At 41.2% G+C, this 140,365-nt stretch overlaps 6 protein-coding genes, 1 long non-coding RNA gene and 10 other non-coding genes across 19 annotated transcripts; 4 read left to right on the top strand and 13 right to left on the bottom strand.

Moving 5' to 3' along the window:
* Nucleotides 1-9,204: 9,204 nt before the first annotated feature.
* CEP295 (centrosomal protein 295) lies at nt 9,205-56,103 on the top strand. Its single transcript, XM_054400231.1, has 30 exons — nt 9,205-9,239; nt 10,999-11,131; nt 12,678-12,878; nt 14,053-14,177; nt 15,057-15,150; nt 19,294-19,395; nt 21,237-21,377; nt 22,416-22,599; nt 25,131-25,322; nt 26,293-26,517; nt 27,791-27,897; nt 30,923-31,135; nt 31,821-31,833; nt 31,974-32,049; nt 32,162-33,230; nt 34,025-34,196; nt 34,307-34,459; nt 35,451-35,675; nt 41,549-41,655; nt 43,176-43,314; nt 44,794-45,027; nt 46,369-46,523; nt 46,805-46,967; nt 49,108-49,745; nt 50,520-50,690; nt 51,754-51,871; nt 52,614-52,814; nt 53,222-53,330; nt 53,820-53,919; nt 55,834-56,103. Exons 2-30 carry the CDS (start codon nt 11,024-11,026, stop codon nt 55,879-55,881), a joined length of 5,583 nt encoding a protein of 1,860 aa, XP_054256206.1. The 5' UTR covers nt 9,205-9,239; nt 10,999-11,023; the 3' UTR covers nt 55,882-56,103.
* LOC128975105 (small nucleolar RNA U2-19) lies at nt 42,852-42,935 on the top strand. The gene has a single exon (XR_008489346.1). It is a non-coding gene; the product is annotated as a small nucleolar RNA U2-19 (small nucleolar RNA).
* Nucleotides 56,104-57,645: 1,542 nt separating the features above from the next.
* Nucleotides 57,646-57,775, bottom strand: LOC128975061 (small nucleolar RNA SNORA25). The gene has a single exon (XR_008489340.1). It is a non-coding gene; the product is annotated as a small nucleolar RNA SNORA25 (small nucleolar RNA).
* A 399-nt stretch (nt 57,776-58,174) lies between these two features.
* LOC128975075 (small nucleolar RNA SNORA32) lies at nt 58,175-58,294 on the bottom strand. Its single transcript, XR_008489342.1, has one exon. It is a non-coding gene; the product is annotated as a small nucleolar RNA SNORA32 (small nucleolar RNA).
* Nucleotides 58,295-58,922: 628 nt separating this feature from the next.
* Nucleotides 58,923-59,061, bottom strand: LOC128975048 (small nucleolar RNA SNORA8). Its single transcript, XR_008489338.1, has one exon. It is a non-coding gene; the product is annotated as a small nucleolar RNA SNORA8 (small nucleolar RNA).
* A 738-nt stretch (nt 59,062-59,799) lies between these two features.
* LOC128975089 (small nucleolar RNA SNORA18) lies at nt 59,800-59,930 on the bottom strand. Its single transcript, XR_008489344.1, has one exon. It is a non-coding gene; the product is annotated as a small nucleolar RNA SNORA18 (small nucleolar RNA).
* An 853-nt stretch (nt 59,931-60,783) lies between these two features.
* Nucleotides 60,784-60,856, bottom strand: LOC128975042 (small nucleolar RNA Z40). The gene has a single exon (XR_008489337.1). It is a non-coding gene; the product is annotated as a small nucleolar RNA Z40 (small nucleolar RNA).
* Nucleotides 60,857-60,985: 129 nt separating this feature from the next.
* Nucleotides 60,986-63,681, bottom strand: LOC128973813 (uncharacterized). The gene is made up of 4 exons (XR_008489293.1): nt 63,638-63,681; nt 62,284-62,411; nt 61,894-61,941; nt 60,986-61,055 (listed from the first exon to the last, which is right to left on the bottom strand). It is a non-coding gene; the product is annotated as an uncharacterized LOC128973813 (long non-coding RNA).
* On the bottom strand, nt 61,536-61,667 carry LOC128975068 (small nucleolar RNA SNORA1). The gene has a single exon (XR_008489341.1). It is a non-coding gene; the product is annotated as a small nucleolar RNA SNORA1 (small nucleolar RNA).
* Nucleotides 62,054-62,192, bottom strand: LOC128975054 (small nucleolar RNA SNORA8). The gene has a single exon (XR_008489339.1). It is a non-coding gene; the product is annotated as a small nucleolar RNA SNORA8 (small nucleolar RNA).
* Nucleotides 62,522-62,649, bottom strand: LOC128975112 (small nucleolar RNA SNORA40). Its single transcript, XR_008489347.1, has one exon. It is a non-coding gene; the product is annotated as a small nucleolar RNA SNORA40 (small nucleolar RNA).
* Nucleotides 63,682-63,812: 131 nt separating the features above from the next.
* LOC128975124 (small nucleolar RNA SNORD5) lies at nt 63,813-63,884 on the bottom strand. Its single transcript, XR_008489349.1, has one exon. It is a non-coding gene; the product is annotated as a small nucleolar RNA SNORD5 (small nucleolar RNA).
* A 1,477-nt stretch (nt 63,885-65,361) lies between these two features.
* TAF1D (TATA-box binding protein associated factor, RNA polymerase I subunit D) lies at nt 65,362-69,253 on the bottom strand. The gene is made up of 6 exons (XM_054388759.1): nt 69,249-69,253; nt 67,452-67,703; nt 66,896-67,349; nt 66,463-66,638; nt 65,805-65,862; nt 65,362-65,491 (listed from the first exon to the last, which is right to left on the bottom strand). Exons 2-6 carry the CDS (start codon nt 67,688-67,690, stop codon nt 65,384-65,386), a joined length of 1,035 nt encoding a protein of 344 aa, XP_054244734.1. The 5' UTR covers nt 67,691-67,703; nt 69,249-69,253; the 3' UTR covers nt 65,362-65,383.
* A 3,766-nt stretch (nt 69,254-73,019) lies between these two features.
* Nucleotides 73,020-80,952, top strand: C1H11orf54 (chromosome 1 C11orf54 homolog). Of its 3 annotated transcripts, XM_054386230.1 has the most exons (8): nt 73,020-73,077; nt 74,109-74,207; nt 75,152-75,225; nt 76,001-76,102; nt 77,054-77,230; nt 77,979-78,128; nt 78,673-78,789; nt 80,739-80,952. In XM_054386230.1, exons 1-8 carry the CDS (start codon nt 73,020-73,022, stop codon nt 80,910-80,912), a joined length of 951 nt encoding a protein of 316 aa, XP_054242205.1. In that variant the 3' UTR covers nt 80,913-80,952. The 3 variants fall into 3 exon arrangements, with proteins under 3 accessions (XP_054242205.1, XP_054242213.1, XP_054242220.1); XM_054386238.1 differs by lacking the exon at nt 77,979-78,128; XM_054386245.1 differs by lacking the exon at nt 77,054-77,230.
* Nucleotides 80,953-81,552: 600 nt separating this feature from the next.
* On the top strand, nt 81,553-93,646 carry MED17 (mediator complex subunit 17). The gene is made up of 12 exons (XM_054386217.1): nt 81,553-81,784; nt 82,151-82,317; nt 82,675-82,894; nt 84,178-84,314; nt 84,404-84,488; nt 85,384-85,536; nt 86,350-86,480; nt 87,797-87,981; nt 88,523-88,660; nt 89,577-89,694; nt 90,946-91,105; nt 93,262-93,646. The coding sequence occupies exons 1-12, from the start codon at nt 81,553-81,555 to the stop codon at nt 93,465-93,467; spliced, it is 1,932 nt and encodes a 643-aa protein (XP_054242192.1). The 3' UTR covers nt 93,468-93,646.
* Nucleotides 93,647-102,058: 8,412 nt separating this feature from the next.
* On the bottom strand, nt 102,059-106,825 carry VSTM5 (V-set and transmembrane domain containing 5). Its single transcript, XM_054390117.1, has 4 exons — nt 106,741-106,825; nt 103,889-104,218; nt 103,648-103,788; nt 102,059-102,102 (listed from the first exon to the last, which is right to left on the bottom strand). The coding sequence occupies exons 1-4, from the start codon at nt 106,823-106,825 to the stop codon at nt 102,059-102,061; spliced, it is 600 nt and encodes a 199-aa protein (XP_054246092.1).
* An 18,963-nt stretch (nt 106,826-125,788) lies between these two features.
* On the bottom strand, nt 125,789-134,099 carry LOC128973352 (high affinity choline transporter 1-like). The gene is made up of 8 exons (XM_054389648.1): nt 133,922-134,099; nt 132,754-132,867; nt 131,006-131,161; nt 130,366-130,514; nt 129,739-129,882; nt 128,740-128,893; nt 127,754-127,971; nt 125,789-126,310 (listed from the first exon to the last, which is right to left on the bottom strand). Exons 1-8 carry the CDS (start codon nt 134,097-134,099, stop codon nt 125,789-125,791), a joined length of 1,635 nt encoding a protein of 544 aa, XP_054245623.1.
* Nucleotides 134,100-140,365: the final 6,266 nt, after the last annotated feature.

A 140,365-nucleotide genomic window follows, 5' to 3' on the forward strand; every position in this document is an offset into this window, starting at 1 on the left:
TTGAGACACATCACTTCCCTGTTATCAGGGCTGATTGTGTTAGAGGCAATAACTCAGATCATAGCAAAATTGCCTGTTAAAAGAAATCATAAACTTGGGAAAATATCAATGTTTATTAAAATCTATTCCCTCTGATTTAAGCAGAGCTTTAGTAGAAGACATGTGGCTTTTCTTAAGATCTTGTAACTTGACCACAGTGAATCAAAATGAACACATGCCTTGCAAGTAGAAAACAGAACTCATATCCTCTCCTACAGTCCAAAGCAAGGGAAAATGCACACTTAAATGATGCAAAGATGAGATCCAGAGTGCCTATTTATGCGCTACTTACAAGCATCACAAAGTCTGGTCTCAGCAGAGTGAATCAAAGAACTGAAATTACACATGTAAAATCTGTATTTCCAAAGAAAAGAGTTAGACACTTCCCAGGGTAGCCCAGAATGCCACACAAGGACTTGGTGGCAACCCAGCATGAAATCCCAAGGATAACGTGTCTGAGCACTTTTTCTGGACTTTGGAGCTTCTGCCCACTCAAGGTACACAGCACAGAGCCTTCCCTCCACTGTTAGTGGTCTAACTGAGCATTCTTTCTAGAGGAACATAATGGCTGAAGGACAAGACTAACCTGGGATCTCAACTCCCTCATTAGCTTCATCACATGATTACCTAATGTAAAATGCATTGATAGTTCAGAGCACAGCAGAAAGCCTGACACTGCTCTGTCTGCTTTCTTTCCAGTCTCATTCTTGGATGCACAGCAGCCCAGCTGGAACAGGACATGCCCCAAAGAGACCCTTCCTAACCTGAAACAGGACATTTTCAGGCTAAGGATCAAGCACAAATCTCCACTGCCCTGGGTAACTGCTTTGACCACTAAGCAACAGCCCTGAAGAAGCAGCAGTAGCATCACTATTGAATAGGGCAATTTGGTTGTCATGCTTTATACAAGAAAAATACAGTCCTTGCATGAGTTTATAGTTCCCCTAGTCATTCCTGGTTGAATCACGATGGACTTCTGTTTTCACAGAGTGGGAATCTACTTTCACAGAAAAGAGCAATAAACAGGAGGAATAATAAACTCATTTTGAAGTATTAGAGAGTTTACAAATCAAGTAGGAGCATGCTATCTCCAAGAATAGGTCATCTGAGAAACACAAGGGCTCTGCATGTGCATACCCAGCTATACTGCAGTTGCAATTAAAGGACAAAACTGAGTTTTGTGCTTAAAACTTTAGCTCCATAACTCTTCCTACATTTTATTAGCTCAGTGCCCAGTCTGTATGTATGGTCTTCAATATGTTTCTCAAATGCCTTCCTTCTCAGGATCAGGATGTCTCAGAACAAAGCCTCATATTAAATCCTTAGTAAGGGAATGAAATATATTAAATCCTTAGTAAGGGAATGAAATATTTTAGAATAGAGATTAAAACACTGTATCCAGTATGGGGTAATAGAAGCTCAAGTTTTTTGAGTCCCAGCCCAGTGTCTTCCATTTTGTTCTTAATTATTTTTTTTTCTACTTATCTTTTACAGATAGAAAAAGTAAAAAAAGAAAATAAAAAACATAAATGTTGTCTGTCTCCTTTATTCTTAAACCACTTTTCATGTACATGGAATAAAATTTAAGTTTTAGTAGAGGACTGAGCAATAGACCTCAGCACACTGACAAATGATGATTTGCCTTGTGTGCATAGAATTTAACCTTGGTCAATTCTTTTCATCCAAACAATATTGTACTGCCTGCACTGATTTGTGCTTAGCTCTTCTTTGCCACCTGCAGTGGAATGACATGCCTGACCAGCCAACCCAGCCTGTGTGTGAGGAAGCTAACAGATAATGTGCAATAGAGCTTTGTTTTTTCCCCAGTATGTTTACGCTGCATCACAAAAAATCCATTTGTCAAATATTAATTGAATTCTCCAACATTTGGCATATTTGCATAACTATTATGAAATGGAGCATTATCTTCCTTGCTATTATACCCATTTCCCTTAGATGGTGTCTCTTTGATCCATTAATCATGTTTCCTGTATCCTCCCACAGAAGCTTAATTGCTCACATCCTGCAGAACCCACTCACAAAGAAAGAGATTAGCTCTATGTAAATCTAAGGTTATTACCCTTGCCTCTCTAAATGTAAAACAATTAAATTATCCTCTAAAAAGGACAGTGATAAAATTCCAGACGAGCATTGATCACCCAAGGAAGCAGATTGAGGCAATTTTATTGGACCAGTGGGAAAAAATGGGTTTGCTTTACCAAGGACACTACTGGGGCAGCTGATACTGCTGTCCATGTCTTTCTCCACTACTGCTGCTGTCCCCTTTACTGACTGCAGTATTACTTTAATATCTGAAACAAAGGGCCAGGTTAAATAGATTACTCTGATTTTGAGTTGATATGGCTTCATACTGGTGGGTACGTCCTCTGGGAATTTTTGAAACCTCAAGGTATGATCTAAGGATGTGAGCACATCATTGAGGAACCACTTTATTCAAGGATGCAGCTATCTAGTACTAGTTTATAGGATGTACTGAGAAAAGGACTATATCCCAAATTTCACCTCTCAGACCTGTGGGGATATGTTTTTCATAAAAACCTCTTTTAACTATAGGAACACACATTAAAAAAAAAAAAGGCAGAGAAAAAGCAGAGCAAACCTCTTTTTCTTTTCCTCCTCCCAACAGGAGCGGGTGGTAGGAGCTGTATCAACTTAAGAGTAGTCTGGTGGTCACAGCACTTGTGGAGGAAGTGGGAAAGACTGAATGCTTTTTTCATAAGAGTCAACACCCACAGAGATGTTCTAACCACCAGGCATAGCTCTTTCTAGGAAAAAGGGATCATCTGCCTCTTCATGTGAAGCCATGCTGCTGTACAAAACATAATTTGCTATTTATTTGGCCATAGAAAAAGTAAGCAGATTAAGCAGGGTGTTCAGGCAAAACCATGGAAAACAGGAGGCCAGCTCTCCAATTGCCTCTCCTCTTCAATTACAAAAGGGAATAGTAGTGTTTTTTGTGCAGAACCCAGTTGTGTTGCATGTATTTTGAGTACATTAGATGTTGACCTATATAATAAAAATGTAGCTCCTGAATCTTGTTCAGATTTAGATGAAGAAAGGCTGAGAGAGAGAGTTGGGGTTGTTCAGCCTGGAGAAGAGAAAGCTCTAGGGGAAAGAGATTCCTTATTACAATCTTTCAGTACTTAAAAGGGCCCTATGACAAAGACGGGGGACAATCTTTTTAGTAGGGTCTGTTGTGACAGGACAAGGGGTAATGATTTTAAACTAAAAGAGGGTAGGTTTAGACTAGACATAAGGAAGAAGTTTTGCACAATGAGGATGGTGAAATACCAGAACAAGTTGCCCAGAGAAGTAGTGGATACCCCAGCCACAGAAATATCCAAGGTCAGGCTGGATGGGGCTCTGAGCAACTTGATCTAGTTGAAGGTGTCTCTGCCTCCTGCAGGGGGGGTCAGACCTTTAAAGGTCCCTTCCAACCCAAACCATTCTGTGATTTTATCGTTTAGATTCAGAGCCACTGAGTCCTGTCAATGTTAGAACAGCTTGAGCATGTAAAATTCAGCAATTTTAGAAGCTCAAAGGCTCTTCAGACTTAAAAAATGCTAACTTCTAGACTTTAGTAGTTTAGCAAGGCTTTTTAGGATCAGGATTCTGCAACTTACTTTCATTTATCAGAAGCATCCCAAAAACGCATCACATGCACAAAAATCAATGTTCTTGCAGAAAACTGAAGCTCAGGGTCCAGTTTACCAAGCTAGTATCCAAGTCATTAATCACTTTGCTTTCAAATTGTCTTCTCTCAGGCTTGAGTCTAAATTTACTGCTTTCCAATCTCTAAAACCCTTTGTTCTTTCATCACTCTGGTTTTTACAGTATTTAGCAAAATTACGACACAAAATGTCTCCATGTCTATAGAGAAATTGGTTTCTAAATGGTAGAGTGGGAGCAACAAGAATTAGTGTATCACTGCTCCGGTGCGTTCTTCTAAGCATAGGTTTTTTCCCTCTGCAGCTTTTCCCAATTTCTTCCTGTTGGTGCAAATTAATTCTCCTTATAAATTTTTCTTCACCATTCATTCCTTTTGTAAGGTTTTCTTTGAAATGTATTTCCTCCATAAAGCCTTTTAATGACTCTATTGATATAGTCAGCTTCTTTGTACTGAAGAAAACATCAAAGCTGATTTGCTGTAGAAGCATAATCTGGTATATCACAGGTCTGTCTGATCATATAGTCTGTTTGATTTAACTGTGAAAGTCTTGATCAAACCAGGTTGCACTTTTTCACATTATGAGCATTTTGCTGTTATTTCATAAACAATATTAAGGTGTTATAACAGATATCCAAGCATAATGACATGTCCTTTCCTGAAAGGAGACATGCATTCAGTATCCTATACTGCATATAATCTACTGCAGAAGGTGCCAGAAATAGCAGAAGCCAGCAGTAAGGAAGTATCTAGAACACACTTTTAGTTGCTTTATGAACAAATGACTATTAAGACATCAAAAGGGATTCTGACTGAATCAGTCATTAAGTTGGCAGGACCTGACTATTTATTTCTTCTTTATGATTTCATCCAGAGCCTTTAACCTCTTCTTTGACAGTTTGTAGACTTAAAGCTTTAAGCTATTCATCGAGATGTTCTTACATTAATTTCACTGCTTACAGCATGGCATTTGGTTGCACATCTGAGGGAAATTGAAGGTTGTGAAAATTCCACCTTATCCTTTATGCAATGTAATAAACATAAGCAATCAAAAGGAGGAGGCAAACAGCACAAAACAAGACAATTTAGGTAGGAGAAAAAGTAATCACTTTAAAATTGGGGAAAAAATTGTTTTTCTCCCAGTTTCATCTGTACTACATGCTGAAAATATGATGCTTACTGTTAATGTAGAACTGAACTAAAAAAAAAGCATTTTTAATCACATAAAGATGTCTTTTTCTACAAGGTAAAATTTTAAGCTATTCAAGAGATCTTGCTGGAGTAGAATCTGTTATTTTAAAGGAAATACCAGGAAATGCAGCACTGTTCTATTTTCTGCTTGAAACTACCTGTAATAAAGCAAGTAATATTCTCTATAGTTTCTGAAATTGAATAAAAGTAGATATTACAGAAAGAAACAAAAGAAAGTTAGCCAAACAAGATATGGCATGGTATTTAAGAAAAACTGGCAAAGACCAGCTGTAAACTCACTGGGCTGTGCATAATTTGCCTATTTGTGCACATAGCTACTATGCATATTATAACAATTAGAGAAAATTCTTTTTATGGTTCCAATGTATTTTAGAAGGCTGAACACAGTTTACCAGAATTCTAGTAAATGAATGCATAGACACCAAGTCTGTGTTGGCTTCAAGTTTTGGGAGAGTTAATGTGTTTGAGAGCCCATTTTAAAATGACCTTACGCAGTACCATGGCTCATGCATGAATAATAACACGTTCTTAAGTACTTGGTGCTGCTCTTACCATCCCAAGGCTGGTTGTTTTCCAGAGACCCAAACCATTAAGCTAGGCTAAAGATGTTGGATGAAGTCCCAAGGGCATTTGTGACAGAGAATGGGCATTGCTAAAGGTTGCTGTTAGCTCCCTAATAAGAGCTTCTGAAACAATGTCATAAAGAAAAACATGGTTTTGTTTTTTCCCTTGTAAGATGGCAGCATTTATATCTATAACCAGTTCTGAATTTACAGCCATTTCTTTGTCTTTCCATGACAATAATTCTAGGATGTACATCGTATTTAATTTAATTACATGTAATTATCCTTTTACTCTTTACCTTCTTATGCCTCATATTTTGTTGCTTTGTTTGTTCGGGTTTTTTTAATAGAATCAGCACATTGAGCATGTATACAGGCACAGCTCTGGATACAGTTGTTTTTTATTGGAAAGCATAGCTTTCCAGCTTTCTCTTGCACGACACAGAGTATAATAACAAAAGCTACCCTTCCACATCTGTCAAGAAAATTTATCTCCAAATCAGTCTCAGGCAGAGACTGTTACAGGCTGTGCTTGCAGAGGCTGACCACAGTAGATTAGTCAGTCTCAGAAACAAAGATTAGGCCTTTTTCCTTGTAATGAAAATGCCATCTATATTTGCAAAGCTTATACATTAAAAAAATGCACAGTTTAACAGAAGCACGCTGCAGCTTCGAAACTGTATGAACTGGAGGATTACAAACCCTTGTAAAATCATATCTTGTTAGATAATTAGAGATCCAGTGTCAGGTGCTAAAAGAGATAAAACAGCATGAGAGAAGTAATCACAGATCGAAACAAAATGAACCAGAGGGAAACATTTAAGACCTTATGGTACTGTGGTATGTGACACAGAGGAATTCTGATTGTAGAGAAGGGCCAGTTCGAACTGAGAGTTCTCATTTCATTCCGGTACTTCAGTCATCAGCAAGGAGACAAGAAATAGAAAACTGCATTACTGTCTAATGAGGAGTTAGAGCACTCAGGGTGGGGCAGTTAGTGTCTGAATATGACACTTTCTTTACAGCTCTTCCTTCACAGTTTTTTAATGAGAATACTTAATTCTTGCAAGGTGCCAAGTCTTGCACAAGGGTGAACTGCCAGGTAGTTGTAATGGATCTATTACTGGATCTCAGAAAACCTATAAAACCAGAGCATCCCTGCTGAAGATGCAGAAAACTCTGCAAGGTCATCCTTCCCTCGTGAGAGTGAGAGACATGAGTGGCCATTTAAGAATCTCAAATGAAGAAAGGAGCAAGTGCCTGTGCGTGGTAGTAAGAGGGTAGGTTGCATATGCTGGTCTACTCACCTACCTATGAAACCAGGAATCTGTTCATTCAGGGAATACAGAGGCAGCTCCAGTCTTACTAATCTTATATCCATTCTTAACAATCACACAGAGCACAAGAAGGCAAGGTACCTGTGCCAACAACTTCTGCAGTGGTTCATCCACTGATGGAATAAACATTTGATAGGGAAATACTGACAGTCGCCCTCTCAAAGCCATTTTCTGGGACAGCAGAAGGTGTATACTGTGATTTTAACTCCTGATCGTGTGCTGCAGACCACTTCAGCAGTGGACTTCACACAGCCTGGCTAGTTGTACTGATACTGCTGCATCACTATTCACCTTTTATAAAAGAACACCATCTTCACAAAGGGAAAGAATTAATGTAGGCCTGTAATGCTATAATTCTAATAGGTACAGTAACAAGTAGAAAACACGACAGTATTAAAATGACTATTTGCTAAATCCCTGGTTTTCAGTGTATGTTTGTAAATTAAGTGGTAGAAGAAATAATTCTGCAGTACATTTACTAGAAAGCACCCTTGAAACAGAATTCTTGCCCAGTATGTGTGGGTTTAATAATATCCCTTATTTGCAATACTATAATTGAGGAGCATATACTTGACCTCTTTCACTTTTTATGAGTAGAGGATTCTAAAATCGATAATCTCAATTACTCTCTTAATAGACTGTCTTCAATTTTTTTCTTACCTGTTGACCTGCTGGATAAAGCTATTTAGGAGAGATGTTATTGTGGAGAGCACTGCCATAATGAAAATGCTGAAGGACAAAAAAATCCAATAAGGAGACTGGAAAAAGCATTTGGAAGCAAACTGCTCACGTGTAATTTATTTAGTATGTATACTATGAAACATCTGGGTGTCTTTAATATACAGTCAGGTATTAACTTGGTAGGTACTAGCTATTACAACCAGCAGTTTGCAGCAAGTTGTAAGCACTTGACAGAAAGCAAATTACCTCTCTAACTGATCCCATAGCACAGAAGTCTGTGAAAAAGAAAGCAGTTCAGCAGTAAAATGAAGAAGGCATGAACAAAAGCACATTCAGCTGCTGTGTTAGATCTTCCCGTGCTCATGTCTTTTGTTTTGCAATCTTGTGTTTTTTGAGTGTATTTCCTGTGCGGCCATGCACCTGCACCAACCAAACTGCTAAGTAATCTCAGCCCTTCTTGTTTCAGTCATGCAGAGCACAATATGGTGGGTTCCTATGACACTTAGCTCTTAGTACAGAATCGTTCTTTCCTTTTTCCAGAAGAAACTGTCATGGAAAGTAGACATGTTCTGCAGTCATGTTTCAATGTGAGACAACCCATTATCTCCTTTGTGCCTAGTGGCTTGTAAGTCACAAGTGTTTCTTCCATTTATTTTTGCAGTAGCAGCTCAGACCCCGGGAACATAACTCAGTGCAAAGAAACAGTTGAGCACAGCTTGTCTTGCTTCATCCTGCAGAATTGTTTCTCTCAACATGAATAAAAAGGTTTTTCTCCATTTTATGTTCCTCATAAATCAAATTTATCGAACAATTTCACTTTCAAATCCCAACTGCTGCAAGTCTTATGCGTATTACATATGGTGCCTATTAGAAAGAAAACAACATGAGGATGAAAATAAAGAAGCAAAGACGTACTGCTTCAGACTTGCAAGGAGCAGACATTAGTTCAAAAAGATGTTTATAAAGATGTTAATAAAAGATGAGCACTAGTTCAGAGGCTGAGGTAGCAGCACAGATCCACTAATTGTAGGAGTGACTTAGCCAGCCACACGCAAGCCCAGAAGACAGAGCAGTACTACAGGTCTGGTCTAAATTTATTCCTCCTGCTCATAAAGTGGATCCAAAAAGGGTCTTGAACAAGAAAGTCACATGGAGGTAAAACTAGTGAGGTAACACTAGCAGTGTTGACTTTTCTTCTGCTCCCTCATCACCATTCCCAGTTGAGCCAACCACCCTCCCACACGAGCTGTATCAGTTGGAACCTTCCCACCGAGACCTGCTGGCATGGTGCCGTGAGAAAACCAGGGTAAGAAACCCCTCCTAACCGAGCAAAGCACTAATGCCACTGCAACAATTGACGGAAGTCAATCACCTCCCTAGCTCCACCGTCTTATTTCATATTCACCGCGGGCTGCCAGTCACAGCTACCCTCAGTTTCCATTGGTCATCAGAAGTGAGGGGCAGGGATCGGCCAGGGCGCGGTAGAGCGGCGGCTGGCGCATGCGCGCTGCCGTGAGCTGCAGAGGCGTGGTGGTGGGTGGCAGAGGGCTCTCTCCGAATTCGCTGTGGGCCAGTCCCGCGGTGGCTTTCGCTTTCCCGCTGCGCTCGCAGCCATTGGCCGCTGGGGCTGAGCGTTGAGGTGACGCAGCAGCAAGAGGAGACAGCCGTTGGCGGCGGCGGTAGCCGGGAGGGTTCGGCTGGCGGCGGGAGAAGAGGCGGGTAGGTGTATGCAGCCTCGCCGTGGGTTTGCTTCTCTTCACTTGCTCCCGGCTTCCCGCCATGGGGCTGGGCCACGGGGAACTTTCTCTTTTCCTTGTTTCGTCCTCTGTTCGGGCTGGTCGAGCGGTAGTGGCCACGGCCCCAGTGACAGAGAGAGCGGCTCAGGCCTTCAGTGCAGTGCTCGCTGGCGGCGGGGTTCTCGCTGTGGGCCTGCGTGTGCATCTGGGTGCTCCGTCCTCCGCGCTGCCCCCCAGGCAGCCGCGCCCCGAGCCACCTGCCTCAGGTCTGAGCCGACGGCTAGTGCTTTGTGCTCCTCCTTAATTTTTAAGCTGCTGCTTCTCTTCCCTGCTCTGCAGAAGCACTTTTTGTTGTCTCTGTTGGTCGCTCAGAGGCGTTAAGGCTGCTTCAAGGAACCTCTAGTGCAGTGCCCCCCGGGGAGGGCGGTTTAGTTTTAACCGTCGCGTTTACTGATTGCTTTGTACGGCAGTGCTGAGGTTGGCTACTTTACTGTGGCATTTGTACGATCAGATTTTGCTCTTAGGTGGTAGATCTAGACTTTGTTTTGTTTATCCTTTTTTTTTTTTTCTTCTCCTCTGTTTTGGTAAACTTTTATGTCATCAGCTGAATATGGGAAGGCCAGCAGGAGCCATGATATTCTGTCCCTGTTTTTCCTGTAATGAACTTGGGATTCATTGGCTTAATAACTGTACCAAAAGTATCTCATGCATAATTATTTAGTTTTAACACCTCAACTGATTTCTTTCGGTTTTTTTTTGTTTGTTTGGTGTGGGGTTTGTTTTTTTTTTTTTTGATTTATGATACTGAAAAGAAACCTTTCCAGGTGAAACATGTTGGTTAAATAGTTAGTGCTACATGGATTGTTAGCTAGTAATAAGCTTTTGGCTTTTTAGAACTAAAATGTCTTTTCAAAGTCTTTGGTTTGTTTTGGACGAGTATTTTCAGGGATATAAATATTTAAAGATTGATAAAGATTTAGAGGGGGAGCAGTTTTGGAACAGGCTGAAAAAGTTTGTTTGCTTTTTTGGTTTTCTTTTTTTTTTTTTCTGTGAAGATGAAAATTATAATTGCAAGGAAAACCGGAAATGGTCTGTAGAACCAACAGATTTTGTTTCCACAGTAAAATCTACAGGGAAACATCATTTGAAATGATTGCTTAAGAAAACCTGAATAAAAATTTGTCAGTGAGCAATTTTACCATTCCAATGAAATGCTTGGCATGCAGACTGTTGTTGGAGTTTCACAGCCTTCAAGGCACAAAACCTTGGACTGCAGCCAAAAATGTGATCAAAGTCAGTATCTTAGGAGTGTTAGGAGAATATTTAGGTACAAATCAGCTAGCAAAGTGACCAGCCTGCTTTACTGTGTAGTGTTCTCAGTGGGATTAAAAAAAAAAAAAATGCTAGGAGTGGTGTTTAGCATTTGTTTTGCAGATCACAGAATGTTAGGGGCTGAAAGAGACCTGGAAAGATCATCTAGTCCAGATGTGCCTGTCTGGTCCACAGTGTACAATCTGAATGTAATGGTGTTGCAGTTTGTTGCATAGCTTAATAGTTCAAAAGCAGTACATGTTGTGAATGCGACAAAGAGTTGTTGAGTACAGCTCAAGTCGAGGTGAACAGTTGTAGCTCACACTCCTAGATACTATGATAGCTTTGTAAGATCATGGCAATATATTTTTCATAGTTGGCTTACCCATCTAATGTATGCACATTTTCTGTTTTTCATGTTGCTCTCATAGAAGTTGATTATTCATTTATTCAAAGATGAAGAGAAAAGTTGCAAAAGTTGGGAAACTGAGGCTTAGTCCTAACGAAGAAACCATGCTTCTGAAAGAAGAATATGAAAGAAGAAGAAAGCTGAGGCTACAGCAAGTATGCCTGTATATTTTCATGCTGTGTATTTCGTTTAATGACGTAATTTAGGAAAATTAACTGAAGATTTTATTTCATGTTAACTAAATTTTAGATTCATAATATTTTATATTAGCTTTCTATTTAGTTTGTGAATTACTTTCCTTTTCTCATGTTAGTGTACTAAGTGCATATTTTGTGATACTTTCTCTGTTTGTTAGATTCACTTTGGCATCCTATTAAGAATCTCTCTTCCTTGCCAGCTTCCTGGTACCTACCATTTTTTTTTATCTGTGAACGTGCAGTTGTCTTTTTTTCCTGCTGATGAGTCCCTTGTGTAAAGATTTATACCTCTTACAGTGTTCTGCTGTTTTCATGATGATCACACAGAAGAAATAAGACAACTGCTACTAATACCAAACTTCCCAGCTTTCCACTAAATTGAATTGACACAGTATGTCGTAGGTCTAAACACTTTAAGTGATGCTCCTTTTGCAATGTCTGAGCAAGAGTGCCTTTCTGTTCTTCAGAACATATCTCATAGAATACTATGAGTTGGAAGGAGGAGTCTCCAGAGATCAAGTCCAACCACTCTCCAAAGGAAGACCACTTAGGGCAGGTCACACAGGAATTTGTCCAGGCAGGTTTTGCAGATCTCTAGAGGAGGAGATCACAACCTCTCTGAGCAGCCTATTACAGTGCTCCAGTACCCTCACAGTAAAAATGTTTTTTCTCATGTTGAGATGCAGTTTCCTGTGATTCGGTTTATAGCCCCTTGTCCTGTCACTGGGTATCATTGAAAAGAGAGTGGCTCCATCCTCCTGGCAGCCACCCTTCAGATACTTGTAGACATCGATAAGGTCCCCTCTCAGCCTTCTGCTCTCCACACTAAACAGCCGTGGGTCTCTCAGTCTTTCCTTGCAAGAGAAATGCTCCAGTCTCCTAATCATCTTGGTAGCTCTCTGCTAAACTCTGTCCAGTAGATATCTATTGATCATCTCCTCTTTCTTGCATTTCTGTTTTTCTCTCCTGCTTTTAAACCACAGGGCTATTTCTGCATTTCTCTTGCTCATTTCTTAGCCTTCCTCTACTTTGGTGTAGGCAAAATGTTCAGATTTTTCACATCTTCAAGACATTTGCTGTGCAGTAGTCTTTCACTTCTCTTGGGCTTTTATCTTGATATGTTTTTCTCTTTAGTGAAGAGAATGTTACTGGCAAAGGAGAAGAGAAAAAGTTAGTAAACAGACTTTATCTATATAGTTGCTGATTTTCTTTAAACAGTGTTGCATTGTATTAGGAGTCTTCAAGTAGTGTTGTATTTTTGGAGTGAAGGGTATTCCAAGCAGCTTTTGCACGTTGTTTATCAGTTTCAGGCTTTTAAAATTCGTTATTTAATACATTAATTTTGGAAAAAAGGCAACTGCAACTTCATTTTCTGGGCAGATTGTTAATGGAATAGTAAATGAAACGGAAAGCTAAGAGAAGGGTCGAGTATGTTGTGGAAAGACTTGATGCAAAAAATACTGTGTTTTTAAAAGTTTCTGACAAACAAATATTATTTCTACAGGTTAGAGAGCAACAGAAGTATATCGCCTGGGAGATAAGACAGAAAGTAAAGCAGAGGAGAGCAGAAAAACTACATCAATTAGAGGAGGCACTGAGAGATGAATGGCAGAAAGCACAGGATCAAAAAATGAAAGCCTTGGAAGAACTCTATTTATCAAGTTTAAGAGCAATTGGCGAAGGTCACCGGCAAGCCAAGGAGAAGGTAAGTGAATCAGCTTAATGTTATTGTCAGAGAAGTTCTTGATATTCTAGAAATACAAAGATAGCAGTTTGTTTTTTTTTCTTTTAATATTCTTGATCTTGAAGTCCTGGTACTGAAACCAACATGTTATTTTAAGACTAGCAACTTAGAAATGTTTATGTGCTTTTATGCAGGCCTGTCTGCTAAGACTTGCTGTGCAGACTCGTATTTTATATTAGATTGCACACATACCTCATACTGCATGCTTCCACTTTGCTACATTGCACATAGCAAATCATTGTCTCAAGTATGCCAGTAATATAGTAACTTCTTACCTCTATCATGTAACAGTATCTTTCTCATGGTTAAGAAAATACACTTTTTTCCCCTTCAGTACTCCAGTGACAGGAAAAGTCTCCGTAAAGGCTTCAGAGGCCTTTGCCTAGGCTGCAAACTGATGTCACTTCTTAATTCTGCACTTGTAAACTGTTTTCACTTTCTTTAAAATCCTGTGACTTGCGTAGACTCTAATTGGAGGGATCATTGATGTTGCTGGGTATAACTTTTCCGTAGATTTGATTCTGAACCAGGTTTACAGAAATGGGCCATGCCACAGCTTTCTTGCACAAATGTTGCAGACTAGCTCACTTTCTGGGTTAGTGAGGTTTTTTAACCCAAGTATGAGTGTTATACTTCTCCATATCTCAGTGTCTCTAAATCAGCTTTTCGATAAAATCCTTTCCTAGGCTAGAATGGATGAGTTTGTGGAAAACTGTGGTACCAGTGTCACAGGAACAGAGACCCAATTGTAAAGAAATGTTTCTGTTCATGCATGATTGTCGTAATTCATGACCAAAAGGTAGTGGCATGCTTTCTCTGTGCAGTGTAGTCAGTGTTTGCTAAAATGTCTATTTATATTACTCTCTTTATCAAAGAGGTGCAGGGAGAAGCTAAGGTTTCCGCATCAATACCTGGTTACACTGCATGAGGAATGAGGCAAGTTGCTGCTATTGATTGTAAAGATAAGAGAAAAAGGAAGATGGTAGAAGGAAAAGTACAGTACAGAGTAATACAGTACACAGTAATTTTGAGCTTGTGATTCTTACCAGCAGTACGTAATGTGAAATATCACCCAAATAGTATGAAAAGTGAGTAAAATCCTGTATTAAGTGCTTGCAATATTTTTATTGTGAAGGAACCTGACTTAGAAGCTCTGGCAAAGCAAGCAGAGGAAAGGAAACAGAAAGCAGAGAAGAGACATAGGAAAGCCCTGAAAGAGCAGAAGAATCAAAAAGAAAAATTACTTCGTGAGCAAGCCCGGTATGCAATAGTTACCTAGTTTTATTCCATACAGAACGCATTTTACAGTGTCACAGGTGAAAGGCAAAAGTCTTGATGCTTTTTTTGATGGGAATTTTTTTAATCTTGAAGTGCTATGGTTTAGGGAATTGTTGTGGAAAAAGCTTGTGGGTTTTAAGAACTGGAGTTTTAAAACCAAGGCAAAAAATGTCAAGCCATATGGGTTGGCCTCAAAGACTCAATGGATGGGGGATCTTTCTCTTCAGTGACATGAAGTGTTCTCAGGCCAGTTCCTGTTGGAGACTTACCCATTTGAAAAAAAGAGCATATCGTATTTGTCCTGGTCTTCCTTCTTTTTTTTTTTTTTTTTCTTAAGCTGATGGGACCAAATTGAGCTGGCATGAAAAATGAAATGTGTACTCTTGGGGGTAGCTGTGCTTCAGTAAAGCTGAAACATGTTGATTAAACACTTAGTTTTGTCCACATTTGAACAATTAAAATATATTGAAGTGATGCAGTTCTTTCTGAAAATTTAAGTGTAAAGCAGGGATTTTGGGTTCTTCTTTAGAAGCTTGTGTATATCAACATTTTTGTGTTACTTCAAGAAGTTAACTTTCCAGTGCAGCCTTCTGGCATAGGTTCTGTTGACTTTTCAGTGTGCTTGCCCATTCCTAGCTTCCAGGCATTCAATTCAGGTACATCTGAATCTGTTTATTTTTAGGTTTGCCTTTTATTTTTATCACTTCTGTCTTTGTTGCTTGAATAATTTTCCTTGTCTCATCTCTTTGTTGGTGTGGGGTTTTTATGTGTGTATGGTTTGTTTGTTTCTGTTGTTTTTTGTTTGTTTGTTTTGTGGTGTTTGTGTTTTTTGTTTGGTGTTTTGTTTGTTTTTTCTCCAAGGCAAACAGATGCTCGTAAACATGCTCTGGAAGTGGAAAGACAAAGAGCAGCCAAAGTTGCAAGCCTGCCACCTCCTCCACCCCATCCTCTTGAGGTTTGTATTCATGATGTGATAGTGATCACAATTTCAGGGTACTGTATAATGTAATGATTTATTGGTATGACTCCTCACAACAGGATATCCAGAATTGCTATTTGCATACTACAAGGAGAGTGGTTAAGCAGAAATAAAGAAAACTAATGAATTCTGAGTTAGCAAAATTCTTACTACTAAGCTTTGGTATTTATTTCTGATCTCATGTGAGGATTTTATTTGTTGTCATCTGAGATGTTATTTTTCTGGTTAATGTGCCTATTAAACTTTATCATTGCCTCATTTTCATTCACTAGCCATGGTAGTATTAAACTCCACAGCAGGTACACACCACCTCAGCTTTCTGTTGTAATGATGCAGTAGTAGCATTGTGTTGAGTTCTGCAATAAGGAAGTTCTGCCTTTTTAGTTCTGGAGTGGGAACTGGTTGGAATTTTGGTTTGCCTTTTTTGTTTTCCTTGGTAGGGTAAGCTGTTTAATTTTGATAGGAAAACAATACCTGAGCCTATTGCAGGGGAAAGTAGGTAAAAACATGTTTTTAATTCTGTGTTGTGCACTTTGTAGAGGGCAACTTTGTACTTCCTTCATGCTGCTTTGCTTTCAGAGAGGTTCTGTGTGGGTATGGAGCGTTATGTGCATTTTTACTCTGCAGTTAACTTGCAGTAAATTAAATCTAACAGAACATTAATGCAGAGTGTAAGTTGCCTTTTGTAGTGTTGTGCTTTCAGATGCTCTGGTTCAGGGATGTTCAGGCCACTGGCAAGAAAATAAAGGATTGAAATATACTAGTCCTTCTTGGAGCTTTTCTCAGATACATTCAGCACATAGGTATAGGTTGTGTTGGGTGATAAGAGTTTGGTATCTTGAAAAATGTAATGTTTCATCCTCACAGTTTTCACATTAGTTAGAAGTTGCCTATATCCTCACATCTGTATCTGTTAGATGTTTCTCTGTTAGGTCTCCTCACTGTGGCTGCCCAAGGGTTTTCATAGAATCATAGAATCAAGAAGGCTGGAAGAGACCTCAAAGATCATCAAGTCCAACCTGTCACCGTAAACCTCATGACTATCTAAACCATGGCACCAAGTGCCACGTCTTACTGGGGAAGCTGGATGTGAGTGAGGTTTAAAGCAAGTGTTGTAAGGGAGTGGTAAAGTTTGTGGTTATTTCTGGTGAAGCATGTGCCATACTGGAATTTAGAACAGATGGAATGAGGACCTATAATATAGGGTCAGATAAATTCAGTCTTTCACACTGCTGTTCTCAATATTGTTCCATATGACATGTTTCTGCTGTTATCAGTTAAAATTTTGACTCTTTCCTGGTTTTCAGAAGGTTATGTTGCTCAGCTTGATGTTGTTGGAAGAAAGGTGAGAGAGCGCAGCAATGCTTTTCTGTTACTTTTGCAGTTTAGAATGTGCTTTGTGTTGCTTTTGTTAAAAAGTTTCTGTTAAAAAATTTCTAATTGGTGAAAGTCAACTGCAGTTAACATGCATTTTTGTAGATGGCTAAAAGGACACTACTCTGTAATAGTTCTCATCTAGCAACTCTTTCCATTTTACAAATGCAGAATTTCCTTCTTATTTTGTGGCCTTTTTAACCAGGACAAGCATAAAGACTTTTTTCAGGTTTCTCCGGGTTCTGGTACAATTGAATGACATCTGGCTCAGGATGCTTTGTATTGCAGAATCATAACTTCCTTTCTCGAAATTCTACAGTTTAGTGTATTTCCACACGTTAACAAATGCCCTTTATTCACAAACTTCAACAAACACATTTTAGCTGGTTTTAGCAGAGTGTGCATGTATCTAGATTTTCTATAGTACATGGATTCTGTTTCTTTTAAGAAGTTCATACTCTGATAATGGCAAATCGAACAGTTCTGCAGACATGTTGGGTTATTGTTGAGGAAAGCAGTTGCATTGTTGAATCAAATTGACATGCTGTGTTATTTTTCATGTAAAGACTAGCTGACTTTGAGCCTTTTTCATAGTCTTATCTGTATGGATATTAATCCGTTAGTCACAGGACTGTGTAACTGGGAGGGTACAGCCTGAAGAATATTTTTCTTGGAAGAGTGACAGGGTGCGTCCTGCATGGGGTAAAAGCTTAGTATTTCAAAGATCAGAGATTATTAGAGCTGTGTCTTACTCCTTGCTCTGCGTAGAGGGAGAAAACATATTCACTGAGAATTTCAGGGGGAAAAAATCTGGGGCTTTGTCTTGCAAATGCATTACTCAAAAGGCACTTAATTTGAATTGCTTAACTTTAAATCCTGTGAATTACAGGAAATTATGAGGTCACCTGCATAAGCATGCTTATTTTCTTGAATCAATTTATGTAAAGAGCTTATGAAACATAACTGTACTCTAAGTTGATGCTCTGTTGCTGTAACAATTGAATAAAATTTCATAAAGTGGGGCTAGGGCTGTCTTGTTCATTGTGGAATTACCTAGAATATAAGAAATTTTCTGAAGATACGCCTATTATTGTTACTTTACCCAGTTACAAAAGAAGTGTTTTTCTTCAAAATATATTGTCATAATCAAGTTTAGTTCTCAAAAGGGTGGCTTTAAAGTATTGGTGCCTAATTTTGTTGATCAACTGTTAAATTACTTAAGTAAACACCATTTTAGTGACAAGTGTCACTGAGTTCTTGTGAACTTAATTTTTTTTATGGTCTATAAGATTTTTATGTAGTGGAAATACAGCCTAAAAATGTTACTACGCTCTTCTTGAGTAATTATAATAGTTATAGAGTTGGATTTTCTTTTCTTGTTAATTTAATGATACATTGCTGCTCTGGTTTTGCCAGGTTTTGGTGCAGAATTGTTTGTTTTTAGGGAAAAAAAAATAGGGGGGAGTTAGAAACCTATTCAGGGAAATATGGACAGATTCCTAACTGCAGTGGTTCCACCATGAGGTGTGATGAAGTTGCAAGTGTTACTTTTTTTTCAACCTAAACTGCTTTTAGCCTTAATTGGAAAATCGCAGTCTCCAACATAATTTTCATGTCTTCACAGCTTTTGAATAAAATTCTGGTGATTTGGTTGATTAAATGTAATTATTAATTACTGATTTGTTAGTTTTAATTTTTAAAAATTATTCAGATGGCTGAGGTTTAATTATACATTCTGAAAGTACACAGTATAGGTCAAGCAGTTGATATTCTGGCTAATGGGAGCTAATGGATATGGGAGCTGTCTATTTTCAGAGCCATAGTCAGTATCTAACAGCATTTTGGTTAATGTTGATCTCTTAAAATTACTAAGACTTACTGATTAGAAAGTAAGCGTTTTTTAAGCACGTTCAAATAAAAGTGAAATTCTTGATGGTGTACTTTTATTTGTGCATGGGATTTTTTTTTCCTACAGAGTAACCTGCATTTGCTTGAGAGAACCATGAAATAAGTTACTAAAGTTCTGTTGGGAGGGATAAAACAATGCTGAGGTACCCAACCTGGATACCTCACTACTGAGAACACCAGACTGAGCCAAAGAAGAGGTAGAGTCTGGTCACTCAGTGTTCAAAACTCTTTTGGGCAGGAGTTGAAAGGTGGTAGTATATCCAAAGCTTTAAAAAAAATACTTTGAGTTATATGAGCAGACACTTTTCAGTGAAGTTATGGAAAATTCTCTGGTGAAGTAATAAATGGGACATAATTGTTCTGAATTTCACAAAAAGTCTGTTTTTGAGAAGTGTTATTTTGCTATTAGACATTATTATATTGTGGATCTATGGTTGCCCTGCTTTGAGGTGAATATGACAGCTGTTGTAAGTGGGATTTATATTAGTACATTAAATTCAAGTGCTTTTAAAGTAAGGTAATGCTTTTGTAACATGAAGGTACATCTCTCTGATGAATGTCAGTTTACATGGAGGACTTTGCCTTAGGGTGTTGTTAGATGCTCTCAGTTGGTTGTTAAGCTATCTAAATCTCTTGTGCTTATGTCATCAATGATTAAATGTATGTAAAGTTTTTAACAGTGTAATTAGGAGAGAATTGCAGGGGAGAGGGCTTTCTTTTATAGTGTTGCATACTAATAATACAAATGGAAGTGTACTGATCACTTATGTTCTGTTTAATTGCTTTCGCAGAGATGCTGTTCTCTGGTAAAACTGTACTTTTACTTTTGCTTCCTAGCATTTTGAAGTGAAAAAGACTCCTGCAGTGAAGCCCAACTTTTCTGTTACACGTTACCATATTTCCGAACCTTATGTGGACAGAGCAGTGGACAGAGAGCAGGTGATTGGCTCCTAGTGCTTGTTATATGTGCTCCCATACATCACAGAATCACAAAACATTCAGATTGGAAAAGAACCTCAGGATCACCAAGTCCAACCAATAACCCTATTCTGCCAAGTTCACCCCTAAACCATATTCCCAAGCACCACATCCAAACGACCTTTAAAAACACATCCAGGGTTGGTGATTCAACCACATCCCTGGGCAGCACATTCGAACAACTGACCACTCTTTTTGTGAAAAATTTTTTCCTAATATCCAGTCTAAACCTACCCAATCATAGCTTGAGGTCATTCCCTCTTGTTCTGTCACGAATTTCCTGTGAGAAGAGACCAGCACCAGCCTCTCTACAGTGTCCTTTCAGGTAGTTGTAGAGAGCAATGAGCTCTCCCCTCAGTCTCCTCTTTTCCAAACTAAAGAGCCTCAGCTCCTTCAGTTGCTTTTCATAAGATTTTTTTTTTTTCTCCAGGCCCTTCACCAGCTTTGTTGCCCTCCTCTGTACTCGCTGCAGCACCTCCACGTCTCTCTTGTATTGAGGTGCCCAAAAGTGGACACAATAATGCATAAGTGTCTGAATATCAGCAATTCAGTTTTCTAGAACTTGTTAAAAATTAGGAATTTGTGTAATGGCTGCCTTATACAATTTACTGATAGGGATTTTAGATGGGGAAACTTTTATAGCCTGTTATGTGCTGTGTCATGTGATGCTTGACAATCCCACATGAACAGACCTCAGTAAGGAAGTAAGTTTATCAGACAGGCATAATGTTAGAACACTCAAATCTTCTGTTTTGTGTCCTGTGCTAAATTAATAGCTGCACTTGCCATTCTTTTTTTCTCTTCCTATCTTTTTAGCTATGTACTCCCACTCTTTACCTCATATTCGTGTTAATCTCTTCATGCAGTCAACGGTTTCAGCCTACCAAAGTGGCAGAAGTCTAATTTGGGAAAAAGAATGATGAATATATTTTTGCCAGGAGGAAATGTTTACTGCATTTTACAGCACACTCAGACTAAGGCTAGATTCAGATCAGTAGAAGCAAGAGGACCTGGAAAAGTGAAAGATGGAGCAAAAGATTAGCTTTTGGAGGTGATCATTGAATTAAGGTCATGCTATTGAAAAGTCAACCAAACAGTTTGATTTATTTATATGAGACCACAATGTACATTCCTGTTCTGGAGCAGCCTCTTTTAGACTAGAAAAGCTCTCTCAGTAGGTTCTCTCAGTGCATCCATGAAGTTTTCATTCATTTGAAGGATTAGGCCTACACAATAAGAGGAGATCCTGTAGTTAGCTCAGATTTGTCAAATTCCAAAATGTTAATCTTTGCAGCCTTGCTTATGTGCAATGACTAAAAAAAAAAAATTACACTTAATTTTAAGTGTTTTCTTATTTAAAAGTTGCAGATTATTTCTGGTTTCCTAAATGAGAATGAAAATGTTTCTGGATTATTTCTTCCCCTGTTATTTAAAACAAAACTGAGGCCAGAACTAGTCAGTTTGCATTATTGACTGTATTATTCACTTTATCTTGTATTGTAGGAAAAATAACCACTCTGCTATAACAAATAAATCATACAAGTAATTTTCCCTAGTACAACTTGAAACTAACTTCAACAGTTAGACTTACGGAATGTGTAAAAAAGCATAATTTTTACTTTCAAAGTTTGGTCCTGCTTGCACTCAAGAGCTATAAACCTTCAAAGGTGTTCATATGGCATCATGTGTCTTGTCTTAAAGTGCTTTTGCTGCAGAATTACTCCTTTATTGTTACATATGCTTTAAACTAACACGTGGTGGTAGTTTAAACTTCATGGACTAAACTATTGATTGACTGCCAGACAGATGCTCGGTTAGCTGCGGAAGAAGAAGGGAAACGTTTGGAGAAGCTATGCAGAGAGAGAGAGAAGGAGAGAAGAGAGCAGCTTGAAAAGGCAAATCTCAGAGGAAGTCATGCCTTGAAGAAGGTCCATTTGGCTCAGGTAGGTAAAGTAGCCATGCATGTTTTCAATATCAGAAAGATCAGTGATTAGTAAAGGAATTATTGATTAACTGAGTGGATTTTTCAGAATGTGTTCAAAAAACATCAAGCTGTTTATTTTGGTTAACTAGAAGGAGGCAGAATGAAAGAACATCCTTCAATTTTTGTTATCTTTTGTTGGACCAGCTATTAACCAACCAGTAATAATCAAGCTAAACTTTTAAAATAGATTGTGAGCTGTACTTTTCCATATCAGCTTTGGAGTTGATTATTCTGTGCTTCATCAGGAAAAAAATAATTTAAGGAGTAACAGCTTATTTTGGAAAGCTTTTCAAAGTTTTTACTTAACAACTGAGATTCTGTTAGTGTATAAGTCTGGAAATAATATATTGTTTCCTTTAAGAAGTAAAAACTACTATGAAGAAAGGTCTTTGACTAGAGAGATACTCTGAAATTTGTTACATTGTCTTTAACGAATATTTTTGGAGGCTATTAATAATAAAAGCTTTCTGACTTCCAGTTGAGATGATTTGCCGTGAGTATCTAACTAAAACAAGACACTATCAAAATATTACTGATGCTCCTTAAGGTAACAGATAAAAATCCCAACCAAACTAAAGATGAAGTTGTGGGGGTTTTAAGTAATTTTTATATACAAGGGTAGTGTGCTAAGATTATTTAATTCACATTTTAAAAAGAGCAGCAGCTGAAGTGTATAATAACAGAAGTAACTTCCCAAAGGAATGGAATGGAAGGTTTAATTCTGTTGAGGAAAGCTGGCTTAGAGGTGTATGGTCTGATCTTGTATTTAACATCAGATTTTGTGGATAGTATTGATGACTCCTAGTGTAAAGATTGGATACAACTTTCTCCCAAGGAAGCACCTTTTCCCAACAACACAATTAACTTCAAACATTAAGGATTATTCTATGATTAGACAGATTTCCTGGTGACTAAATGGAAGTATATTTTCAGTCCTTCTGTATGGCTGTCTGAATGTGAACACCAAATGTTTGTTATCCCATCTTCATACTTGAAGGACAGGGAAAAGCTACTGAAAGAACTTGAGCAAATGCAGAATATGGATCGGATGCGCAGAAGACAGATTGCAGCGCAGATGCCACCTCAGCTTTTTATGCCTGCATACAAACGCATGGAAATGAAAGAACAATGGCAGAGAGAATTGGAGTTTGCATTTGAAGATATGTACAATGAAGACAGGAGTAAGTAAATTGTTGGAGGCTGGTGGATCTGATAGCCTAGTAGAGGAGAGGCTGCTGCTGCCTATTCCAGCTGGTAGCGTGGCAGTGTGTGTATTTGCAGTAGGCACACACACAAACAGGCTTTCAGTACACCTTCATACAGCTGGCAGTGCAGGAAACCCAGCACTCAAATTGGACACAAGAAGCACGAATGGTCTCATCCTGTTCACCGCTCTGCCTGGTCAGGATGGAGACCTGTTAGTGGGATATACATCTGTATATACAGTATGGATCTCTCAGCAATTGGTCTTAGACACCTAATCTACCCAGTAATTCACCCTGGAGTCTATAGCCTTCCTTTTACCTTGTCTGTCCACATACATACTGGTATGCTCAAATATATGCTATGGATCACTCTAAGTGGTTTTAGACTCTCTACCTAGCAGTTGGCTCTTGATCCTTCGTCTCACCAGTTGCTATCTACTGCTCATGTGAATCCCCAAGGCCTACTGCTCTACTCCAGTTCCTGCTACACAGACTCAGTTTGGTATGTGAGCATATGCACATACAAGCACATGCTATGGATCCCAGTGGTAACTGACCTTAAATACTCAAGGCTGTCCAGTAGCTGACCCTAGATTTTCTTGTTGCCAGTTGTCTCTCTGATGCACATGTGTTGAGGCACATTTCTTACTCGACTGTGACACTCAGTAAATCTCCCCTATAGCTGGGCTGGATCTCCTGATCTCTCCACCAACGAATTCTCTGATTCCTTGGCCTCTCCAGTATCCAGCCCTGTCTTATGGCTGCTTGATAGATAACTTCTAAGCCTGATACTGTTCTTGCTGGCTGGTCTGGCCTGCAATTTGCTAGCCAATGCATGTTCATACAAAGGAAAGTTGAGTTAGAATTGATTTATACAGCGACCAGAGATGCAAAAGGGTAACTCTCTCATTCAGTCGCAAATCTCAGAATGGACTCCCTTACTTTCTAAACTTCTCAGACAGAAGTCTATGTGCAGGTGGGTCCAGTCTTAGTCTCAGACTTGGTCAGTGGTTCATGGCTGATGGAGTTAGCTCCATGGATTTCATTAGTCATTCAGTATGCTGTCAGTTGTTTACTTTCCATCCGTGCAGCACTTGTTCATTTGCACTAAAGTTTAACCCCTATGTTTCCCAAAACAGTGTCAGGCATCGAATGTTAAAGAAATAAATTGCTTAATAGAGTGGTACAGCAGCAGGATCAGCTTAAGTTGGAGGTCTGGGGAAGGATGAACAAACTTAAACAGAGAAAAATCCATGGGCAGTCATACCCTTACAGACTATTTTCCACTTCCACCACCATGCCCTCTTCACACTCTTCATGTGCCCTTCAGTTCAATAGTGATTCTAGTCTGACATCTCTAACTACTTACTGAATTCCTTCACTGTCTTCAGGCAGTCTATTGTCTTGTATAGTTGCAGCTGCTGTTGATGGCTGTAGCCTTAAAGTCTCCTCCTGGTTTGTTTTTGCTCAGGAGACCATGCTTTGCTTAAGTAAGTACAGATTCAGTAGAGGTTCAGCAAATCTAGATGAAAGATTACAGCTTGCAGCCTAAAGCTTTGGCCAATCTAGCTACTCACGTTAAGTAAAGCTAAGCAAATAGCATGCTAAGTCACACAATGTTCTAACTCTTAAGTGATTCATTCTCTTTGAAACTTATTTAAACTGAACAACTATTATCTATTAACAATTAGAGGTGTCCCTGCTCACAGAGACAGTTGCCTGGTTTGCCATCTGGGGAGACCAATCAGGCTTGTCCAATTATCTGTTGTTAAAAAGATCTTGTTGCTACAAGGAGCAACCATGAGAGGTGTCCCAGCTCAAGGGGAGATGGCTGTCATGCAGCCACAGTACTTAGCAGGGAGAGCTCAAAGGCAGCTGGCTCACTTAGACTGTTGTATTTGTGGGATAAAGTGGTTGGCTCGTAGCCACACAAATCACAGCGAAGTAAGTGTGCATGAGACTCCTGGTACCCCAACTTACCTTTGCTCCAAACTCACGTACATTGGTACTCACTGTGCTCTGCTCCTTTGTAGGTTTCTTGAAGTTCTTGGCCTGGCTGCAGCTCAGGACTTTACCTCCTTTGGAACCTGTACCAAACTGCTGCTTGTTTGGTATGGGGAGGTCAAGTGCATCTGTCACACCTTCTGAGCAGCCAGGTCAAGATGCATCTTTCCCTCAATTAAGTTTTTTTTACACCTGTGTGTAATTGTTACTTTGTACCGTGTTCGGTGTAAAGATGTGCTGTTTATCAGATAAAGTTCTATTTTTAAAAACAAAGCCTATTCTAGTGGGAAATCCTGTAGAATTTCTGAATTAACAGATAACTTAAAATTAGTTTAGCTCATTAGCTATTTTTGAAAAAAAAGTTGATTAAAGGTATCGTGGAACAAACTATCAAACTATTGATATTTGAACTACTTGGGGATTACTGTAGTGGGAATAGTCTTGCAATGTTGTTTGCTTTTTATTCAATTGGTCATTTTATGTGTTTGTGTTCTTCTCATTAGAAATGAAAGGAGATCTGATTTTGCAGTTTGAGCCACAGCCTTTGCCAGCCCCTTTTGATAGATGTCAAGATAATGATCTTGATATCTCTTTGGAGCAAGAATTTGCTAGTGACACTCAACCAGAATCTGCTTGTGATACTCAAGAAGAATTGGGACAGGTCATAGAAGAGGAGGTCCCCAATGAATCAGAAAGTAAGGCTTTTAAACTTTACATTTAATTAAAGCTTTTAGGGTTTACAGTAGAAGGTTTTATATAATCTGATACAGTGGATTAATAGATAAATCTAGTATTAACTAAAATGTTTTAACTGCTAACATTTCTTAATGCCTGTATATCAGTGTCAAGTGGTTTATGATGTTTATTGTGGATAATCTCTAATGGTGCTGAATTATAAAATGTGACTACTTTTTCTAATATTCTTCAGTTCATTACTATACTAAGAATAATTTAATTGTTGTAAGAACTACACTGTTAGTAGCAACAATTATACAATCTGTGTAGATTATGGAGTAATGCTGGTCTGTGAACTTAAATACTTTTTTTTTATGCTAAAATTTGACTTTATATCAAAATCTACTTGCTGTATGTCCTTTATGTTCAGGTTTGTGATTGAGTTGCTCCGTATTGTGAGTAGGCCGCAACAGGTGCGTGTGTGTGTACTCTTTGCATGTGGCATGTACAGGGTAACGTGATGTGAACAAGAGTGTGTTAGTGAGCTTTTGCTGCTTGCCCAAGCATTTCTGCCACATCTTTTTGCTGGAAAAATCATTTTTCTGGTTTTTGATGCATTGTGTTGCCAGTGTTAATACAAAGGGGAGGGCGGGAACATAGAGGGAATTACAGGGATAGTCCCACTTATTTCTGCAACAGTACAGCCTGAGTAGTCTCACTGTCAAACACTACAACTAGCTTAACCCTCCTTTTATAGCGTACAGAGATAAATTGCTGCTTCTCTTGCAGGTAAGAGAGGGTATTGTTAAGCTTTTTAGACTTGGTAATATAAATTTGTCCAACTGTGTAAAGCAAGTAAAAAAAAAACCAAACAAACAAAACCAAAACCAAAACCAACCAAACTAAAAAAACCAACAGTGTGGGGTTTTGGTTTTTTTGATGCAAAGATATTCATTAGCCAGAACTCTTAAATGCATATGCTCTTTATAGATCACATAGAAGCAAAGTCTCAGCAACCTCGGTCAAAACTTACCTTAACGAAACTGCTGAACAAGATTAGAAGCCAAAAAGAAGAGTGGACATCAAAAAGTGTGAAGGAGAGTCAAAGTGAAATTGAGACAGTGGAGTCAGGCACAATTGCTAGTGAAGAAGGACCACTATCTGGTTTAGAACCTAATGATGAGCAACAGAAAAATACAGTATGTGAAGCCAAAGGTATGTAATGCATTCTTGCGTCTATCTTTCGTGTAGGAGAAAAAAATTTGTAAATGGTGGACTGTACAAAACTACTTAACGAATTTTCAGTGGTGGTGTTTTGTCTTGTTGCCAGAAAGTACAGTTCACCTATCTTTGCCCACAGTGCATTGTGGATCACAAACAGGAGAGATTTTTTGCCTTTTTTTTTTTTCCAGCTTACCCATTAAGAGAAAAGGTGTTCAAAATACCTTTGTATCTTCTAAGTCTTGCCCAAATTGCCGTCAGAGTTGGTGTTGCCATGCTGTAATAGATGTTTGCCTCTAGGAGTAAAATTTTTAATGCAAATTTCGGCATTGAAGCTCTGTCTGTTGAATTGGAAAAGCCAGATGCTTCAGAGATTCACAGCTGGAGTTGTGCCAGACAAGCATGAGCTGATGTGTCTGGACTCATGAGTGTTTTGTTGTTGGGTTTTTTTTGTTTTTTTTTTCCTGCTTCTAGGCACCGTTCTAGAAAATCTTTTGTAAAAATGGAATTCATAGCAGTTAGACATTCGGTTTTGTCTTGTAGCCAGACCATTTTGGGATTACTTCCTTTTCTATCCTTTGTGCTCTTTAGTTATGCTAGTGCTGAAGTTGGTAAGTGTGTATGATAAGTGGGATTTCTGAAGTATTAAAATGATCAAGTTGTGATGGGTTTGGGTTTTTGTTTGTTTCTTTTTATTTTCTTAGGAGGCTTTTTTTTTTTAAAGAGGTTAAGTGATTTAGTTCAATCATGTACATAGACACACCAGCATAATTCCTGGGGACTGGAAAGGATAGCATGAATCAAAACATGCCTCTAGAGAAAATGTGCTGCTGTCTCAATCTGGTAATACAGGATTAAAACTTGTTTTTTGTGCAGTAGCCAAGCATTAGATCATTTGCCCAAAGAGAGCCATTTTCAGACCTTCTTTGTTCCAAGAGGTCAACATGTGGTGCTTTATTCCCTCAGATGATCTTGGTATTAGGCCACTGAGTATTCAGGGTAGAAGCAATCTTGTCCTGTAAGATCTGGGTGATAAAGGGCCATTAAGGGCTTAAATAATGATGAAAACAAAGCCAAAAAAACCAACAGAGCGACAACAACAACAAAAATATTTTCCCAGTTCATTGAAATAGGCATAGTAGTGGGATGAAGATGGTAATCTTTTCAAGAACAGCGTATACATCCTGTTTAGAGAGTTGGGGAGCTGTGAAGCAAGGTGTGAAGAAGATCCAAGGCACTTTCTGACTGCTTAAATAATGTATTTTAGAGTCTCTGAAAATCTTGGAAAATACAGTTGCAGCTGAAAATTCTATTTTAATCCATCCTCAAGAACAAGCTGCTAAAATTAGAATGGAAAAGGAGAGACAAAAATGGGTAAGTGTGTGTGTACTTATATCTCGGTTATGGTGCAAAAGTGATTTACGGAAGACTTTAACATGCTTCAGGTTATACAGCAGCTGTAGACCCTTTTAACATGCTTGTAACACTTCAAATAAACTGTAACTGTAACATTCATGGAGAACAAGAAAGGTGCCTGATGACTGGAAGAAAGCAAATGTCATTCCAGTCTTCAAAAAAGGCAAGAAGGGAGGACCCAGACAACTACAGACCAGTCAGCCTCCCCTCCATCCCTGGAAAGATGATGCAGCAGCTCATCCTGGAGGTCATCTCTAACCACATAGAAGACAAGAAGGTTATCAGGAGTAGCCAGTATAGATTTACCAAGGGGAGATCCTGTCTGACTAATATGATAGTCTTCTATGAAGTTATGACCAAGTGGGTAGATGAGGGAAGAGCAGTGGATGTCATGTACCTTGGTTTCAGTAAAGCTTTTGATACTGTCTCCCATAACATTCTCATAGAAAAGCTGAGGAGATGTGGCATAGATGGCTGGTCAGTGGGGTGGATTGCAGACTGGCTCCACAACAGAGTTCAGAGGGTCATCATCAGTGGCACAGAGTCAACTTGGAGGCCTGTGGCAAGTGGTGTCCGCCAAGGATTGGTACTGGGTCCAGTTTTGTTCAATATCTTTATCAAGGACCTGGATGAGGGGATTGAGAGTACCCTCAGCAAGTTCCCTGATGATACAAAACTGGGGGGGTTGGCTGACACCTGTCAGGCTGTGCAGCCATCCAACATGACCTGGACAGGCTGAGAGCTGGGTGCAGGCAAACCTCATGAAGTTTAATAAGGACAAGTGCAGGGTCCTACATCTGGGGAGAAATAACAACAGGCACCAGCACAGGTTAGGGGCTGCCCTGCTGGAAAGAGCTCCCCAGAGAAAGACCTTGGAGTGCTGGTGGACAGCAAGTTCTCCATGGAACAACAATGTGCTCTTGTGGCCAAGAGAGCCAATGGGATCCTGGGATGTATCAAGAAAGGTGTGTCCAGCAGGTCTAGGGAAGTTCTTCCACCTCTCTACTCTGCCCTGGTGAGACCACACCTGGAATACTGTGTCCAGTTTTGGGCTCCCCAGTTGAAGAGAGACAGAGATGTGCTGGAGAGGAGAATTCAAATTCAACAGAGAGCTACGAGGATGATTAGGGGACTTGAGCATCTCCCCTATGAAGAGAGACTGAGAGCCCTGGGGCTCTTGAGAAGACTGAGAGGGGATCTGATCAATGTCTATAAATGTCTGAGGGGTGGGTGTCAAGTGGAGGGGGCCAGGCTCTTTTCGGTGGTTCACAATGATAAGACAAGGAACAATGGCTTCAAACTAGAACATAGAAGATTTCACCTCAACATGAGGAGAAACTTCTTTACAGTGAGGGTGACAGAGCACTGGAACAGGCTGCTCAGGAGGGTTGTGGAGTCTCCTTCTCTGGAGACTTTCAAAACCCACCTGGATGCATTCCTGTGTGGACTATCATAAGTGCTCCTGCTCTGGCAGGGGGGTTGGACCTGATGATCTCTTGAGGTCCCTTCCAACCTCTGATATACTGTGATACTGTGATTTTCTATACCTAGCATCTGTGTATTAGCTTTTTTAAACGACTGAGCTGCAGCTGGTGTTGAGAATACCCAGTTTCAAAAAAAACCCAAAACTAGCACAGTATAGGCAAGGGATGCCACCACATGACTAAATGAGAATCCTGTTTGTAGAACAGTATCTTTGCTTTAGGGAGGATATAATCAACAATACACAACTCTGTGAAAACTGCTAACCCTGTGTAATAGCATAGGAAAATGTGGGATTGTATTTAGAGTGACATGGAAGATTGCAAGCCTTGAGTATTTCAGTTGGGTTTTGTGTTTGTTAGGTTTCAGTTGGGTATTGCTGTTTGGTGTGTTTTAAAGTATTTAGTACCTATGAGAATGCTACATCTCTTATTTAGAAAATAATGACATGAAATTATTTCATTTATATGTTTTAGCCCATAGTCTAGTTGATTAGTTAGGGTTAGGTGATTGGTTGGACTTGTTGATCTTAGAGGTCTCTTCCAACCTGGTTGGCTGATTCTGTGATTGATTCTGTATGTTTCATTATGCTTTCATAGCTGCTATTATGTGGTGTTTTATCAAATAGATTTGAATTCCAACTTACTGTTTTGGTCTTTTTTTTTTTTTTTTTTAGTGGAACTTTAAATGGTAGAGTTACAGTTCAGAAATTTCAGACACAAATGTGGCAAAACAGTACTTTTTTAGTTTAAAAAAATCTTCTCAAAGTGTGGTTACTTTCATTTTCTCCCACTTTGCACTTGGCAGGGTGTATATATTTCCATGTTTGTGTTTAGCTGTTCTCTGGTCTACCTTTGTCTTGGGTTGCTCTTCCTGGCATCCACATTCAGACTCTCTCATTAAAGGCTGCTGTTTGCCACTACTTGGAAACTTTGCTTCATTTCCTTTCTAAAAGTAGATACAGTGTTGCTACATGTGGATCTAAGTGATTGGTAGCTGACAGGTACATGGAAAGAGAATAAAAGTAAACAAACCACTTCAGAGATTTATGGAGTGCTCTTAAAGTGGTTATACAAAAGCTGTTTCTGAAGTTTTGTACAGCTTGAATTACCATTTAGATGTGGTGAGCTCTAAATGAGAAGCTCTATAAAATGCAAAGTAGATTTCTGAATTCAATTTCAGAACAGGACTTCTTTTGCAGTCTCTGGAAGACTATAATGTATCTTGAATGGTTAGATTCTGATGTTTATGTGTTCTATTAGTTTGAGAACAGATAATAGTGCAAGAGTAAATGGATTCAGGGACTATTAGAATTATCTAGCTGGTAAAACAATTATTGTTAACTTTGGAACTATTTTTAAAGGCCTCTTACAATTCAGAAGCGTCTGTCACAAGTAATAAAATTTCTGCTGGAAGTTGGAACAAAGTTCGGTGTGGGTGAGGGGTCATTGATTTATTTGTCATTCAATTCTTGAGTTTTACCCTGATTTTTTTCTTATAGTACCAGCAAATAGAGCAACAGAAACAGGAACAGCTGGCCTTGCTTAAACAAATTGAAGAAGAGAGAGCATGTCTGGAGGCTGATTTTCTGAAGATCCAAATGCAAACCTGCTTGGAAGCAGCTAAGAAAAAAAGAGAGGAGGAGGAGCCAGGTCAGCTGATACAAAGCCACAGTGTTCCTTCCACAGACCAGCAGGACAAAGCAGAACATGAGGTGAAGAGTTGTAGAAAACTTGTGTAGTTTTTTAGTCATCCTTGTTACAAAAAATCATGATCACCATTTGCCAATTAAGAGTTTTAAATTACACCAATTAAGGGAATCAATCAGTCTTTCTTAGGTTATGAATCAGAAGTTTGTACATATAAAAGCTTCCTTTTGTCCAATGTAGAAGCTTCTACTTTGCATGGTATCACTGGACTTTGAATATTGGATTGACTTTGCATGGTCGGAAGGACAACATGTTTAAAATACCTGGTAGTAAAATCTTATTAAAGTCATATGTTGCATGTACACATCCTTCTTCAAGAGGACATAAAAAAAAAAAAAAAAGACAAACCCCCCCCACCTCTGTGTTTTTCTCCCTCCAACTCTCAAATACCTACTTAAGGATAGGAATTTATTGAGGATGTTGAAGGAATCTAATATTAAAAAAAAGAAAAAAAAACAAACCACAAACCTTGAATCGGTTGGAGAACCTTCTGAGAATTTCATTGTCTTGAAAATGCATCTATATTGGATCATTTCTCTCTACATTCACTGCTGGATACATTTACCTTTGAGCTAAGCTGCTGTAAAGCATCGATGATGGTGTATGCTTGACTTGCCAAGAGACTGTAGCTGTAGGCCATCTGTTCCAGAAACTAATTTAGCTTCATTGCCTCAGGGTGAAATCTCACAGACTTCAAATAGTGGCACAAGAGTGGCTTTTATGAACTTAGGAGAAAGAACATATATACCTTAATGCTGTTGCTTTAAACTTTTCTTTGATTTTTCTGTATGTGTGCATTTAAAATAATTGTATTTCATTAGGCTGGCAATATTGCTGGATTAGAAACTGGGAGTCCTAGAGAAGACAGCCATTTACAGATGATCCGTAATTATCAACAACGCCTTCTACAGCAAAATAGGTAAATTCCTTTATGAAATGGGGTTCTGAGTTGCCTGTTTCAAAATAACTTAGATTCCTTGATGTTTATTTTTGCACGACTGTGGAAAGATTCATGGTTTTGTTCTATTCAGGCTGCACAAACAAACCATTGAAGAAGCTAGAAAACATCTACAGGAGTATCAGAACAAATTGAAGCAAAGATACTTGTCTCCTTCTGCAACACCTCTGAGCTCTGGGGAAACAAGATCAGTTAATTTAAGGCCTGTTTCAGAACCACTTCTACAGAGGCAAGGAGTGCAGCCAACACAACACCAACCATCTGGACAAGTTCATGCACAAGAGTATGCCCGGTTGCTACCTGAGTTTTCAGGAACACTGTGCATGTTGGAGAAACCAGCTTCAAAACAAGAGCAGCAAAAGCATGCTTGTCCTGGCAGATGTGTGCAGTTTGTAGAAGCACCAAAACTGAAGCATGGAGAGTTTGGATTGCTACATGACTGTCATTCACAGGAAAAAGTGGGAATGTTGGAAACCTCAAATGATCACATCAGAGAACCATCTCACTTCCAGTTACCATCGGGGTTAGTTATGAAAGATGTTGCTGCAGTAAGAACACAACCAGAAGCACACATTCAGCACGTTAGATTTGTTTTGCCTGCAGAAGATACTTCTGAGCCTTTGGAAACAGTGCACTCATCTGAGATGATGTCTAACAATCAAATAGAGACAGAAGCTGCAGAAGAACCTCCTCTTAAGACATCCCTTGTGCCAGCATCAAAAGGATCTCATCTAATTCATCTAGCCTCAGTTGGTTCTTTGTCATGTCAGCAGGCATCTGCAGAGAGCACTGTCAAAACAAACTTTGAACAACCCCTCAATCTTTCTGAACCCATGACCTTGTCTTCTGAAGAATGTAAAGTTCAGAGTGTTGAAGAATTCTTGGTATCAGAAAGGAGAGATGCATCTTTGTTAAATTATTCTGGTATATTGAATTTAAGGGACAGAGTATTGGCCTCAGCAGAAAGCATCCAAGCTCAGCAAAACTATTTGAAAGAATTGCAAGAGCAGCTAGATGCACAAAGAGAAGCTCTTCTTTCCAGACAGAAAATACAAGAACAACTACTTTTGCAGAAGCAAGATAAATTGAAAGAACGGATGCAAAGACAGCAAGAGGCTTTGAAAGAGTTTCTGAACAAGCAGGTAAGTTCTCTAAATGCTTTGCATGGTGAGACATCTAGTAGGTGATCAAACTTAAGACGAATGCTCCCAATTAGCAGAGTATCCCATGGAGTGTTGATTGCTTTCGGTGATTTACTATAATAAAAATTTCGATTAGGACTTGTGATTTGTAATCAGTAGTACTTTTCTGTAAGCCCTAAGAGCACCATTTTGTTCTAACAGAAATAGTGTGAAGTTCTCTGCTTGGTAGCTGAACATAATGCCTATTAAAGTGGTTGTGTTGTCTGAAATATCTGCAGCTGTATTTTTCTTCAGCTCTAGAAATGCAGCCATATGTGCAAAACACATTACAAATACTTTAGCAGTACCTCAAAGGATATTTTAAGCATTTTGAATAGGTGATTTTTATAAAGCTTATCTTTTCATGTGTACCCATTAGGAAGTTGATGTGACAGCTGCACTTTTGACCTGTAATTTTCCTTCTCTGTGGGTAACAGAATAAAAATCCAAATTTATTTTTGAGTTTCTGAAGAAGCACCTTTAAAAATCATTTAAAAGCTCTGTTAAAAATACTGAGTATTCTGATCCAAGGTAACGAAAGATTGAAATAATTGCAAATAATCATTTTAGTACGTTAGTTTTATAGAGCTAAGGGAAATACCTGTATGTCCAAATGATTTTGTAATCTAAGCAAGTCTTGAATACTTGCATACTTGAACTACTTTCTCAAGTGCTCAATATTGTCCCGCATGGAATATACATATGACAAACTGACGTACAGTTGCTTCCCCTCTCCTCTCTCCCCACCTTCTAAGGTGAGACGTCTGAGCACAAATGAAAAAATGATAGAGGCACAAAAGCCTGACTGGATTAATAGGACTGACTTTTCCCAAGTCTCAGAAACCCACCAGCAAGAAAATTGTGGCAGGAGTAAATTTCACAGAACTGAAATGATTTCACAGTGCTTTGGTCCAGCTGAGGAGACTGGTAAGGCTGTACAGTATTTTTCATTGCAAGTTTTTTACATCTCAGCTGGAAAATGAGTTCTTTTCCATTTCCCAAGTTACATTATTGCAACACTCAACGTTGTTTTACAGAACAGTCTGAGAGAGTTCTATGTAGAGAACAGAAATGGAACTCTTCCAAACCACCTGTGACAAAAGTCAAGTTAGGACTTGATTTGGAACAACATGAACTTAGTGTTATACCAGAAGTAGAGACACCAAAGAGTTGCAACATTTCTTTTGCAGGTAATATCTGTCTTACCTATCTATCTGGATAGCAAATATGTAATAAATGCTCTTCTTCTTGAGAAATACAGATTGGAGAAAATCCATCTTTTCTGAATGGGCTTTGAATGATTGCTAATATATCTTAAAAAAGGCAATGTTGTCAAAGTTAGTTATAGTTGACAAAAGCTTATCTTGTCAGTGTCTGTCTAGAAAAAGATAATCAAAATTAAATTTCACCAAAAAAAGAAAACTCACTGTGATTCCATGACTGAAGTTCCCTGTTGACTTCCCTGCTGGCCAGGGTCTCTGTTGATAGGCAATTGTACAGTAATTGTGAAGAGAACTGTTAGAGCTGATAGATGGTATTTAATGATTTAGGTTTTGAGCATACTAAGAGAGTGTGAAATCATTTAAATAAGGAGATAGTATCAAGTTTCTACAGAGATTTTTAGACCCTTTTTTTTTAATTACAAAACAGATTTTAAAAACACTTAGGTGAGCAACTACACAAAGCAACTGTCAATTAGAAGTATGTTTTTTTTACACTCTACATGCAATGCTTTGTAATTCTCTGTAAGGAATATTAATTAACAGGTACAACAAACAGATATTTTCTAAATGTAAACTTTTATTTTCTTTTTTAAAATGTGAGTTAGTTTTGTTTTGTTTTTTATTGGTTTGGATAACCCAAAAAGGCTGTTTTGTGGGGTGGGCTAGGGAGAAAAGAAATATTTAAGGTGGAGGAGAGAAGCTGTATTGCCTTGAGATTTGGAAAAATGGCTGCAAGTTTTGATGTTTTTTTCTATGTGGAAAAATTAGCTTAAATAAAAAAAAAAATTAGTTAAATTAGAAATTTGTTTGAGAAATCTGTGACCTCAGCTTACTTTATTGAAATGAAGCGTTCTACAAATTCAGCAGGTTATTCTTATGGGGTATCTCAATGATTTTTGTCGAGTTTAAACCACTGCATTTCTTATACCTACACTGATTACAGATGTTTTAAATTCAGATAGAAAAGATTCTGTTGGAAGAGAAACTTCTCCTGTTGCAACCACTGGGGAGTTTGCATATTTGAAACGATACAGTCATGCTCCTCATGAAGAAGGCAGGTTACCTTCCAGCATAACAAACTACCAAGAACAAATTTGTAATGGAAGTCCGAGGCAAAGTAAACAGTCAAGTAGGTTATTACAAGAGGTGCTGCTGCTGACTGCTGAAAATTCATATGATTCAGGTAAGGAAATCCTCTTTCTTTGAGGAATTATCTGAATGTCATTCAGCACTGGTAATCTTACTGTTATTTGTACTGTATGACCTGACTTGTTAAAGAACATGCAGTGCTATTTAAATACTGTTAAAGTTGTACAGAAAGGTGGTCATTATAATAAGTGTGTGTCTCCGAGTGATTGAGCAAGTAAACTTTATTACTAATCAACAGTCTCTCATCCAGGGCATGTGCTTTGTATCTGTACCTTGCAGAACTGTCTTTTAAACGAAAAAAAAGTTCTGTGCTATCCAATTGCCTTCCCCTTACCAGCAAAATCCCACACATGCATGAGTAGCAAACTGCTGTAGAAAGCCTCAGGTGTGTTTTCCTCCCAAGGGAGATAGCTTCTGCCAAGACTGTGGGATGTTCCAGTTTGCAGCTTTATCAGGTGGGAACCCATTTTGCGCAGACCAGTGGTGTGCCTGATTCAGTACCCAGTGGTTCCTTGTATTGACACACAGGAAATTAATGCTTAAAAAGAACTTGGGAGTGTTTTAATGTAAAAGAGTAAATGTCACCTGGAGTACTGCATCTGGGTTTGGAGCCCTCAATACAGGAAGGACATGGCCCTGATGGGGTGTGTCCAGAGGAGGGCTGCAAAGATGATCAGGGGACCTCTGCTACAAAGACAGGCTGAGGGAGCTGGGGTTGTTCAGCCTGGAGAAGAGGAGGCTGCAGGGAGACCTAATAGCAGCCTTCCAACCTGAAGGGGGCCTGCAAGAAGGATGGAGAGACACTCTTTACAAAGGCCTGTCATGATAGGACAAGGGGCAATGGCTTCAGACTAGAGAAGAGCAGAATTTAGATTGGATGTTAGGAACAGGTTCTTTACTATGAGGATAGTGGAACACTGGAACAAGTTGCTGCAGAAGTGTTTGGGACCCCATCCCTGGAGATATTTAAGGTGAGGCTCGACAGGGCTCTGGGCAACCTGATCTAGTTGAGGATGCCCCTGTTGACTGCAGGGGGGTTGGAATAGATGACCTTTGGAGGTTCCTTCAACCTGGACAATTCTATGGAGAAATTGCTTAAAAATACCATTGAGGGAAAACAAACAAACAAAACCCAAACCAAAAAAAATACAAACCAGAGTGTTTTCCTTAGCTCAGGGAAACAACTTGAAAAGAATCAGCTGTTAGTTATGACAGAAATAAAAATAGTGCAATAATGTAAGGATTCTTTTAATTCCCATCTGCTCATCTGTGAGGCTTTTATTAAGAGATCACAGCTTTGAAGAGGGACTGTGTTCTGATTATTCCATAAAATAAACCGTATTGGTTTTATTTAAAAATTTGGGTTTGTTAAGAAGTGGTTTCTAAATACTCAAAATAACTTTCTTACAAGGTGATTGAAGCCTATGAAGCATGTTATGGGTAGATTGACTGGTTTATGAAAGGGCAGTGATGACTAGTCATAAGGTAAACAAAGAAAATGAGCTACTAAGAAGTTCTTCAAGAGATTAGACTAACAAGTAGATGTTTTAATTCCTTGTTCTTTTCCCTGCCTATACAAGCTTTGCTCATCTCTCCTCTTTTGGAATAATATCAACTGAAATTCTCCAGTACTTTCACTTACAATGCACTTGCTCCTCTTCAAATGTCCTGCAGAGGAAATGCAGTTCATCATCACTTTAGCTGAGAAACCCTGTGCCTGTGACTTGCTGGAAACAATTACATAAAATTTGGAAAACCTTGACTGAAGCAGTTTGAAGCTTATTACACATCTTATGACAGCATCTCATGGTCCAGTAGTTTTCATTATCCATCTAAAATAAATATACTAGAGCTGCAAAGTTTGCAGCAATTTTGCTACTTTATACGTACATCTTTATGAGCCATTCAGTTATGTAGTGTGGTCCTCCTAGCTTTGCTGGAAATTTCACCACTGTCCCAAATCTTAAGATCACTTTTTATTTAGTTTGTGAGACATCCTTTTCAGTTAGGATTTGCTAGGAATAAGTCCTTAAGCTCATTTTCTTTCAACTGTTTCCTGTAATTCTTAGAATATTCTTTTTGAAAAATATTCTTCAACTTAAGTATTTGAACTCACATTATCACTAAAGAATTTTGCCTTTTTTAAAGTACTTGAAAGAAAAGGCTTGTATTTTTTGAATAGAAGCATTGTTAGATCAGCCATTGCCAAATTAACATAAAATACCTTCATGTAGCATCTTTTTTATATTAGTGGGTATTGAGCAGTACAATGGTTTTTTTTGTAAGAGGATTAGAAAACTTCATGTGAACATCCATGTTTATTTAAAAAAAAAAAAAAGGCAAATCTTTCTGTTATTACGTATTTAAGAGGATTGTCTTCGTGAGCAGTTCAGCTACCAAAACTGTCAACAGTATTTTTATAATTTGAAGGCTGTAAATCACATTCTGGTAACTAGAATACTACCTTGAGCAAGAGAATCTGTAGTCTGGGTTAAATACAGAATTTCTGAAGGGGAAATTCTTGGTGCATTTGAAGTTGTTACTTTTGATTGTAGCTTTGAATATTTTTTTTTTAAACTGGGGATTGTTAAATTTTCTTTTTACTACTTGATTCTTGATGCATGTGTTTGCAGTTTCCCTGTGTTTCCAAGATGTAATTGTATCTCTAAAAGTGAGAGCAAAGGAGTGCTTTGTGCATGTGAGCTTTGACCTTATCCTTTGAAGTTCTTGGTGGTTTCTACCTTTGATCAAATAATGTAAAGCTTCACAACTTACAAGTTGTATTGCTTGCATTATTACAGAACCACTAGATGTGCACAAATCCTTTTAATCCCTACTTAGGTGCTTGTTCAAAATAAAGCATTAAAGATAAAAGGATAAAAGTTATATGGGTTCTTAAAAAGATAACTTGTCAAATCTGCTTGGATACTTTATCAACAAAGGTGAATTTCCTTTTATTTGAGACTTGTCCTTGGGTAGCAGGCAATTATTTTATTTTTTCTTTCCATAATTACCTGTGTTTCTTTCATCCAATTATTACAAGAAGAAAAATAACTTTAACCCTGTCAAATTAAGAGGCAGGCATGTCTGAATGTAAAATGGGTCATAAGGACTGTTCCTGGTTAGGGGAGGATGAATCCCTATGCCTGTAATTGAGTGGTTACAAATACTGCAGGAATTAATCATCTGGTTGGCAGCCAGAGAGGACAGGTAACTGTTGAAGTGATGCTGCAGTGGGTGCCTCAGAGAGGCTATGATTAGGTTTGCTGCCTTACCATGTCACTGATGCATGACAAGATGAGTTAGAAACTTTGGACAGTTGGCATTTATTATTCTCAATCCAGTTTGGGTAAAATGGGCTAATAGAATGCAAGCTGTTAATATGGAATTGCAGAGTAACCCTACAGATGAGGCAGGCAGTTGGGTGGCATAAACTTCCTTAGCAAGCCAGCCTGAAAATGACTAGACTTGATATATACATCTTTCACAATTCTCCTTCATTATGTATCAACAGGCTTGTCTCTATACATCTTTATCTTCACTGGTCCTGTTGAGCAGTGTTCCAGATGTGATTATCTTCATATATTGCTACCCTATACACAGATGTTACTACAAGCATTTTTTTTTTACTTTGTGTGTGTGATCCAAGATAACCTAAGATTTCCATTTCTTTTTAGTAATCCCAAAATTTTATCCAAAAGTCATTATTGTGACAGACTGTCATGTCCATCACCAAATTATCCAAACCACTTTGGAGTACAACTTTTTGTCTTGTTTTTATGCATAATTGGTTTTGGACTAAATATCTGGGTTTTTATATTGTCTTCAGAGTGGTTTGTCATTGTTTGTTGTCTTTCAAATTACACCCTCAAGTAATTGCTGCTATTTTACTGCAGTTTCTGTTGAGATAAAATGCATTCTGGATATTACACTCAAGTTTTTAAATACAAATTGTTCATCATACGGTGATGCCTAAGAGTTTAAAGTGTGGAAGTCCTACATCAATAGCAGCAGTCTGTGAGGAGCAAGAACCTTGCAGTATTGCTTTAGAGGGAGGATAGAGGAATGAAAACCCTTCCTTTATGAGTAACCAGAGTTTTTTTAAAGGATTCTAATGTAATAAAGTCAGGGGAGAAGCATGCTGAATTTTTAATTAAATGATTTGGTTTATAGCATGAAATTGCTACTGCTCATCCCTTGTGTTAATATCACAAGAACAATGCAAGATATTACAATATAGTAATGAAACATTTGTAGCACAGCTGTCTGTAGAATTTATATACAGGGGAAGATTAAAGGCTTGAATCCCCTCTCGCACACATCCTAAATTACTACCTGTCACTCACATCCTTTAGATAATAAAGTCATTTCTTCCAGAAAAATATCTAATTGTGAGGTAAAGGTATTGGGGAAATGGACAATTTTTTGGTGGCTTGTTGCAGCATTTACTTTTTTTTATCAGGTTATAAAATAAATGGTTTCTGACTGTCTGACAGCCATTCACCACTGCTGCTTGCTCTTACTTTTGTCCTATGCTTCTTTTTCTCCGATGAAGATGTTTAACTACCAAGAGATGCTGATTTAAGGATTTTTTTTCTTCAAGGCCTTGTGCATTTTCAGGAGCCTCTGTCCCTTAAGTTATGCTTTGAAGAAGGCAAGCAGACTTCCACCATGTATATAGACTCAGTCACGCTGCTGCTGCCACAGCCAACCAAGGAGTTTGTTGCTGCTTCATTTTACTCAAACCATAAAAGTTACCTTTCTTGTGAAAGTGAGGGCATTTGTCACGTACCTGTGGAAAAGAGATCAGAAAGTAGTGTTCTGTGCTCTTACACTTACAATTTTATCTGTACTGGAACAGTATTGTTAACAGACAAAGCTTTGCAGGAGGCTGAGGTAATAATTACTGTCAAAGTGCTACTGCATTTCTTTACTACTCTTTTGCTCTTTGTATTTGCAAATTCTATTGCAAGTGGCTCTGTTTGGTTACTGATCAAAATGTCACAAATGATCAGGATCTAGCCTGCTAGAAGTTTCTGAAGAAGTTGCAAATGAGGGAAAAAGGAAGCCATTGGATAATTTCTTTACCTTTCATTTTCAGGTCAGTTAGCGTTTAAGGTAATAACATAGTAACTGAATTAAAAATAGGCTAACTTCTCTTTTAATTGAAAGAAATGTATTTTTTAGGTGTTCTTACTTTCATGTCTTGCACTTTTTCCTAGAAAACTACAGAGTGAGAATGGAAAGCAGGAAACCTGAAATTTTATTATGATTTTAACTCCTCTTGAGTTTCACAGTGTTTCATTTTGATTGAGATACAGACGTATCACATCATGTAGATACTTCACTGGTGTTGCCTCACAGAAGAAACCTCTCCCTCTCTTTTTTGAACAGTAGAAAAACCAAGAACTGTACTTCAGTAAGAAATGGAATTTTAGCTTACATAAGGTACATGTTAGTGTTAGGATTCACAAAATGCTGCGAGATCTGCCTAATTATAGAGCCTTACAAATGCTGAAGATTTGAAATGTCTGTTTATAATCATTGCAATGGTAGAGGAAAAAAGATCCCCCCCCAAGTAAATAAATGATCACAGTTGCACTAACAAAGCCGTGTTTCCTTCTGCAGAGACAAAACATGAGTTTCTAGCTCCTCCTGCAGGCTCTGCAGGGAGCAATCATGGTAATTTTAGGAAGGTTGGTCAAGGGTTGCTAATTAAGTTGGTACAGCAGAGCAGAAAGTATGCTGTTGTAGGTGAGAAGTGACAAGTGTGGGCAAAATCAGTGCCCCGGTACTGAGGACAGAAGCAGCAGAGCAGTACTGCCATCTGCTGTGCAAAAAAAAGTTGCTTTCTGTGAACTGAAAAGTTGCCTTCTCTTCCTTGGTCCTATTGCCTTTGTTTTTCAGGCCAGTCTCGGGATTCTCAGGTGGCTCCAGATTCACCAGGTCTTGATGCAGAAGTTGGAGGGGGAGTTACAACATATTCTGGACCATCATTCAGACTTGATAATACGGTTAGTCATGTCAAAATAAGCATGTAACAGAGCTTGCTCATTATGTTGTGATGAAATATTTCTGCCTCGTATTGAGGGGCTAAGACTGGGTGCAGCGTTCTGGATACAGTAGCACAGCAAGCACTAAGGAAATCGCTGCAATGGGTCTGCTGGGTGTATCCTGTTCAATCTGTGCAGGATGCAGTTGCCCCTCTTTGCTGCCAGGGCACACCATGGGCTTATGCTGTGCTTGCTGTCTGTGAGACTCCTGGGTCCTTTTTCACACGGCTGCACTCCAGGTAGGCCCCAGCTTGGACTCATGTGTAAGGTTCTTCTTTTCCAAGTGCTGGACTTCTCATTTGCTCTTGCTGAGTTTCATGCCATTCCTGTAGAGGCAGCCTCAAGAAGTCCTTCTAGATCTCAGCCCTGACATTTAGTGTATTGAATGGTCCTCAACAGTTAATGTTGTTTGCAAACTTGATAGGAGTATGATATCTCCTCTGGGTCATTGCCAAAGATGCTAAAGAGGAAAGGTCTTAGGACAGAGCCCTGTAGTACTCCACTTGTTCCCCACCTTCAGGTAGAGTCTAATGCTGTAATTGCTGTCCTCTGACCTGGTTATCCTGCTGGTTTTTTACCCATCTTATCCATCCATACAGGTTGTGGCATTCAAATGGATACAAGAATGTTGTGAGAGTATTTGAAGCCCTATCAAACCCAACACCAATAATACCACCTGCTTTTCCCTCACCCAAAGATCACTTTGTCTTGTCAGGAGATAAACCCAGTATTAAAAAAAAATGCTGTGTGTATATAAAATAACATTTAGAAGTAATTTCATGTAATGTGGATGCTAAATAAATTCATGTAAGGTGGTATATAATGAAAAATGTAGGAAAAGTTTCTTAGGTTTTTGTTTTTCTTCATGCACATTTTAATTCAGAGTTTTGGGAAGAAATGTTCACATCTAATTCTTTAAAATTTGGAAGTATAAGAGCCCTCATTCTCTGTTTTGTTGCTTTATAGAGCTTACCTCAAAACTAAGGAAGATAATATTTTAGGATATTTTGTATGTTTTCAGCTTAATTTAGTAGAATTAGAATTCTGAGACAGGCTCCTGTATAGAAAAGGCTAACTATTGCTAGTGTTTGTAAAATTCCTGAGTGCTTCATATATTGCACCTGTGTTCCTCTGAGATCTGCAGTTCTTCTGAAGTGGATCTGTGATGAGAATTAGCCAAATCTGACCACCAGAAGATGAAATAATCTTCCAGGTGTCATGATTTGTTTGCAGTTCTGAGAAGCTTTCTGATACTCTGTGTGTGCCTGTGTGTGTGTGTGTTGGGGGGCTGGGGGGGCTGTTGGGGAGTGATGTCTGACATTGAATGTAAGTGTTCTGTACTGAGCAGTGATGAATCTGTGTTTGCCTGACTGTGCAAAACATGAAGGCTTCTACACTTGAACTGAGCTCAGATTAAAATGTGTGATTTAAAAGCATGAATTGTGTTTTAAATCTGAATATGTGGTAATGTTTCATCCTAGGAAGTACTTTCTAAAGTAGCATCCACGAACACAGGGTCAGAGCCTTTCATGCAAGGAATACCCTGTGACTTGTCTTCAACAATTTCTAGTGGAAGCTTTTTGACTAGTGAAACTTCGGATGCAAGCCATGTTGACACTGGTAAGTGTTTGGATTTTGCTGTTCTTGTGAAAGGAAAACTGTGTGTTACTATTTTATAGCAGGATGGGTCTAACTCGCTGAACCTAAGTTCTTCTGACATAACCTAATGTGGAACTTCACTTAATGATTCTGTGCTCATGATTGGTTTTATTTTTTGTGAAAATGTAACCTTTTAACATGGCACGCTTTGGCAAAATATATATTGAGTATTGTTAAGCAGATGTAAAACTAACAATTTTCAAGTGTCAAAAACAAACAAACCCCCAAAACCCAATCCTGATCCCCCACTGATAGTGTAAGTGTTTTCTATTCAATATATCTCATGGATTGTTAAAGAGATAAGATTGCCTTACTGTTAAGGAATTGTTCCACTATCTGCTTGTCACCATAGTAATTTTTAATAACTTATTTTTGAAAACATTTGAATGCCATGTTGACTTTTAATAGTTTTTTGGGAAATACCTATTCATATACTACTTTGCCTGCGGTCTGCCTCTTTATTTTGTTAGCTTTTCATAGATTTAAACTCCTTTATAAAATGAATAATTGTTCCTCTTCTTCCTGACATTATCACCTGTGAACATGGGAAGTGAGTTTGAAAGTGATAGTGTACCTGTGGATTTATTTTCTTTAAGGCTTAATATTGTGTTAATCTGGCATATATCTGATCTCATGAACAGCATGTGTGTATGAGTTACTCCATATTTATAAATCCATTCTTGAAGACTACAGTTTTTACAGCCTGAGATTTCAGTAGCTCATTTTAAATCTAATGCTCTAAACTGCTGAGTGTTATTTTGAGTAATACGCTTCATAACTCATGACAAATCTGTGTTTCATTGACAGAAGGCTAAAGCAAATTCTAAGATCATTTGTAGCTTTTCTGTACTGTTGTTCTTCAATTGTGGAATTAAAATACCAAAGGTTTTGGTTACTCAGCTGCATGAATAAATTTTTCAAGTCTAGCTGCACCTTTGTTGTACACAGAGTACTTAATAATGACCTTTCCTGATAGCTTTGTGCAATTCTTACGTAAACACAAAGACACAGAGGGGCTGGTGCCCTAACTAGAAACACTATTTTGGTTGCCTTGATTCCCTCAGATTTCTTGTGTTGGTGCTAGGCACTTTCTGTTTAAGCCTGAGTAAAACTCTGTGATATCATAAAGATACTCAAGATCACATTTATATGCCATAGGAGGTGAAAATGTGCTAGCTAGCATAAAATAAAAGCATTCATCCTTTTTCTGATTTTGTTTCAGTATCTCCTAAGTCCATATATTCTGAAAGTGCTAGCTTGTACTGATTACTGCATCAACTTAAATTTGTAGAAATTTCTGGTAAGCTTTGTGGCAGCGTTGGCAGGAAGCAATTAATGAACCAAACCCCAGAGCCCCTCACAAATTCTAAGCGGGTGTCTCTCGGATCTCATGTAGGTGGTTTAGATGCCAAATTGTCAACATCCAGCTTACTGTTTCAGGACTGTCTTCTGATAGTGTAGAAGATCGAATTTTGAGAGAAGCAGCAAGCTGCCCTTGGAACTCCTTGCTGCCTTCTGCCTTCCAGCTGAGACAAGAGAATTTGGCCAGAGCAGCTGAAACTCAGTTGCCTGAAGGAGAGATGTCCCTTGATCAAGGAAGTCAGATACAGCAGATCTTGGGGAAACACACTGGAGACCTGAATGCTTGCTCAGAGAACAATACAGGTTTCAAAGGTATTTGCCATTTTAAAGCATTTTTGTGCTGTCACACAGAATGAGGAGTTTACTCAGTGTCCTGTGTCAATCTGTATTCTTTATATTTAACTGACATTTTAACATCAGTAAGAATTCTACCTGTGAGAACTTTCTTGCTTTGATGTTCTTGGTTCTTTTCTTTATGTACATGTCCACAGAGCATAGTGTAGTTCGGGGAAAAAAATTGTCTGATCAGGTATTCTTCTGATCATACTCTACTTCTTGCAGCTTCCTGCTGCTTCCTACCACAGGTAGGCAGTTTGTACCAAATATGTCACTTGGTTATGCATGAGTTGCTCTTCAGGAAGAAAGAAACAATAATATATAATAATTGTTTATTTATGTAGAGCCACATAATTTGATGAAACACCGAGTAACAGACCGTTGGTAGTTCTGTGCTCTCTAGAAAAATGTCATGTTCATGAAAACAAGAACATCCTTGTTTGCTATCATGAAGGTAATGACAGTGTTTTAATGTGAACCGCTCCCTTCTGGAATGTTTGAAATCTAGAATCATAGAATTATAGATTCATCTAGACCAGGAAGGACTTCTAATTGTCATACAAATTCTCCTTCCTGCTCCCAGCAAAGTCAGCTTGGACCCAGTTGCTTTAAGACCTTGTCCAGGCAAGTTCTGAATATCTCCAAGGTCAGAGATTCCATACCCCCAAAGGAACATTTTAACAACTTCCTTCTTTTCTCACTCTTTTTTTCACTGTATCCAATCAAAATTTCCTGCATTCCATCTTGTGTTTCTTATCTTTCTTTCACTGAGCATGTTTAAGAAAGCTAACTGCATCATCTCTGTACTGTCTTATAGGATGCAGTGGACAACAGAGATTTCTGTGCCACTTCCCCCACGCTCCCAAGCCCTTTAAGACTGAACAAACTTAGTTCTAGTTCTTCAGGTTTTTTGTTATGAACATCATGTGCTTCATTCTTCCTTTAGTCATCCTTGTGCCTTTTTGTTGGGCTTGCTCCACTGTCACTGAGTTTTGTAGTGGGAAGCCCATGCTACTTCTGATGCAGTCTCAGGAGTGGTGACCAGAGAGCTTATGGCTTTTCATCTCAAATTAATTGCATCAGTGTAGCACTTTTATTGCTGCTTTTGTTCCTGCGTTGTATCAGAGTAAAAGAATTGGATGCTGTAAAGATTTTCACTAGGTTTTCTTTACAAGCTGGTATTTGTATACCTGCAGAATTCTGTGTGCTTTATTTGCTGTGTAGAGAAGAAGCAGAGTGTGCTGTATCTGTTGGCTTTTTGAGGGTTGGTGGTTTTCAGGGGTTTTGTTTTTAAATAAGCTTTTCTTTTTCTTATAGCTCTAACAGCTGAACTTGATTTTTCTGAAATGGAGAGACATTTTCCAAACTTCCATCACCAAGTGTTTCAGCCTTTGGAACCAAGTCTTGACTCTGATACTTCATCATCCTGTTCTCAGTACAGAGTTCCACAAGTGAGCAGAGAATTTAGTAAGGTACCGGAAAAAACACACTGATGGAGGAAATATTTTGTCTTTAAGGCTTCTGTAAAATTTAAATGCATAACCCCTATACTGTCATCTTTTCAGAAGAAACAAAGTAGTAGTTTTTGATAGAACTGGAAGTGTTTTACTGGTTGTATGTATCAAAAAATCAAGTATTACCTTTACTTTTTTTGTCCTTCACATTTCTGAGAAAATCTTAAATCTTAGGATTTAAGTCTTAACTAAATCTTAAATCAAGATTGTTTATTTTTAATTCTTTTTCCTGACACTAGACTTCAAAATTTTCAACAAAAAGTCAAGACATGTCTGCATCTCTATCAGTGGGAAATTCCACTTTGGAGGGCCAAAGAAGCAATCTGCCTTTGAGTCTTGAAAAAAACAGGCCAAACAACATTGCATTGGGAGGAGAAACTACTAAAGAAAACGTGACTACAGGTATGTGCAGTGCAGTCAGATCTACACTTTCAAAGTCAACCTGCAGCCAATATGTAAATACCAATGGGTTTGCTGTGTCACAACTGGGAATGAACACTGCTGTCAGCCCTAATTTGAAGTGTCAAATCTCTGCTGCTGCTGTCTCTGTCTTTTCCACTAAACTCTTAAATTTGGTCAAGTTCTTTTTCCTCAGCAGTTATACTTCAATACAAAAGCACAAGTCACTATAATGGATATGATGTTACTTACTAATTGTGCAGTAATTGTGATATAAGTGAGGAAATAACAGCTCTAGCTGAAACTGTCAGTTTAAGTGCAAAGGAGGGCCACAAAAATCAGGGGGTTGGAACACCTCTGCTACAAAGACAGGCTGAGGCAGCTGGGGTTGTTCAGCCTGGAGAAGAGAAGGCTCTGGGGAGACCTAATAAGGACCTTCCAGTACCTGAAGGGGGCCTACAAGAAGGATGGAGAGAGACTGTTTGCAAAGGCATGTAGTGATAGGATGAGGGCCAACGGGTTCAAATTAGAGTAGATTTAGGAACTTGTTAGGAACAAGCTCTATACCATGAGGATAGTGGAACACTGAGGTTGCCTAGGAAGGTGGTTGGGGCCCCATCCCTGGAGGTATTCAAAGTGAGGCTTAACAGGGCTCTGGACAACCTCATCTAGTTGAGGGTACCCTTGCTGACTGTGGAAAGGATTGGACTAGATGACCTTTGGAGGTTCCTTCCAACCCAAACTATTCTATGTTTCTAAGTACTTTTTCAATTTTTTTTAAAATGCATTCTGCAATTCCTGACACAGCCAGTAGTAATCTAAATATTTCTAAATCTTTTATTTACAAAGAATTGGATGTTTAGGCATTTTAAGGTGCTCCAACAAAGCTGAACAGTGACAAAACACACAGCACAGTATTTTGAGTAATAGATGTATTTATAATGTCAGTGTTCCTGGTCAGTTATCTTTGTTACTTGCATAAGTATACATGCAGTTTTTGAAAACACACACTGCTCATGTTTAAAGCTGCAAGCCATTGCTCAGTGTCTGCTGTACTTCTCTTTAATTGGCAGATGCTGTAACAACAACAAAGGAATAAAAAATGCCAGAAGAAGCTTATATGTTGAGGCTGCCTGTGGTCACAGCAAATAAGATTTATAAAGCTCCCTTCTAACTTCAAAACATTGTATTTCTAAATTGTTTATAGAAACAATCCTTGTGCTTTAAACATAATTGCAGTATATTCCTGTCCCCCAAAGTATTTTTGTAATCCCAAGTCAATTATTCTTGTGCTTTAAAAGGTAGGGGATGGAGGGGGAAAAAAATCACACAAGCAACGGGCTAAGCAAGTAAAAACTATTTTGGGTTGTCAGTTCAAGGTAGGTTATATACAAGTCCCATCATCTGGAGAACTTTCTGGCGATGGCTGATGTGGTGTAATTCCTTCCTCCCTGTTAGCAGCTATTTGTCATATGTTTTGTGCATGTCAGAGAATTAAAAGAAACCCATATGAATGAAACCTTTAAATACTGATGTGATACATCTCTGTGTGTATAGAAGCCTAGTGAGCAGGATACTGGAGTCTGTGTAACCAATTTTATCAAACTTAGGTCAGAGGCATATTTAAAAAAAATAACCAACAACCCTGTTATGTTTGAAATCTGCTGTACTGCTGAAATGCCTTTCCAGTAATTGAAATATTGATACCTCATCTTTCTTTTTTTCCAGCCTCTAGACCCTAATGCCAAGGTAATGTAGGGTGCAGTATTGTACCTTGTAGGAACAGCAATCGTCCCAATATGGATGTTTTCCTCTACTTTGAAGAATTTCTGACCAAGTAGTAGTGGTTTTGATTTTCTTCCTGTTCTAGAGACTTTGTTGAAGTCACAAAATCTGTTTCTAAGCTTATTCTATGAAACAACAAAAAATGTTATTTAAGTTGTGTACAGTGAAGGAACCATTACATAAAATGTTAATAACTATGTTTGAAGAAGCTTAAGGAAACTCTTTTTAAACAAAATGTTGCTTCCTATTTTCTAAACTTAAATATGACTGAAAAATCTCACTTTAGAGGGATTTTAGAAAGTTGAAAGTCTGTGTGTTAGCTACAATTTTAACTCTTGATGATAATTCTTTGAAACAGGAGCTGAAGAATCTTTTCACCCACTGCCATTAGAAACAACTCTGAGTGATTGCTGTCAGAATGCTCATCAGCTAGTGGAGCATGATGCTGTGTTACAGAGGGCTTTTGAACAAACCCCTGGAACTAAAAAACGGGGCAATGAGAACTGTACTTCATCTGCTAGAGAATATGAAGAACTGTCGAAAAAAATAGAATACATTGATCTCCAGTGTTCAATGGAAGAGCTGCGAAATGAAAGTCTGAATCCACTGGAAGAGCAAAAATCATTTTATCAGCTAAATACCACACCAGTTACAGTGCAAGAAACTTTCTCTCAGCACTTACTAAAAGAGACAGTGTCTTCTGAAAAATTACCTGTGGATGCATTTGATAAGTATGTGAAGCTTCCTGAAAAATCAGTTTATGTACATGAAGCAAACAAAGCTGTAGAGTTGGATTTGCAGTGCAATACAAACATGGAGGAGCCTGGACAAAGCTTTCCAGAAGTACAGAAATCTTGGAAAATTCCCAGAGAAATCAGTTTGGAAGCCTCAGACATCCATTTACAGGCTGCCATAGAACAGAATGGTTTTCTCCTGGAAACACAAGACAAACATTCTAATTCTGTGCCCAGAAGCTCATGTCGTGTTCCAGTCTGGGTGAGTGAAACAGATTCCAAAAGCAGGAATTTGTGCAGGCTTTTTTCTTTGATTTGTTGTGGTTTTTTTTTTCTATTGCTGCACCAAGACCTTCAGTACCTGAAAGCTTAGCAAACATTGTGATTTTACAATTCTAGTTGAAAACTTGCAGCACACTTCCTGGACTTGTGCCCTATTCCTCCTTTCAGATTGAAGCATAAAATCATTAGCAGTAGCTAACATGAGCTGGAGCTCCCAGGGTTGCTAGAGGAGCTCTGGCATTTCTGTTGTGTCCCCTACTCAGCCCCAGCTGGTGCAGTGTATGCATCTGTGTTACCCTGCTGAGCAGCTCCGTCTGCATTTAGAAGCCTGAAGGATGTAAATAATGTAACCAAAGTATAAGAAACCTAAAGAAAGAGCTTTGATGTAGTAGCTTAGGGTGGGAGAGGGGGAGAAAAATCAAAGTTTGTCCAAGAACTGAAGTCATTTACACTTGAGGTGAGTAGAGGAGAAAGAGATGGATTTGTTGTTAAATTGCTTTGGGTTATTTGTTATTTTTAACACTGGTATGTAAAACACTTAGCATTGTACTTCATTTCCATAAAACCTCAGGCCAAGTGTTCTTTCTGTATTTCATTTACTGCCTGGGGGCAGGTTTTCATTCTTTTGCATGTTGGAGGAGCCTCCTCTTTCTGTCAAGGTAACAGCTGTTGCTATTGCTGGAAATAGTGATTTATTTCATTTTATTTTTAGTTATATTTCACACTGAGGTCTTCTATAATTTTATTTTTTAAGGAGACCGAGTCAGGGCGTGGTATTATGGAAGAACCCGAACTCACTCTGATAAGCTCAAATGATGTCAGTATTGCAGAGTCAGACATTGAACATACCAACCAAAAGAAAACTAAGGATAAAATCAATAACCCAGCACATGTGGATCAATCTAAATTTAATATTTTTACTAAGGTGAGTCTTTATCTAATGTGGTTTTAATTTAGTCTTATGATAAGGAGAATGTGAGGGTTACCCAAGCTTAGTAATTGCTTTGGTCATCTTGGCTGATGTCATTCTTCTGAACAGATCTAACAGATCTTAAATGTGGGGTATTCCACAAAAGCACTGTCTAGTCCTGCCAATGTAAATCAGAGTTGGGGACTTTTGCTGAGAAACAGAATCATCTCACTGGTGCTTGCAAGACTAAATTGTAGCCCTTCAGTTGAAAACTTAAATGAGAGGAGAGGGTGGGGCAAAAAAAGCTACAAACAAAACAGTATAAAACCAGCCCAGCCTAATGAATGGACTTACGCTAGGCCCTCACAGCAGGTTGAGGTCTCTGGGAGCAGTACGACAAGCTGATCATACTCTCCATGCTTAATGTGTCTGTGGTATGCTTTTTGCTCTTTGCATATATAAAGCAAAGGCTGTAAACTGTAGAGAGACTGGTTTGTAATGAGAGAGTAGTTTGTGTGCTGAAGCAGTAATGTAGAACCAAGTAATGTGTGTCTGTTAGATCAGTAGATTAGATGAAATCGTGTTTCAGTTGCAGGAGGCATCTAGAGAAGATCCTAAATGTGCCTAAGGATGGATCTTTACAAAGCAGTGGAGATGGGGATAAGGTGGAGTCTGGCAGCTGAAGGCTTTACTTCTGCAGTGGGTGGTGCCTTCCAGCTGAGAATGGGGGAAGGAGAGACGGAACAATGAGAGGATGATGGAAAAGAGCTAGAGAGAATGAGAAGAAAAAAAAAAACACATCCAGTGAGATGAAATATTGCAGCTGTGTATCATGAACATGCAAGTGAAATCTGATCTTAAATGGAGTTTTATTTTTTTAAGTTTTAAGGTGTTTTTAGGAAGCAGAATTTTAATACTTACTGCCAAGATTCAGTTCTGATATTTTTATTGCAGCTCTGTAAAGGCACATAATGTCTTTTATTTGCATTGGCTCTATGCTAGTGGTGCATCACTACCACTTCACTTTCATTTGTGGTATATTTTAAGCATTTTCAATCACCGATTCCTTTTGAAACAGGAGCAAGAATTTTCACCACTAGTTCCAGATGCAGATTACTCAGTGTTTGTAAGGCCTGACGGTTCTTCCACAGCCCAGAGTGCCAGTGCCAGTCTCTTCCCATCAAATCAAACTGCAGGTAGTTATCGTGTAACTTCAATATGCTGAAGTTAAGAGAGAAAGTCTTTATAGCATTCAAATCAGTGATAAAATTCTCCTCTCCTTTGGAAAACAGGGTGCTGCTTTTGCTTAGGCAAGTGTATCTTGCTGTTCAACTTTGGTTTGTAGTAGTTTGGCCCAGGTTTAATGTGCCTTCTTGATTAAGGAGGCATTGACTTGTCTCTTTCTGTGCTTTCATGAAGTTCTTATTTACGATACCTTGGGGGTTTGTGTTCTAGCTACTTAATTTTGAAAAACTCGGTAGTGGTGGTGTTTGTTGTCATAGAGTTGTTCTTTATTTCCTATTGGTCCTCAATCTCTGTAGCCAAAGAGTCTTTTTTTATTTTTTTTTTCAATCTGACGATCATGTGAAACATCAGTAAAATGCTGAAGTACTTTTTTTGTCCAAGATGAACATCAGTAACATGAAAGACAGGAACTGACAGGACTTAATCATGTCAGGGACTTCTCATGTCTTTGTGTTTTGAGGCACAGAGGTGCTTTCAGTGCAGTATTTATCATGGTACATGTTGTGGCAGACTTGTGTACAGCTGTTAGATTCCATAGGTCTGAACTGCTGCTTGTTTTGTGAGCTCACTCCTTGCCCAGTGTCACTCGCAGTTGCAGAAGTCGTCAGCTTGGCATCTTGGCAGAAGTGCACTGACGAGCCTGAGTTTCACTGCAGAAAGTGAGAAATGCTCCATTTCCATTTCGTTTCACAGTGATGATGCTGGAGTTTGCAGCTACACCTGGAAGCCTGCAAGAAACTTTTTTGAAAAGAAAGAAGAATTTCATCCAGGAATCTCTGAAAAGAGTTGAAGGAATAAAAAATAGGGAGAGAAAAAACAAGCCAGAAGCCAGACAGTTTCAAAGAGGAAAGTCTGAGACATCACACAGGCAAAAGGAGGCTTTTCTTATCTCTGGTAGGTTTATCTGGTCGCAAGACATGGCATTAGGGATCCGTTTAGTTGCCGTTTTATATCAAAGAATAGATTTCACGCTTACTGCATCTTTGCTGTGGCAGACTGGGATATTCTTTAGGTCTCAGGAATGCAGGGAGCTGATGCTAACTGATGCATCTCATGGGGAGCTGGAAGCTGGCTGTGGAGAAGCCTGGCTTCCTTGAAGAACAGGAAGCAGCCTAATGAGTGAGACCAAGACTGACTCTCAACATGATGTCATCTCCATTTTGTCCATTGTGCTAGCTTCTCTCTTGTGACATCATTTAGAAATCTTTGAAAACCTCTTATGCTATTGAGTTAGCTGGAATAGAGCTTTAAAAGTAAGGTATGAGGTATGATTGGCTTCTTTTTCTTTTTTTTTTTTTAAGGGAAAAAAGGTGTGGTTGCCAATCAGTTGAAGAAAGTAGGAGAAGTGAAAGTGTCTTCTCCAGAGGACAGGAAGTCTGGAAAAATTGAAAAGCACCAGCATACTTCAAGGTATTGCATGAACACAAGTGGGACAAGTCTGGGTTAAAAATGTAGTTGATCAGTGTCTTATGAAAGCTACCGGTCAGTCAGAGCAGCTTGTCATCACAGTTGGACACAGTGCTGCTTAACACAAAAGAGTTGGGAGAGAGGAGCCTAATGGCCAAGTGTTCCCCACAAGTGCCTGTTGGGGAACTGGCAGTAAGACATGACTGGCAGCCTGCTCATTTTGTTGTGTGAAGGCAGCTATGCCAGTTCATGCAAGAAAGCAGCTCAGATTTGAAGCAAAGTTCACAACCGCACGTGGGTGCTTGGTGTCATGCAGTAAGTGCAGCTCCTGAGCAGCCTCTTTGTTGGGTACAGCCAAAGAGGAATCTGAAGTGATTCTTGATCCCTGAAGACCTGACTCAAAATATCCATTCTTAATTTCTAGCAGTTGAAGCTCATACCACCTTTGCCACTTTCTTACTGACACTTTTTTTTCCCCTACTGTTTTGACAGAGTTTGTAATCAACTTGCAGAAGTAAAAATCAAAAACGAAGAAAAACCAAGACAGGAAACTTATGCCAGAAACAGAGAAAAAGCTAAAGAGTTTCAGAAGGTAATAGTCTGCTACACTGTCATCCTACCTTGGTTACTTCTGTTTTCACTGAGCTTCTACTCAGACAGTTTTGTGGTGTTAAGAGACCATCAAACCAGTCTGGATTTTAAGTGGTGCTATTGGTATATCCCACTGAAGAATTTGCTTTTCAATAGTACAACTGAGATGAAATTGTAAGTCTCTGCTTTAGGCTGGATTTTTCTAGTGACGTGAGGCTGAGCAGGAATGCTGCTAGGGGCTGCAGCTGCTAGACAGTCCACTTAGCAAAAGAGTGGCAAGGATTTTATTAGTCCAAACTAGTAAATTAGTTCCACACCATTGTAAGGTGGCAGGGGGAGGGTGTTTGATTGCTTTGGGTATCTCAGGGTTCTGGTTAGCTCAGGATTCTGCCTGGCTGAGAACACCTGTGGTGGGTTAAAGATTCCCCCCAACATAAAATTACCAGTGCAGCTCAGCTGGAAGCAAATGAAGCTGTATTTACAAGCAAAACTATCATTTAAAATGAAATGCAATGAATATATGCAAAATATACAATATTTACAGGTTTATAAATAGCACAAGAACCCACCTGCACAAAACCAGGGGGCTAGTAATAGCTTCCCCTTCCCTGCTCCCTTCCCTACCCACCCTGTGCATGATAGAGGAGAGAAAGAGCAGAGAGTTGTTAGATAGTTGGCCACAATCCAGCCAAGGTAAGCAAAGCCAGAAGCCAGAACTAGTATTTGCTAGAGTGAGGAAGCCAAAGAGAGAAAATGTTAGTCATACAACTGGTTGGTTTGTAATCTGTCCAATGGGATTATTTAGAATTTATCATTATTTTTGTTTTTACATCCACTAGTGATTTATTAACATTCTACTACTTTCTGTTCAAGATCTGTGGAAAATTTTCTAGGCACAGCCTAAAACTACCCTAACACCTGAATTTAAGGTTGCAAGAATCTTGAGTTTGGCCTGCAGTTGCTCTAGAACAAGGGTTGAACAAGAGGATTTGTCAATTCTCCCTGTCTCCTTGCTTGGCCTCTGACAACTGGAAGGGGGTGTGTTGTAGTTTAAGCTTTTCCTGGAGTCCAAAAGCCCAAATGGAACAGATTTAGATTGCCCCCCCTCTCCATTTTTCCCAGTACGATAAAAGGCAAAATTAGGCAGGAGAAAAGAGAGGTAAAATCACAAAAGCAAAAAGCCAATCTTGAATCTATTTGGAAGTAAACCAAGTAAGTTTAACAAAATATATATAGTATTTGAGTAACAGGGAAAGTTACAAAGCTACAAGGAAAAGGTTAAATAGAAAAATATACAAAAGCAGGCCCAGCTGGCATTGGATTTCCTTGATGTAAACATAGGATTCTCTTTGGACGCAGTCCTTAAGAGGCAGGCCCCGTGGTAGCTGGAGGAAGCAGGGGCAGCAGCAACTGCTGTCAGGCAGGCACAGGAACAAGAGGAAGAGCCAGGAGGATGCCTCCCCTTATATAGGCTTGCTGGACAGGAAGGAGGAGTGGAATAGACCCCTGGGAGGGGGAACTAAGTCTCTCTCTGCCCACCTGGGTCAGGTTTCTTTGTCCACCTGGGGACTCTAACCAGACACAGAGTGCTTGCTCATCCCAGCAGGCCAGAACTGCTACTGAAGGCTCCAGGCTGAAATCCTGATCACCTCTCATCTTTCTCAGGGTAGAATAAATGCCTTCTTTTACAGATCCCATAATTAACAGAAGGTAAATCAGCACACCTTGCCCCTGGGATCTGTCAGCTTTTTGGAACAGTGACAGTACCTGAACTCACTGCCTCCTTATCCAGACTTACACCATTACTGATGCTCAGATTATACAGCAACAGCCTCAGTTATGTCCTCCATTTCCCCTTGTACCAGCAGTCAATTGAGCTGTGCTAGGATAGGCTCAGGGTTTGTTGTATTTGCAGAAAATGCTGGATAAACTACGAGCGAAGAGGACGTGGAAAGCACCATGACTGGCAGACTTGGAGCAAAAAGGCCCTTATGAAGTTGTGGAGTCATTGGACATCCTTGGTTTAAAGCTTGGGGCACTAACAAAACCAGTGTAGGACCCTCACCTTCCAGTGATCACTAGAGCAGATCAACCACTGCTTCAAACGGTGTTTGCCTTATTTTAAGTGGACTGACAGTGAAAAGTATTGTCAAAGGGAGATCACACCACTTTTTTATGTGCATAAAATGGCTTCAAATAAAGTTTGTTTTAAGAATACTTTGTCTTTGCATTATGTAATTGAAGAGGCGGAAGCTTGGGTTTCCTGCAGTCAAAATGTACTTATAGCACCTTAAGGTATGAAGCAAATAAAACCTTTCTACTACTCTCCTTTCCAGTGTAGTTTTTCTGTTCAAGGTTCCTGAGCTCCCCCTCAGACCTAAGTAATTACAGTGCTGGGATAAATTCAAAGTTGCTACAAAGTTCAATTTGGTCCTGTTTAAAATGCAAAGTCTTAGCCTATTTTTGATGAGTCACTAGCTCCAGTTCGATTGTTTTGTGGTTTTTATAGTGTGTGGTAGAGTTGCATGGACTATAGGCAGCAGCTCAAGCCATTTACTGAGCAGAAGACAAAGCCAACTTCTCATTCTGTGGACTTAAGTGACATAGAGCTTTCCGTAATGCAAAGATGAAGTGGAGTGCATGTAGTCTCTCTCATCATCAACAAGGGTCTGTAACGGTTTCTCAGGCATGAGTATTGTTATGGTTTGAAAGCAAGAGACCAAGCCTGTATTTTGTTCCCAGCAGGCCAAAATGATATATACTCACCTGCCATGTTTGCATACATGATACAGCAACAGGAAATAAGCCCAGGCTGCAGCTTTTTGACAGCAATTTTATTGAAATGCTAGTACAATCTCTACAGAATAAAATAACATCTCTGGCGTTTCAGTAAAGTGGAATTCAAGTGACACAGGGTTGAGGGAAAACATCTGAGAAAGCCTTTTCCAGTCAAATTACAACTTGACACTTAGCTTTGAGCTCTTCTGCAACACCAAGACAGCACCCTAAGCTTTCCTACCTCACTTCCCAGCAGGACAAAACAGAGAAATCCAAACAAAAGAGTAAGGACAAAGGCTCCCACAGAACCTGCATTATTTCAATTCACAAAGCAGTAAGGGAAGCTCCAATGTTTAATTCTAAACTACTGCAACAAATACTAGCTACAGTACTTCACTGGAAGAGCTGTACAGTTCTGTGCAGCAGACTTGCAGCAATGGCACCAGGACCTGACAGAGGAAAAGCAGCTATTAGCACTTTAATTCAGAAAGAAGTCATCTGGACTCTGTTGTCTCCCTCACACATGGCTTCCCCAAGGCTGTAGCACTGTCATGTGAGGACAGTGCTGGTATAAAAGCAGCAGCACAGGGAATGTGTGCCTACTCCCCCTTACCAAACTGTTAAAGGGCAAAAGCACAGCTTTCAATGTCATAATTCCTGGAACTACTTACCATGTCTGCAAAATTCCCACCCTGCCCTTCTCCCCACCTAGTTTTTCCAGGATTATCCAACACTTTCATGCAGCTCCAGGATGCATTGTATTACCAAGGGAAAAGGAAGCAGCAATTAAGTTACAAGACTGTGCCACAACTCTATCAACCTGTTGTTCTCCAGCTTTCTGTGCTGCCAAAGTCAACTGGTTTTAGAACAAAACCTCCATTACCATCTCAAAACCCAAGGGCAGTAGATAAACATCCTTTTCCACCCCAATGGGCTTCACTCCATAAGCTATATCTCCTCATAAATAGACCATAGCACACACCAAGTGGCTACAGCATCCTGCAGAGGATTTCAATATGCGGTCACCGCGTTAAGAGCTGCTGGTTTTTCACCCATGCAAACCCTCTTTGAAGTGACCTTGATTTTGGTTTTAGTACCAGCAATGCTGCTGAACACTCTCACCTTCAGACTCGCTTTGGTGGCACTTGGGGCTGGTTCTCATCCTGTGACATGTAGCAGGTTGGTAGCACACTATAGGTTAGAGAGTCAGATTTGGTTAGTGCACATGAAGAGTTAAGTTGGTGCACACTGCAAGGAGCAGCCTTTTGTCTCCCCTTTTTTACTTGTGTGCACAACCACCATCCTCTCAGCAACAGCTACTGTAGCCAAGTTACAAAGGTTTAACTAGAACTTTTTTCCCTTGGAAGCTGAAGTGGTGGAGATACCAAATGATACAGCCATACACACTGCCCTCAGCAGGAAACCTGCTCTTTTCTCAACAGCAGAAGGGGACACTGTTATCTCCAACCTACATTAAAGCTTTATTCCATCAGACTCAGTGCCACATTTTGTGGCAATTCAAGAGTCTAATGGACTTGCTTTATGGTCATGTCCACAACTCACTAGGAACAACATCCTAGCAGCCTTGGTAATGACCAGGTACTCCTACTGCTGTTATCACCAACTTAAACCTCAGACTGGTATCAGTATTCAAGTTTTCTATCCTTTCTTGATAAGGACCAATAAATCCTGCCAAACTGTCTACACCTACAAGCCTAAAATGTGTTAAAAGCTCCAAGCACAAAAGGACTCCTGTCAACCATTAGCAGTCTAATGTAGAAACCAGTATTACAAATTGCTGTGCAACTGTGACATCCATGTGAAGCGCATGCACACATGAATGACTCAAAGCAACCTCAGACACTCTCAAAATCTGGGGTGATCACTGTCCAGGAGTCTGCTACTGCACAACTATTTCTACACTTTTCTAACAGTTCACTGAAGTTTCAGTGTTCTGGAGTCACACCGAGTTAATAGACAAACCTCTGAAGTTGCACAAAACCCTCGGAACTGCCTAGTAGTTCAGTGCTCACCTGTCAGATTATTATCTTCCATGGCTTTTAACACAGCAAAATTCACTTTGTTTTGTGTCCTAAAGCACCTGTATAGAAAAAAAAACACCACAAAAAACCCACTGAATGAAGTTGCTGAGTTCCAGAGCCCAGCATCCAGTTCTCATGCTGAGACATGAGAACCTTAAATGCACTCAAATCCTCAGAGGACAAAGACTGTATCAGTAAAAATACCAGGTTTAACAGACACAGCAGAAAGAAAACCAACGATGCCAAACACTGAACTACTGTAGCACTGTTTTATGAACATCCCATCAGGAGAATGCTGCTGGGTGCAGATACCACACAGTGCAAGAGCTGCAGGAGTTCCTCATTCAAGCTTTTCTGTATGCAGCAGTTGGTGCTTAGTGCTAAGCTGCAGCAAGATACTCATTTCACAAAAGGTACCACTGCAGCTATGAGGGAAAAGAGCCTAATTTCACCTAACAGGAACAGCAGCTTCAGAATCCTAAGATTTTTTATATTCCTACCATTAAGGATCTCCATAAAGGAATTATACTTAATTCCACAATATTTTGCTTGTTTTACTTTAAGCTCTGCATTCCACAGAACAGAATATCAGGAATTTAGTTGCATAATAGTAAAGTGTCTGAGCTATTCAAAAATTCTCTTTAAAACCCCAAGTTAAAGATACAACTCAAGTATGAAGTCATCAAGCATCTCTTGACAGAACAAAAATGCAGCATGTTTACAGTTACTTCAAGTTCAAACACCACAGCACTGTCTCTTAGCTACATCCAACAACAAAAAAAAAAAAAAAAAAATCACTCCTTTGGTATAAAATAGAAATACTGTTTCAAGCCATCTGGAAAACTCAAACCAGAAGGAACTGTTAGAAATCAGGTACCTATAGAAACACCTGGCTGACAAGTACCTTTAGCTCCTGTAATTTGACATGTTGGTTACACACCACCTTTTGACTCTTACCAAGCTTTTCCATGTGAGCACTACTTTCATTTGTATCAAAAGTGTAACTCTGTACCTGAAGAAGAACACAATGCATTAATACAGCTTCTAGGATACTACATAAGATTTGTCTTGCAGTTTTATCCCACAGAGCTAACAGGTAGTTCAATGGGCAAGCGAAACCACAAGTTTATTCTGTGAGGCATTTCCAACGACACGAACCTATGGAGGAGATCCTATCGGGATAGACCTCAACAATTCCGGTGCTATCAAGTAGCACAACATAAAAATCAAGCAGACTGGAAAGGTACCTTCTAGTGATCTTACCAATTATCTTTACAACTTGTTTAAGGGCATTTGGGAGAAGGAAGAGAGCAAGATGAAGTAACCAACTCCTTAATATTAACAACAGCTTTTATGTTGGAAGTTAATGCTACCTAATTCCCTTTGTTGTTTGCCTTTTAACTACAAAATTGTACTCAGAATTTTCCCTGTAACTTTCTTGCTGAGCCTAAATTCCTCGTAGAAGCAAAGCTATCAGTTTAAGCTGATGGCCTTTTTAACAGATTTGTAGGAACATTCATTGGACAAATCAGTTAAAAGAAATTCTTCGAGTGAAAGCCACATTAAAACAGTGATGTAGAGTTGAAACAAGACCCTGAAACCCTCCACAAGTCAGTAAGCTTGATTTTTAGAATTCCAGCCACTGAAAACCAAAGCCCTTCCATCATTAAGGGCTATGCAGAACCTCAGACATCACACTAACCTAGGAGGGGCTTCCATGAAACACCATCCTGCAATTTCTTCTCCCATTCTAATTACTCCACCTGAAAAAAATAAGGTTATGAACTTACATGTACATGCACACAAATCAGCAGAACCTAACACAGTACTTCAGTGGTTCTAACCATCACAGGCATTCCTGACAGCCTCTGTTTGGAATCACACTTCAATAGGATAATATTTGGCCACTACTATAGCTTTAATTTGAGAGCTTTTCTTAATCTTCCATTTATTTTGGAAAGAAAGGCATAGTCATGGTTATTTCTCAATGTTAAACACCCAGCTGCCCAGAATGAAGTGACATGGGAAAGACACCTACATAGTGCATTTGTTCAGAAAGGCTATTCTCACTCACTCTCTTCAGAGCAGTTGAACATTTTGCCAATCATCACAACAACTGATTTTCTCGCAGCACCCTCAACTCTGGGGGAAGATGAAGCTCCTGTTTCTAAAATACTGCATCTTCTCAGGAAGAAAACACAGCAATATAACCAGCTCACCCACTTCAGACAGCTCACCTGCAAGGAAGGATTAAAAACCAATCTGTCACACTAACTTAGCCAGATGTTAGTTCCAATTGGACTATGATGTGGACCTCCTAAAAAAGAAGTAAATTGTTGTGTCTGAATAATAGCTCCAAGTTTGTTCAGTATTTCAGCAATTTAGTAAGACCTTGGTACTTTTCAATGGAATAGGAAGAAGGCAGGCTGCACTGCAGTTACACTGTCTGGATGCTAATCTAATGCCAAACGAAGGCATTTCTTCTGAAATCAGAGCCATGGCCCCATCTGTCACAACTATCAAAACTTACCTGCAGTTTAAGAAACTGGGGAGCTGTGGTATTGAAGGTACAATTGAGGGAGCTACTGCCAAGTGTGGCATGCCACTTTGACAGCACTTACAAACAAGCTCTATGAAACAATCTACAAGAAAGCAGCACTGCAAGTGTTCTTCCTCTACCTAATTGTACTTCCTTCAGTAGACAGGATGCAGAATTCAAAAACATCAACACAAGCTAATCCTTGGCATTCAACAGCAGCTGCAGTTGAACTGTCTGCATAACTACCCCACTAAGTAAATCTGTTACAGGCCTCATTGTCACCACTGCAACTAACGATGCAGTGACGAAAGCATAACCTGTTGGTTCTCTAGCCACGTTCTTCAATTCAGACACACAGTGAATTGTGCCTATCTGCTGAATAACGAGGCAGAGCAATCAGCTCTTACACTATCTTCAGAACAGCTTCTGGTTTTGAAGCCTAGTCAGTTCACTTTCAAAGAAACATGTCACTAGATGCTATCAGCTACTTTAATTTGTGTTTCAAAATAAAATACTGCTTTCTAAAAAGGCAACTAAAGAATCTAATAAATTGAGCTTTTTGCAATCCTCATCCAAGTACCTCCACCTAGGAAAAAACAATTGCTTCCTCACTTACCCTCAAGTAGAGGCTTCCCACTGGGTCCCAGAAATCACAGGATTGCCCCTTTAAGATGAAATATTTTGGAACAAGGTCAGTCATTTAACTATACTTTCATCTCGTAACAGTTCTACAGTTCAATATTTGACAAGCTCCCCAAGCAAGGAACTTCCAATCTACTTGTTTCAACAGAAATACCAAGTTTAACCAGCACATCTGCTGGAAAACCAACGATGCCAGCTGCTGAAATACTGTAGCACTGCTTTTTGAACAGCCCATCAGGAAGACACTGCTGGGTGCAGATACCATACAGTGCACAATTAGTCTGACAAATTGCTGTGTAAAGAGTAATTCTCTGAAGAAGTCAAATGCTCTTATACTGAAGCGCAGAAGAAACACAAAGCTTACTTCTTGCTGCTGTGTTCCACAGAAGTCCAAGGAATAGATTTGTACATCAGAAGGCCAACAAACAACATTTAACATTTATGCACTCCAGGAGTTAGAGCTGCTCACTGCTGCAGAGCTGCTGTGGTCATCTGCAAAGTCAGGAAAGAAAACTGAACTACACTTCTGCAAACTGGGACATGAAACTCATGCCCTACATTCAGCAGCACGTGAATGAACTGCTGTTTGAATACATACAAATATTGTCCCTTCGTGTATGTAACACAACCAATATGTTCATCAGCTGTGGGTTGCAAAAGAAGGGTTTTTTTCTGAGCACTAGGTTCCAGGTTTTTGTCTACAGCACCAGACAAAAACTGAACACGTGCTGGAACATACGACTGCATCAGATTTTATCTTATTTTCCACTATTTTTGAAACTGTGTTTGAACAGTACACAAAAATCAAGTTATTTCTCAGACTAGTAAATATTTACAATTAATAGCAGTCACCTTCCACTACTGTTTTCTGGTTATAGAGATAGGTGTAATCTGGAGTAAGGTAAGCCTAACACAGTGCAGTATCAGGTATACTGACATGCTGTGTCACTCTTTTAGTCCAGTGCCCTTTACTGCAGCAACAGCCAAAGCAGATTCGTTGATCTTATCTTCTTGAGTATTTGTGAAGTTTCATTACTTGCCCAGTTTAGAGCTTAGGGCTTCCAATATTAAAGATGTTTTCCTAACAAGGATCCTTACATGGCACTTTCTTCCATGCCATTTCCTCAGACTGCAGCCACATGAACTTGGTAACATCCTGTAGCAAGTTTCACAGCTCAAGTAATGCACACATGCAAGGCTATCAAGCTTTTCTGCTGAGCCCACTGTTCCTACATGGGACACATATTAAGATGCAATTTTACAACAGGGACACGAAGCTGCAGCTGTGCAATACACCCATGTGTAAAATATGGGTGGGGTACCACCAGGAGACTAAATGTACAGAAGTTCTTCACCATCTCAGAAGAGATTGCATTCACACTAAATCAAGTAGAATGAAGTTGCCCAGCAGCACTGAGCATAAGGTCAAAAGAAAGTACTTCTACAGAAATTCTAATACCAGCTGCAGTTAATACACAAGTATTCAAGAACTCAAAGCTTTAGTTTTCATCCAAGCAGAGGCTACAGTCTCTCATTTTGGTCAGGCTGACAGAAGATGTTGCACTGAACTCAATACCTTGGAAGCTTCACACAGAAGTTGCAGGTGTGGAGCACTGTAATGTATTCACACAAACCATGGAACACTGTTTTCAAAACACTGACATGAAGCAAAAAAGCTCCCTTAAGAAAGCATAACTGCAAAGCAAGTAACAGCTTACCTCCCACATCAAGACATCTGATCAGTACTTCATTTTCCAAAAGCATCAAACTAGAAGGAAAAAAGTGATGATGAGATATAGCCAAAGAACTGAAGATTTCTAAAACAAAAATCTAGGTTTCAGCAATCAATTCGGCAGTTCTACTAAGCCTGATTTTCATGTGTATTTATTCAGTTCTAATCAGAATTGAAATTTAGTTCATTTCTGAGTCACTCAGCAGTTGAACAGAAAAATTCATCACATGAACTGCAGAATGAGCAGGACTCCGAGACATACGACCTCACTATGCCTTACCAATCAAGACTATGCCTTACCAATCCCACTCCTAGATCCAGGATGAGTCTTTCAAGCCATACAGTATTTCTCAGGTAGATGCCTGAAAGTTACATTTAGCCATTAATTTTGAACCAAAATTACATGTCATCTTCAACTACTAAAGAGTAATTTTTGCAGTCTTACTCCCTAGAACTACCAAGTTCATTTGCAAAGATTTAGGACCCTAATTCAAGCATATGAATAATGCAACTTGACCTGCTCTCACCTACTGCACATCTCAGACTGGCAACTATTTTGAAGGAAATTAAATTGGAAGATATGAAGTCTCTTGCTGACAACACCCCTCTTCAGCACAGATTACTTTCACCTGATGAGCACTGCTGACAGTGACTTGGTAATTAAAAGTACTTGAGTGATGCAGATCACCCTTTGGTTTTTAAAGTCTTGATTAAAAATTAAACTTTTATTAGAGTTACTGCTACCAAGACCTTGCCACCTAGGAACCAGCCATATTCAGACCATTTCTAAACATTCATTAGTCATGTTTCCAACTACCAGAAGCATCTTTGAAGAATGTATTTGCACTGGGCAATACTACTGAAGTACTGTCACTATAAAGAGCTTTCATCTTCTGCTTAGTAATGTTCACATTAAAGCCCATTCTGGATGAAGGGCAAGAGGAAAAACCAAATCCTTTAATGCAAGATTCACCATGCGGCTGCAGTCATTTAAGGTAACTCTTAACTTCAGATTATTGTACTAGATTCAAGAGCAGAGAATTAGTTTTCTGAAAAATTCTGAACTTGAATCATACAAACAGATTTTATCATCCTTCAAACACATTAACTATGTTTTGTTATATGCTTTTATCTAAGCTAACCACTTCAGCATTTTTGCTGTTGGGACTTGGTTTGCATTAAGCTTCAAGTCCGTCTTGAGCCCTTGCTTAGCTCTCCAAGTACTTCAAAGCATAACCTCCATTTCCTTAAGACAAAAAAATCTCTACAGTACCACTCAAAAAAGTCAGCTATGAAAGGACATCCAAATTACCCTCTGTAACTTGCAGACATGCTTGCAAGTGCATGCACTTTTCTATACTATGCTGCTTCTATGATGTAGCATTTAGAACCTGTTTTCCTATTTTAATGACAAATTCTATGATTCATTCATTAACAGAAGCCAAGCAGCAGGCACCAGCGTTTCAGCAAGATCACTAGCCACTGAACCAAGGCTGTTACACATGATATAGGACAGCACAGAGGGCATTCAGCTTATCAAAACTACAGGTTATACTTGTTTTGAAGCTCAGACAAGCCCAACATACTCACCTTAAAACAAATCTGATGAGGTTGCTTGATTGATAGCTCCCTGACTTCACAGTATTGTGAACTACATAGGCCACAAAAAAAGGTGTCTGAGGAGCAAGCACTGCCAATTCAGAGGTGAACACCTCGCAGAAATTGAGAGTTCTCAGCAGCATAGGCAATCATCTTCTATTTCAATCACTTTAGTTGATTTTGCACGTTTTGATTTTTTCTTACTGGGAATTTTGCTGCTTATAATGAAAGAGCTGTTCTCCTGAGAAAAAATGGAAGACAGAACTATTCACAAGTTTGCTTCTGAAATACTTAAAAGACAAGACCTTGACAGCAACTTTGCAAACTGCAAGAACTCTTCGGTGAACTCCAGAATCCCTATGCATTCCAGCATTATTTTGAGGAGAGTGTAGACTCTGAACAACTTCTATCTATATTACAGACCAAGATTCACAGGTATCATGCACTTAACCCTGGATCCAAGCTCAAGAATTAAGTATTCAAAACATAATTTACTAATTCTTTAAACCCAGAAGAGAATGGTTAGTTTTTGAACTTGAGGGATATTTACTCACCACTACTCTGGCATCAAGCTGTTCTTGATTATCAGAATTCAAGTTGTCATCATCATTGCTGAAATACAAAAAAATCAAAATTGAGCTTTGTACTTCCATAGTAGCCTAAAATATGTAAACTATTTCTACAACAATGTCTTATTTCCTCTTACTGTATATGGAAGTGCCACAGCTTGCAGTTGTAAGCTAATACCACTGCTCCATAAGGTCAGTCTCAAATAATAGTTGCTGGCACAGAATTACATCTAAACTAACAACACTGTCAGGACAGCAGCAGTGCTCAGCACCAGAACAGAAACACACTTAAATTAGCAGTGCAAGTGATTAATAAAGTGAAGAGTAGCTGAAAGACCGCTTTGTACCTTCACATTGTCTCTTAGGCTAACTTTAAGGTGTTCAGTACATTTACATTAAGTATTCTTCCTGATTTACCAATCCCTTGATTTCAACTAAATTAACTCTTTGATCATAAAGAAAGACCTAAGATGCTGTCTCAATGTTTAATGAAGTAGAAAAAAATATATATATTCTTTAGTCACAAGCTCCATTTCTTTATGGGGTGGGGCACCACACATCTACCTGTACACACACATTTTTGTTTTAGTTAAGAACAAAGAGGTAAGTTATATACCACCTAAAACCATCAAGATGGACTTACTTTGTCTCCTGAATAGGGGAAATGGGACCTTCATCATCTAAATACTTGTGTTTCCGTACTGTCAGGCATTGTCTTTCTAAGTCTTCACTGGCCTGAAGGGCTTTTAAAGCTTTTTTGAGGTGGTCTTCATATTTAAGCATTTCAACGTACTGGAAATACCCCTTGGCAGCTGCTTGCTAAAGAAAAAAATACCTCAAGTGAGATCTTAATACCACTGTAAGGAATATTAGGAACTGAACATTGGCAATCCTATCTTAGCCAGTTTTGTCTTAAAAAAACTAGACAGTATGAAGTGTCCTGTTTAGCAGAAGCAAAAACTGTTTCATTGTTTTATTGTAGCACAAGTAGAAGCACACCATAGCCAATTTAAATTCACTATTTTTAGACTGAATAAAAATTTTTTTACATTTATGTCACAAAATAGAAGACGCACCTCATAGTCAAGAACCATATTTAAGGGAATATGTTTCTTGCCATAATGTTCTTGAACAAAAGGGAATTTAAAGCCTCTGTCTAGAAGCCTTCTCTTTCGTTCTTGAGGAGAGGCTGTCAGTGGTGGCCTCCCTATAGGCATATGTGTGCGCTCATACTTCTTCTTCTTCTTCCCTGAGTGAATCCTGTATTTCCGGTGTGCAGCAGCCTTAAACTTCTTTCCTCTGAAGTGATATGCAAAAATGGCTTTCAAATTTAGTTTTGACTTCTGCTTCTGGGAAGTTTCTGATGATTGCACTGAAGGGGACAGAGATGAATCTGAGGAGCTTTCATTGTCAGACACTTCTGCAACAGATTCTGCTTGTTGTCTTGAAGACTGTGATCTCCTTCTGTGCTTTGAAGGTGCAACGGAGCACTTAGGATGACACTTATTGCCACAAGTAGCAGAGAGGTCACTGAAAGAAAGAAAAGTATTTACTTTCAAAAAATGCATACCTCTGTAATATATGACACAGGTTCTTCATGTGATTAATTCTAAACTATAGATGAAAACTCACATTTCTGAATCACTGCTGACCAGCAAAACTTCAGTTGAAGCAGCTGATTTATATGTACTGTTAGGCTCATCTGAAGACTCCTCCGGAGCAGCATTCTTCTGCTTTGAAGGAGAACACTCCACCCGTGTATTTGTTTCACATGTATGTACCTTACAGGGGCCTTTCTGCTGACTGTGTATTAGCTGTTGGGCATCAGCGTAATCAGAGTCAGAAGACTGGGATTCAACTGCGTCAGTCATGTTTCCGTTTGCCCTAAAATGAATGAAAATTCAAGAAGTTAAAACTGTTAACCAGGTAACAAGTCTTCAGCCCCTTCACCTAATAGGGTAAAAGTGAAGAATCTTGAGCAAACTTCAGTAGATTTTCCTATAAACCACAAGCAAATCTATTAACAGTAAATTTGTAACTGCTTGAGATCTCTCAAGATATTCACAGTATAATTTAGGTTAGAAAGTATTTTTACAGTTCTTTTGGTCCAACTCCTGCTTAAAGCAGGACTAGCTTCAGAGTTGCATCAGTTTACAAACTTGTAGAGATGAATTCTGAATGGTTTTTAACTCTCTCTCTACTAGCTCTAAGTTTTCCCCTAAATAAACACCCATGTAGCCAACAGCTTCTTATACTCTCAAGGATACTGCAGTTTTAAGTCATACAAAATGTATTTCACTGTGGTTTACATCCTTTTTAAACTAATCCACGACAGTGTCACCACCAGAAACAATGTCAGCTTCCCTGTTCAGTTCCTAGCTACACAATACCTACCACCTCCTGTTTTAACAGTTTATCAACCCTTTTATTCAATCAACATGGGTTAGCAATCAACATGGAAACTGGCCCCATAAATAAAATTTTAACTTTTGGTTGAATCTGCAAGACAACCCAAGCCACCCCTTCAGCTGCCCAACTCCATACAAAAGGGCTTTCCTATGTAATAGACTCAAGTTACTTTACCTGCTTTACCAGCCCTTTAGTAGCCCGGTAGATGTAATCTTTTTAATTTTACTGTGCTTTTTAATTTTGCAAACCCACCATTATACCCATTAATATACACATTTGCTGTAGGTACACAATTTAGCATCTGAAGAGACAACAGCAGAACTCGTCTAACGCCCTCAGGTTATCTGCCATTGTCTGGGTAACTGTTTCACGTTTCAGAGTATAGATAACTAACTACACAGATTCAAGAAGGCTTCACAAAAGCACAATGAAACAAAGGCATGCAACAGCAAATCAGTAGGGGGTATACAGACTAGCCAGAAAGAATAACAACATAAAACACTAACAGCCACGACTGCTCACAAGATGAAGTTCCATTTCTTCTCTAACCCATACAGCTAAAGTGACCTCGAAGTTATTCTCAGAACAAAGAGGATTAAAATATCATGCAACTGCTGCAGCCATATAACAGTGCTAGATTTTTAAGTAGTCTACATTTACGCGACTTTTTTATATCATGTAACTGTTCCAAGGCAGAGACAACCCCGTTACATTCTTAAAATATCTCATTCCAAAACCGCATTGAATGCGGACTTATAGGTGCAAAAGACTTTAAACCTAAAAGAGCAGCACAGGGGCCCGCTATGCCCTTCGCTTGAGGAAAGTTACTTTTTAACAGCAAACTGCACCCATGCCTAGCCTAACCGCGGACATACCGTTAGCACGGGTTCACCCACGGCCTGACGAACCCACCGCCCGGAAAGGGAGCAGCCGGACATCAAAGTAGGAAGGAACACAATAACGACACTAACTACACAAGCTGTGGCTGGTACTGAGAGTTACCAGCTCAGCATCACTCACCGCCACTGTTGCAGCTCTGTTCTTCACAGCTAAAACCGCAGATCCCTTAAGGGAAAAAAAATAATTATTATGCAACTGTTATTTCACACAAATTTTTCTCCTCCTTAAAGGGCCATCCATTACTTCGCTAACATTTATCTCAAAAGTCCCTGGACACACCGCTCGCCCTACCACCCCGGTGGAATTCAGCTGCCACGGCAGACATTTCGTACGTGGGCACTCAAGTTACGAGAGATCAAGCACACTCCACCGGCACCACTCCCGAGACAACCCCCAACAACGGCCGCCACACAGACACCGCCCGAGGACAATTCCACTGCGGAACAGTAGGCCAAGCCACCGGCCTGCCCCAGGCCCTTCCCCGCAGCCGGGCTCCCTGGCGAGCGGGCACGACTTGATACTGCCACCATTCTTCTCCCCTCACCCGAGCCCCTCGCTCTCACCGCCCCAGAACCGCCGATGGCGGCAGATACCGAGCGCTGGCCCCGCACCTCAATCTGCCTTTCCTCACCGTGACACAAAGGGCGGGCAATGGCCGTCCGAGAGCTTAAATAGGGCTGGGAAACTCGCGAGAGGCGCAAGGGCTGACGGGAGGGAGGGAAAGAGGGTAGTAGGCCGCGGCCCTCCGCTGCCATGCTGGGCGGTCCTCGGGGCTGGGCGGTCCTCGGGGCTGGCCCGCGGCGGGGGCGGGCAGTGTTGTCGCGCAGCCCAGACGACGGGACAGGTAGGTGCGGGACGGGTTCGCTGTGGGGCCGGGGATCGTTCATCAGAGCCTTTGCAGGCTTCAGTAGTGCGGGGCAGCCTCCCCGCTGCCTCCGGAGGGTCCGGACTCCCCTTCAGGGCGCAATTCCTGTGCTTCACGCTTGCTGTGAGACTCCGAGCTGCTGCTTGTTGCACTGATCGGCCTGCCTCTCCTTCCCGCTGCTGCCCTGCCTCCGCCGAGCTGGCCGCTCCGACCCGAGTAACCCGCTGCTTTCCTCTCGCAGCCATGCCAAGTTCAGGGTCAGCTTTAGTGTGTTCCTTCGCTTCAGTGCGCTTTGACTGCCTGGATGTTCTCACTAAGGAGACTTGTGCTTGCCTTACTATGGACATCCTTTCTCAGCCGCTCAAGCAGCTGTCCTGTAGCGGTTCTCTGTCACGTACGGGAGCTCCTTACTTTACCCCAGCTGACGAGTACAACCTCTGGGGGTGTGCACACCTATGGATGTTTTGCTCTTGTTGGTATCATTGCTAAATTTATTTTCTTGCACTGATTGCCATCTTCACTTGTTAGCTGATAGTTCTTTTTCTTCCCCCCTTGACTCAGCCTGCCTATAACCTCTCCTTTCTGGCTTCTTCCCTCCAAACTAGTTTAATTCAGGTTTTGGTACTAGACACATAAACTCATTAATAGCATTTAATCTGCATTCTCCTGGCCCTTGACTACTCTCTCTGATGTCTTCCTCCTGCTTCAAAAAGACAGACTTTAAAAATCTTGTGGTAGGTGCTTGTTCTGTCCATGCTTGTTGCACTGTCCCCAGATCTAATAATTTTATTGTCCATTTAGCATTTCTGTTCTTTATTTAAAAGTCTTTTGTAGTAACTCAGTGTCACTCCAACACTCAGTGATGGATTTTAATTGTCTGTTGTTGTCTCTTTTCAGATTATCACCTCCCACACCAGCAAACAACCCTTTGAATGCTCTCCATGCAGTGGTGATTTAAGGATCTACTTCTCTTTTATGTCTTTCCTGGTAAGGACTACTGTATAGAAATCAGATCAGGTCTTTCCCTCCTTTCTTGATTGTGGGGAGCTGATTCCTGTGTTTTAAACAGCAGGTGATGGCCTAGATGCTATATCTGAGGCTACTTATTTGGACTGTGTCCAGGTCTTGCCTCTGCCTTTTGCACAACAATAGTTCTAGCCTGTCTTCTCAGTCTGTTTCAGGACTTTTTCAGCTGGTGTTTAAAGTGCTGGCACAGCCTCATCCTGGATGTGGCAAAAAGTTCTTGAGGGGATGAGTATCATCTAGAACAATGCTGCCAAAGCCATCTTCTCACTTTTTCTATGTTTGGTGCACACTTAAAGTCTTGGGGAATGATTCATTCCATCTGCAAGTAGGCTTCTATCAGATGCACCAAATTCAGCCTGTTACTTTCTCCTCCATAGCCAGAAGACAGAGGGAGTCACCTGTGGAAATGGCTAAGGCCATCTAAGAGTAAAACTGATATACACAGGTAGCTGTCTTTCTCCCTTTCTTCAGTGCTTGCTGCAGCGCTAATTAGGGGTGGCTGAACTTTGAGCTCAAAGACTTAAGATGGGCGACTGTTATGATCTCCCAGCTTTTTTTATTTCTTTTTTTTCCCCCTCTGAGTATTTTTTCATTTATGTAGACTTGAGAGGCTGATGGTATAAGGACAGTTATTATTTTTGAAGATTGGAAAAGCTAGGATTTTTTTAAATCCTAGAGGACAGACTGAAAGAGTTGGGGCTGTTCAGTCTGGAGAAAAGAAGGCTCCGAGGTGAGCTTATTGTGGCCTTCCAGCATCTGAAGGAGGCCTAGAAGAAAGTTGGGGAGGGACTTTTTAGGTTATCAGGTAGCGATAGGTCTAGGGGGAATGGTATAAAGCTGGAAGTGGGGAGATTCAGGCTGGAGGTGAGGAAGTTCTTCCCCATGAGAGTGGTGAGAGCCTGAAATGGGTTGTCCAGGGAGGTGGTTGAGGCCTCACCCCTGGAGGTGTTTAAGGCCAGGCTGGATGAGGCTCTGGCCAGCCTGATGTAGCGTGAGGTGTCCCTGCCCATGGCAGGGGGTTTGGAACTAGATGATCCTTGTGGTCCCTTCCAACCCTGACTGATTCTATGATAGATAAACACCTACCTCACATCATAGTCCTTCCTAACAAAAGCTCTGTCAGGTCTGGGATTGTAATTACATTTTTGGCTTTTTTCTTCTGAGGCCTGAGATCTGGATAAGTGGGACCCATTCTGGTTTTCTGCTGTGTGCAGCAAGCATGTGCCTAAGGAGTTAATGCTTGCTGTGGCTGATTTATAGATAGTGTATAATCAGCTCTTTCTGCTCGGAGCTAGTGGTTTGCCCCATTGGCTGACTTTGCCATGGCAAGACTGACTGAAATACAGTTAATTTGTAAAGGGGTTATTAAACTTAAGTTCAAACAAAACCTTTTGTTACAGGCTCTGTTTCCATACAGAGCCTGAAACTGCAGAGCTTGCTGCTGTTCTTTTCTATTTTGCTGCTAATCTGTTCTCCTCTGGAAGAAAAAAATACATGCCCAGCTGAGGTTGAAAGTCCACCATAGCCAATGCAGGAAAAGTAAACAAGGTAAAGAAGACCTAACAAGTCTAATGTGCTCAGTAAACCCATTTTTCTCTCAAAAACGTTGCAACTCCAGGCTTACAAAGGACAGGTAAGTCTCCTGACCTTTCCCTTGAACTGGATTCCTACAGCCTAGAATGTGTTTTGCTTATACCCAGTTGTAAACTTTAGGACTTAGCATATATAATACTCTGTGGCATCTATAGAGCTGACTAACACATCTGCTTCCAAAGCACTTAAGAAAATGAATATGAGTATTGAAGCTGTTAGTCTTTCCTTTGATGGCAGAACTACAAGTCTACTGTTGCCTATGTATTTTTGAGTGAAGTTGAAAAATAAGTAACATATTGAAAAGAGGCTGTTTTAATTGTTAAATTGTTACCCTTGTTGACAGATCAGTCACTCCTGCAGTGTGATACAGTAATTTCTTACCTGAAGAAATCATCACCAGTTAGGAAATGGCCAAAGTCGAAAGGTTTGCTTTTCATGTGCCAAGTCTGGAGGAGCTTGCTGGGGGTGAGTCATGCAGTTTGTAACTTTTTACATACTTACCATGTACTCTTTAAACTTATGTTAAAGCTCTTATCAAAACCTTTCTACAGCCGGTACATGCAGAATATTCGTGCTCTTAGCACACTGAGATGAAAAGCACCATTTTTCTATATATTATTTCATTAAAGCAAACAGCGACTTCTCCCCCAAACCCCAGTGATATTTAAGCACATGAACAGGCTCTCAAACCCTCTAAAAGTGCTGCATTTGAAGATCTGTGCATGGGTTGTGAACGTTTGACAATTACAGATCAAAATTACTTATAATTTGTACATGCAGGATCATATGTTGCTTTCCACCCTCCACTATTTCTCACTTTTTCAGGACTACTCAAAACATAGCTTACAAGATACAGTATAGCCTGGCAGGTCCTCTTGCTTGATCCTAGTTGGCTCCTTTTTTGATGATTGCCTTGGGACCAGGACACAGGGAACATTTTATTTAGCTTCTTTCCAAAGCCTCCACAAAATGTATTCAGAGTAATGAAATGGTTGAGGTTGGAAGCTAAGTGATGTGGTCCAACCTACCTCTCATGAGCTTCTGTTCTTAATTTATTTAAAGAACTGATTGTCACCTCAGCTAAAACTTACTTCCTCCTTTGCTCTCGCATGTTATTTGGCCGTGATCATAATTAGCTGCTCTTGTGAAGCAAAACCACTGATGAATGTGGTTTAAGGTTACCCATGTTACTTCATAATGCACTGCTCCTAGTGCAGCCAGTTACTGTATTTCAATTAAAAGGTTTTAAAAATTCTTTAAATTAATTAGTGTGGTAGCTAAAAATTTTCCAAACAAGCTTTGGTCTTCTCTGAAGCTCTGACTCAAGAAACAAGTGCCTACAGAGAGCAACATTTAAATCAATGGAGTTACTTAGGGTAAGCATAAGACCTTTGATGTATCTTGTTGAAATAAAGCCTAAACCAATTTGTTGCTATTAACTTGTCAAAGTTTTGGTAATTTTTCATTCTCGATAACTCTGCCATTCTTTATTATAGTTTTGCAGAAAGGGCTTAAAGAAAACTTTGCTGATGCTCAAGTCTCCGTTGTAGACTGTCCTGATCTAACTCAGGAACCCTTCAACTTTCCTGCTAAAGGTAACCTAGCATTCCTGTCTTCTGCTAGGACTCCTCCAGTTCTTTCTACCTGGCCCTACTTGATTTTGGTCTTCTAAAGATGTTGGGAGAGCTTAAATTGTCTTTTTTTTTCAGGTAAAGGATATGTATGAGAGGAAATCTACTTTTTACTTCTGGATTGGCTTCCTAGTTGATGTGTGGACACAAGGACAAGTCATAACCATGTCCTTGTCAGTTTTTTCTTAAGCTACCATTGCAATACTCACTTATTTCATAAGCTCTATTTACTGTACTGAATAGATTTTGTAATTAAGTTACCTTCCAGATGGAGAAATTTTTTAGATCTATGCCAATCACTAGCTGAACCTAAGGTGGTATGTTCCCATTATTTTAAAATTCCTACCATTTATGTATATCAGAGCAGTGAAACAGTCTTATTCTGAGTGGGGTTCCTCTTCTTTGACGTAAACTGTCTGAAAGACAATTATGTCATCTGTGCTACTTATCTGAGTTCCTTCTGTCATCAGTGTGGTGAAATAAACACCTCTGGAAGGTGATTCATCACTTCTGAAAATACATGTGCAAATAAGTGGGATGAATTTTCCTGAGACTTGGGCATGCAACTTTGCTGAAATTTTGCAAGTGGAGTCCCCACTGTGTGGTGAGGGCATCTTACTGGAGAACTGTAAAAAATGGCAGTTGTTGCCCTGTGTAATATCTTTTTTTGTGTGCTTAGAGAACATCAATTTTACAGCAGGTTGCCTAACATTAATCCTCCTGCAAATCATTTGCTATGCTTGGGCTTCTTAATAGTGCAACACTTTATCTAAGCATGCTAGGGAAATAGTGTTCTCAGAGGGTTTTAGAAGTTCAAGGAACCAGTTCTTTGGTGGGTAGACTGCATACTCATTTAAGATTATTAGGAAAAAAGTCTTTTGCCAAGCTAACTGGCTGTATTCTTTCAGGAATCTGCGGAAAGCCTAGAATAGCAGATGTGGGAGGTGTTCCATACCTCATACCCATTGTACAGAAAGAAAAAGTGAGTTTTTCCTGTAGCTGTGCAGTTTGATACGTTTATCAAAAGAAAAGCAATATCCTGTTGAAATATAAACAAAACTAAGGACTAATGGATATCGTAAGATTCCCCCTGAGAAAGAGACTTACTTTTCAGTGTTTTATGAAATTGATTCTGACCTGCATTAAACATAGACTGTGTCGGGAAGTATTACACATGGTGGCAAAAATTACAAGTTGTGGTTGATGGTTCATCTTCTCCTGCCCTCAAATACAAGACAATTTAGGAAACATACTATCTGTGACAGGAGCCATGGAAGGAACTAGTAAACACAGGACTTGCCTGCATGTTTATGTATGGCTTGCTGCATGCCTGTGGTTTCAAGTCACGGCTATACTCCTTTGTAAAAAATGTCTGTATATGCATTTGCATGCATTCACACTACTGTGCTTTTCTAAGAATATTGTACCTGCTTTCTGACAACTAAACCCATCTGTCTCTAGGTGCTCCATTTTTTTACATTTTATACAAATATATATTTCAGTAAGAACAGTATTCAGGTTTTGGGTAAAATGGTAGGGGACTATACAGACAGACTCTACTATTCAGAAAACAAATGGACATGTACCTAATTTGTTACTACTAATGTTTTATCATTCAGAAACTGTGTTCAACCTAATTACCCAAAATATTATGAAAGCAATGTGAATTATATGCATCCAGGGGTTTCAGTGAACAGAGTGACAATTCTGAATCAGAGCAGCACACCAAAACCAAAAGATTGTTTCTCTTTTGACAGGTTTATGATCTCAATGCAGTTGCAAAAGACATAGAGCTACCTGGAGCTTTCATTCTTGGAGCTGGAGCGGTTTCATCTAGGATTCTTGGAGTAAATGCTGAGGTCAGTAAATAAGTGTGATGGCTCCCAGTGAATTCATGGAAGTACCGTAATAGTAGAGCAGTGTTGTGCTGGGTATTTCCCATTTATAGTGTAGCATTTAATAAACACCATTCCTGCTGAAAGCATGTAAAACACATTAGAAGGAATTCAGATGAGGGCTGTCCAAAGAGGTGCACGCTATTGAAATAGTAAAGATTAATTTTTAACCTGTAATTCTCCAGGAAGCATGCAAGAGACATGACATTTTGAAACTGATTGACAAAGACTTGACCAAAGGTTTTAATTACAAGAGTTTAGAAATGCTTGTCAAAGTTGCTGGCAAATGCCTTATGGCTTTGTCTTACCCTTGTAGATTTTAAAGGTGCCCCACACAAAGTGATCTCCTGCAGGAGAGGCAAGAGATGAAAACTGCTGCGTGTGGAGGCTTTGGTTAGTCATAGTCTTTTCATACATAAACCTCTGGTTTTGCCATGTCCTTTTGATGCATTTACTGGCAGATGGGATAGTCTATCTCAGCATGAAATTTAGGCCACTCTAGCAGTGGCTGTTACTGTGCACTGAGAAAGTATGACATAGAATTCAAATAGTTGCATGCAGGCCCCAGGTCTCAATGGTTAGACTTTTTCTTCTTTTTTTTTTAAAACACCAGCATAATCTTCACATAACATTAAATTTAACTATCCAGAAAAAGTAAAAGTATTTTCTGCAGTTCTGAATTGCATTACAATAATAGTAATTAGTAATTAATATACAATATTAGTATTAGCTTTTTTTTTTTTTTTTTACCAGTACAGGCCTCATCCTGAGAGACAGAACTGTGTTTAGGGTGATTATTTCTCAGGGTCATGGTCCAAAGCTTAAATTGCATTTATATGAGTTCTGTTCATTTAACTGACTCTTACATGTCCTTACTGACTTATATGACTTACTCTTACACATTTTTTTTCTCAGCTTATCCCTATTGTTCAAACTAAGAGTGAAAAAAAGTCTGCTGTAAATGGGAGCTATGTTGCTCAGATAAATCCTGCAGATAAAGGGTGCCTGCTTGAGAAGTACAGCAGTAAATATTCTGACTGTGAGTTTGGGCTGTTGGCCAACCTTTATGCCAGTGAGGGCCAGCCTGGAAAGGTAAGTACTTGGATGAAAGGTAGCTTTACTTGTAGAGCTTTGTGGCTGAAGGAAATTCATGTTTCAATCTTGTCATCAGTTTTCTTTGATAATAGTAAAGCAGTAATTCCATGAAAGTAATATCCAAACATAAGGAACTGATGCCAGTAAATGAAGGGAAGAATTAGTGGAAACAGAGGAATTTGGATTTTTGAGGGATAAGTATTAGTTTGCTAAAACTTTTCCATCATAAATCATCCATGCAAATGCAGTCCAAACTAGCAGTGATTCAGGGTAACAGTTGTACAATGTACTTGTGTAAATCAGGTCTGGGCACTTGTCTAGTTTTTTGTAGAATTGCTTCCCCCAATGCAGCCAGCACAAAGGTGCTGGCAGAGCAGTCCAGAACATGACTACTGCATGGAAACTGAGCATTTTTCTCTGTTTCCAAGAGTTTGTTTATAAGAGAGTGGAAGCCAGCTAGTAGACAGAAAGGGATTTGCTTACATCATTGTCTCTTACATGAGTAAATGACTTGCTACCCAGCAGCCATCACAGGCAAAGCTAGTGTTGAACAGAAAGGAAGGGAGTTGTTCAGGTACTGGAGGGACACAAGTGGAGCAGATCTTGCAGGGAAACTCACATTTTCAAAAAGTAATCTTGGGCTAAAAGCTTGGGCTAAAAGATGCTAATTTCAAAGCATCTTTCAGGGACCTTTGCAGACTGTTGTGGTGAGAGACAGCAGTGATAGATTAACTTTATTCTCCAGGTCATTGAAGTGAAAGCAAATGGAAGAACTGGGGAACTTAACTTTGTGTCTTGCCTGAGGCAAATTTTAGAGAAACACTATGGAGAAAAGCCAGTTGGGATGGGTGGTACATTTGTCATTCAGAAGGGAAAAGCAAAGATTCACATTATGGTAAGTTGTTCTCAGTTCGTATGACTTTCTTCATCCTTCTGAAAACAGAAGTGTAAATCAGGGTGTGTTTTCAAATGTATGCATAAACTGTTAGGATAAGCAGGGTATTTTAAAGTATGGAGCTGGCATTACAAAACTGTTGTTGCAAAACTAATGGTGCTGTATTATTTGGCCTTAATACCGTCTTCTTCTGTTTTGAAATCTGTGGGCAGCTAAAGGTCTGTGTAACTATTGTAAAATTAATTTAAATGAAATACATGAACTGAGGTGATACTTGCAAGAACTTGGACTTTTTGAAAATAACTGATCTCCTAAAACGTACCAGGAGGAGAATTCTCACTTCAGTAGTTCTCTCACTACCTGTACAATGAAAGATGGAATATTCTGGTCACTTCTGCCTCTGGCAGAAACGCAGTAATGGGCAGTGATGAGTTTCCTTTAAGCAGCAAGAAATGTGGGGGGAAAAGCGAAGGAAAGTTGCTAGAGAAAAAGTATCTTGATAAAAGTGTGTCTTTCACTTAGAAAGCTTTTACTTTTGCTGTAGCCTCCAGAATTTTCTGCCTGCCCACTGAATACTGATGAGGATGTGAATAACTGGCTCAAATTCTTTGAGATGAAGGCTCCACTGATTTGTCAGCCAGTAATAGTTTCCAGAGATCCAGTGAGTTTCTTTCCCATTTCTAAATGTAAACTGAGACTTGTAAAGAAGTTTGTCTTGGATGTGATTGTCTTTTTAAGAACTGGAGTATGTATATATTGTGTTAAACTCTTCGAGAGGTGGTATAATGAAATAGAAACTTCTTGTTTCTGTCACTGATTTGGATTGAGGCTAAGTCAGTTCCAGTTGCAACTGTGGAAGTGTTTGCATCCCAAACCCAACAGCACAGTTTGCATTCACTGCTGGCCACACCAGGATGAATTTCAAGAGCATGGAAGCTAGTTCAGCCATCTTCCTGTAGTTCACTTCCATAAGAACTGTCTCTGCTAATGCTGTGTCAAAATGCCTGAAGCATGTGGTCTCATAACTGCCAATGCAAATTGAAATCTGCAAAGCGTCATGCTGGAAAGTTATCTAGCATCTTTCACAAGCACTAAACTCAAGGAAACAGTTCAGGATAAAAACCATTCTGGTTGCAAAAGTCATTGAGATGTTCATAATTAGACTTTTTTTTTAAAAGGAAACAAGAAACTGTGGGTAAGCAACAACACAGTTATATGTAAATTTAAAAAAAAAAAAAAACAACCAACCAAACCCAACGTTTTTTCCAGCATTAAGTGGGATATGCTGTAATCTTGGATATTTTCAAGAGCATGACTTTGTGTCATTATGTGTCAGCCTTTGGCCTAAGGCTAAATTGTGTGCATCTTCCCAGAAGGAACTGATAAGTACTTTGAAAACAGCCATCAACAGCTGCTCCACTCAGAACCAATGCAACATGTGTAATGAATGCAGACGGATTACTTCTATCTATATATGCTGCAAACTCAAAAGCACTTGGCTAAGCCTGTGCTTTTGTAAATGTTTGAATGTCCTTGCAAAGACATTAGTGGAAGGTGGTATTCATGTGCCATAACATTATTCATCAGTATTCTCTTACAGTCCAGAAAGCCAGCTGTATCCCTGGCTGCAATGAAAATAATGTGGCCAGCTGGTTGAGGGAAGTGATTCTACCCTCATAAGACCTCCACCTAGAGTGCTGCATCTAAGCTCTGGGACCCCAAGAAGGACATGGACCTGTTAGAGCAGGTTCAAAGGAGGCCATAAATATGGTCAGAGGACTGAAATACTTCTCCTATGAAGAAAGACTGAGACAGTTGGGGTTGTTCAGCCTGGAAGAGACAAGGTTCTGGGGAGACCTTATTGCAGCCTTTCAGTACTTCAAGAGCAGCTATAAAAAAGATGGAGGAAGACTTTTTACCAGGGCTTACGGTGACAGCAGAAGGGGCAATGGCTCTAAACTGAAAGAGGGAAGATTTAGATTGGTAGATAATAAGACCTTTTTTAGGCTGGGAATGGTGAAACAGGTTGCCCAGAGAAGCTGTGGATACCCCATCATTGGAAGTGTTTGAGGTCAGTTGGATGGGGCTTTGAGCAACCTGAACTAGTGGAAAGTGTCCCAGCACATGGCAGAGGGTTGGACTAGATGATCTTTGAAGGTCCTTTCCAATCCAAAACATTCCAGAAACTGATGGGTGTGGTCTCTTGGTTTAATATGCTAGTTGTTATTTTATTTGCTGTTCTTCCCATTTTCATCTAAGCTAGCTTGCAGAACTGTCATAGACTGTCCATTTACCACATGGATCTGTGGCATTCAGTGCAAAGGAGTTCTGATTTCCAGTGAGGGTTCCTTAGTGTGACTGCTTTACTTAATCCCATTGGAAAGAATGGGAAAAGAAAATTTTTAAAAGGAAATCTCTGGGAGATTGTCCTATGTTAATACCTTGTACAGCTCCCCATCCTTTTTTCTTGTCACAAGCATCTTGCAAGTTTTCTCTGGTTAATGGTTTGGAGCAAGCATATGGAAATATGCAGTGTAAAGGAGACTGTCACAGGGCTTGTAACCACTGTTCACATGAACACACAGTTCACAGGTCTTTCTCGGGTGACAGGGCTTTGATCTGCGTGTGGAGCACACCCATTGCTTCAGCCACCACGGGGAAGGAGGCCACTACCATCAGGACACCAGCCCTGACAGTGTGCAGTACCTGGGGTACTTCCTGCCCGCTGAGCTGCTGTTCCGCATTGACAGGCCCCTGGAGACGCACCATGTCGGGAGAGACTGAAACAGGGAAGCTCTGGAGAAGGTGTAGCAATTTCATCTTTCTAAAATGAAAATGACTTTTTTTTTATATATATAATGCTTTTTAATTATGCACATTTGTCAGAGTCAAGAACAACTATGAGAACAGTAAACTGCCAGCTTCCTCATTTTGTTAAAGAGAGAAATTCAGAGCGTATGTGTAATTAAAGTGGTTACAACTGAATTAAAATGATAATTTCATTGCAATGGAATCATAGAGTTATTATAGAATCATAGCATTGTTTTGGTTGGACAAGATCTTTAATTGTCAACCTAACACCACTTTGGCCATTAAACCATGTCCCAAAGTGCCATGTCCACATCTTTCTTGAACGCCTGCAGGGACTGTGCGTGAGCAGGAACGCGGCCGCATTGCAATCGGGCGGGAAAATGGCTTGCAGCACTACAGCGACGCAGCCCCGCGGCCGCCGCTAACCTTCCCGCCCGTCCCGTTAAGGCCGGCTCCGCCTCCTCCCGAGCGCCCTCCGGAAACAGCCGAGCCCGCCGGGCGCTGGCCGCGCTCCCGGCCGCTCCGCCTTCGACGGCTCCGCCTCCGCCCGGCACCCGTAGTCGGCAACGGGCCGCGTGCACGGCCAGCAGCGGCGGTCGGAGGTCGCAGCAAGATGGCGGGTGGGCAGGCGGTGCGCATCAGTATCGAGTCGGCGTGTGAGAAGCAGGTGCAGGAGGTGGGGCTGGATGGCAGTGAGACCTACCTTCAGCCGCTCTCCATGTCCCAGAACCTGGCACGCCTGGCGCAGCGTATCGACTTCAGCCAGGGCTCCGGCTCCGAGGAGGACGAACCGGGATCGGCGGGCCGCTCTTGGGCCGAGCCAGGCGAGGCGGAGGATGAGGAAGGTGAGGAGCGGCTGGCTGGCGGCTCTCTGTTGGTCCACCGCGGGTAGGCCCAGAGCCTGAGCCCTTACACCGGGCTGCGGCTGATGGAGGCCTGCTGAGCTGTGGCGATGCTCGGCCTGCAGCCCCACAGGGGCTTGGGCCTGCCTTGTCTTCCCCCATGGATTCCCGCGATCGGACGTGGATCGGGTCAGGATATTCCTGATCGACTCACAGCGAATTACAGCGGCAGTGTGAAAAAGATTCGGATATCAAGCGGTTATGTTGTATTTCATGCTGTTACTGTTTCTCTATGTCTTTTATGAATGAGCCTCACATAGTATTTTTTTTTACATTCCTTTGTTTCCCCCTATTCTGTTTTGTTTTTAGCGTTGGTAAAGTTTCAGCCATCCCTCTGGCCTTGGGATTCAGTGAGGAACAACTTAAGAAGCGCTTTGACTGAGATGTGTGTGCTGTATGATGTTCTCAGTATTGTTAAGGATAAAAAGTTCATGACTCTAGATCCAGTCGTGCAGGATCCACTTCCTCCAAAACAGGTATACTGCACTTAATTGAATAGTATAGTATGTATGTATGTTAGCACTAGGAGTTTTGTTTCACTAGATTTTTTTTATGTACAGTACATACAAGATGTATTAAAATGTTCTTGGTGCTGTTTTAATGCAGTGTCATAAGGTGTTTGGGTAAGGCTGAGAGTGGGAGGTGTGGCTGATTTGAAAGGCCACTTTCCTGAAGCTTTTAAGTCTGAATGGTACTGGGGATTGTAATGCTGGTGTGAAAGTAATTCTAAGTAAGTTACTGAACATCCAGCAAAAACAAGTTATCACTCATTGTCAATTTCCACTAATAATATTCTTTTGAGAATGTATGTCTTTCTCTTTTTTTGTTGCTAGAATCCTCAGTTTCTACAGCTGATTTCAAAAAAGAAATCATTAGCTGGAGCAGCTCAAATCCTGTTGAAAGGTGCAGAAAGATTATCCAAATCAGTTGCAGAAAATCAGGAAAATAAGCGGCAAAGAGACTTCAACTCTGAACTGCTGAGACTGAGGCAACACTGGAAGCTGAGAAAAGTAGGAGACAAAATTCTTGGTGATCTGAGCTACAGAAGTGCAGGTAAACAATAGGGCCTTCTGTTTTTTCTGAGGAATGGACACTTTTATGATTTTTTTTTTAATAATAATAAAACTTTATTCTAATTATGATACAGGATTCTAAAGGAGGAAACTTATTTTGTTATCGGGAAAAATAACTTTGCTATCTTCAAAATGATTTTTAAAGGCTGACTATAGGATGCGAGTAAAGATTGTCAATACACAATTGCTTCTGTACACAATGTAGTTGGTTGTTGACAGTTTGGTCTTGTAAATCTTTAACTTTCATCTACACTTGGAGTGTAAAATATTTTGTTGAAATAGAGAAGTATGTAGTATTTTTCTGAATGAAGATCACAGAATCACGGGACTCCTAAGGATTGCCATGTCTAACTCCCTGCTCCTTGGATGACTACCTAAAACTTAACCATATGACCACAGAGTCTTGTCAAAGATTAGGTTTATTATGCCTGTTATTCCTACACTTGTGAGAAAGGATTCTGGGAATATGCATTATGGGTTACAGTAAGAGAGGACAACCTTAGAGCCTACTATGAGTGAAAGACTGAATACAGAATATTACAAAACTTAAGATGTAGATACAAAGCAAGTATCTGAACTGGTTATGTGAGACTTTTATTATCAGAGAAGGGAGGGGAGGACAAATTTAGGGTTATTCTACAGCTTCTTCATGAACACAAGATGTAACCCAGGATGTGTCGTCTTTTAGATTGTTTATTCTAAACTATATGAACTGTGCTCTGGATATAAAAGGGATGCAGCTAGGACAGATGTGGACATCTGCTTTTACCAGTCCCACCTGAATGACTGGCTGTACAGTTGTTTTTTACAGACAGAACATTGACAGTTTTAAGACTGCAAGCCAAACATCAGCATTCCTTTAAATTGGTAAAGGTGATGCACGTTAAGGTACTTGCTTGCAAAACTTTGATCAATTAACCTTAGTCTGGTTTTAGCCAAATAATTTTTTTCAACTCTTTCCTGCATCTACTGATACAATTTCAAAACATTGTTGGTTTTCTCACAAAATTATCAAATACTTCTTACTAACTTGCTGTAAAATACTACACATCATGCTCGAGAGGACTGAGATGCTGATGTGGTGAAATGAATTTTCTAATTTACCCATTGCTTTAAGAAGTCGTTAAGAAATTTGAGTTTAGCACAGCTATGGAAGTTTGGTGGCTTAGAAGTAGATGGTCTTCTAGAATAAACATGTGAGCTTCATAATTTGCAGAAAATCCTTTTTATATAGTGTCTATGTCTTTGTCCTTCCTTTCTTAGGCTCCCTTTTTCCTCATCATGGCACATTTGAGGTGATAAAGAACACTGACATCGACCTGGATAAAAAGATACCTGAGGATTACTGTCCTTTGGATGTTCAAATTCCAAGTGACTTAGAGGGATCAGCTTATATCAAGGTTTGCCAGAGAAACTTGAATAGTGTAGCATGGGTTTTGATTTTGTATACTTGCAATAAAAAACAATTAAATTATGTTCTTTTGTCTAGGTTTCTATTCAGAAACAAGCTCCAGACATTGGTGACATTGGAACAGTCAATCTCTTTAAAAGACCTATGCCAAAATCAAAACCAGGTATAGTTAACTATGTGTTGTTTTTTGAGCATGTTCTCAAGAAATGGGTTTGCATATGATATTTACTTGAAAATTGTATTATATAGCTTGGAAAAAAGAGTATAAATAAGAATATTCATATTGAACTGAGTTTTTCTGTTTAGGTACTGCTTGGGCTTTGGAGATGTGATGCTTTCAAAGCACACTCCTTTAGTTTTTCATAGGTGTCTACTTGGTTTCTGAAACAAAGTTACCAGGCCTGTATTTGAAGTATTCTGAAGTACTTTTTGTTAGTTATAAAAGTTTGAGCACGTAAGTGAAAACAAACCAAGATAGTGGTTACATCCTGTTAATTCAGCTGAACAAAAACTCTTCACCTTGCCCAAAATCCGTAATTTGTTTCTGTGGCTTGCATGTGTTCTCTGAGTCTGAAACTGTGCTGACAGTATGTGCGTTAGTAACCAACAGCTTGCCTGGCAGATTCTGGATTGATTCACTTGATACGTGCCTGTTTGTGAAGCTGTAAACCTTCTTGGGCTTATAAATGCTCTGAAAGCACATACTTGAACTTAACTACTATCTAGTGGTTCAGAATTTAGTAAAACTACAAGTGTTATTGCAAGTAAATTGCAACTTAAACAGAGGTTCAGAAGCAGAGTGCACAAAAGGCTTGAGAATGCAATAGGGAATTGCAGTTCACAATACCCATGTATGTAAAATCATAGTAAAATATGTTAGGATTGTTTTAAAGTGCTCACTTAACAGATACAATTCTGAAAATGCTCAGTTTACATAGAGGGTACTGACTACCTGACCTTAGTGATTACTCATAGCTGCTGCACAGTCTCAGGTATCCAACCAAAAGGTAGCTTCTCTTTACTCTTCCACTGTGCAAACACTGATTTATATTTTTCAGGTTCTCCACACTGGCAGACAAAGTTGGAGACTGCACAGAATGTTCTTTTATGTAAAGAAATTTTTGCCCAGCTGTCACGAGAAGCTGTTCAAATTAAATCACAAATTCCTCACATTGTTGTGAAAAATCAGATAATCTCACAGCCTTTCCCAGGTAGGAGACTTTTAAAGGCTTCCTAATCTATGATTATTTGTTTAAACATGAACTGAAATGAGGTTACATTCTGATTATGTGACCTTTTCTAATGCTCTGTTCTTTAAAAAAATAGCCTTGTTTTTCAAAGGTTTTGAAAATCAGAATTTCCCAGTATTGGAATTTTTCTTGCTAATTATAGAAGCATTCAAGTAACACATTCTAGTTTACTAAAAATGCTCCTTTCTTATTATGTGGATTTTGGTTTGGTTTTCCTTGTGATTGTGCTTTTTGTCAGTAGCATGTCGAGCTGCCCACTGTAATGCCATGTGCACGTTGCAATTGCATAAATCATTGCTCCTGGATTAATGGGCCTTCAGAAGAAGGAAGGGTCATGCTCTTCAGTAAGGGTCATTAAACAGCGACACATGTCTCAGAGCAGGCTGGTGAATCCTCTGTTTGTACTGGGGTGCACAGCTCATTACATCACATGAGGAATATGTTTCTGGATTGCTTAACATTTCTATGATGGTAAATTATTCCTTCTTTGGGGAAGGAATCTGATCTTGTGGATTGTTCTTTTTCTGTGGGATTGAGTCCTAGAAGTTGGTGTGAAATGCACCCAGTGAGTTAATACCCTGTCAACACTTCACTGAGTAGCAAGCCTTCCTTGCGTTTGGTTCTGTGCTCTCTGACGTCATTCTTAGATTCTTCTGATACAGTGCATACTGGTTTGTAAAACTACTGACTACAAAACATGAAGAAAAGAAGTTCTCAGTAGTCCCCTTGATAATTGTCTGTATCCTCATTTGCTGTTTAATCTGCTTTGTTCAGGTTTGCAGTTGTCTATTTCTTTGTGTCACTCTTCCAATGACAAAAAATCACAAAAATCTGCTTCTGAGAAACAGAACCCAGAGGATCATCTCTATGTTCTGGAACATAATTTGCATCAGCTTATCAGAGAGGTAATGTGTTAATGGTCACATACTAAAGAGCTTTTGGGCTTTTCGTTGTTTGCTGTTACAAACTGTTGTAACAGCAGAGTGCCACTAGAGGCCAGTCACTTCCTACCCATTTATATAAGGCAGCCTACCGTTCAGTTTTACTGTGAATAGGTGCTTACATGGAATGCTAGTTCTTTACTTAACCTGAGGCCCGGCTGCTCACTTCAGAAAAGCCATGCAAGGTGTTTCCAGTACAGCTCATCAGTCCCCTTTTTTATTTGTGTCTAATTAGTGCTTGTCAAGTACTTTAAGTGAGCGTCTGTTCAGAATGTACTGCCATGAAAAAAGAATAATCACTGACCATAATAACTTTGCTTCTTTTGAGGTCCACTTCTCTGCTTCATTGTTCTAGATTCTTGTATAATCTAGTAGAACAACCTGGAGCAGAAGGTTGAGTTTATGTCTGTTTAGGAGAGGAGCACAATTTTTGATGTCTAAGCAGTTGTGAAACCGTGTTCCAGAGAGTTTACCTCCTTTAGAGCATGGCTTTGCAAGTCATACAGTCATGTAGAATAGTCCAGTGTACAAGGCGGACTCGTTAGTGGAAACTACTGATACGCTACCAAATGTTTAACTAGCACCTTTGAAAAACCACTTTCCATAAGGTTTGAAAGACTTGCGTAAACAGAGGGATGCAAGTATGAGTGCAGAGCTGGCTTTAAAGTGCTGTCAAGCTTATAAAGTAAAAAAGTCACACTTTTTGAAAGTATGCACGCTTCAAAGCTCTGATGGGAAGTAGCATATTGTAGTACACTTCTTATTTCTTGGAGGTACTGATTTAGAGAAGGTCAAGAAACTCTAAGTTTCTCATATTATGCCTTTATTACAGCGCTGGACACAGGTGGGATCTCTCCCAAAAGACCTGTGTACCGAAAGGGTTTTTAGTACAAACTTAGATAGTCCATACTTCTTATCTATTAAAAAATTTATCTATGTAAAAAGACAGAGGTATGTTGATGTTTTCACAGGATGTCGATGTTTTCACAGGATGTCCTGGTTCTTTCTATCTGTACAAAGGTTATCTATCTAAGAACAATAGGGGGATGGCAATATTTTATAGGAAGTCCTGGTTTCTGTTTGTTTTGCTTTCCTTCTTTTCTTAAAATATTGCCTGTTCTTTTCAAACAGGGTCCATCTGCCCCTGCCTGCATTCCAACTAATTATGAGAAAGGGGAGTTACTTGTTTTTTCCCTTCTATTCTTCAATTTTGTAATTCCAAGGATTTTCTACTTATCAGTACATTATTTGGTGATTTCCTTTTATAATATCTGTTGTAGTGTCACAAGCAAACTCTGAGCTCAACAGTGATGCCACATCCAGCTAGTGCTCCTTTTGGCCATAAGAGAATGCGACTTGCAGGACCCCAAGCTTTTGATAAAAACGATATCAGTTCTTTACAGTCAAATGAAGGACTTCTGGAAAAAATAATAAAGCAGGCAAAACATATCTTTTTGAGACGCAGGTAAGTCACAAGCTATTCTTGTTAAGAGTTACAACAAAGGAGCCATTATGTAGAACACAATTTGTCTTTTCTCAGTGTTCTTAAGACTAGCAACTTCTTCCTTTTAATGTTTAAAATAGTCTATTTTTGAGTACTAAAAACTGATAAAATATGAACAAACAGCTAATTTAAAAAAAAAAATCTTATTTCTTCCATACCTCTGTGACAGTTGTGACACAGGGCACTGCTAATTGCCCATACTTTTCTTAAACCGCATATTATTTTTTTCGGTATTCTTTGCTGTGCAGTAGCTGATACTGAGTAATGTGTTCTGCAACAGTATTGAAGTGTTTTTCAGAATGCACAGAGTAAACAAGTGTGCTTCATTAGCACCACAGTTGTGCTGAAATAGATCTTTGATCCACATTTGCCTTTTTATGTGTGTGCTACCAAAACCCCACACAAACTAATAACCTACTTGTTTCCTTTAAACAATGTAACAGCACAGACTGTCTAGGTTATTGTGCTTAGAACACTGCAACAATATGTCTTTATCTTCTAGAACTGCTCGAACCATTGACAGTCTGGCTAGTCGTATTGAGGATCCCCAGATTCAGGCTCACTGGTCCAATATAAATGATGTTTATGAATCCAGTGTTAAAGTTCTAATAACTTCTCAAGGATATGAACAGATATGCAAGTAAGTATGAAAATGCATGTGTCGTTGTAGAAGCTTGCAGCACTGGCAGAGTGTGTTCAAGTGGCATTTTACAGGTTTAGATTCCCTTCAGAGAGACAAGGAGGAGCCCAAAATTTGTGTTTGTTTTCCTGAGATGTGGATGGAACAGCTACTCTAAGAGCACTTTTCACACTTCAGTGAAGAAACTTAGTCATTAACGAGCAGAAGTTCCATTCAACAAAGGAATTGAAGGTCAAATAGGCCATTTAAAATGGGGGATTTACTTTGGGTAGAAATACCTGAATATAAAGTGTCATGCTAAAGTGTCAAGGAGAGCTGGTCAGTGCTCAGTCCTAGCTTGATTGCATGGGTGCTGAGATGTGGAACTTCTGTAATTCGTGCTATTATGCACGTTGTCACTGACCAGCAGTGAATTGACTAGTGTGTTGATAGTGGGTGACCCAGCTGTTTTTTCCATTTTGAGCAGTCCTCTGGTTGTGTCCACAGCGTGGAGCAGGCTGTGATAATGGGTGCAATTTGCAGCCTCAGTTCCAAAGTACAGATGCTGCCCAAGTCTTGGCTGTATGCGATACAACACGCTCTAAGTATGCATCATTTTCCACCAGCACCTCTGGAAGGAAGCTTAGGTACAGTGGCAGGCAGGAAAGCTGTGAGGCATCTCAGAAGGTTCCTTGGCTGGAACAAACAGTAAGGTGAGGTCTGGGACGTGGCATGGAATGTTCCCTGCAGTATAGAGGGAGCTGTTGTGGTGGTGATGAAACTGAAATGTTTGGTGCGGCCACTGTGTTCCATAGACTTCACAGCATCCTGGTCTAAGAATTCTTGTCAATGACTGAGAGGAATTCTGTGTTCTTGTTTTACTTTTTTCTTAAGTGTTGTAATGCATTCTGAATAAATAAGTACCTTGTCTTCAAAGGTCCATTCAGCTACAGCTGAACATCGGAGTCGAACAGATCAGAGTTGTGCATAGAGATGGAAGAGTTATTACATTATCCCATCAAGAGCAAGAACTGCAGGATTTCCTTTTATCTCAGGTAGATTCATGCAGATTATTCTTCCCTTCCTTGGGGTGTTTGAGAAACAGAAGAAGTTAGAATCTCACTTTATGTAGAAAATGTTGGAAAGCTTCAAATAAAGGTAGTGAAAATAACCAGGAGGATGACTGAATTTTTAAGTATGTGTAGTGACGGTAGCTACTGTTACTAAAATATAATGCCAGCTTTTACTAAGGTCAGTCATACTAATATTTTTTCCCTTCCATTTAAAATATATTTCTTTATGCTACTCATTATGAGAGCACTTGAGATTTTTGCTTACTTCAGAACAAGTCAGTGTGAGTCACTGCAGACAATAAGGAATTCAGTATATGAAACTTGCTGTAACCAAGTCCTATCTAGAATGGAGATCTTAATGAGTCCACAATTACTGTCATTTCAACATTGTCCACTTTGCATCAGCCATTACTAAATCAGCTGATATTTAAATGAGTTTTGTTCTCTGAATTGCTTAGAGCAAGCTGCCTGGTTATAATCAGAAGTGACAGGCTCCTTACTAGGCATATAAATAGCTGGAGTAGAGGTCTTTAATAACAGTGGTTGGCCTGTTGCAGTTACGTGAAATTCCAAGCCAGAAAACAAGTTGAAACAGATTCTGCTGAGGATATCTCCCTTTGGTCAAGTGTTTTTGGGCTTGTTCACAGAGAGCTGTTGAACAGTACTAGTTACTTCCTTGTAACAAGTGTTAGGTCTTGCTAAACAAAACACATTAGCACTGAAACTTTCAAGCTGCTGTTAAAAGCTCACTGCTTACGCTTTGAGCATTAATGGAGATGACAACGCATCTGAGAACCTCGATCCTTGCTATGGTAATAACTTTCAAAGATTTTACCTTTTTTACAGCAGTGATCTCATTTCAAAGAAAGGATTAAAGATCCAGTCTGTAACACTTAAATTACTTGTTGGGCCCTTTCGTAAATGGAAAGTGATACTTAAATAAAACTCATAAACCCATACACATATGAAAAATTCATCTAGCTGCATAGGGTGTGCGTAATACAGTGTTTTTTTTTCTTTCTGCAAAGGAACCTAGTCTAAATTCAAATACCACAAAGCTCTGCTAACACTTAACATATCTTTAAAAAAATCCTGTGAAACTAGAGAATTTCTAAGAAAAAGTCACTTCTGTAAATAACTGCAGCAGAAGAAAAATGCTTGGTAAAACCAATAAACAGTTCTTTGTGTGGTGTGAAAATATTGAACAGAAACGAATCTCTTGTTGTCTTTCAGATGTCACAGCACCAAGTACATGCTGTTCAGCAGCTTGCTAAAGTTATGGGCTGGCATGTGCTGAGTTTCAGTAATCATGTTGGTCTGGGGCCAGTGGAGAGCATTGGCAACGCATCAGCAATAACTGTAGCATCACCAAATGGAGACTACGCCATCTCAGGTAAGGTTTCCTATTGCAAGCATATGGAAAATCTTAACCTTCTGAAGTGAATTCTACAGGCTTTGGAAGTCTCTGAGATAGTCTCTAGACTTGTGATGTAATGTTGATGTATTGCAAAATACAGAATCATAGAATCAAGTCGGGGTTGGAAGGGACCACAAGGATCATCCAGTTCCAACCCCCCTGCCATGGGCAGGGACACCTCTCACTACATCAGCCTGGCCAGAGCCTCATCCAGCCTGGCCTTAAACACCTCCAGGGATGGGGCTTCAACCACCTCCCTGTACAACCCATTCCAGGCTCTCACCACTCTCATGGTGAAGAACTTCTTCCTCACGTCCAGCCTGAATCTCCCCACTTCCAGCTTTGTTCCATTCCCCCTAATCCTATCAGTACCTGATATCCTAAAAAGTCCCTCCCCAGCTTTCTTGTAAGCCTCCTTCAGATACTGGAAGGCCAGTATCTAGAAACAATCTTGTATATGGAATTGACACCTAAATAGAATCAATACTTTGCCTAGTAAGCCACTTAATATAAACCTGATTTGAGTCACAGATTTGAAAATTATTTCTTAGAATTAGCGTAGAAAAAAATAGATTATAGAAACCAGCAAGATCTTGAGAGAAGGGACCAGGGCAAACAACAGGATCACAACTCTGGCCTTAATAGAGTTTGGTCTCTTCAGGGTTCTTTTTGGAAGAACTCTATGGAATGGGGAGAAGAGGGATCTGAGAATGGTCATTCCTATGTGCAGGAAGTTGTGCAGAGAAGACAGAAAATCTGTGTGGATGAACAGCTGGCTCAGGACTAACATCATGATATAGAGGGGAAACTGCAAGAGATAATATGAGGATCAGTTGACCTGAGAGGAAGATAGGCAGTCCAAGCATACATTAATTGGGATAGGAGAGCTAGAGCCCTTTTGGAGTTGAATCTGGTGAAGAGACATAAAGGGCAGGAAGAGGAGCTTCAACAGGTATGCAAGCAGCAAAAGAAAATGTGGTCCTTGTGTTAAATGAGGAGTGGACCTGGTGGCACGGGACATAGCGAAAGCCAAGGCATTTGATGCCTTCTTTGCTTCGGTCTGAAGACTAGCCTTCAGGAACCCCAGTTCCCTGAGATCATGGGAAATTGTGGAGCAAGAAGTCTTGCCCCGCAGTAGAGGAGGATTGAATTAGAGAACCTTTGAACACACAGGTTCATATGATCAGGTTTGATTTATCTATGAGTGCCATGGGAGCTGGCTGGTGTCATTGTTAGGCCACTTTAGATCACCTTTGAAAGGCCATAGTAATCAGAAGGGCTTCCCAAGGACTAGAAGGTGGCAGATGTCGCATCCAGTATTCAAGAAGGAGAATCTGGAGAACTACAGGCTGTTGACCTCACTGTGATGACTGCGGAGATGAGGAAAAAAAACAATCCCAGAAGCACTTTCCAAACATTAAGGGCAATAAAGTGACAGGAAATGGTCAGCATCAATTTGTGAAGGGGAAATTTTGTTCGGTCAGCATGATAGTCATCTCTTTGTAGGAGGCTTGCTTGGTAGCTGAGAGAAAAGCTAAATGTTATCTCCCTAACTGCCTGTTTAAAAGGCAAACACACACTGCCACCACCACCCAACAATGAAACAAAAATCCATCCAAGCCAATAGAACACTACCCTCCTCTCCACCAATCTTGTGGAATTCTGTGATGAAAATCAACAGCTATCCTGAGTGACTTCATTCCTGTCTGCCTGAGATAAAGCCACTAGAAACAGTATCTTTTTGATCACATTTTTCAACAGGATGGTGGGGAATATATCCAGGGTTAAGACCTGGCGAAAAAGCCTTTGACCTTCCTGACGTCATTAGAGGAAAAAGCAATGCAGTTGTAAGGTGTACATGAGGGTGTTTTGGGCTTTTTGTCAAATGCTTCTCTGGTGTGCTCTACCTAAGAATATGCAGTGCTAAAGCAACAAAATCAGAAGTGGGAAATGAGAGAGAAAATTCAAAGATAAAAACGGGGGGGGGGAAGAAAAAAAAGGTTTGCTTTCAACATGTTTGGAATTGAGTAGGAATAATGTATAGCACACTCGAGAAAGGGTATTTAAAATAATATAAGGAATTCCTACAGTGTGAAACTGCTCATAAAAAAAAAATCTCTTGTTCATCACAGTTCGTAATGGTCCAGAAAGTGGCAGCAAAGTTATGGTTCAGTTTCCACGGAGCCAGTGCAAGGATCTCCCCAAGGGCGATGTGCTGCAAGACAGCAAGTGGAACCACCTGCGGGGGCCCTTCAAGGAAGTGCAGTGGAATAAAATGGAGGGGCGTAACTTTGTGTATAAAATGGAACTGCTCATGGCTGCCCTGACTCCGTGCTAATCATCCTGCATCAGCTCTGTGCTGCATCATCACTGCCCGTGTGGCAAAGGGAAATGGGAACCTATGGGGCAATACGAGAAAGCAATCCCAAGTTTATTTCCTGTTACAGATACGTGCGTTGTGGTGTTTGTAATACAACTTTTTTTTTTTAATGACAGAAAATGCAACTTTTTGAAAAACTTTCTATATCTGTGCAGGTTGGTTTAGCTAGAGTAACATAGCTGAGTAATTAATGTATTTTTCTTTTATAAAATTAAACTCAGTAATTCTTTGCTGCATGAAGGGTGTTTGCTTACAGTCATCCCTACTTTTTCTTAGTAGATTTTTTTCAAGTATTTCTGAAAAATGAAAATTATTAGAATTTAACTCTGCTGTTGATAAAGCTTTTAGTGGTTTATACCACAGGACTTGGGCATCCTTGTTGGAAGCTAGTGGGCTTGAGAAGTGGGACAGTAGGGGTCCCATGTCAAGAATTAAGGTTAAACAAGACTTAAGAATCAAGGAAGAGCTTCACTGTGTGGCATTCTTGAGGTGGAATTTGCAAATCCACATGGCTTTTGTTTGACCCATTTCTTTTTGAAAGATACATTTGCTTAGCAATGTGAGAGTGTCCCAAAGTCACAGCTTGTGACAATCATCTTTCCTCTCTGATGGCTATAGGTCAGCCTATATCGTGTTGGTTACTTTGCTTGTGGTTTCTGTCCTTGTTTTTTGAAAGCAGGTAGAGGAAAGAGTCTTGTTGTGCTTGCAGAATTCTGACAATTTGAGTTTATAGGACATACACAATCATGCCTGGACAGAAGCAGGTAACTCATACAGTAGACCTTGGTTCTCCACACTTAGAATCATAGAATCAAGAAGGCTGGAAGAGACCTCAAAGATCATCGAGTCCAACCTGTCACCCTAAACCTCATGACTATCTAAACCATGGCACCAAGTGCCACGTCCAATCCCCTCTTGAACACCTCCAGGGATGGTGACTCCACCCTGTGCAGCCCATTCCAATGGCCAACCACTCTCTGTGAAGAACTTTCTCCTCACCTCCAGCCTAAGCCTCCCCTTGAGCGCAGCTTGAGACTGTGTCCTCTTGTTCTGGTGCTGGTTGCCTGGGAGAAGAGACCAACCCCCTCCTGGCTACAACCTCCCTTCAGGTAGTTGTAGACAGCAATGAGGTCACCCCTGAGCCTCCTCTTCTCCAGGCTAAACAATCCCAGCTCCCTCAGCCTCTCCTCATAGGGCTTGTGCTCAAGGCCTCTCCCCAGCCTCGTTGCCCTTCTCTGGACATGCTCCAGCAATTCAACATCTTTCCTAAACTGAGGGGCCCAGAACTGGACACAGTACTCAAGGTGTGGCCTAACCAGTGCTGTGTACAGGGGTACAATGACCTCCCTGCTCCTGCTGGCCACACTACTCCTGATGTAGGCCAGGATGCCATTGGCTCTCTTGGCCACCTGGGCACACTGCTGGCTCATGTTCAGGCGGCTGTCAACCAGTACCCCCAGGTCCCTTTCCGCCTGGCTGCTCTCCAGACTCACTTGGCCCATTCTTTTTTTTTTTTTTCTTTTTTTTTCATTCTTTTCTTTTTCCTGCACTGTCACTGATTTATCACCCAGGGAATCTTTAATACCTTCTTGATGATCAGCTCTTCTGAGTTCTTTTAAAATAAAGCCATGACTTTGTCTTTTTTGGTTGTACTTGTAACCTTGAAGCTTCTAATAAGGTGCTGCACAAAGCTTTGCTTTTGCTTGATGAATTTGCTAAAGGTCTTTTTGAAACCTGTCTGTATGCACTGGTTCAGACTTAATTCCATATTGTGTTATGAGGGAGGTGTGTGTATATATGAGAACTTTGTGCACATAGAACATGTTTGAATTGAACATCCTACTTGCAAAGTGACAGTTGTTGTTTTGCCGTATTCTTGAGCAATATAGAACAGTTGTAGGAAATGTGTATTAAGCAACTGCTTGTGGCAAGCTGCTGCTCGGTGTGTATCCAAAGGCAGCTGTTGTACATAAGTTGGTATTTTCCATTGTGGAGTGTCTTGTTATTTCAGGTTCCTTGAAGTACTTGCTTCCGTGCAACTTAACTGTGAGAGAGACAGGGTTTTCCTTTCAGGTTATGATGAGCTACCCAAAACAGTTTAGAAAAATGAAAAAATATTAGTGGAAAATAGTTTCTTGATCTTCTTAAAAGATGGGTCAATCTTAAGCACCACCTGTAATGCCAGGTCTTGTATAGCAGACACTGTGATTATAAGGCAGAGGGTTTTTGTTCTTTGGTGAACAGTTCAGCCAACAGCCTCATGCATCTGTACATCCAGTTACACGAGTCTGGTTTGACTTTTTGCAACACAACAAATCTCTTACTAATTAGAAGATGAGCATATGAAACTTAACCTGCCTTTACACTTCACTGTCCTTGACCTAAACTGACAGGTCTGCATAAAGTGATAGCCTTTTTATCAAATCAGCTCTTCACTACCAAGCAATAGGGTCACTGTAGAGCACTTAGGGTCTCATGGTTACAGGATTTGTCCCCTTCTGAAAAGAAACAATGGATGCAAGAGGACTTTGCTTGTGTTGAAGAAGCACAAGCACTGCACATTAGCAGTGAAGATATTTGTCAAAGCTTCCAGGTCTACCTGGAAAAAAACAACCAAACAAAAAAGCCCAACCAAAAAAAAAAACCCCAAAAACAGTTGTTAGGGAACCAGAGAGTCTGTTTTTTAGTGTCGAATACAGAGGGGTTCCTAATTTTAATGGAAACCAGACTGGTTAGGCTTCCAATAGAGGGACAGTTTTGCAGTCCTTGGTAGTGCACCTCCAAGCGTGAAATGAAGATACTAGCAGATGATTAAGACCTCGATTGCCAAACCAAGCTCTTGAAATGGGATATCTCTTTAATTAAAGTTTAAATGAAAAAATGCCTTAATCCCTTTCATCATTGGGAATGCTCTAAACATTAAATTAGCTGCTGTTTTACATGCAGTGGGAAGAGCTATTATCATAGAATCAAGAAGGCTGGAAGAGACCTCAAAGATCATCGAGTCCAACCTGTCACCCTACACCTCATGCCTATCTAAACCATGGCACCAAGTGCCACGTCCAATCCCCTCTTGAACACCTCCAGGGATGGTGACTCCACCACCTCTCTGGGCAGCCCATTCCAATGGCCAACCACTCTCTCTGTGAAGAACTTTCTCCTCACCTCCAGCCTAAACCTCCCCTGGCGCAGCTTGAGACTGTGTCCTCTTGTTCTGGTGCTGGTTGCCTGGGAGAAGAGACCAACCCCCTCCTGGCTACAACCTCCCTTCAGGTAGTTGTAGACAGCAATGAGGTCACCCCTGAGCCTCCTCTTCTCCAGGCTAAACAATCCCAGCTCCCTCAGCCTCTCCTCATAGGGCTTGTGCTCAAGGCCTCTCCCCAGCCTCGTTGCCCTTCTCTGGACATGCTCCAGCAATTCAACATCTTTCCTAAACTGAGGGGCCCAGAACTGGACACAGTACTCAAGGTGTGGCCTAACCAGTGCTGTGTACAGGGGTACAATGACCTCCCTGCTCCTGCTGGCCACACTACTCCTGATGTAGGCCAGGATGCCATTGGCTCTCTTGGCCACCTGGGCACACTTCTGGCTCATGTTCAGCTGCTGTCAATCAGTACCCCCAGGTCCCTTTCCGCCTGGCTGCTCTCCAGCCACTCTGACCCCAGCCTGTTGCTCTGCATGGGGTTGTTGTGGCCGAAGTGGAGCACCCGGCACTTGGACTTGTTGAATGCCATCATGTTGGACTCTGCCCATCTGTCCAGCCTGTCAAGGTCCCTCTGCAGAGCCCTTCTAACAGATCAACACCTGCTCCCAGCTTGGTGTCATCTGCAAATTTACTGATGATGGACTCAATCCCCTCATCCAGATCATCAATAAAGACATTGAACAGGATGGGGCCCAGCACTGATCCCTGGGGGACACCACTAGTGACAGGCTGCCAGCTGGATGTGGCACCATTCACCACCACTCTCTGGGCTCAGCCCTCCAGCCAGTTCCTAACCCAGTGCAGAGTGCTGCTGTCCAAGCCTCAGGCTGACAGCTTGGCCAGGAGTTTGCTGTGGGGAACAGTGTCAAAGGCCTTGCTGAAGTCCAGGTAGACTACATCCACAGCCTTTCCTACGTCCACCAGGCTGGTTACCTGATCATAGAAGGAGATCAGGTTGGTGAGGCAGGACCTGCCCTTCCTAAATCCATGTTGGCTGGGCCTGATTCCTTGGCCATCCTTCAGGTGTGCAGTGATTGCCCCGAAGACAATCTGCTCCATGATTTTCCCTGGCACTGAGGTCAGGCTGACAGGCCTGTAGTTCCCAGGTTCTTCTGTTCGTCCCTTCTTGTGGATGGGCGTCACATTGGCCAGTTTCCAGTCTTCTGGGACCTCTCCAGTGAGCCAGGACTGGTGGAAAATGATGGAGAGAGGCTTGGCCAGCTCATCTGCCAGCTCTTTCAGCACCCTAGGATGAATCCCATCAGGTCCCATGGACTTGTAAATATCCAAGTGACTCAACAAGTCTTGAACTAATTCCACATGGATTTCAGGAGTACAACACTGCTCCTTGACCCCACATTAGTTTCTAAACATTCTCCTTAGCAGCTTAGCCTAAGACTTGATATACTTAAGCAATCTCCAGCATCACAGGAAACTGGAAGCTTAGCCTTGTATTCTGTTTATCAAATATTACTGACACAAATAATGCATATTGGCTAACGTTTTCAGAATGTGAGTATTTCATAAGTGACCCTTCTTATGCAGAGTAAACACTTTAAGTTCTGGGTAAAAGGTGTGGGTGTGGAAGTGTCTATAAGGAAAGCACATAGGCTAACTGTACTGTCTCATCACTGAATATTATTTCCATGATATAGAATATTAATCATAGAATTAACAAGGTTGGAAAAGACCTCAGAGATCATCAAGTCCAACCTATCACCCAGCACCTGATAACTAACTAAACCATGGCTTCAAGTGCCACGTCCAATCCTTTTTTGAAGACCTGCAGGGATGGTGACTCCACCACCTCCCTGGGCAGCACATTCCAATGGCCAATCACTCTTTCTGTGAAGAACTTTCTCCTCACTTTGAGCCTAAACTTCCCCTGGTGCAGCTTGAGACAGTGTCCTCTTGTTCTGGTGCTGGTTGCCTGGGAGAAGAAACCAACCCCCACATGTCTACAACCTCCTTTCAGGTAGTTGTGGAGAGCAACCTGAAAGCAGGATTGGCACCAGCATAACCTGCCAAGGATGGGCGTCTGAAGTTGCTTTATCTTTAGCCAAGCTGAGAGGGGTAAAACAACTTTTAGGGGTGTCAGCTGACAAAAAAACCTCATCATAACTTGGCAATGTGTGCTTGCAGCCCAGAAGGCAGCTATGTCTGAAGTGTGACCAGCAGGATGAGAGGTGATTCTCCCCCTCTGCTCTGCACTTTTGAGACCCCAAGTGGAGTGCTGCATCCAGTTCTGGTGCCCTCCATCCTAAGGCCACTGAACTGCTGGAGTTTGTCCAGAGGAGGACCACGAAGGTGATCAGAGGGCTGGATCACCTCCCTACGGGGACAGGCTGAGAGCATTGTGGCTGTTCAGCCTGGAGGAGAGAAAGCTCCATGGAGGCCTTCAGTACCTCGAAGAAAGCTGGGAAGGGACTTTTTAAAAGGGCTTGTTGTGACAGGGTGAGAGGGCATCTACTTAAGGTTGAGGAGGGCAGATTTAGACTAAATACTAGGAAGAAATTCTTTACAGTAAAGGTGGTGAGACACTGGAGCAAGTTGCTAAGGGAGGTAGTGGATGCCCCCTCCTGGAGGTGTTCAAGGCCAGGTTGGATAAGGCCTTGAACAATCTGATATAGTGGAAGGTGTCCCTGCCCATGGCAGGGGGGTTGGAGCTAGATGATCTTTAAAGTCTCTCCAACCCAAACCATTGTATGAATCTATGAACTATGCTAGTTGGAAAATTCTTACTGGTCTTACGGTGCCTCTTAAACCGAAGAATTTTAAGTGGTTATTTCCTACTACTTTGTAATACAAAGGGCCAGTTCAATCCAGGGATGACTTTCTAAAGGTAGTGTGCACAGGACGCTTTGGGAAAAGCCTGTTTGGCATCTACCTGCACCATTAGGCAGTTGGTGAGAGATTCTGTTTTTCCAAATCTAACCCATAGCATCTCTGCACCTGAGTATTGGAATCCCTGACCAGAGGGGAAGCTCTGTCAGCCTGTCCTGTAAAAACAGGAGCTGAGATGTAAGAGAGCCAGTAGCAGCAGTTTGGCTATGTGACAACCTGCAGACACAGATTAGTCCACGGTCTCTTAAATTTTGATATTGTACTTCACACTGCAAAATTACTCTTGTTACAAAAGCAGAACAGGATAACCTGAATCTTGGTTAGTAATTCCCAGCTCAGAAAAGTGAATGTTATCTCACCCTGCAGGTGGAGAATGTAGGTGCAATATGCAGATTGAAGAAAACATTAGTCAGATCACTTCATGTTTTACAACATAGGAAAGGTGGTGTCTCAACAAGAGCAATTTCAGTATTTATAATTACTACATTTCAAAGTAATGCTGTTTTAACTTCTCCTCTCAGACAGTCAATGGGCTGTTTGCAAAGGAGTCAGATCTTTCACAACGAAACTGATCAGTGTTTTACCACCCCAATGGTGCAAGGAGACCCTCTAGCCATTATATACAGCACCCTCTTCAGTGCCTGTGCGTGGTTCCTTGTTTAATAACCTTCTCAGGTAATGTCATAAAATGTGCATTGATATCCTGGGGCAGAGTAAACAACTGGAAACATTAAGCAGGGGAACTTTGACCAGCTTGGCATTCTTTCAGTCAATTTTATGACCAAGTGATCTGTGTAGTGGTGAGGGAGAGGCTGTGGATGTTGTTCATATGGCCTTTAGTAAAGCATTGGACACTGTCTTCTACAGCATCCTCTTGGAGAAACTGGCTGCTCGTGGCCTGGATGGGTTAAAAAAAATGACTGGATGGCTGAGCCCAAGCAGTGGTGATGAATGGAGTTAAAGCCAGTTGGTGACCAGTCACAAGTGGTGTTCACAGGGGCTCAGTACTGGGGCCAGATCTCTTTAATGTCTTCACCAGTGATCTGAATGAGGGGATCGAGTGCATTGTCAGTAAGTTTGCAGACAACACTAAATTGGGTGGGAATGTTGATGGGCCTCGGGGTAGGAACCTGCTGAGGGACCTGGATAGGCTAGATTGATGGGCTGTTGTATGAGGTTTAACAAAGCCAAGTGCTGGATCCTGCACTTGGGTCACAACAATCCCATGCAACACAAAAGGCTTGGGGAACAGTGGCTGGAAAGGTGCCTAGCAGCATCCTGTATCAGGAATAGTGTGGCCAGTGGGACTAGAGAAGTGATCGTGCCCCTGTACTTGGCACTGTTGAGGCTGCCGAGTTCAGTTTTGGGCCCCTCCCTACAAGAAGGACATTGAGTTGTTGGAGCATGTCCAAGGAAGGCTAACAGATCTGGTGAAGGATGTGGAGCACAAGTCTTAGAGGGAGCATCTGAAGGAACTGGGGTTGTTTAGTCTGGAGAAGAGGAGGCTAAGGGGAGTCCACGTTGCTCTCTACAACTACCTGAAAGGGGGTTGGAGTGAGGTGGGGGTTGGTCTTTTCTCCCTAGTATCAAGCAATAGAACAAGAAGAAATTAGATGGCCAGGATGGATGGGGCTTTGAGCAACCTGCTCTAGTGGAGAGTGTCCCTGTCCATGGCAGGGGGGTTGGAGCTATATGATCTTTAAGGTCTCTTCCAACCCAAACCATTCTATGGATCTATGAGAAATGCCTGAAATTGTGCCGGGGTGGTTTGGATAGGATATCAGGAAAAGTATCTTTCCTGCAAGAGAGGTCAGGCATTGGAATAGGCTGCCCAGGGATGTGGTGGAGTCACTGTCGCTGGAGGTGTTCAGAAGCTGTGTAGATATAGCACTTTGGGACATGTTTTAATGGCCATGGTGGTGTTAGGTCAATGGTTGGACTTCATCATCTTAAGAGGTCTATTCCAGCTGAAACAATTCTATGATTCATGAAGAATTACAGTTTGTCTTCAGAGCTTCAGGAAATTTCTTACTCCCAAAAGTAGCAACATAGGTGCAATAAACAGGATTCAATTCTTGCAATTAATTTTTTAATGTAATACTGTAATTAGACATTAAATTTATTGTGTTGAAGGATGCTAATGGCTGCTCTGTAATAGCGAACTTGCTGCAACCAAAATACAGGTGTACTTCAAGACCATGATCATTTCCTTTACAGGCTGATCTTACAGGCTTGCTTGCTTGGTTCATTGTTTTCAAGGGCGGTAGGGGCTGTAGATTTTATTAATTAGCCACAAAAATGTGTTCATGCTCAGCATGGAAGCACACATATTTTCATTTTGACCTTGGCTAGCAGAGGCAAAACCAGGTCAAAATAGCTCCATCAGATACTGCTGATTTAATGTTCAATTAGTTTGCAAGTCAGGATGTTTACCTTTTAGGCTTCTTGCTTTCTTTCTCCTGAGGTAGAATTGTTATTTTTGTTATGATACAGTCCTTGACTAACACTCAATGGTTTCCAATTCAATCTCTTCAGTTGTGTTTGCTGCAAATAAAAGGATATTATTGATTGGCAAATGGATTAGAAGGCCAGTGTTCCAAAACAGACGTTGCTGTGTTAATAGCTGAGACACTTTGAACTTAATATTAGCTCAAGTTAACTCATCTACAGTTAATTTTAAATATATATTTTTAAAATATTTAGCTGCCTTAAGAGTCCCTCTTGACCTTTACAGTGATTTCTTCTAATACAAGACTAAAGGTACTATGAAACCCAAAGTCCTTATAGGAACTTATATCCTTATATCTCTCTCTATGACTTCTGAGAAGAAGGCTCTTCTAAGGTGGAATTGGGGCAGAAGTTAGGTCCCTGCTTCAGACCATGTTTTAGGAGATGACAAAGCAATTTCCAGAACTGTGGTTTTCCTGAACTTTGCCAAATGACTGTATTTGATTCAACTCTGAAGAAAGATTGGCTCCAACTAGAAGAACAAAAGCATGTATATTCTGGCATGATAGGAAAAATTTCAGTAGCTACAGAAGCTTGTGAGCATTGTATGCACTATGAAAACAGCAGCAGCCCTTAGAGCTGTAGGTAAAGTGGAAGAAAGGAAGAGATGGCTCCAGCCAACATCATCTCTTCTTGTATATGGTTTTGCAGAGTTGATGCAAGGCTTAGGATTCTTGAGTGGGTCTAGTAAAACACTTAGACTGCTTGTTGTAACAACTTAAACAGCACTTATTACAGACAGACTTTCTGCCTATAGGACAAAAACCCACTAGTGGATCTACACTGACAAAGAAGGGAGGTAAACACCTGAATTGTTTTGAAATAGTAAAAGAAACCTCCAAGACACTTCCAAGGATGTGCCCCGAGCTTGAACCCAGGCCTGTGGCATGGCACCTTGTCTTGCTGCCTAGGTCAAATATTCCTGGCTGTGGCTGGGAAATTTCTTCTCTAGTACGTGAATGTTCTGTTCAGTGTAGCACTTGTGCTCCCTTGATCTGCTTTTCATGACTGGTGTCTTTGGTACATAGTAGGAGTCTGGGTTTTATATTAGTCAGTGTTCATTTAAGTCCACAACTAGATCAAACATGAGGATAGTATAAAGGGGTAGTTTGAGAGGAGAGGGAGGGGTGCAGTCCTCCAACAGGTGACATAGGGGCCAGTCCCCAAGGCCTATTTGAATATTTTTCCCGAAAAGACACCCTTCTGACAGACCCTGAGAGCATTGCTGATGCTCTTCAATTTGTCTCCTGCCCTCTGACGGGGGATTATTGCAGCTCTGGACTTTTCTCCCTAAGTTTTGCAGTTAGCAATGTTGTGAAGTGCTTCATGGTTTCTGAGGTACAATGTATAAACTAGATGTTATGTGGATTGTTCTGCAACTACATACTACTTATTCAGTTCCCTCAGCTACTAAAAAGCTCAAAAGGATGACTGAACTGAGAACTTTCCAGTCTAGTTTCTCTTAGCAGAGAAACATCTTGTCCTTGCCATACACCTTTATGGCTCATATCGAAAGTGAATTTTAGGCTTAAAATTCAGATGTGAAAACCCTATACCTTGACTGCATTCTTAGACAGATACCTGTTAGTTTGTGTGTTCTCTTCTTCTGAAACAGATGCAGAGATTTATTACACAGCCACATGAAGCAGATCAAAACGGCAGACACTGCAGCAAGAAATGCAAAGAGAACTGCTACAAAATGTAAATCTTCATAGATAATCTCTGCAGGGAGGACAGAAGAACATTAATATTATAAAACTGATTATGAGCAGATGAATGTTTAAACATAGGGTAAAGCCAAGAACTCCCATCTAGTTTGTACCATAAATGTTGACTATGATGGTGCCATAGGTGTTGGTCCCATACTCCTCCGTTACAGTGATAAAATAGTAGCCAGCATCTCCCATGCCTACGTTCAGAAGCTGAATAGAGCCATTTTCAAAAGTAGTCACTCTGTCCTTGTAGGCTGTAGATATGTTGACATAATTCCCACTTCTCCACTCAACAATCTTGGTGGTACCCCAGCTCGACACATGCTTCCACTCAATGGTGGCAACACCTCTGCAAGAGTATTCCACGGAGAGGAGGATGTTTTGTGCCACTGTCGCATTGATGTTGTGTTGTGGGATGACTAATGATACTCCTCCAGGAGCTGAAATACAAAAGAGGATGAAGAGTGTGGAGGTTATGCTGCCCCAGCTGTCCTGGGCAGGATGGGACCTCTCAGTGGTCTGTTTTAAGAGAGGATGGATTATGCTCTGGAGTTTCTCTTTCTGCTGACCATAAAAGGAACGTACATATTGAAAGACTAAATGCACATTTTAAATCAATGATAGCCAGGAGAAATGTTTCCACCATACAGGACAAATAATTGCATGTGTTTCAGTACCTAAGAGGAGAGAGTTTGGAAGAGCCTTTTTTAAATTCTAACCTAGCTCCTGCTGATGTGATTATGGAGCTGTTCACAACAGTGTGAAACTAGACTTAACCATTTAGTTTAATGTCTAACTGCAATAATTTTGCTTGCATGGGGGTATTTCTGCATGAAGATTTGAATGGATGCCAAACATCTGAGTTTCAGTTGGCATTACTTTTTTACAGTTAGGGGATTGTTTGGGACACTTGGCTAGAGACTGATATCCTGTTATCTACTCACAAAAATCAAACCAGACAAAATGGCAGGTAAAGCACAGAGTAAGCCTCATTGCCGAATGCCTTTTCCTGGTTTGGATTGGAGCAGCTCACCCATTCTCCTCTCATCCTGTGGGAACAGCCTGACTGCAAGAGCAGTACTGAGAAATAATGTTGACCTGTACATGTCTGTAATCTGGTGGGGTGAGAGGACAAGATCCTTGGCTACAGCGAAGGAGTGCAAAGCAGGACCCCTGGGGATGCTCTTGGAGGTTCTGCAGTCTTCAGGGCGAAGAATGATTTTAAAAGGCAAAGAAAAACAATCTCCAAGGGAAATAAATTATTTTTAAAAACCTTACAAGAAATAAGATCCTCCCTCTGGCCAAAACCCCCAAGCAGCCACACATGGAAAGAGATGGGTAAATTAATTACAAGCTGACTTCAGTCTGTTTGGGTTCTGTAAGGAGAATTTAGAAATTCTGCTGGTCAAGGGAAGGTAGGAAGCTCCTGAAGCCAGTTACATTCCAGGGGCTTTCTCCCATGCTAGTCCCAAAATTGAGGGCTTTTTTTCCCCCCAATCACATAGGATCTACATTTTTTTTTCCCAAGATAACAATTCTAGGATTCCCTCTTTATGGGTATCTTGTCATGCTGGTGCTGCCCAGTCACCTTGCACCACGCTTTCTGGGTAGCCCAGTGCATGCGTCCTCAGCTAAGTTGTGATCTTCTGCTCAGCCTGTGTGCAGGAGACACTAACCAGAGCTGTGAAATACAGGTTGCGCCAGCTAGAGAAACAGAACAGACAGGAACCTCTGGTAATCCCTACAAATTGTTCTGATTGTTTTCTGCTCCATGTGTTTATTTAAAGGCCTTTTGCACTGTTTCTGACCAGACAGGACCTGAATGTCTCACCACAGTGACCCATTTATGTTGTAATAGAGGTTTTGTTTTGAATATCAGATTGCAGGTAAATGTAAAGAATTAAATAAAATCCTTCCATTAAATTACCTGCAAACGCATTCTGTCCCAGTCCAGCACCCACAGACAAATAAGAGTAATGTGGTATCTAACGATTCAAAAACATTTTTAATACACCATCCCCTTAGATCACCTGAACCGGTTCAATCCGAACAGAGCCATATCGGCCTGAAGAGAAAACATCACACCCACCCTAGCGCCCCTCGCAGGGCCTCTGCGCTCTGCTGCTTGCACAACCAGTAAAACATGCACCGAGAAGAGGGTACCGGTGCCGCTCAGGTGTGGTGTGTGCTGTCCCTGGCACACTGCTGCGTTCCAAAACATTCGCCTGGCTGAGAATCAGAGGTGGGAGCACGACTCTGTACCAGCCCCGGCTGTGGCAACGTGGGAAAGGGCTGGCAGCGAGGAGCCTCCGCGCAGGAGCTCCAAAATGGGGCATAGCTCTAAAAGTCTGGAGACACCCTTCGGTGTCCCAGTTCGTCGTCACCTTGATGAATGAGAGGTGCGGCGTGTCCGAACCAAACCCACTGGTGGCACTTGCCCAGCCCAGCCCCCGGGCGCGGGGCTGGCCTGCAGCCTTCTCTGGCTCTCGCTTGGAGGGCACCGGCCGGTCTCTGCGTGCTGCACCCTCCCAACTCGCCCCGCATCGGGTGCGGGGTTGAAATCCACCTTCCCTCTTCACCGCCGCGTTTCTCAGAGTGACCGAGCCTTTCGGGCTTGTTAACCGGGATTCTTTCCTCCTCAGTTGCTGGCAATGCAGAGGAACGGCGGTGACGGTCCCCGTCCGGCAGGGCTTCGTTACCCCGCGTCCTCCGGGCAGCAGAGGCGGGGACAAGCCTTCCAAGACCATTTCCAGCCTGCAGGGAGCAGCGATGCCTGCCTGTGATCGCCCGCATGTCTTGTTCCCATCCCTTCCACAATAGCCGGAACCGGTGAAGGGACGGCCAGGCTCCCTGCTCCGCACTGCCCCGCGCAGAGGTCGGCGCTGGGGCTTGGCCGCGGGTAGCGCGGGGAGGAGCAAGAAAGGGCAGAGGGAGGAAGCGGATGGGAGAAGTGGACACTTACTTTGCAGAGCCCACCCGGCGGCCAGGCAGAGGGTGACGGTCCCCACGACAACACCTCGTCCTCGGCAGCCCTGGAGCGGTCTCATCAGACCGAATCCGATGCCCCAGGGATTGCATTTAAGCGGCTGGGCCAGCCAGCGCGGCCTGACCCCGAGGCCGCCCGCCCCAGGCTCTTTCTCACTACTGTCTCCTCTCTTTCTCCCTCTCCTGCCGTGGCTCTGGGGCTGGTCTCAGCACCCTCGCGGTGCTCGCTGCACCGGCCCCGGGTTCTCCTACGCTTCGCAGCTCGCGATCCTCCGATAGGGGCTGAAGATGCAATTGGCTGGGAAGAGAAGGCGCTGGCCGGCAGCCTGCCATCGCCCCAGCCAGGAAATGAGCGCTAATGGCCAGCCGGGGTGGGGGTGGAGGGAGTGCGCAGCCCTGCCCAGCGTTGCCGCTCCCCAGCAGGGTAACGAGCCGTGACCCCGGATCCTCGCCGGAGCGGAAGAACCGAGCCAGGGGATGGGGACACTAGCCAAAGAATGCTTTTTGTGTGCCTGTGATTGCTAAGGAAACGGGCAGCCGCAAGGGAAATCTGCCCTCGGGATGTTAAAAAGAACTTTATTGCCCCCAGAAGTTTGGTGATGCTGCTGGTGAGATTGTGGGGCTGCGCAGTGGGATCTCGGTGTCCCCAGTCATCTCAGATGACCACGCTGGCAAATGAGCCCGTTTCTCTTCCCACCGTAGAAGGTGTGGATAAAAAGAGGTATCCAAGTCTGCTGATAAGCACAGGCTTCTCAGGATGGATGGGAGGAAAGGGCAAGGAGAGACAGACAGGGTCTGCCTCTGGGCAACCATGTCTCTTACTGCACTCTGTGGACTAGTGCAGGTTTCATTATCTACTGCTTCTCTGCAATGATAAGTCTGCAAGGGTGACAAGTGAGCCCTGCAGGGTCTGAGTGACTGAAGCACAGCGCTGGGCAGGGGGCAGACAATGAGCAGGGGCTGGGCTTGCTTGGGGTTCAGCTGTGGGGGACCAGCTCCCACTCAGGCTTTTCAACAAGTGTGACACTGTCACATGCAGGCAGGTGGAAGCCTCTGTGAATACCTCAGGGGGGATTCCCTAGGACTCGGGTCAGGCCTTGGCAAGAGAGGGTGAAGCCCAGGGTTTATCTTTTATTTAGCATGCAATAAAATCTCCAGTTTCCCTGACTTGTAGTGCATTTCTTGAAGCTTCACAGGAGGAGGAGAGGTCAGTAAATATGTAGCCCAAAATATTTGATCTCACATCAGTTTTGAAGCCTGCTGTGGTGCTGGGAATTCCTGAAAGCATGATTGCACTTCAAATGCAAAGGCATCCTACAAAGTGCTTCCTTCCACTCCTCCTGTCTGAGCTGCTCCTGTGCTTCATTAATTCCCCTCTGCTGTGACAGGCCAACATTGCATCTGAGATCCACAGTGGCAAAATTTCTTCCTGCCTCATTGCTTTATGGTAGTTTTATTCCTCAAAGCATTAAAGAAAGTCTTATGGTAATGTAAATTTATGTAATTTTCCCCCTTTCACTTATTTAAACTCTTTAAACTCTTTTTCTTTATTTAAACTCTTGGCCCAGTGACCTATTTTGGCAGCACAACATATGGGGCAAAGGCTCATACAAAATTAATTGATCTTTGAGTAATTTAAAATGTATCACACACTTTGCATTGATTTAATCCACTCTATTAGAAAGTCAGATGTGAGTCATGAAATTGAGATCCAGGTCTGGAGTTCTTCCCAAATACTGGCAGTTTTGGCTTTGCAGCATAGGTCAAATGTACAGTCCAGGGATAAGAAACAAGAGTTTGTTTTCATCATCAATAATTAGTGTCAGATTCCTTCTTTTTAAAGGAAAGGTTATTAAATGTCTAGAGGCTTTTTTAAATTTCTTTTTGCTTTAGTATAAACTACACCTCAAGAAATAGTTACAGGTATGACAAAATGCCTGGTGTTATGAAAGCATTGCATCAGATTTTTGTAAGCCTTGTTTGTCTGAAAGCCGGCTGGTTCCTCTCTCCTGAAAGCCCACTGCAAAGCAGCACTTTCTCCTGCAAACAACCCTTCTGCAAGAGAGGAGGTTTATCTTAAGCAAAACAGCAGTGGGGTGTGAAAGAGCAGCAATGGGTGAGTGCTTTAGGCAGGTTGGGAGCCTGTCGGCAGGGCAGCAGAGGGCAGGGGGACTCTTGGGGGCAGGCTCCCAGCTAGCAGCCTGTCAGGCTGTGGTGAACTGCACCATGGGGGCTGGTGTTGGGGACCATGGGGTGTAGCCTCATCTTGACTTCAAGGAGTACAGATGACAGCTGTATAAATGGTTATGAGGACAGTCATTTTAGCAGGGCCTATTGTGACAGGACAAGGGGTAATGATTTAAATTCAAAGAGAGGAGTCTCAGACTAGGCATAAGGAGGAAGTTGGACAAGGCTCTGATGTCCTTGCTCACTGCTGGGTTGATGGACTAGATGACTTTTAAAGGTTGCTTCCAACCCAAAGCATTCTATGATTGATTAGCAGCCAGTGTAAACAAATTTACCCTTTATGCTTGGCCTCTTTGAGTCCCCCCAGCATCTCCCTACCTCCCAGCACCCCAAATGCAATGGGGAATGAACTTCAGCAGACCTGTCCTACTGTTGGGATGGTGTTTGAAGAGGATGCTGTGGACAAGCTGGTAATGGGTCCCGGGCTTCAGTGGTTGAGTATCACAGTGCAAGGCATCATCAGTCGACCTGTTTCTGCCAAGCAGGAGCAATGGGTGTACCTGGCCTGGCTCTTTTGCAGGGATGCTAATTTGGTGTCTAACTCAGGGTAACTTTACAGGAGAGCCAGACTCCAGTGTTAATCCTAGACATATTAGTCCTGTGACATATTAATGATGCGTTTTGCTAACAAAGTTTGTATTGAAATCCTGTCCAACCACATTCAAATGAGGCCAATGATATGCTGCTGTGGGTTACAGACATTTTGTCCATTAATGCTGCTCTTCTGGTTTGATTTCTTTCTGCTTGTCAAACAGCAGTTCTAGGAAACACAAACGTATCAAGCAATATAGTACAGGCTGTAAGAAATCAGTTTTTCCTTGTTTAATTACTAAGTGCCCTTAAACTAACAGGCCCTGGGAATGATTTACAAGCTTTGTAAAAGATCTGGCTCACCATCCCTACAATTCTGTAGGCATACAGAGATTTTTATTGCTACATGCTCAGTATTTTAAGTTTTCTTTTCCTTTGCTTATTCCTTTTTTTATTTTTTAATTCCCTTTCTTCTCTTTGTCATCTGAGTCTCTCATGTTTGTCTGGAAGGCCTGATTTCTCTTCCTGGTGTATTAATAATGTAACAAAATCACATTAACAACTGCAACAACAGCCAGATAGGAGCCAGAAAGCTCCTTTTGCTCTCTGATATGCTGCATGAATAGTCTGAAATGCTTTATATGGAGGGGTTTCTTTTTGTTTTGCTCTGTTTTTTTCTTCACCCTTTTCCTTTTATGACTTTTTGGACTCAACTTTTGCTGAAGAAAAGAAAAAATACCCCAGAGTTAAAAATTTACAGAGCTTCCAGACCTGCAATAGCACTTTAGAGGTAATTTCATCCTGTGAGAAACCATGGGAGAAAGCTCAGCAGAGAAATGCCAGCAGAAACTGCAGAACATTGCATCTGCAGGGTCAGAGGGCTGCAGCTCACCACTGCCTTGAGATGCTTTTAGTCAGTGCGGTCAGCTGGCAAACAGCTGGCAGAGGAAGAAGCTGAAGGCTTCTGAAATGGTAACAGAAATGTACACCAGACACAGGTATAGAAGAAAATCAGGTAACATCAGGCTGGACTCTCCTTTTTCACATAAGTTGGTGGTCCAGACTTGCCTTATTCTGGTCTTCTGGAAGTGAAAGCAACATTCACTGGGAGGCGATGGTGTCTAAAAATATTCCTTTCAGCCACAGAAGAAGAAAAAAAGTCTTTTTTTAGCATCTGAATTCAAAACTGGCCAAATCTGCACTTTGTCAGTGATTTCTTTCTTTTTTTTTAATTTTTCTTTTTGGCAGAGGCACAGTACAAAAAGCCCTTCTCTTACCCCAAATCGATTAATAGCTGAAAGAGGAGAGGCCATGGGCAGTCCTAGACTGTCAGCATTCCTCCTCTTTTTAAGCTATCTAGACTGCCTCATTCTCCTTGTGATTTTGCCCTGTGGTTTTGGAGGTTAGGAAAATACAAGAAAAAAATGGAATGACATGAAATTCAACCTTGAAAGATGCAGAAGTGTGTATCTGAGGATGCACTGAGGCTTATTAGAAGGGAGGCATTTGAAAATAACTTTAATCAAATGGGAAGTACTGAAGGCACACCTTTGGGTGAGGATAGCTAGGTGATTTCATTTGCCCATGAGGCACTACTCAGTATTAGAAATAAAACAGGCTTTTGCTATGTGGCTGTAAAATTCATCCAAGATGTTCAATCCTCCTTCTGTGTTTACAGGGAGTGCATTACTAATGCTTTCTTTTGACATGAAAACAAAGCATGAAGTTGATTTTTATTTTTTTCCTAGGAATTTTATAGCAAAACAGAAAAAAAAAATCTCCATTTCTTGAGTCTCTGAGGTGGCCTTTATCCCTTCCAGATGATGTGGCAAGAGCACAAGGCAGAGCCAGCACAGGGACAGTGATTGCAGGCTTGCACCGCAGTAGTATTATATGACCATTACAATTTGTTGAGCTCTTTGTTAGTGTTTTTCCTCTGTCTTCCTTCCTCCTTTTTCCAGCTCATCATACTCAATGCACCTGCCTGCAGATAGTGCCTAAGACATTGAAGTATTGACTACAAACACTAGCTGCATTTCTTCTGCCAGCTATGGCACCAATCAGATGTGAAGACACACTCAAGTCCTGCAAAATTAAATCTTGTAGGAGCTGGATCCAAAGGATTTCTGGTCTGGCTTCTACCACCTCCAGCTACAGCTCCAGATGCACCTTGGACTTCCTGACCCCATCCCTACACACCCAGGCAGCATCCCTATACTCTTCCCAGGATATCTGTTCCTACTTCCTCAACCTGTGCATTTCCTTCTTGCGTTTTAGCCAGTCTCTTCCCTTCCTTGCTTGCTTTCTTACACTTGGGGATTGAGAGCTCTTGTGCTGTATGGAAAGCAACCTTAAAGATCTGCCAGCTCTGTTCTGCTCCCTTGTCCCTGAGGGCAGTTTCCCAGGAGTATGGTGTTGACTAACTCCTCGAAGAGCTGAAAGTTTGCTTTCGTAGAGTTCAGGGTCCTGGCTATGCTCCTTGTCTGACCTGTATCCCTCAGGACTGTGAACTCCATCAGTGCATGATCACTGCAGCTCAGGCTGCCTTCGATCTTAACATCAGCAGTTAGCTCACTTGAATTGGTGGCCTCTTCTAGGGCTGTGTACTAGCTGGCTTAAGAAGTTGTCCTCAATGCACTACGGGAGTCTCCTGGATTGCCTACAGCTCACCTTGCTACTTTTAAAGCAGAAGTCAGGGTGATTGATATTCCCCAGCAGGATGAGAGCCTCTGAGTGTGAAGCCTCCTGTAGCTGGAGCAAGAAGACTTTGTCAAGAGCCTCCCCTTGACTAGGCAGTCTGTAGCAGACACCAGCCACAAGGCTTTCTTTGTTACCTCAGTCTCTAATTCTTATCCCTAAGCTCTCAACCTTCTCATGACACCTCTTCATACTATATCAATTTCTCGATGTAGATGGCAGCCACTCTGTCTCTCCCTCCTCTCCTGTCCCCTCTGTCAGTCTGTAGCCATTCATAGCCAGACTTCAGTCATGGGATTCATCCCACCAAGTTTCAATACTAGCAACTAGGTTGTAGCTTTCTAGCAGCGTGGAGGCTTCCAGCTTCTCCTGTTTATTGCCCATGGTGTGTGTGTTGGTGTAGAGGCACTTCAGCTGGGCCGTTGGGCACACCATCTTAGAACTCCCCTTAATCCCCTTGAGGTATTTTACCAGTATTTCCCTGTTTGGTCCTATTACCACAGGAGCTGCTGTCTCATCTCCTTATACATCAGGTATAAGTGTCCCCACCATACCTCAGAGCAACACTAGCAACATATCACCCTAACCTTGGTGTGCTGTCCCACAGCTTGTCACAAGCAAGCCTGATATTATCCCACATCCCCCTTTAAGTCTGGTTTAAAGCTCTGTAAATGAACCCTGCTGGTTTGTGAGCAAAAGTCCTCTTCCTCCTTTGAGAAAGGTGGTACCCATCCGATGCCTGCAGGCCTGGTACTGTGTAGATCATCTTGTCACTGAAAACTGTGGTGGTGACACCACTCACAGAGCAGCCCATCTGTTTCTTCCAATGTTGCTTCCTGCAGCTGGAAGGAGAGAGGCAAAAAGTAACTTGTGCTCTAGATTCCTTCAGCAGCCATCCCAAAGCCCTGAAGTCTCTTTTCATTGCCCTTGGACTATGCCTTGTGGCAAAAATAATAGCAAAATATGAACGCTCTCCTGAATAAATAATAATATTTTTGTTCCAGCTTGACCAGAACACCAGAAGGTCAAACTTTCGTATCAGGCATTCATATAACCTTTCACCTCACATGAACGTTTGAAGTTAATGTTTGCTGTCTAGAAAAGGGCTTGGTTGGTGTTACACCATACAAAGAAAATATAAAAGGTGTTTTTATCACATGTAAGCATCCTCTGACCATTTTCCAAGGCACTCTAGTTCTACTTTGCTGATCCATGGTGCTTTTTACTGTTGATTATTAGCAGTGTGAATATTTTCAAATGCAGAATGCTGCAAAGCAAATGGCACATCTGTCCACTGCTTGCAGAATGAACACAATCTCAGAAAAGGGGAAAACACAAAAGGAACTTTTATGTCTCCTTTTGTCCCTGTGAGTTTCAATTTTATCCTCTCCAGTACTAGAACAGCACAAGCTTTTGTCATCTCAAATTTTGGGATGCCTCAGGTGCTCAAGCCTGTCTCACATCTCCAGTTTGGTCCTTGTCCTAAGATGTAGAAGTAGTGATATATACAAATTGGGTGAGAACTTGAACAGAAGCATGAGTAATAATTAAGCAAAGCAATAATTAACCATGATTAAGGCGGTACAGTTGAAATGGATCATTTAAATATCTACACTTTAGTCTTGACAGCTCTTTTTCTGTGGATCACTTGAGCACCTCTCCATTTCATTTGATGTAAGTTTGGTATAAATGGTTTACTTTGACCTGCCCTGTCAGCAGCACAGCCGTGTTCTGATGTGGTTTAAATGAGCTGCTCAAACCAGAACCCTCTTTCTCTACTGATAATTTAGGCTGAGCAGGGCCTGCCCACAAGCACCAGAGAGCTAGGCTTGATGTTCCTTCTTGATGCGGACATCCTCACAGCCCATGCTGGCTCCTGGCTCTGGACACAGCACCTGTGGGGCAGCTGGGAATATGCAGCACCAAAGCAAATCAAGCCAAGTCCATCCAGCCCTGCAGAATGACTCCTGAAGCATGCTAAGCATGTTATCTTTCAAAGAATGACCATGATTGAGCAATGCTGGTGTAATTATGGTGTCTCCCACAGAAGCAAGTATGAGTAGTTCACTGCAGTCACAGCTCAGACCCTTGCAAATACACCGTGGATGGTTTCCTCCTGGACCACTACAGACCTCACAATGTCACTTATAGTCTTGGCCCCACTCCCCACCTCACTCTGTTTGTTAAGAGTAATTAGGAACCTCTCCAAATATATCAGAGTTAGAAATTTATTTATTTATTGCCTCTAATTTGCAGCCGTGCAGTATGGGTAAGTGGCTGGTGGAGGAAGTTGTGTAGCACCATCACGTTCAGCAGAAGTCCTCCCAACAACCTTAACAGAAGCATCTGGTGTGTGATTCTATGACACCCTGTGCAGTTCTGAGTCTCCAAGAAAGGGCTATGCAACATCATATGCCGCTGATCAGCACAGAGCCTTGTCCAAAGCCCCAGGATTTCCTGGAGCTTCATGTTACTGATCCTCACATACAGAGACCACTGCAACACTGTGATATCAGTTTATGGAGTGTTTCCTAAATTTGAACTGTCATGGTGAAGTGAATGGGAGTACTGTCATAAATCATATTGGACATGGCATTAAAAGAAGTACTTGGTCCTAAGGACAGCAAGCAGGAGCTCTCTTGAACAGCCTTCACCTACTTCAAACCTCATTTAATTTTTACTTTTCTAACAGACCAATTCTGTGAATTCAATATCTTCTACAAATTTATCTGTATCCTAGATTTCTATTTCAAATATCTAAACAATTCTCTGAATCTGGAAGGGCTATGGAAAGATGATATCCTAATGAAATGTAGAAGCATCAATACAGCAACTAGGGAAAAAAAATAATATTCAACTTGTGTTAACCTTTTATCCTCATTAAATATTTGATATTTGATTACTGCTTTTGGAAAAACCTCTTGTAAGCCTGTGGAGAACCTGTGTTTCAATTGGATGAACTGAAGGAGCCCCACCACAGAGATTGCAGGTTTGATTTCAGCCCCTGTGATGCTTTGCTTTGTAGTCTTGTTCCCCAGCTGATGCATACAAAGGTGACTTTCATCCTGACCAGCCAAAGCAGCTTCAGTGGAGTTGGTCTTAGGTCTACCTTGATGAGATTAAGCACTAATCTTTCATAGACTGCATTAGCATGAATTCATGCTGAGATGGCATTGATTTCCTTGAATTATGTCAAGACATAACAAATGCATGGCCTTTGCTGACTGTAGTGCAGATAAAGGCTACCTTGTAATTTATTCTTCGCTGTTTAGTTGGCCACCAGTGCTCACAGACATCAAAGGCTTCGTTTCCAGAGTAGTATCTTAGAAATTCTGAGTTTCCTGAGTACCTCAGAGAGCTCACAGTTAATACAACCTAGCTACATTCTTGCTACAGATCCAATTACTTTGCATATCCCTTCTCCTCAAGTCCAGAGCAGTGATGTGAAAGCCTGTCTTTAACTAGGCACATCCATCCAATTAGAAGCTATATATCAGTGGTGCATGAAATAACTCATTTCTGGAAACCAAATGTCTCTGGTTTATGGCCAGTGTATAATTCCCTGTCCATAAAGTGCTTCTTACTTACAAGTAGTAACCAAGCAGTGAGGCCAGGGAATTAAAACTTTTTAAAAGCACCATTTTGATACCTGAATGGGCTCCTTTTTCTTTATCTCTGTTTCACTACCCAATGAAATGATGACAACTGCATGGTTCCTGATATTCAAGGTCCAGTGTGTGCTATATCTAACTGATGGGAATGCTACTCAGCAAAGCATATCCTGAAGGTTCCCCTTTGCCACCCATAAACTTTCTACTCCTACATCACAAATCTCCTTCAATTAATGATGATATGGTACCATGGGGCAAATTCATGCAACACAGTCCTTTTTCCGATCTCAGAGGCAGGTTTGGTTCAAGTTGGATGTTCCTATCTGCTGAGCTTCTGTTCAGTATTTTGCAAATGGTATCAAGCTGTATGGTCTGGTTGATGTGCTGAAGGTGAAGGGATGCCATCCAGAGGGACTTGGGCAGGCTTGAGAAGTGAGCCCAAGCAAACCTCATGAAGCTCAACTAGACCAAGATCAAAGTCCTACACCTGGGTCAGGGCAATCCCAAGCACAAATATAGGCTGGGCAAGGAGTGGCTTGAGAGCAGTCTCGAGGAGAAGAACTTTGGTGGGTTCATGAAAAACTCAACACGAGCCAGCAATGTGAGCTTGCAGACCAGGCGGCCAACTGTATCCTGGGCTGCATCAAAAGAAGTGTGACCAGCAGGATGAGAGGTGATTCTCACCCTCTGCTCTGCTCTTGTGAGACCCTATTGGTAGTACTGCATCCAGTTCTGGTGCCGCCAGCATAAGGAGGACATCAAACTGCTGGAGCAGGTCCAGAGAAGGTCCATGAAGATCATCAGAGGGCTGGAGCACCTCCCTTATGGGGACAAGCTGTGGGAGCTGGGGCTATTCAGCCTGCAGAAGAGAAGGCTCTGGGGATACCTTACAGTGGCCTTCCAGTACCTGAAAGGACCCTACAAGAAAGCCAGGAAGGGACTTTTTACAAGGGCTTGTAGTGATAGGATAAGAGGGAGTAAATTGAAGGTTGAGGAGGGCAGATTTAGACTAAATAGTAGGAAGAAGTTCTTTACAATAAGGGTGGTGAGACAGTGGAACAGGTTGCCTGGGGAGGTTGTGGATGCCCCCTCCCTGGACATGTTCAAGGCCAGATTGAGCAACCTGGTCTAGTGGAAGGTGTCCCTGCCCATGGAAGTGGGATTTTAAGTAGATGATCTTTATGGTCCCTTCCAACCCAAATCGCTCTATGAATCCATGAATCTTCTTGTCCCTATCCTGTGCTCTGCTCCTTATTCCTGTTCCCTGTGTTTCTTTTCTCTCCTGTGGCTTTTCTGCTCTTCCCTCTTCTTTCCTTGCCTGTACCATCAAAAACTTTCAAACTGTCAGGACTTCCTACCTATCTAATATGATACCCTACCATATCTAATATGATATCCTACCATATCTAATATGATAATCATCAATTAGATAGTTCCTCTTTGCAATCAATTATCATAGTTAGATTGGAAAACTTACTATGAATAAGGGATGTGCAGGAGGGAGCCCATTCAGGTATCAAAATGGTGCTTTTAAAAAGTTTTAATTCCCTGGCCTCACTGCTAGGCATTGTTTCAAGCTCTTCAGTTCTGTTGCATCAGATTGGGATCTGAACTTCAGCCAGAGATGTATTATATGATATGGAGCATAACATTGCACAGTTCATTGGAACTGTAAAAACTGTAGAGAAGTTGGAAAAGTTTTCAGTTTGCTATAGTTCCGCAATGTACAATTTCTCTCCAGTCCCACAGTTATGTCAAGATTCCTGAATTAAAATCAGAGCTGGACTCTGGGAGAAAATAATTGCCATGCTTGTACTAGAGAAAAACCCTGTGATGCCCTCACTCCAATACAGTGCAAGTGTCACAGCTTGCAGTTGCACAGTTCCAGAGTTGTAAATATGCCTTTTCTTTCTATTTTTCTTTTCTCCCATTCTGCTTTCTTCTTCCTTAATCCTCTTCCCTTGTCTTTGCACAGACAACCTGGAGTCCGTCACAGAGTCCGCTTATGTAGGACCCAGTTTAGTCACACTATGGTCTTGACTTCTCCATTGCTGGAGCTCAAGAGTAACAAGCAGGGCTCTGAGCATTTGTCAGCATTTTGCCTGAGTGATACCTGATTAACCATCCCTGACAGTGTTGTGAGAAGTAAGGAATAGAAAACTTCACTGGGGTGTTCTAGTCTGAACTCTGGGCTGGACATCGCATACCTGTACTCAGCTCTGGTTAGACCACACCTTGAGTCCTGTGTCCAGTTCTGGGCCCCTCAGTTCGAGAAAGATGTTGAGTTGCTTGAATGTGTCCAGAGAAGGGCAACAAAGCTGCTGAGGGGTCTGGAGCACAAGCCCTGTGAGGAGCAACTGGGGGAGCTGGGAGTGTTTAGCCTGGGGAAGAGGAGGCTCAGGGGAGACCTCATTGCTGTCTACAACTGCCTGAAGGGAGGCTGTAGCCAGGTGGGGGTTGGTCTCTTCTCCCAGGCAACCAGTGCAAGCTGCACCAGGGAAGGTTTAGGCTGGATGTTAGGAAGAAATTCTTCACAGAAAGAGTGGTTGGCCATTGGAATGGGCTGCCCAGGGAGCTGGTGGAGTCACCGTCCCTGGAAGTGTTTAAAGTCAGACTGGACAAGGAACTTAGTGCCATGGTTCAGTTGATTAGATGGTGTTGGGTGATAGGTTGGACCTGATGATCTCAAAGGTCTTTCACAACCTGGTTAATTCTGTGATACCCTAGGGATGCCCTGAATGATTTCCTCCTTAAAACACAGGATAAGTTTCAGAAAACTTTCCAGTTTCACTGTAGTATTTTCAGTGATGAAGAATCCACCTCAATCCTTGGCAAATTGTTCTGACATTTAATGGACCTTACATTTTAAAAGCTAAGCCTCATTTGTGGTCTGAATTTGTCTAGTTTTAACTTCCATACAGTGAATATTGTCATAAGCCCTGCCTGTGAGGGAAAGTAGCAGGAATATCCTCTGGGTATGAGCATCTAAATTTCAACACTATGGTACATAGCATCACTTAGGGTTTCTTTTCAGGATAGCTCAGCTATTTTTAGATTGTGATTCACCTAATCTACCTGTAGATATCTGCCTGAAGTGCATCTTTTTTGACCAGCTGAGCACATGATGTGGATTGCTCTTTACTGCCTACCCAGACACTGCTAAGTTCGATAGCATGATGCTAAGAAGCAACCTCGCTAGAGATTCAGATACTTGATTGTAATTCCCACTGCTAATTAAATTTCAAACCCTGTCAGTTATCCAGTTGTTTATCCACCTAACATGAATGGCATTGATTTTGTATTGTTCTTGTTTCTTAACGAAATTTCTGTCTGATATCATCTCAGATGCTCCACAGGAGATGAAGTCTAAAAATATCAAGGAAAAACAGACAAATGCAAGCTTCAGGGTATCTCAGTGGATCCTGCTAGCCCAGGTGACAGTAAAATGCTATCCAGATGCTGACATTTGCTGCTTTAAATCTGTCTACTGCAAATATTTCATCCTCTCAGTTTGGTCCCAAGTCCTAGGCTACTGACTGTCCACTTTGTGTGAATGTTAGTGCATTTCCATGATCTTTTTTGGTGTGAAGCAAATGGTTTGCTTGAAACCAAAACCAAGGTGCTGTTCTGCAGATAGTTCACCTTAGATCACTTCAAAGGACTGAGACTGGGCTAGATTTAGCTTCCTTCTCCAAATTCTGCAGTCTTACACTTGTATTTAAAGGCTTTGCACCTCCACAGTCTGATTTTATTCACTCTACAACTTGGTCTAGGGGTCTGGGACTCCTCCATCACGCAGAAGCATTTAAATCTGTAGACACAAGCTTTGAATCACTAGGTCCTTTCCCTGCCCCAAGAAGTAAACCAGTGCTCCATGAGGCTCTTCATCTCCTTTGAGGAAGTTGACCAAACTCCAGTCTAGCCACTGTTTTAATCTGGAAGTTCTTTCCCCTGTTTTTAGAATCTTACTGCTCATTGTCATACATAAACCACAGTGGCACCACAAGCCTTGCAGAGTCCTTATCAAACCCTTATTCATACAAACAATCCAGGCCTTTCTGGCCTTTTTGTCTCAATTTTTGCTAGTTTTTGTACACAATTGCATGGAGCCAGATAAGAAGGATTCTGTTGTCACGGACAATTTTGGGTCTAGACCACTCTATGGTGACCCCCAAAAAAGGGCATAATTTTATGATAACTTTAAAATTAAAATTAAAACTTTCTAAGATTCAACTGTTTGTTGTTACCAATGACTAAGTTGAGAACATACCTGAAAGGAGCCTCACCAAAGGGATGCTGCTGCTGAAGGCATTTCCGAGAATCACAGAATGCTAGGGATTGGAGCAGACCTCAAAAGATCATCTAGTCCAGCCCCTCTGCCGGAGTAGAGTAGGTCACACAGCCTCTAGATCATGCCACAAAACTGTCATTGTGTTCTTCCAAGGTCACAAAATCACACAATAGCTGAAGTGAGGAGACACCCCTGAAAATTGTTTGGTCCATCCTCCTGCTCAGAGCAGTCTCTTAAAGTAGGTTGCTTAGACCTGTATCGATTTGGCTTTGAATATCTCCAAGCATGGGGAATACACATCTCTATGATCTCTTCTAGTGCCTGACCACACTTACAGTGAAAAAGAATTTTCTTATGGATTATTCTGCTGTTCCAGTTTGTGGCCATTGCCTCTTCTACTCTCACTGAGCACCACTGAGAAGAGTTTGATTGTTATCTGTCCTTTTTTTTCTTCCCCCTTCAGGTATTTATATACTTTGATAAGATTCACCTCAGACTTCTCCAGGCTGAACAGTCCTGACTCTCTCAGCCTCCTATTGTATGACAGATGCTCCAAGCCTGTTATTATCTTCATACTCTTTCACTAGACTCTCTCTCACCAGGGCTAAGCAGAGGGAAGGGATCACCTCCCTTAACCTTCTCCATCAGGTCTCCTGATGCATCCTAGGAAGCTGTTGGTGTATTTTCTCACAAGGACACATTGCTGTCTTGACCCCAGCCCATCCTGGTGCTTGCAATTGTTCTTCCCAAGGTGTAGAACTTTGCACTTCAATCCGCTGAACTTTGTGAGGCTTCTGTCAGTGCATTTCCCCAGCCTGTCCAAATCCCTCTGGATGGCAGCACATCCATCTACTCTATCAGCCAAGCCTCCTCTTTTGTATTATTTGCAAACTCATTGAGTGTGCACCACTGAGGCCATTAAGGAAGATGCTAAACAGTTATGGCCCCAACATCAAACCCTGCGGTACACCACTAGTGATTGGCATCCAGATGGACTTTGTCCTGTGGATCACAGCTCTCTGAGCCTAGCACTTCATCCACTTTTTGGTCCACTTCACTGTCCACTTATCTAGTCTGTACTTCATCAGTTTGCCCGAGAGGATTTTGTTAGAAGCAGTGTCAAAAGCTTCATTAAATTAAAGATAAATGACCTCCACTGACCCAGTCCTGTAAATTAAACTGTAGAAAATCTGCCTTCCACCTGTGACCAGAAAAGTTGTCAACTCCTTCAGAATGAGTGTTCACCATGTTTAACAGAACAATCTTCTAAAGATTTCAAAATCCTTCTTGGAGTCAGTGAAAATGCTCTTTCCTCAAGCGACTGTGAAAGTAAAGGTGAGTGAGTCAAGTGCATTGGTAAGGCATGAGTTAGCCTGGTTATTGTTCATGTGGGAGGGGGATTCCAGCTCCCCACACCACAACACTAAGGTAGATTTGCAAAGTCCAACTTGTGCATCAGTACCTCCGGTGTATTGATGATGCTGAGAGGAGAGGAGGAAAATGGACACCTCTGCCAGTGCAGATCCTATATGACCTCAAGAGACCTCCCAAGAGATTTTAAAAGCCAACCAACCAGAACACAAACCAACCATCTGAGCAAATAACTGAAACTGAATACTGTCTGTTCTTGAGGTTGTTTAATGTTTAAGAAAGTGTGTTTCCCAGCAGACTTGAGAGCTTTAGCTAGGCATCATTTGGGATGTTCATGCTGGTTTTCTCTGATAATGGAAACCTTACTCCAGTTCATGTTATTCTCTTTTTGGTTCTTCTGGATAGCCCAGTCACCAGGGTGATCCTAGGCCCTATCTGGGGTGCAGAGAAAGCCACACAACAGTATTCCCATCCCTGGGTATGATGGATTGCCTCATAGTTTTAAGGATCTGCAAAGCAAGCTGGCTTTTTAATGGATCTACACATTTCCTACTTTGGTAGATTAATACCATTCAGTTCTTCCTTTCTTATAGGAGCACAAAAGTCAGTGTGGTCTAGAGCAAAAAAAGTTATTAGAAGAGAAAAAAGCTCTGCTACCTGAGCTGATGCATTCTCCAGCAGAGGTTGTAGTTAAGTCTGAGAACTGCAAGGGATGATTGGTGTGTGGCATGCGGGGTAAAGCAGAAGCACAACATTTGTGTGGAAACAATGGGAAGATCATCCTGGCCCCAGACAGCTCATAGCTCACATGGAGGTATCTCCCTGAGAGTGCTAGGAAAGTCTGGAAAATCCACACGAGTTTATTTGCTTTATTCCTGGGCACCAGCTGTTTATTTTAGTGCAGACGCATTTAGGGAATCCTAAAAATGAGCATAAGTGAGAAGGGGAAGAGGTGCAGGTTTCCTTTCAGAAGTGTTATGTTCCTGTTTTTCTCATCTGCTTAAACCAGACATCCACAGTTTCTTGGTGAGGATCTGATGAGATGCTGAGAACTCAGTGCAAATCAAATGCTTTCTGAATTGCAGGTTTGGGGTTTTTGGAGGTTGTTACTTTTTAATTAGCCATGACAGATAAGGTATTATTAACCTCTAAAATGCTGGAAACAAGTAGCTGCTGTTTAGATTAAGAAAAATTAACAAAACCTGACACTGTACAGTTATTGGCATAGGCACATGTAAGGGACCAAAGAGATAAATCTACAAGTGGAAAAGTAAACTAGGGCCTTCCAGTGCCCAAGAAATTTTTTTAATAAAGAGGAGGCAAGGGAAAGAAAAGAATACTGAACTGGAAGCAGTAACCTGTGAAAAGAATGATTTCATGGCAGCCAGGTCATCATTCCCCAGCAGCACCTCAAGGACTTTGGGTGTGCTGGACTGGAACGACTAGGCATTTTGTCACTAAGTATAGGCTAGAATTGCTTTTATATTTATTTTACTTGCAGCTAACTGCTTTCAAAACTTTGTCTGACCTTGATGAATGTTTTCTTTTTAAGCTTGCTGGGGGATGTTCTGAGGAGGGAGTCATATGAGGATGGAAAATGGTAAACATTTGAGAGAGTTACAGTAATTGTGTCTTTGCCATTTTAATCCCTCTGCGCAAAGCAGAGCGTGTTTTAGTGCTATGAATTTCAGAGAAGCTTCGTAAGGGCAAAGTGTCTCTGCTGAGTGTGCCAGATACCCCTTACAGTGCTATTTGAACTCACTAGGAGTTTTCTGTGGTGGCGCTGGGCGGCGACATGACAGTGGTGGTGATGCTCTTCAGCAAGGTCTTACCCCAGAGTGCTGTCCTTCAATGCTGGTTGAGGAAGCTGTGGATGTATTGCCTTCCATGCCAAGCATATGAGTATGGAAAAAGTTTAATGTTAAACTTGGGACTCTGCAAGGGAGCAGCAGGAAAAGTTTGGCACAGCAGCACAGAGAAAAAAATATCTCCAGATGTATTGATTTGCCTTTCAGAGCTGCTGGGTGGGATGGTTGGTGAGTGTGATGCTGACTTTCACATGAGGACATGGGAGTTTCACTCTCATCTGGGCCGTACAGCAGGTCTCTGCCCTTGTGCATATGCAGTATGCCAGCTTTGGTCTGCTCCACACAGTGGGCTATATAGGTCCCCAAACTAGGTCACTCCTAAATCTTGCAGGGGAGTATGCTCAAATCAGCAACTGTGATTTAACAAGAGCCCAGTTCTTCTGGCGCTACCCTAATGATAGCTTTGGTGTCTCCCTTAGCTAAGCAGGATCTCGCATGCTCCCACTCAAATCACTAGGGTATGAAAGACTTCACTGGGTGACTGCCTAAGGCCACAGTTAATGGTAATGCTCTTAATTTTCAAAGCAGTTTTGTTTCCCTTTTCTAGACATGGTATCATTAATATTTCATGATGGTCTAAAGAATTTCTGGTCATACAATGCATATCAACAGGACTGCTATGCAGAGGAAGTTAAATGTGCCCAGGTGTTTACTGACACTAGGGAAAAGCATGAAGATCTGTGATATTTTTCTGATGAGGAGCAGAATCTCCACCTTGCTCAGGATGGGTATTTTAGAAGAGATGGATGGTCCTCATGGAGAGCAGAGTCATCAAAGCCCCTTATAGAGTTTAGGGCTACCAGTCCTCCTCCTGAGCCACTGCAGTTTTCTTAGTGCAGTTCAAACTAACACATGGCTCCTTGCTGAGCTCACTGTGGCTGTGCATGGTGGTACCAGCAATGTTTCTTACCTTGTGCATGCACAGCATAGTGTTCAGCATGTTCTGATTGTGCAGCACAGCGTTTTCACCCTCAGCATCTCATTTGGTTGTCAGTGTTGCTCTGCTGTGGGGTATTTTGGATATGTCAATAAATATCTTCCCTTGAACAGTACAAGGTGTTTCCACACAGAGAAGCTTCCTGAGCCACTGTGTAAAGGTTTTGTGGTGAGGGGCTGCCCAGAGCAGCTGTTGTGGGCTATAGTGGGCAGATTGTGGCTGACCCCTGGTGAGCCACCAAACAGCTGCCATGGGAAGTATAAAATGACAGCCATCCACCAGTCACCACTGCAGGATCCTTCTGAATCTTTATTTCAGCTCCCATCTTAATGACCCATCCCACCATAGAAAAGTGTTGGTCCATCAGACCTCAGGCTAGAGACCAAATTCACTAGTCAGCTGGATTGCTTTTCTTCTGACCCATTGACAATTTATGCAAACAAGGCATCAAGGGCTTTTCTGTTCAGACCTGATGGCTTAAATCTTTCATCATCTTTCCCTCAGGATTTCACGTCCCTGTAGGCAGGTTCAGAACCAATTGCCATCACTTTTCTGTCATTACAGTCCTCTGAATTCTCTCCCATCAGTTTGTGTCCCTCACACCCACACCATCTGACCACTGTGATGGGCTAACACCTTCACATGAGGCATTTAACCAGGTGTTTTAGGGAAGGCTTATTCAAGAGTCTCTCTGACACCTCCATTTTTCCGGCTGCTTGGTTTCTTGTTAATAGTGGCTACATAAAACTTTCTTATCCATTATTTAAGGGCTGCTGCCTCATCTTGCTCAACTGCTTCTGAGAAGGGATATCCTCTCCTCAGCCACGTGGCAGCAGAATGGCTGTGTGGCCTGAAGCTGTGGCTGGGGAGAGGCATATGCAAAGGTTTTTGTGGTATCAAGGAAAGCTTTGTAAAGCATGCAAAGAATGGAGGAGAACTGATATTACTGCTGGAGTGCTGTGGTGGATCCACTGCATTGAGTAATCTGTGTTTTTATAGGCCTGATGCACTCCCAGGGGATGATTATGCTAAAAGTCTAGTAATGGGAACAGGTTTGCTCACCTACTTGTTTGGGTTTATTTATTTATTTATTTATTTATTTAATCAAGAATACCCACTCTATTAAGCATTAATTCATCTCCTTTGTGGTGAGAAAAGTATGTGATTTGAGAATGCCATAAATATTGGAGCATGATTTGTAGCCCTGCTTTAGGGTGGGGTACCAGGAGTGCCCTGAAGCAAACATTGCTAGGGCCTGAGGTGCCCACAAGATTGTGCTCCATCGCCATGTGCTTTTAATCACTGCAGATTGTGAGCATATGCATTCTCCTTGGATGAAGAGAGCAAGTCTTTATTACTCTGCGAGGTCTTTAAATAATTCATTACTGGAGAAAGCAAAGGGAAGAGCGATGCTGCTTGTGCCATACTCTGACTGCCGAATGCACTGTGGCCTTTCAAATGAGGACCCATATTTAATCACAATTGTCTTCTAGTGCAGCTGCTGGCAAATCCATCTGTTTCTCCATCTGCTGCAAGGAGATGGGGGTGCTGGTTCCCCCCGTGACACTGTGAGCATCCCACCTGCGGGGAAGGAGGTTTCTCTGAAACAAAACCTCAGCCAGGTACGAAGCAGTGACGATCGTCCCCAAGGTGAGAAGCATGGTGACTGTTTTAAAGGGGAAGAGCTGGCTGTAGGTCCCATTCACCAGGGAGCAGGCCGAGTAGCAGATGACAGGTGGGATGCTCAGGGCAGGTTCCCCCGCCAGCAGCCTCAGGAGGAGCCCAACCAAGAAGCCAGCAGCTGAGCCGTAGGTGTTGGTGCTGGGAGCAAAGAGGGCGCAGCACAGCTGGGGGAAGAGCAGGGTGTACACCAGGTCCCCACTGAGGAACCAGAGGTCATAGACGGACCTGGAGTAAAAAGCCAGACCAGTAGCCCCAGCCCCAAACACCAGCATAGAGGTCCTCATGGCCCACAAGACCTCTGCCTCTGTAGCCTGTAAAATAGAGATTGTAACATCACAGACATGGCATTCACAGGTGGGGTGACCAGCACTGCCCTGGCCCGGCTGGTTCTCATCATACCCTCTCTGCTTTCAGGCAGTGCTTGCCACCAACAGGCACCCGAAGCCAACATCTCTGGAGATGATGCTGCCCTCTGTAATTCTAAGGGTTGTATTTTCTGAGCTTCCTTTATTACCCTCGTCCAAATGCTATACCAGTCATTTTATAAAGAGCAAAGTTCATCAGTGTGGGTATCTGTATTCCTACCAAGGAAATGTACATCCCTGACCTATGTTTGAAGCTCTAGCTCCAGAACTCAGTTCAGTGGCTGTCAATGGCTCCATGTCCCAGTGGAGGCCAGTGACAAGCAGAGTCCCTCAGGGCTCAGTCCTGGGACCAGTCTTGTTCAACATCTTTGTTGGTGACATGGACAGTGGCATTGAGTGCACCCTCAGCAAGTTTGATGATGACACCAAGCTGTAAGGTGCAGCAGAAACGCTGGAGGGAAGGGATGGCATCCAGAGGGACCTTGACAGGCTGGAGAGGTGGGCACAAGCCATCCTCATAAGGTTCAACAAGACCAAGTGCAAGGTCTTGCATCTGGGTCGAGGAAATCCCAAGCACAAATACAGGCTGGGACAAGAAGCTCAACATGAGCTGTCAATGTGCACTTGCAGCCCAGAAAGCCAACCAGAGCCTGGGCTGCAGCAAGAGAAGTGTGGCCAGCAGGTCAAGGGAGGTGATTCTCCCCCTCTACTCAGCTCTGCTGAGACCCCACCTGGAGTACTGTGTCCAGTTCTGGAGCCCCTATTACAAGAGGGATATGGACATGCTGGAATGTGTCCAGAGGAGGGCCACCAGGATGATCAGAGGGCTGGAGCACCTCTCCTATGAGGACAGACTGAAAGAGTTGGGGCTGTTCAGTCTGGAGAAGAGAAGGCTCCGAGGTGACCTTCTTGTGGCCTTCCAGTATCTGAAGGGGGCCTACAAGAAAGCTGGGGAGGGACTTTTTAGGCTATCAGGTAGTGATAGGACTAGGGGGAATGGAATGAAGCTGGAAGTGGGGAGATTCAGGCTGGAAGTGAGGAAGAAGTTCTTCCCCATGAGAGTGGTGAGAGCCTGGAATGGGTTGTCCAGGGAGGTGGTTGAGGCCCCATCCCTGGAGGTGTTTAAGGCCAGGCTGGATGAGGCTCTGGCCAGCCTGATGTAGTGTGAGGTGTCCCTGCCCATGGCAGAGGGGTTGGAACTAGATGATCCTTGTGGTCCCTTCCAACCCTGACTGATTCTATGATTCTATAATTCTATGATTCTATGATTCTATGATTCTATGATTCTATGATAGACACCTCTGATCACCGACTACCCAGACTGGATTTGAGACTGTGTTGAAACAAAAGCACCTTCCACCAGAACTACTGAATGCTGTAATGAAGTACCTTTTTCCTCAGGATTTTCCTGTAGATATTGTGAGCGAACATAGAGCTGGCAGAGAGCAGAGCTGAATCTGCAGAAGACATTGTGGCAGCAGCAATGGCTCCCAAACCAGCGATGGAGATGTATGCTGGGCAGAGATAATGTAAGACAAGTGGCAGTATCATCGCCGATTCCCCTCTCTCGAGTGGACTTGGAAGACCATAGCTTGTCTGGTTCCAGTCTTTAAAACAGAACAAGGAAAAGTCATAACAAATCCTTCACTGACATTTCTGCTTCTTTGAAGCTCACTCTCCGTGGGGACCAGTCACAGCAGGGCTAAGCACTGAGACCCACTTGGTATTTTAAGATTTGCATTAACTTTTTGGATTCTCTTATGATCCCTCAGTCCTATTAAGCATGCTGCAACTCTCAACAGTTCCAAGATTTGCTTTTTCCCAGTACCATCCATAGAAATCAACTGTGGTTTGTGTGTTTACAGAGATGGGACAGTTAATGGTCAAGCTTCTAGACCCTATTTGTGAGGAGAAGGGAGTTTTTCTCTGATGCCCCTTATGACAGATGAATGAATGAGTTAACTAATTTCTTTAAATGTTTGGTGGTCTGGCTGCTCTTTAACACTTGCTCACAACCAACACAGGTCTGTAGTAATTTTGCTAAGTCTTACATGCAGAGAACAAGCAAGGATAACATTTCTTGGAAAGTAGGATTATACAGGGTTTTACAGGGTGTATTGTCATCTTTCCTCAACACAAGGTCCATGAAAAACCATTTCATTGTAAACAGCTTTAAACAGGTCTCAGGGCTATTTCAATGTCTCTAGGTAGTTGTGCATTAAACCTTAGAAGGCTCCACATTTCTGATGTCCAGGGCTACACTTTTGGGTATACAAGGGTAGGTAATTTGAAGCCTAAGTCAGTACTTCTTTGGATCCTGCTTTAATCACCTTTGACAATAATGACATGTTCATTATTGAGTCAATTAATTTTACCTGTGGATGCTGCAACTGCACCAATGAGCACAGAGGGGATGGCCATTGAAAAGCAGCCAAGTCCAGAGAGGTAGGAGATGAGCCTTGCTTGTCCTGGTGAGGCAGTGGACAGCACTCTTTGGAAATAAGTTTGCCACGGGATGCTCCCAAGCACCTGAAACATTCAGATGTTACCAGTAGCAACCACCAGGCTGCTGGCTGCTTTAGGACATCATCCATCCATCCATCCATCCATCCATCCATCCATCCATCCATCCATCCATCCATCCATCCGTCTATCCAGTTGTTTAGCATAATGAAACGGACACAAAGGAAGAGAAGTTTTTCAGAAACGTAGCTTTTGTGAAAAATCTAACCAAACATAGCTAAAGTATCCTCTCAAATTGGAAATAAAATGACCATTTTCACTTTCTTAGCACACAAATTTACTCAAAAACTCAGGGTTCTGTCCTCACCAAACAAGCTCAAGCTTCTCTGTGCTCCTATTACCAGTTGAGCAAGAGTTTATCAGCCTTCTGTAGTCTTGGCTATATTAGTAGATGGAAAGTTGAGTTGTGCACCATGGGGCACTATGCTTTCTGATGACTTGCAGTCATGCCATTTTTTTTAACAAATAGAGGGAATTTTACATAATTAGGTTAAAGGCTGCAAGCTTTTAGCAGAGGCTGCAAGACCAGCCTCTTGAAAAGGTAGGAATGCTTCATTTAGGTGCCAGGAGTAGAACCAATTACCCTGATGCTCCTACTCAAGACATACATTCCTTCAGGAGAGTAAAAAGATGGAGTGTTCCTACTGAATTCCTTGTCACAGCTGAACTCTGAATTTCCCCAGTACTTTCAGTGTGCTGCAGAGTGGCTCTGAGAGAAGGTTTTACACATTATCCTGTCTCTGTGAACTGTGCAACATCAGGCTCCTGATTGGAAGAACCTGCAAGTTTTCCATCAGAAAGTTGCTGCACAGTCTTTTCTCCCGGCCACCTGCCAAAGAAATACTCCATACCAGGTAGAAGAAGTCATCCAGCCACCTTCCAAGATCCTGCTTTTCTATTCTCCCAATCCAAGGGCCTTGGTAAGATTGATGAGTTGCAGTGTAATAAATACTTCCTGTTGCAGAGTTCACCAGGGCAAAGGGGATACAGATCCACTAGGATAGAAATGGAAATTGTTAACCATTTCCCTAGGGTCTCTGTTCTTGTAGAATCTATTCAGACACTGAAATCAAAGTAGATGTAGAGCATGAAGTTACACAAAATTAAACTCAGACTAAGAGCCTTCCTTGCTACCCCTCCCTTACTCTACATCTGCATGTTTCTGGTTCATGGCATCATCAAGAACATGAGTTTGTAATTCAGGTCAGCTGGTGCCTTCAGTAAGCAAATCTCTTCCTTCCAGCCAAGGCTGTTTTACACAGGTGCTGCAGACCTTACTTATGAGAAGCTACATTCAGTCAGCAAGGACAATTGTGTGAACACTGTCTGAAATGCATGAGGACTATAAGATGCTTCAGGAGACCCATTCTCCTGAAAAGGAACTGTAGGACAAGGGCTGGTATTGGTGGGGATACTGAAAAGAAGAGAGAGAGCTTTTCTCTTAGGAAACTGGTAACAAAGGCAGGCACAGGACTTGCCAGGCTGAGTGTAATGAAAGCCAGCTGGATGACATCTGTGTATGCAACAGAGTAGAGGCCTCCCAGTAGAGTGTAGAGTATGACAATGCATGCTGAGATGATGATAGCTAAAGAGCCTCCAATATCCAAGATGACCTTCATCGTTGCTCCTGCAGACAAGGACAGCAGTCAAGTATTTTAAGACAGATTTCACAAGTGCAGCATACAGAGTAAATAAGATGCTATGCCTTTGATGCCAGCACATCACACTGTGCCAGCTGGGCACAGTCCACAGAGAGTGAGCAGCATGGGGGCCCAGGAGAGCCTGTGTTCCCCCTCTGCTCTTCTGTTACCTTGCTACACAGCCTTCACCAAGGCACTTGGCCTTTTTACACCTGCTCTGCCACAGGCAAGAGGAAGATACTAACTCATATTTGCCAGACCTCTCTATTACAGTATCAGGAATACGTACTACTGAAATTTGGTTTAAAACTAAAAACATCTTTTCCAGAAACGAGGCGTGCTTGTGTTCCTCTCACAAAAGAAGGTGCCAAGCACAACTTTCCACAGCTTAGTCCCACACAATGCCCAAATGAGTATTCTACTCTGATACTTGTGCCATATGACCCTTAACAGGTATAACACCAAAGTAAGTATTCACCCAGGGATGCCAGGATAGCTGCAAACCAGAACACCTCTCCTAGCAGTGGTGGAATGAAGAGTAAGCTTCCCATCAGGTTCCCATAAGTCTCTTGAAGGGGATCCATCACTGTCACATAATTCTTGGATCTCATTGGATTCACAAAGAAGAAACCACCTGTCAGAAGTGAAGAAAGTTTCACAGAATTTTTCATGTAATATGTTCTGGTGAAAAAAGAGTAAGAATACTGTTTGGGTATCAGACCTCTGCAATGAGTGTGGAATTCATACATAACGGACCCTAGGGAATGTTGCAGCCAAACAGACACTGGGACCTCAATTCACTTGCCTAAATGTGGTATTTCATCCAGCTGAGAGGCCCCAGGTTATAAAGGACATCTGATTACAGGTGACAGATATGACCCTCCACTTTTGGGAGTCCTACATCTTTCCAGAGTGGCTGCTGGAGGCCAGATAGGACCCTGTAGGGCACACCAAATGGCATGAGATGCCTAGATACCTGTGTGACTGAAACAGGAACTGAGCTAAAAGGACACCCACATATAGTCTCCTCTCCATCTCCAATGACCTAAAAATCTGAGCCACAAACTTTTCTGAAATGCTTCCTGTGGTAAATGTCAGTAGTCAGAGGGAGACACTACAGGCTCATATATGGCTAAATAACAAAGTTTTGACCATGTCGATGGCCATTAGGTTGATATAAATTCCTTTTTTTGGTGACATTAAATTTTGTTGGCTTCATTGTCTATATTGTTTTAATCTGCACATTGATCTGAGTCCCACCCATCTTCATCTAAATATTAGACTTCAGATGTACAGCATTTCATTAAAACCAAAGAATATGTACAGTGTCTAACCCTGAAGCCAGCAGGACTGCTTGTCTGGGCACTACTGGCCTGAGTAAAGATTGCAGGATCAGACCTGCACTCCAAATTCATTAGTAAGAATTACTCACATAAGAAATGCTGGCAACACATTTCCAAGCCTGATTCACATTCACGTCAGCTGGACTCTTTTCTCTGACTTGAGAATAAAGGTTATTGTTCTTTTAGAAACTCCTGTGGAAGTTCTGCACAAGGCTCCTTGCTTTAATCATCCTGTGTCTCTAGAGAGTTATGGTATAACTCAGTGTGGACTGGAAGTAACTTTGGTCTTGGTGAGACAGCTAAACCTCAGAGCAAGTCCAGTAATTCTTGGACTTCAAAACAACAACTTACGTGTTGGGCTCTGCAAACTTAGCTTAATTTCAACAAAACAGTGGCCAGCTGTAAAGTAGGATAAGCTGGATGCACTACAACTTCATCCTGAGATAAGACTACTCAGAAGAATGCATTTGTGTAGAAAAATCAAGGTTGTTTTATTTCATCATGCAGAAACGTTGAAGAAATAAATAAAATGATACCAACACTCTCAACAGGCTATGAATTAGAGACCATGTCAAAAAAGCAGGATGCACATGGCCACATGCTTCCAAAGTTCTCAGAGAAGATTTTTGTCCTATAACTTGCTCCAGGCAGGCAAAACTCTACACTAAGTCCAAGCTACTAATTTGGGCTTTTTTTTTTAATATATATTTTAGTTTAAAGGGTAGCATTAGAACTGCTTATTCTATATCTATAGGAGGGTGAAGAAACAACATCACCTTTAGAAATGTATTCTACACTCTGTTGCATATCTTAATATACTAATATGATATATATATATATATATTTTTAAAGCTTATGTGTCCTGATTGCATGAATTATTTACCAATAACCAGGGACAAAGCAAATCCCACAGGTGCCTGGAGCCACAGTAGTCCTTTTGAAGGCAGGTAGACAATTTCAGCTGTGCCATTGATATATGCTCCTCCGACCCAGGTGGCTGCAAACATGGAAGATGGGAGAAAGGTAAGAACTGTGATACAGATTCTCTAGTCTTGTAGAACACTCAGAGAGCCTTTAAGGCTTTGTCTTGTACAAATATTTAATTACATTTCTATTTCCTTTACAAAATTTTCTCTCACAATGAGGTGTGCTGCTGAACACAGGTTCCAGTATTAGAATCTCATCCTAAATGATTTCCCAAGTTCAAGAATGAGTACCTACATGTGCATGGGAAAGCTCAATGTTTAAACACTGAGAGTCATTTTTTAACATATTCCTGTTTAAATTAATTTTTCTTGGTGGAAAACTTCTACTATAGCAAATAGAATTGCCTTTTTTTTTATTTCTGCTGTGACAGATGGATCATCTTTCATGAACATCACTTACAGAGTCTGAGAAAATAGATATTAGGAAAAAAATGCAAACAAATATTGCAATCAGAACACAAATTTGCAACACTTGCTTTAGTGTCTTAGCCAGGCAAATATCACTTGGGGAAATTTTCACAAAAAAACAAAACAAAACAAAACAAAAAAACAGGTCAGAGAAGCAAATTTCAGGCACCAAGGAGAGAAAAGGGAAGTGGAAGACAACAGTCAGCAGGGAGATATTCTCTGTTTAGGAGAGAGGCCAATGTTCAACATGAGTAACAATTTATTCCACACAGAACTGGATTATTCCAGGATTAGAATTCTTATGTTATTCTGGATAACAGAAACTGGTTAAAGATGAAGACCACAGTCCTCCTTAATGAAAAGTGTCATACTCTTCTGTCGCTCTTAAATTAAACTCTTTAACTCTTAACTAAACTCTTAAATGAATCTCTTTAATTTAAAAGAATCTACATAAACACCAGGTTCTGCTCAGTGTGAAGAGGTTTGGAAGAATCCATCCCAAAATGATTCATGAAACCATACTCCTTTAAAGCCACACTTAGGCAAAATCTACCCTGACATTAAAGCAGTTCACTTGCTTTGAAAGAAAAGTCCCCCAGATCTATGTAATGCATGTGTTTTAAGAAGAATATTAAGAAGTTCTTTAAGAACACTTACCTGTTGCAGTAAACAATCCAATGAAAACATTTATATTCCTGCCTCCAACTATGGCCATTTCGGTTACGTTTCTGTTCTGCTGGTCCTTTTTGCTCTTCCAAGAAGCCCAAATTCCAGTAGCTAAAGTTAATGTGAAAAACACACTCAAAGATACTAAGCCTGGTATATTTAGAGACATTTTCTGTTGCTTAATTTAAATCAGAGAGGAATAATGGCTGGATGACAATATTCTTTGATCGAGTCCACAATCAGGAAAAATGGGAAAAAAAGCAGGAAAAGAAAGTAGGGAAAAAACCCTCTCCAAACCCAAGAAAAATTAGTGCCAGCTTGTAAAGAAACTGCTAAGTATTAGTTTGCTATACTTTGCAGGGAAAGATGCAGAGAAAACCCTAAAGTCTTGAGAGCTCGATGCAGAGTCTTGTTCTTTTGATGACTGTTGGCAATTCTGTCTTCCCTTTTCTTTAGAAGATACTCAAATTTATATTTCTGGGGAGTCAAGACTAAGAGGGTAGTGATTAGTGTTGATAAGAGCAATGGAACACTGATGTGAAGGGTAATACTAACATGGCTTAAAGGAGGGGAAATGTTATGTTTTGTCTGATGTGCAGTGGCATGCAGATCTGTATTTCTCTAGGTTCTGGGCACAAGGCTAATGCAGAAGATAGGGCTAAGAATTTGTGTGTTTAAAGGTGACTGAACTAAACCCACAATAATCATCACAATTAACCTAGGAAAGGATAGAATTACCTCTGACCAACCAAAGGAGCTGAGTGCTGATATTCAAAGCTAGCATATTATCATGTCTGGAATATTATTGCTGGAATATGTCCAGCATATTATCATTGCTGGAAGCAATCAGGAGAGCAAGATGCTGTTAGACTCTGCATTGAAGCCACAGAGAAGGGGTCCAGACTGCTATACTACTTTGTGAGGCTCCCTTTAAATAGATGTAATTCTGAGAAGATCTCATATATGTATTAAGGAATTCAGTTACATTTATTACAGAGTTGCCATACCAACCTTTTTAGTTGCCTGGTGAATCTTTTCCATCAGTCCAGGTATGATTCTTCATAACCAATTCTATGTAAACACTTCCTTATTTAGGGCACTTGTTTGACTTTCCTAGGTATTTGTGTTCATCCATGGAGTGCATGGCACCCTTCCACGTGGAAACACAGAATTCTTCAGATGATCTCTGAGCAGGAGTTCAAAAGGTCAGATCTTTAGGAAGGTTTTCTGCAGTGTGCCATGTCCTGCAGACAGGCAGTAGTAGTTGTGCATGGAAATGGCAGCAGCACAGGTTAAGCATGTCCCATAGGCAGGGCATGGTAAGAACACACAGGTGATGGCTGCAGGAAGAAGCAGGGAGAAGTGCAGGAACTCTGTGTTTTCTGTAACACCTCTCCATGGGAGGTTTCTTGTAAGTTAAGCAGTGATCTGGTGGGGAGACTCTCTAAAGAGTGTTAAAAAAAGGTGAAAATTAAAAAAGATGAAAAAAGGCTAAGCAGCAGATGATTATCCTGCTTGAGGTGAATCACTCCTTTAAATCTATACTCAAACTGAGGGGGCTGACTGAGGGGTTTTACCTTTGACCCAATTACATGGGTAGAAAAAGGATCACCAGGCACATATTCTGGGTAGTAATTAGAAACACTCCCCTTTATCTTAATTTCATCTACTACAGAGGTGTAGAAATTGCAGCTGTCAGTGGCAATGGAGGTTCTGGTTCCTCTGGGCTGTCCTCCTCACTCAAAAGAGAATGTTTCAAAAACTTTAAAAATGCTATTTACACACAGAGGTTCTCTGAGCTTTTTCTGTGACCAATTCCTTGGTGGACCTGTTGTTGTACTCTTTTGCCACTAGATGACTCTCAGCTAATGCATCTATTTTACTGGGGAAAAAAAATTTTAAAAGGTGGGCATCACCTCCCCACTCATGATGGAGAGACATTTTGGGTGCCAGTTGCTGTGCTTTGCAGTTTAAGCTCTCTGGGTAACGCATGGTGAGAAATACGCAATTTTAGGCTGTGATTCACTGACCTATATTAGGTCCTGTGAAGCAACACAGCTCATGGGCTGATCTTGGCCTACTGGGATCAGAGCTGCTTTTAAGAACTGTATCACTGTACCCAGTAAATGTTTCAGAGCTTGATTTGGCTGCTCACGCAGAGCACCTGGTGCCACCCGAAATCTGAGGCTCTAAAGCCTCTGAGATGTTCACACAGGCAAGAAGATGTTATGGAGTCCTTGTGAGTGACACATGCCCTTCTGGAGCAGCAGCCAGGATATTCTGATGTATCTCCAATGGTTCTGAGTATCTGCTTGGGGAACACTCAGCTGACTTCTTACTATCTTCTTATCACTTGACCTTGATGGAACAAACTCTGGTGTGCGTGGTGATAAGCTCAGAGGAGTGTCTGGAAGAAAATGGAGCGTTGTGTACCTTGGAAGTTTCCAATCTGTGGTGGAAATGACCTGCAACATAGTGAGAACTTACAGATACTCAGCCTTGAAGTTAACGAACTGGGAGAAATAAGGATGGACAAAAGAGCAGCCTCTGTGCCTTTGATAAAGCTTTGCTCTGACTTTCTGGGTTAAATGTGCTACATTATTGATGATGAGCTTTAAACAACACTCTGTGACCTATGGGCTCAGGAGGAAAGAGGTGCTATGAAGTGAGACAGAGCCTGCAGGGAAGTACATTTCTGAAGGGTGGTTGTCCCCTGTCACTCCTCTGAAAATGAACAAGCCTAATGAGCTAGTGCTCAGTAGAAAATGAAATAAACCACTCAGAGAACATGGAAAGGGTTTATTTTGTGTGCTTGCTTGTTTGTTTTGTGTAATTGTTTGTTTGTTTGTTTTAATTTCCTCTGGGATTTTTTAAAGTTTGCTTGCAAAGAAGTGGTTTTCTGTGAGCAGCAACCTGGGAGGAGAGGTGCAGGGCTGGGGCTGAGGTAGTAGAGCTGAGGCCATTGCACAGAGATGTCTGTAATGATCAAGCTCTCACTGTTTTGCTTTGCTTTGTGCCCAAGAAAAACGAAGCACTGGAGCCTGAAGCAACTGAGCTATTTGCATCAAATGATATGACAGTTCCTTTTGAAATGAGATGGTATGAGTTAGTCTGTGGTTTCCAGCTCAGGCATTTGAATCATGTCCTTGATGCTGGCTGTTGAAATACTGAGCCATTGTTCTCAAAACATTTACAGTTTTTCGGTTGGTGTCCTTGGTCTAAAGTTTTGTTCCTACCTCAAGTCCATCCCTGGAACACTTTTTATTTTTTTTTCTTTACCAACCAACACAGATTTGAGTGATCTCCTGCATCATTTTCAAATGCAGAAGATAAAGGGATTATTTTATTAGAAGGTAACATATTTTCCTCCATCTATGAGAGCCTGGTAAGACTGCACAGTGAGTAATAAACACAAAAAATTATTCAAAGATTTTGTTATTATGCCTGTGTGAATTTTTGACCATTAATTATTTAAGATTGATAGATATGGAGAAGACAGATTGATATATAGGTAGGTAGGTCAACAGATAGATAGAAGATGTAGATAAAAGACAGATGTAGGAGAACATTATGAGTTCCTTAGCTTTACTGAGTTATTCATGTGTACAACACATAAAACATCTCAGAAAGAAAATGTCTCTTCCTGTGTTAGGAGATTTCCATGAAAAATTCTTTTCCTTTTTGGAAAAAAAAACCCAACAAACAACAAACAAACAAACAAGAACAAACAAACAGCTTAAAATCTGTAGTAATCCCAATTCTAAAACATGGTGCTTTATCTTTAGTCAAGCCAATTCTATCTGAGTCAAATTGGTAGTCTTACATAGCCAATTTCTTTTGCAACTTTGCTCACCAGAAAAGCCTGGGTTTGCAGGTCTTCCTGCAGCATTTGGTGTTAGGAACTGCCCCAGTTACAATGTGTTGACCATCTCCTGGAGAAAGCTTTGGTAATGCTTTGGAGAAGACTAGTGACAGGATGAGGGGCAATGCTTTTAAACCAGAGCAGGATAGATTTAAGTTGGATGTTAGCAGGAAGTTCTTTACAATGAGGGTAGTGAAATACTGAAACGTATTGCCCAGAGAGGTGGTGGAGGTCCCATCCCTGGAGACATTCAAGTTTAAAGTTGATGGGGTGTTGAGCAACCTGATCCAGGTAAAGATGTCCCTGCTCACTGCAAGGGGTTTGGACAAGACGACCTTCGAGGGTCCTTTCCAAACCAATGCTTTCTATGATGTTATGATTTTGAGATCTCAGGCTCTGCCTCATGCAAAAGGCAGTTTGAAGGATCAAAGAAGAAAACCATTAGCTAAAACAATTTGACCTAATTTTAGCCATGTTTCTGTATCTTAGCTAAATTACTTTTTAGCATCTTTGTGTTTGCAAAGACAGAGATTTTCTTTGATCACCTACACATCCATGTTGCTAACTCCAGATGAGATACTGAGGTCCTTAGATATCTGTGAGTGGAAACCAGACGTGACAGAGGACATGCAGAAGACCCTTGCTGTCTGCAGGATGAGCAGGATTCTTTGCTGCACTTCAAATGGCACCAGGTGCTCCTGTGTAGGGTGGACAACTGAATCTTGCCCAAAGGCAATGCCTCACACCAACTCTTTCTGAGTCTGCTGGTGGAAGGCTTCATTTCTCCATAAACTTTATAGCTTGATGCCTTCCCCAGAAAAGACTCTTCTAGGTGGTGCAAGCCAGACAATTTAATTATACTCTGTGTTATTCCATGTCTCTTCCTATTTGGGATAGTTTGAAGTTACCAGCCCTTTAGGACACACAAATCCAGCCAGAAAATAACTTCAGAATAACAATATTTAATATTTACATATATCAGTGAGGCCAGATTGCACAGTTGACAGAACAGAGGGTGTTCCTGTTGGCACACAGACACTAAACATCCCCAGGGCAGGACAAGCTCAGAACAAGCAGATGGCAGCAGTACGGTGCATGCACTGACTCTTGCTGGAGCTGGTGTGTGCCAGAGGGTACCTCTCCCTCTCCCAGAGCTGGCACAGCCTCAACTGGCTTTATCAGAGAGAGTCAAGAAGACAAAACTAAAGAACGAGGGCAGGGCTGACATTTAGGGTTGTGAAGAGCTCACAGCCCCACTGCTGATGAAGGATTCTCTCTTGGTCTGGCTACACACTGAATATCCTTACTTGCAGCTTTGCTTCTTTTGCTGGTTGAGTCAGTTTGCTTTATCTTGAAGTCACTTTGTATTGTAGCACTGTCCAGATTTCACTGCTGACAATGAACATGAGCTTTTAAAACCACCTGGCAGGTTTGGATGCCCCTAGTTGTGACTGCAAACTTCAATAAGTCTTTTTTTGTTTGTTTTGGTTTGGTTTTATTACAGAAGGTACTTTTAAGTTTTATGGGTCAAATTTTCTGCTTCTGGGGGTGAAGCTGTGCTCAAAGGAAGTGTACATGTGCTCTTCATCTAGTGCAACTGACGTTTTCTTCCCTATTTTGTACAGAGGGGACATTTATACAAAACATTTTGTGTGCTGCATTAGAGGACAATACAAACAGCCATGTGTCTGTAATAACTGTGCTCAAATAACTCACTCCCATGTTACAGTGCAGAAATATGAACAACTTTAGACTGAGAAAATATAAATATTTCTTTCTGAAAGACAGCCCCCAAGTGCCTTAAATATATCCAGATTTTTGTAACTGCATACATGCCTTCAGGATGGATAAAGATTATCTTTCAGTTTGGCTGACTCAAGGAAAACAGTGGCATGTCCAAGAACTGAGGAATTCACTGAAATAGTTACATTCTGAAATTTGCCAGTCACAGACTTTGGCATCAAGGGCTTGATCCTGAGTGATGATGAGGAATTATGCAGTTCCTGGGTGGGATTACTGTTGCTGTAACACTAATTCAATTTTTTTGCCTTTCAGAAGATATCTCTTATTTGTTACTAAGATGTGCATAATTACTACCCTTACCAATTTAACATTTACCTTTATCAGGTAATTGCTTTGTCCATGTTATCTATTCTAGAACGCTCCTGCAGATCTTTGTGGGTATTAATGAACTTCCTATGCAGTCTTGTAAGGGCAAAATTGGTGGTGAGGTTCTCCACTGTTTTTTAAAACCAGACTTTGTTAAACTGTTGCTCCAAATCCTACTGTCTGCACTGATCCAAATGCCGTTCCAGGGCCACCACATCTCTCAGATGCTCCTGAAGCACTGATGTAGAAGTGCACTGGACTTGGACAAATATGACAGCAGCAGATTGGGCTCTAGGATGGCTGAAGGAGGTTGAAAACCTCTACAGTGTTGTGAACACTGCTCAATACATTCACTGTGCTTGGTAATTTAAATCTGGGAGTGTCTGGGTAGCAAGTAAATAGGAATGGACAGGTAAGCTCAAAGTGGGTTTTGGAGGGGATGGGAGGCTATTTACATCCATCCA

The sequence above is a fragment of the Indicator indicator genome, chromosome 1, assembly GCF_027791375.1.
Source record: "Indicator indicator isolate 239-I01 chromosome 1, UM_Iind_1.1, whole genome shotgun sequence".
Lineage (NCBI taxonomy): Eukaryota > Metazoa > Chordata > Aves > Piciformes > Indicatoridae > Indicator > Indicator indicator.

Coding starts and splice junctions, on each gene's coding strand:
- LOC128973352 (XM_054389648.1), bottom strand. CDS start 134,099: ATGTCTCTAAATATACCAGGCTTAGTATCTTTGAGTGTGTTTTTCACA. Junction 131,162..132,753: donor TGCTTTGTCCCTGGTTATTG/GTAAATAATTCA, acceptor CACTTCTGACAG/GTGGTTTCTTCTTTGTGAAT. Junction 130,515..131,005: donor AGCTATCCTGGCATCCCTGG/GTGAATACTTAC, acceptor CCTTGTCTGCAG/GAGCAACGATGAAGGTCATC.
- VSTM5 (XM_054390117.1), bottom strand. CDS start 106,825: ATGAGACCGCTCCAGGGCTGCCGAGGACGAGGTGTTGTCGTGGGGACC. Junction 103,789..103,888: donor CATCATAGTCAACATTTATG/GTACAAACTAGA, acceptor TCCTCCCTGCAG/AGATTATCTATGAAGATTTA. Junction 102,103..103,647: donor GAGAACACACAAACTAACAG/GTATCTGTCTAA, acceptor TTTTATTTGCAG/CAAACACAACTGAAGAGATT.
- MED17 (XM_054386217.1), top strand. CDS start 81,553: ATGGCGGGTGGGCAGGCGGTGCGCATCAGTATCGAGTCGGCGTGTGAG. Junction 85,537..86,349: donor AATCTCACAGCCTTTCCCAG/GTAGGAGACTTT, acceptor TGCTTTGTTCAG/GTTTGCAGTTGTCTATTTCT. Junction 87,982..88,522: donor CATATCTTTTTGAGACGCAG/GTAAGTCACAAG, acceptor TTTATCTTCTAG/AACTGCTCGAACCATTGACA.
- TAF1D (XM_054388759.1), bottom strand. CDS start 67,690: ATGACTGACGCAGTTGAATCCCAGTCTTCTGACTCTGATTACGCTGAT. Junction 66,639..66,895: donor ATATGGTTCTTGACTATGAG/GTGCGTCTTCTA, acceptor TTTTTTCTTTAG/CAAGCAGCTGCCAAGGGGTA. Junction 65,492..65,804: donor AGCTTGATGCCAGAGTAGTG/GTGAGTAAATAT, acceptor ATTTTTTCTCAG/GAGAACAGCTCTTTCATTAT.
- C1H11orf54 (XM_054386230.1), top strand. CDS start 73,020: ATGGCCAAAGTCGAAAGGTTTGCTTTTCATGTGCCAAGTCTGGAGGAG. Junction 74,208..75,151: donor CTTCAACTTTCCTGCTAAAG/GTAACCTAGCAT, acceptor GTATTCTTTCAG/GAATCTGCGGAAAGCCTAGA. Junction 76,103..77,053: donor TTCTTGGAGTAAATGCTGAG/GTCAGTAAATAA, acceptor TTTTTTTCTCAG/CTTATCCCTATTGTTCAAAC.
- CEP295 (XM_054400231.1), top strand. CDS start 11,024: ATGAAGAGAAAAGTTGCAAAAGTTGGGAAACTGAGGCTTAGTCCTAAC. Junction 15,151..19,293: donor CTCCACCCCATCCTCTTGAG/GTTTGTATTCAT, acceptor TTTGCTTCCTAG/CATTTTGAAGTGAAAAAGAC. Junction 53,331..53,819: donor AAGCACCAGCATACTTCAAG/GTATTGCATGAA, acceptor CTGTTTTGACAG/AGTTTGTAATCAACTTGCAG.